This window comes from Plecotus auritus (genome assembly GCF_963455305.1).
Source record: "Plecotus auritus genome assembly, chromosome: 4".
Classification (NCBI taxonomy): domain Eukaryota; kingdom Metazoa; phylum Chordata; class Mammalia; order Chiroptera; family Vespertilionidae; genus Plecotus; species Plecotus auritus.
In genome coordinates this window covers 18,407,253-18,551,431 of record NC_137775.1, presented here as the reverse complement: position 1 = coordinate 18,551,431, position 144,179 = coordinate 18,407,253, and positions in this window count along the sequence as shown.

The window sequence follows — 144,179 nt, the reverse complement described above, 5'->3', positions numbered from 1 at the left end:
GCTGGCTCCCAACTGCTCGCCTGCCTGACTTCCTAATTGCCCCTAACCACTTCTGCCTGCCAGCCTGATCACCCCTTAACCACTCCCCTGCCAGCCTGATCAACATCTAACTGCTCCCCTGCCAGCCTGATTGCCCCTAACTGCCCTCCCCTGCAGGCCTGGTCACCCCTAACTGCCCTCCCTGCAGGCCTGGTCACCCCTAACTGCCCTCCGCTGCAGGCTTGATCTCCCCCAACCGCCCTCCCCTGCTGGCCTGATCACCCACAACTGCCCTCCCCTGCTGGCCTGATCCCTCCCAAATGCCCTCCCCTGCTGGCCATCTTGTGGCGCCCATCTTGTGTCCACATGGGGCAACCATCTTTGACCACATGGGGGCAGCCATCTTGTGTGTTGGAGTGATGGTCAATTTGCATATTACTGTTTTATTAGATAGGATAGAGGCCTGGTGCACAGGTGGGGGCCAGCTGGTTTGACCTGAAGGGTGTCCTGGATCAGGGTGGGGGTTCCCCTGGGGCATGGGGTGGACTGGGCGAGGGGTTTGTGGTGGTTTGTAGGCCGGCCATGACCCCCAGCAACCCAAGCAGAGGCCCTGGTATCTGGGATTTATTTATCTTCTATAATTGAAACTTTGTAGCCTTGAGTGGAGGCCTGGGAAGGGCCAGGGTGTGCAGGAAGCTTGGCTTCCTCCATTGCCGGGGAAACCCAAGCCTCCTGTTCGCTCCGTGGCCGTAGCCATCTTGGTTGGGTTAATTTGTATACTTGCTCCTGATTGGCTGTTGGGCATGGCTTGTGGGTGTAGCAGAGGTATGGTCAATTTGCATATTACACTTTTACTAGATAGGATATTGAATGGAAGATATACTAGTATATTAGCATCTGAGTGTGATTTGGGCCTTGCCTTTAGAAGTAAAAACAGACAAACATACTGTGTCTGGACATTCCTGGTCCGCCTTCCTACTGTTATGCATAGTAGAATCTTGAGAGAGAAGATGAGCAAGAGATCCTGAGCAGGCACATGGGTCTGAAAGCCTAGAAGGATGGAAGGGCCTGGAGAAGGAGCTGCTGGTTGAGAACTAACCTTTGAGAAACTGTTGCTCTAGTCCTCAAGTAACTTTAGAGAACAGAGATCTAATTTAGCTCCACTTTTCATAGGACTCTGTAGAAGTCTGTGTGGTTGTTTTGTTATATTGATTTCAGAGAGGAAAGGAGAGGGAAAGAGAGATAGAAACATCAATGATGAGAGAGAATCATTTATCAGCTGCCTCCTGCATGGCCTCTACTGGAATCAAGCACACAACCCAGGTATGTGCCCTTGACTGGAATCAAACCCGGGACCCTTCAGTCCACAGGCCGATGTTCTATCCATTGAGCCAAATTAGCTAGGGCAAATCACTTGTAATATATGGAAAGGATAAGAATGTTGCTGATACTTTTAGATTCTATACTACTACATATTTTCTTTATTATAAGAATTTGTATACCTCAGTCACATGGATGAGGTTTTAGATTAGGAAGATTTTGAGTGTGTTTACAGGCCCAAATAAGTGACTCTATGTGATAACTTGGCAGCAATATTTTCAGTTAAGGTCTATCTTCATGTATTCCTTTATTTAATGAATATTTACTGAATTGCTCTTTTGTCCTAAATGTCATTATAGGTACTGGCCTTGCCAGCTGTGACTAAGACAGTGTTCTGCTTTTATGACCTTATGCAACTTAATTTTTAGGGATAGAGACAGAGTTTCAGGAGGTAATAAGTGTTAAGACACAATGATGGTGTGTAAAATAGGGTAAAACAACTAGAGGTGACTAATTGAATAGGATTCTAGTCAGAGTGTTCAGGAAAGACCTATCTTACAAGATGATATTTGAGAAGAAACCTGAATAAAGTGAGAAAGCAAGTTGGGTGAAAACCTGGGGAACAGTGTTCCAGACAGAGGGAACAGCAAACACAAAGTCCCAGGGGTAAGAACAAGCATGGGATGTTCAAGATAACGAGGAGGCCAGGGCAATTGAAGTGAAGTAAAGGAGACCACACTGAGGAGTTAACCAGAGACTATAAGCAGTGGGCAAACTTTTTGACTCGAGGGCCACAACGGGTTCTTAAACTGGACCGGAGGGCCGGAACAAAAGCATGGATGGAGTGTTTGTGTGAACTAATATAAATTCAAAGTAAAGGAGCGGAGGGGAGAGCAAGAGAACCGGATAGAACAGCCGGATCCGGCCCGCGGGCTGTAGTTTGCCCATGGCTGGACTAGATCATGCACAACCCTGAATGCTGGAAAGCCTTTGGACTTTATAAAGCAGGGAAGTAACACGATTTGAATTATATTTTTAGAAGATTCTTCTGGCTCTAGAGAGAAGAATGTAAGAAGCAGAGGTCAGTTATGAGGCTATTGTAGAAAGGAATCAAGAATGCTCCCTAGAATTTTGTCCTGAGCACCTGATGAATGGCAGAGTTTTTTATGAAGTTTAGAAACATTAACATTAATTGGGGTAACAATCGAAGGACTCTATTTTAGACATGTTAACTTTGAAATACTCATTAGATAGCCAAGTGGTTAATTATATGAGATAAAGGATCAGGGGAGAAGTCAGAACTGAAGATACACATTTAGGAATCAACCATATATAGATGATGTTTAAAAGCATTAATCTGGATGAGATCACTTAGTGAATGACTGTAAAGAAACCAGTCTTTTGAGGGGTGAGCCATGGATATTCCAATATCAAATATGGAATGAATACAGTCCTAAAAGCTAAGAGAAGGAAACATTTCAAAAAGGACAGGCGAACCACATAAATCCACTACATTAAATGTTATCAAGAAGACAAAAAAGATTGAAAATTGACCATTGGATTTGGAAAATTAGGGACAGGATTAATTTCAGTGTAGGGCTAGGAATAAAAATCAGACTGGAATTGTGTTCAAGACAAAATGAGGGATGAGGGAGTGTGAGCAGAAACTAAAATAGTTATTTATCCTCTCCCAAAAATATCTTTCCATTGATTTTTAGAGAGAGTGGAAGAGACAGGAAAGACAGAGAGGAATATCTATGTGAGAGAAACACATCGATTGGTTGCCTCCTGCAGGCACCCTGACCAGGGCCAGACCAGGGCGTGGGCTGGGGAGGAGTCTGCAAACGAGGTCTGTGCCCTTGGCTAGAATCAAACCCAGGATCCTTCAGTCTGCAGGCTGAGGCTCTAGCCACTGAGGCAAACTGGCTAGGGCTAAAATAGTTTTTTAGAGAAATTTTACGATAAAGGGCTGCAGATGGAAGTATCTAGCTAGACAGAAGCATGAGGATATGGGAGGATTGTTTTGTTATCAAGATTGGAAATATTACAGCATGTTTATATGCTGATGGGAAGGATCCAGCGGAGAAGCAAAAAGTAATGATGCAGGAGAGAGAAGGAGAGCACAAGGGCAAAGATCTTTGTAGGTGAGAGGAGGGAGTCACTGCCCAAATTTAGTGATTGGCTTAGAATAAGAGCACAGAAAGCTCACAGGGGTTCCTGGTGCATATAAGATCCTAGATTTGATGGTGGAAACATGAGGAATGAATTTTTAAATTAATTCTATTTTCTAAATAAAATTAAAAATCAAGGCCATTATTTGAGAATGAGAATGGAGGTCTGAAGAGAGGAAATAGTAAGCAGCAATCAGAGAGCCTGAGAGGGTGAATGTCTGGTGGACATAGCTCCACCAGGCAATGCTGACATCCATTGTTTCTCTGCCATACCTCACACTCACTGGGTCCACTTTCCTATTCCAGATGTTGCTGAGCATCCAGTGGCACAAGGGTGGAATCTGAACGCACCTGCCTTAGCAGTACCACCTGTATCTTCTTCTCAATCCTAAAGCTTCTCTGCAGCACAGCCACTGTGTGGGTTACCTGCTGACCCCCTCAACAATTAGAATGCATGTAAACCTGAGAGTTCAAGGAAGTTTTAACCCCACTCTACCCTGTTATGCAAATCTGGATCTTGAGGAACGAAAGTGGTGTATATACCTACCCCCTCCTTAGTTCTTCAAGCGATTTTGAGGTGCTTTCTTACAAAGCTCTTCAGAGGATTTCCAGCTAGAGTCCCAGAGGTGACCAGCTAATTCACAGGCCATATTTCATCTTTCCCTTCTGCCCTGTTTCACTCTTCCCAAAATATAATTTGCCAAAATAAGTTACCCATTCAAAAGCTCTTGTCCTAGGCTCTCCTTTCTGGGAAACCCAAGTTAAGTCACTGCAATATTGTGATTTTTATAAATATATATTTTGTTTTTCATCCAAGGTTCCTGGCTCCCAGGTCTCAAATCCCTTAGAATTTCTTGAGGGATAAGAGCAATGGGGGGAGTCTGGACTCTCGGGCGGAGACTCGGGAGCCGGGGTAGGCAGAGGACTGAAAGCGCACGCGCGTGCCAGTGCGCACAAAGGCCGCGGAGGTTGCCACAGGCTTTCCCTAGTGGAAGGGAGTCAGAGGCTCCTGACTGCACTGAGCCCCAGTTCTGACTGCAGTGAACCCCGGTTCCAGGCGAGCCCCTGGGGACCCACGCTCTTGTGGGGGGAGTCTGGACTCTAGGGCGGAGACTCGAGCTGGGAAAGGCAGAGGTCTGAAGGCACGCACATGCACGCAAGGGCAAGGCTGACGGGAAGCCAAGACTGAGACTCCACCCCATCCAAGCTGAGCACAGAGGCTATTGCAATTTGGCAAGTCTAATCCTATAAGGCTGTCTCCAGAACCGAACTTCTCCCAGCATAGACACAGCTGATCCTTACAGCCAACTGGCCTGGAGGTCAATTCTTCCCAGTGATACCAACAACAATCAAGACTTAATTACAACAAGGCTGTACACACAGTCCACAAAGGGGTGCACCAAGAGTGTCCACCTCAGGTTAACTGGGGAGGCAGACCCACTGGGCCATATTGGAAACCTAGCACACAAATCTACCTTACCAACTCAGGGAAGCAGTGAAAATGCGGCGTCAAAGAATCAGATCACAAACGAAAGAAATGGAGGAAAACAAACGACTGGATATAGAATTCAAAACCACGGTTATAAGGCTTTTTAAGAATATCCTAGAAAAGGCCGATAAATATAACGAGACCCTCGAAGATATGAAAAAGGACCAACTAGAAATTAAACATGCACTGACTGAAGTAAAAAATATTATACAGAGACCCAAAAACAGACAAGAGGAACACAAAAATCAAGTCAAAGAATTGAAATACAAAGAAGCAAAAAACACTCAACCGAAAAAGCAAAAAGCAAAAAAAAAAAATCCAAAAAGTTGAAGATAGTGTAAGAAGACTCTGGGACAACTTCAAGCGTACCAACATCAGAATTATGGGGGTGCCAGAAGAAGAAAGAGAGCAAGATACTGAAAACCTATTTGAAGAAATAATGACCGAAAACTTCCCCCACCTGGTGAAAGAAATAGACTTACAAGTCCAGGAAGCGCACAGAACCCCAAACAAAAGGAATCCAAAGAGGACCACACCAAGACACATCATAATTAAAATGCCAAGAGCAAAAGACAAAGAGAGAATATTAAAAGCAGCAAGAGAAAAACAGTTAGTTACCTACAAGGGAGCACCCATACGACTGTCAGCTGATTTCTCAACAGAAACTATGCAGGCCAGACGGGAGTGGCAAGAAATTTTCAATGTGATGAATAGCAAGAACCTACAACCAAGATTACTCTACCCAGCAAAGCTATCATTCAGAATTGAAGGGCAGATAAAGAGCTTCACAGATAAGAAAAAGCTGAAGGAGTTCATCACCACCAAACCAGTATTATATGAAATGCTGAAAGGTATTCTTAAAGAAGAGGAAGAAGAAAAAAGTAAAGAGAAAAATTATGAACAACAAATACATATCTATCAACAAGTGAACCTAAAAATCAAGTGAATTAAAAACCTGAGGAACAGAATAATCTGGTGAATATAATAGAATCAGGGGCATAGAAAGGGAGTGGACTGATAATTCTCAGGGGGAAAGGGGTATGGGGGGTTCATGAAGAGACTGGACAAAAATCATACACCTATGGATGAGGACAGTAGGGGGGAGGTAAGGGCAGAAGGTGGGGTGGGAAATGGGTGGAGGGGAGCTATGGGGGGAAAAAGGAGAAATAATTGTAATAATCTGAATAAAGATTTATTTAAAAAAATATATTTTTAAAAAAGAAAAAAAATAATAAAAAATAAAAAATTAACCATCACAAAAAAAAAAAAAAAAAAGAGCAATGGGACCATCTGTTGTTACAATATTTGGTCTTTTGTCCTGAGTTCTTGAAATCCTGACATTACTCCAAAGACAAAAAAGGGAAAGGGGTATCTTTTGATTCCACGAACCTCTTTCAACCACAGGAGTTATGTTAATGAGTTGACTTTTGGAAATCCCCCAGGTAATTTAAGGATGGAGGCTGGTTGCAGGGGGAACCAACCATGCAATTAGAGGGTTGCAATTTCAAAACTCCACCCCCACACCACCAGGGAGGGGAGAGGGGCTGAGGACTGGGTTCAAGTGGCCAATTATTTAATCAACCAAGCCTCCATACAAATTCCTGAACTACAGGATTCAGAAAGTTTCCAGGTTGGCATACCCCAAACTCCATGAGGATAGAAGCTCCTGTATTCAGGATGCTTCCAGACCTTGCTTTATGTATCTCTTTATGTGGCTGTTCATTTGTATATGTCATTATCCTTTGTAATGATCCAGTAATCTAGTGAGTAAATTGGTTTCCTGCACTCTGTGAGGCACTCTGACAAATTAATAGAACCCAACGAAGGGGTTCCATGAATGGAAACCTCTGATTTATAACCAATCAGAAGCACAAATCACAATCTGGACTTGTGCATGGCATATGAGGTGGGGGCAGTCTTGTAGAATTGAGCCCTTGTCCTGTAGGATCTAATGCTATCTCCAGATAGTGTCAGACCTGAGTTAGATTTTTAGGTCGCCTCGTCAGTGTCTACTGAGAACTGGAGAAGTGCTTGGTGGTGTTGAAAAACACACATTAAAGTCATCTACCATAAAAAGATACACACTAAATTGTTTCCTCCAGAATAGGCAGTGTTTTATGCTGCACCTTTTACCACTTTTTCCTTGGTTACTTTTCTAACCAACTCCATAGCATCAGAGAAAGCTTGCCAGGTTTAGGGATACAGCCTCCAGCCATATAAGTACTAAGGTCTTCTCTGGAGAATGTTGACAGATCCTTCTAGGGACTAGTTATTTCATCCTCTCCACTTAGCCACATGCTTTAACCAAGCAAGCTACTCAAGTTAAGAAATGGAAAAGAAAATATCTAAAAATTAAAATTATAAAAAAATCCCAATGGCAGCATATCTATTTCCACCAGAATGATAGATAACTATGCAAAGCCTGAGAAAGGAGGGAAATTTGTTGTAGATGCCTGAATCCTCTTTCAGCTCTCCTCCCTAGAGCCTCTCTCTCCCTCTCTCTGGGGCAGCCTTCTGCTGTTCTTGGCCTTCTGCTCTCAACCAGCTCCAGAGAGCAGCTCACCAGAGAGAAGGAGAAGTGCTTCTTGGCTACCAAACTTTTTCTTTTTTTCTTTTCTTTTTTTTTTTTTTGGCTAACAATCTTTTCAGGTGGTTGGCCTCCAACCTGGACTATTGGGAAGGGCGCCTAGGAATGATACTCCTGATTATTTTCCCAAGCAGCTGGTCTTTTCGTACTACCCATCTGGGGGGAGTTGAGAGGAAGCAGTCAGAACAAAGAGGAAGACCACAGAACACTGTCAGGTGGAAGATCAGCAGATCCCATTGTTGAGCGTGTGTAATCCCTCTCCAGGGCTCAGCCAACTCCTTCCATCCGTTGGATCTGCCCACTAAAGGCCAAACTATCTCCTTGGCTATCTGGCTTGCTTCATGATTCTTGGAAACGCATCTGTATCTTTCATAAAACATTACGGGGAACATCCAGAACATTCATAACATGTTCATAAATATAAATCTTTAAATGAAATGATTTTTTTCCTTGGATGAAATGAACTTGTTGGGGAAAAAAAGCATTTGGCATTCCTCAAACAGCTTTGGATCATGTGCTGTTTAAGTAACTGTCAGTTCACTGCTGGGTTCATTGACACTTGGTTCTTTAATGGTGCTTATAGTGAATAATGCTGTCTGCACAGGAAGGGTAAAGAAAACAGTCATATGAAATGCAAACCGTTGTCTGGTGGATGGTGAGAATGAATATTCCTGATATGCTTATTAAATCTGAAGCCTAAATTCTCTTCACATGCAATCAACAAGAAGTAAAAATAATTTTTTTACCCAAATGCTGTGTATACAGGTTCAGTCTATTTTTATAAAAGAAAAAAAATTTCAACAGATGGCTAGAAAAAATAGTTGAAGGCATCAAAAACAGCTGAATAAACTTTCAATAATCTGGGTGAAAGAGAAAGAGAGAGAGAGAGAGGAGAAATAAGCTTACATTTACTCTCGATTCCAATAATTACAGGCTGTTGTTATTCCTTGTGATTAAGCCCCTAGCCCATTATATATTTATATGCATTGAAGGTTCATCAAGTTTTAACATATATTCACTGGTTTTTAAATAAGAAAATGTAATTCAAAGGGATGATACAGACCGTAAAATTATAATCATACTTATAATACATATATAATATATAATCATAGATATAATACAATATTAAACATATAATTAATTTTAATTTAAATATCATTATTTTATTTTTAAAATTATCTTCTTTGTTAAATAATAAATTTAGCCACATGATAAACAAATAATGTTAGAATGTTGCTTTTTTAGCCTTACCATAGAGTAGAAAAAACAATATCCAGGGAAAGATATTTTTGTATTAAAGATTATATAATAATAGTATGAAGAAGGAGGAGGAGGAGGAAGAGGAGGAGGAGGAAGAGAAGAAGGTCTCTATTGAATTATAACGGCAATCTGGGCTTGTTAAAAGTATGGAGAATATGAGCAAGACAAAATTTTCCTGGAAATTATGGACTCAAAACAGATTACACTGCACAAATGTCCTATATAGCACACAAATATGAGCTTCAGAAAGCCTCGTCCTTTTGACTCGGGACAAAATTGCTTACCTTTCTGGACCTTCACTTCATCAACTCTAAAATGAATAGATTGAACCACAAAATATCTCCATTTTCTTCTGCTTTAACGTTTAATGCAGGCGTCCTCAAACTACAGCCCGCGGGCCACATGCGGCCCGCTGAGGACATTTATCCAGCCCGTCGGGTGCCACTGCCTGTCATGCTTAGCAGCCGACTCGTCCCGGGCCCGCAGTGCGCATAGGAATTTGTTCATAGTTTTTTTTAAAACCATAGTCTGGCCCTCCAACGATCTGAGGGACAGTGAACTGGCCCCCTGTTTAAAAAGTTTGAGGACCCCTGGTTTAATGATTCTAACAGAAAGAATTAGCCTTATCAATATCATGTGATGGAACTTAAGAGGAACAAATCTCATCCTCCCCACCCTTTTTTTCCATTCCTCTACTTCTATTCCAAAATATCTTTCTCACCACATGATTGTTATAGGAAATCATATTGGAAACGAGATCCATTATTATATCTTAACACTTTATCTGAAATTAGTGCAACTATAAGTTGCATGGAAAAAATACAAACTTAGTGAGAAGCATGTGTTGCCAGCATGCTTTAGCCAGTGAAGTGCTACCTGAGGTCAGAACAGTGCTGGGGACCAGAGTAGAAAACAGGAGCTCCAGAACATCTACCAGTAAAAAGCAGGGAGATGAGCACACTGGATGGTTTTATTTTCACCGTTTTATTTTTGTAGCAACCACCATGAACATGCGTTAGATTTCTCCGGCCCAAAGGGATATATTTTGGAGGGAGCCTCTAATACCCAGTCCCACTTATACCCCCTTTGTCCATTATGAATTGGAAAAATAAAAATAGCTTAATTGGAGTTGAGATCTTCCTTTTGTGTTTCTCCTGTTATTCATACAAAGCTCTAATACCTGCCCTGAAAATAGCCCAGCTAAAATTGGCATTAATATTAAAAGCATATTATTTAGTTCATGTAACCTACAACCAATGTTTATTTTCATCAATATTTACATTTGGAAAAACCCAACAATTTCCCAAGCATTGCAATTACTCATTTAACATCATTAAGATACAAACACTTCTGACTCTTAATTATTATAGTCAAGGAAATATGTTGGTTTAGTCTGAAATTCATAATTTCTTTACCCTTGATGTTTATGATTACTCATCTGTACATGAGTCCCAGATTGACTTTGCTGATGTGTTAGAGACCATCCAAGTATCTGAATTCCTGCTTTTCTTATTCAAAGATGATGTTATCTTATGGTTTTAAGCACTATTCTAGGCTTAAATTTTTTAAACGATGTTGGGTTTTTTTGCCACAAATGTCTATACTTTATACTTATCTAAATTTGATACCCACTTAATAAATCCAGTACATAAAATTCTAGATTTATAGAAAAAAATTAGTAATTTAAGCATGTCACAAAAGAGATATTTAGTTTATTGCAAAATTTTTAAAGTATCTTTTAAATAACAATCGTTACTCAATTTACAGTAAGCAACTTTAATACTTTTCCAAAATCCAGTAATTGCACAAAATAAAATAATTTTGAGACACTAATATTTTTAAACTAAATTGCTACTAACAACAAATAAAATAGTTCCAGCCACATGATAAGTAAATAATGACAATTAATCCTTATTAATTAATAATATGACCATTGGGAATGTGGAAATCATACGATTGTCCCAGTGTAGGAGTAAGAAATGTACTATTTCCAGCTGAGTTCCTTTCTAATTTTAGCATATTTATTCCACCAAATCTGTTTAATTAACACATCTCTTGGCAGTTTATCTTATATGAACATTTGTTAATTTTTACTGGATTCCATATGTAAAATTCTAAGTGATAGATTAAATGTGTTAATTGTATGAAAATTAATCTATTAAATCTAGCTTTCTCTTTACTTTCTCTACTCTTCACATTTTTTAAGAAATCTGTTAGGAAAAAACAATTTCTACTGATTATTTTGGAAACGGAATTCACAGTGTAACTTTTTGGAATATCCTAGTCCAAAATGTCTTTCTTCACTTCTTTAGTCCATTATGCTTTTGAGTAGATAAGAAACAGTAAGTTACGGTCTACATATGAACATGGATTCACATTCCCCATGAAAGTGATAAGGAAAGAGAGAATTCCCATATGGCTTATTTTTGCCTAAAACCTGAAAACAGGCTTGTCTTATTATGCTCCTTATACAGCATACTCCATAGCCTACTACTTGGCCTATTGGGACACTTATAATTCTTCCTGGTCTTCTATCATGTCTCCCTCACCCCCCTTCCTGTCTCTCTAAAGCTTTCAGAGATCCAGGGCAGACATTCCTATTGACCCAATGGCACAGCCAGCCCTGGCCACGTGCAAATGAAAAATCTGCTAATTTAAAAGATAACCCTCTATTCTGGATCTTCACACTGGCACCTCTCTTTTCCTGTTTTTCCAGACAAACCGGGGAAAGATATATACAATATTACCAAGCCAAAACCATTATGGAGGTTGCAAAGTTTTATTTCCTGTGAAGAACTAAGGTTTAATTAGCTAAAAAGGAAGTGAGCAGAAGAATGATAAGTAAAAATTGGTCTCTGTCTCTCTAGTGAGATTATCCTCAGTACCTCTGAACTTTGTTATCCAAACAATGAGGGAATGGCGTGACTTGGAGCCTCCGATAATTTCATACTCATTATTGCTCATGTAAAGCTGTGAAGAGGCTGTCAGCTATTGCAGTGGCTTTGGACTAAAGAGAAGCAAATCTCAAAAGATTTGTGATTTGGAGGAAGTTCAGAAATGCTTCTAGAATTTGGCTGCTTATCCAAAGCTTATCCATAGTATCTGAACCTTTTAAGCCTTCAAAACTGGCCTGGACATGTCTGGCTCTTTCTTACTGGACCTGGCTCACAACTACAGGCGAATGGCCTTTTATGAAGATTTTTGGCACCTCTGGTTCTGATGCTGCTTACAAATTGCAAACAAGAAACTAGCAAAGAAAAAATGCACTTTAATTGTTTTAGCACATCAGTCAGAGTTTTTGTAAAAGCTACTTTTAATATTAACATGCATTACTGGTCCTTTTATAATAATTTGACAATATAAACTAGAGCAGTGGTCGGCAAACCGTGGCTTGTGAGCCACATGCGGCTCTTTGGCCCCTTGAGTGTGGCTCTTCCACAAAATACCAAGTGCAGGCGTGCACGTACAGTGTGATTGAAGGAATACCCTAATTAAGTTAATAACAATGTACCTACTTATATAGTTTAAGTTTAAAAAATTTGGCTCTCAAAAGAAATTTCAATCGTTGTACTGTTGATATTTGGCTCTGTTGACTAGTGAGTTTGCCGACCACTGAACTAGAATAACCAATTGTCTCAGTTTGTCAAGGTCTGAGAGGTTTCCCTAGATGTGGGACTGTTTTCAGTTCCAAAATGGGGATTATAGCAGGTAAATTAGGACAAGTTAGTCACCCTATATGAACTTTTCATCAGGAGACTAAATTTAGGCTGAAGTTCTAAGTAGAAAATAATGGATAATATAGCTCTTCATTGTCTCTTAATTTATATATTTATCTATGTTAATCCTAAACTCACTCATTTATGGGTAATAAAGAACATTATAACCTGATGAACAAAAAGATAGATACAGAGGAGAGAAGCATTGAACAGACTGTCAAATTACAGTGTGAAGGCTGGGGAGCGGTAGGTGGGGGAGAAGATAAGAGATCAGCCAAAGGATTTGTATGCATGCATATAAGCATAACTAATAGACACAAGACACTGGGAGGTGAGGACATGTATGGGAGTGGGGTGGGGGGCAATTGCAGGATATGGACACATATGTAATACCTTAATCAATCAAAAAAAAAATTGAAAAGAAAAAAAAGCCAGGAGCCATCACTACCAAAACAACTGGACAGACAACGGAACAGCAGGCTGTGTGGGGTGACCAGGCGGGCAGGGTGGTTAGTGAGGGACGACCAAACAACTGAACAGCAGGCTGCGTGGGGTGACCAGGCCGGCAGGGTGGTTAGTGAGGGACGACCAAATGACTGAACAGCAGGCTGCATAGGGCGACCAGGCATGCAGGGGAGGGCAGTAAGGGGCGACCAGGCTGGAAGAGGGGGGCAGTTGGGGGCAACCAGGCTAGAAGAGGGGGGCAGTTGAGGGCGACCATGCCAGGAGGGGGGGCAGTTAGGGGTGATCAGGCCGGCAGGGGAGGGCAGTTAGGAGGGACCAGGCCTGCAAGGGAGGGCAGTTGGGGGAGATCAGGCCTACAGGGGAGGGCAGTTGGGGGGACCAGGCTTACAGGGGAGAAGCAGTTGGGGGTCCTGCAGGGAAGGGCAGTTGTGGGGGACCAGGCCTGCAGGGGAGGGCAGTTGGGGGCAACCAGGCTGGCAAGGGAGGGCAGTTAGGGGTGACCGGGCCAGCAGGGGAGCAGTTAGGTGTTGATCAGGCTGGCAGGGGAGTGGTTAGAGGGTGATCAGGCTGGCAGGCAGAAGTGGTTAGGGCAATCAGGCAAGCAGGCAGGCGAGTGGTTGGCAGCCAGCAGTCCTGGATTGTGAGAAGGATGTCCCAGATTGGAGAGGGTGCAGGCTGGGCTGAGGGACACCACCCCCCATGCACGAATTTTGTGCATCAGGCCTCTAGTATTCATATTAAAGTCAGAAGCAATCAAGGATACCAACTATACATATTCCTCTTGACCTTGTCCCAGATTGCTCTCCCTCTGTGCTTCTGTAGGGCCTGAAAGAATCTGGGTTATGAGAAAATGAACCAAGTTTGCTACCAAATGAGCCATTGTCTGCACCTTGCCCCACAACTCAGTGTCTACCACATTGAGCAGGGCTTGGCCATGCTCAATGTTTCATTTTGTGTGACTTATCCAGAGGTGAGAAGCACTGGGTATCCTTTCTTATGCTGCCATTTGACCTGAGGGAGTAATGATCAAGACCAAATTGTGTGATAACTGGTGCATTATCCATGGCCTGGGCTTACATCCAATGACTGTTGTCAAGCAAATTCTACTAAACTTAATGTTGCATTTAGAGTGATTCTGTGCTTAGCTATGTTATACCGACCTTACACACTCTCAATCATGGAAAAATGCTGCCTTTCTGGCCTGGATAAAATGGCCAGGCATATCAAGTGAGCTCTCCAACCCTTAATTGATAATGGCAACAAGTCATGCCAATCATTCAGAAACTCCTCATCCCCATCTCAAGTAACCTTGTGGATGAGGGCTGGCACAGCCCCCTGCCTTTCAAACATTTCAGATACTGTTTCTTGCTTTTTGGCGAGAACTCTCACTGATTCTGGAAAAAGACCAAGATATATCATGTTGTTGCTTTTTAAATCCTGACGTTGCTTTGCTTTTGACAAAACTCTGCTTGACGTGCTAAGAGTGGGGGTGAGGGGATCTCCCCCTTCTCAATTTTCCTTCTCATGGGGGGCTCAAGGTGATGTCAGAAATGCTATTAAGTGGCACCTTTTGAGATGGCATGCTAGACACATGGTAGTCAGATCCATTTCACTTGCACCTGACTTAATGGGCTTTTTATGGTACACTTGTGCATATAGAGTTTATGGCTCATTTCCTAAATAACCATTTGGAGGAGGGGAAAATCCCTCAGTACAGCATGATGTCCTATTGTGTTTAGGCAGGGATGTTATTTAGAAAATGTAGCACACCATTCATTTACTACAATTCATTAAGATATCAAATTTGAACCACTATATAAATATTAATTTATAATTTCACAAGGAGTGAAAATTCACCTAGAAAGCATTAACATAACAAGCAGTCCTCCCAGGTGGTTTCTTGTCACCCATATGAAGCTGCTGTCACCCACTAATTTACCCTGGAAACCTTAGAACCAATCTTAACACAGCACAGTAACCTTCCTGATGGCCCCAAATAGGCAGTTGTTTACCTTAGGTGGTTTCACTCGTCTTTCTTGGGCAATCTGAGATTTGATCCATTCTAAAGCCAGATCAAGTTATACTTCTTTCCCCTCCTATGATCCCATTAGTCAAAGAAATAAAGATCTCCTATTTCCTTGTATCCTCAGTCCCCAGAAAAATATTTTATTAATGTTACAGGTAGAGATAAAGGAAAGGGGTGAAGCCTCTACCTCCATCTTTGCAAGATCAGAAGGAGCTGTATACTTCCCAAAGCATAGCATTAGGGCTTGTCTTTTGTCACCTAATTACTAAATTTAACTCCAGCTTCCTTTTATTTTTCTTAATAACTACAAAGGAAACTATTATTTTATTTTTATCTAGTGGCCCAGTACATGAATTCATGCACATTGAAAGGAAATTAATTAGAAGAAATATTTTAATATTGCTATTCGCCCTTTCACTATAATAGAAGTGTCAACCAAATTCACAATCGACAGTGACAGATCGAAACATGCATGCGATTGGCGCCAGTGAGAGCTTTATATGTATCTATCATGCATGCGCGAGTCAACTTAGCCTTTTATAGATATAGAATAGACTTGCTTAATTAGACCTGCTTTCTGATGTAGCTAAACTTTTTCCAGCCCAGTGAAGCACCCCAACTTCTCTTTCAGGTAATTGTCAGCAACACAGCAGTAAATACCAACACGAAGCAGATTATTATTGTAGATCACGCAGGGAGAACAAAGGGTAAAGTATTTAACTGCAGCAGTGTTTGACTATATTCTGCACAGTGAGAAAACCTGAAGTCATTTTCAAGGTCCACCATTTCTTACTTCTTTTCAGTCGGGTAAAGTTTCTAAGCTTTCCAAATTTCTGTTTTCCGACTAATGAAAAAAAAGTAGGATTCCACCGAGTCTCCTATCTACCTACTCCAGGACTTCTGTGAGGATCAAATGATATGAGGCATGGGAAAACGCTTCACAGACATTTGGTTATAGTGTGAAATGTTTGCACCTGGCTATAAAGCAAGTCGTGTTCCTGGGCTGAAGAAACTGCAAGGAGGCTACCGTGTTTCCCCAAAAATAAGACAGTGTCTTATATTATTTTTTGCCCCCAAAGACATGCTAGGTCTTATTTTCAGGGGATGTCTTATTTTTCCATGAAGAAGAATACGGTACACATTTATTGATAAATGAAAATAAAGGAAATTTATTACCTGTATACGGTACGGTAGTACGGTAGTTGTCAACACAAACCAGACAAACTGTGAATCCTACAGTATCAAGAATTTACTCATTTATTTAATGACAATCATGTCATCATCTTCTGGAACGTCATCATAACAATCCAATTCCTGAATTTCCTGGTGAATTTCTTGTGACTCCATTTCTTTCAGAATCAGTGGACCAAATCTCTCATGTTTAGCAATAGCACTGTCTTTAAATGAGTACTTCTTGTCAAGGTAGCCTGCTCGCAGTGCATTTGCAATGCAACTGTCAGTGATTTTCTTCCATGAATTCTTCACCCAAGTCACAACTTCTTGCAGTTTAGGTTTCACAAAGTTTCCACGCTGATTTCTCTCCATTCTATTTTCAATGTAGTCATTAATTTCCATGCGCAAATTGTCTTTGAATGGCTTGTTTATTGCAATATCAAGAGTCTGGAGATAGACCATTCCTGCGGTAATCATTATCTGATCTATTTTTCTTTCATGAAGAAATGTCTTCATGTCTTTAGCGTGGTGAGTGCTGGCTGCATCCCAGACTAGCAGACCTCTTTGGCTCCCTCGCATAACAAGCGGCAGCATTAAATCGACCCACTTCCTTATAACTGCTTGTGTGGCCCAGGCTTTTTCAGTTTCAAGAATAAAAACGCCCAAAACACGTTCAATCTTTTCCTTCTTGCCCTTAGAAATGACTAAAGGTGGGATTTTAGTGCCATCCAGACGAATTGCCAAAATACAGGAAACATGTGCACTTTCGTAAGCAGTGGAGGGAATGTATGCTAAGGAGGCACCCTGCTGTTCAATCGTTGTTTGAGATGATTGGCCCATAAACACTGCAGTTTCATCCATAGCAATCATGTTGGAAAGATTGTATTTAGAGAAGTCAGCATCATCAATAAAGGACTTGAATGCAAGTGCTCGCTTAATAACTTGAGTATCTTCCAACCTAAACAATGTTGTAGATCTTCTTAAAGACAGTTCACTTCGCTGAAGGAAATTATCCAGCCAGTGTTGTGATGCTTTGAAGTCTTCGGGGGCTATGTCAAACTGTGGTGCCATTGCAAGGGCAAATTCTTGAATCTGAGCCCTATTCACAACCAAAGCCTTTGCTCTCCTGTCAACAGCCCATTCACAGATCAGGTCTTCCAGCTCGGAAAATAATGGTTGCCGACCTGATCCACACTTGCGCTTTTTAGCATTTCCCTTGTCCACTTGTTCAATGAGGTTACCATACTCTGCTCGCCATTTTCGGACCAATCGGATACTCAACATCTTCTCTTTGCAGAAAGCAGTAAGATTTTGGCCGCAAGAGTCTTCCACGATTCCTTTCTTGTACTCCACGGAGTAGCTTTTTCTTTTTGCTCTCATTTCTAGGGGTAAAAAAAAAAAAGGAATTGGGGTATCAAGGTGAGGGGAGGGGGATCACTCAAAATGACACAGGGGGGATCAGAGGGGGGAATCAAAATGGCACAGGAGAATCAGAGGGGGGATTGACATTTTAGTAACCCCTTTTGATCCTCCTGTGTCATTTTGATTGCCCCCTCTGATCCTCCTGTGTCATTTTAAGTGATCCCCCTCCCCCCACCCCTGTGCCACTGAACACCTTCACCAGACATCCCCCCTACCCCTTTATCAGACATTTACCCCCTGGGGCCTGCCTGGGGCCTGTCACTGGGCTTGCTGGGGCCTGGATCTGGGCTGGAGCAGGGTCTGCCACTGACTGAGAACCTTCAGTCATCATGAAGGCGGCTGCGAGCATCAGGTAGTGTCACCAAAGACAAACCAGCACTCACCACCTTCGCTGCATCCCGTCCGCTCTAATCCTCCTGTTCTTCTACAGGCATCTGCGAAAGTCTCCTCCTCTCTCCCGCCCCGCGCTCACCGCTCACTCCGACCTCCGCTCTGCCTCCACACAGCAGTGACGTCAGGACTCCACGTAACGTCACTGGTGCCCTTTCTCTGTGTGCGTCACAGCAGCTCCTGCATTGAGTGCCTGCCCCCTGGTGGTCAGTGTGAATCATAGCAACTGGTCAGACCATCGGACACCTAGCATATTGTGCCTTTTATATATATAGATGTTTATCAACATGTTCAGTTTAGGCACTATTATTCTTTTAGGAGTCAAAAGATAAGGCAAGTAAGCCTTTCCTTAAAGCATAGAGTAAGGAGGGAAATAAATAGTGGGCTTTTAAGTAATAAAGAGGTGAGTAAAGTAGCAAGATTATCAGAAATAATACAACAAATAGAAAATCACCATAACTGAGAGAAAAGAGTGAAAGAGAAGAAGGGAAGGAGGCAAAAGCCCAATGATCTCTTCATTGTATTTCCAAATGACAAAGCATTTTGTCTAGAAACTCTTTGTACCCAATTAGAAATTCAAGTGTGCAACAGATGGGCTGACTGCCCAATGTTTGGCCTTTTTAATCATTAATATTAATACTTAAATGTCAATTCAAAAGAACTGTACATATTTTTAATTGTTTTTTAATATGTTGAAATTTAGATAAATAGAACCAAATTACAAATGATAAACAGTCTTGTGTACATCTATTCACCATGCTTCCATTTTTATATCGGCAAGTATTTATATATATATTTAAAAAAAATAAACCCTGAAAAGAAGTAAAAATTTCTGAAAACTTTTGCTTAGAGTCCTTGAGTTTTAAAACAAAATAGGGTAGAGTCATAAATACCATTGAGGGGGCTGTTGACCAGCTGGTCTCCATCTTCACTGAGGGAGTATAAGGAAAAATAAGCTAATGTTCTAGGGAGATGATTTAAATTAAATAGGTAGGAAATGTATCTTGCACCAAGGGCTGTGAAAAACTAAAATAATATAATTAGGCAGGCCTTCAATGTCCTTCTGAAACTGATCTTAACCTTGCTTAGTTTGGATTTGTGGGGAAGTGTGAAGGTGTGATGAGACTACCTATGCAACCTCTTGGGCTTTTTCAGTGAGAGGACTTAAAATTCTGTTTTATATAGCAGGGGCCTGCTCAGTGGGAATACTGTTTTTCCCCTCTTTGTGTTACAAAGTACATGGCCTAGTCTGGAAGACTAAGTCTCTTCATTCTTTTCGTTTGTATTACTGCCTTTAAATGACTCACATGGACAAGTTCCGAAGCATAATTCTTCGAATGGTATTCAAGGCAATGTCTCCAGCTCAGGGGGCAAGTTTCTACTAAAACTTTTCTCCTTTCACCCTAACTGCCACCTGCCTATCCTCATCTCTCCTAGTGTCTGTATCCGGTGAGATCAGTGAACAAAGAGTATCCTCTGAAATTTTTATTAGGGCTTTCCAATTTTATATTATTATATTAGAACTTTTAAAAACTGTGAAAAATGACTACAATCAAGATCATGATATTGACTTTTTCATTGAGACATAGACTGAATATTCTGTCTATAACATGTATAAATTTAAAAAAATATATATTTTATTGATATTTTACAGGGAGGAAGGGCAAGGGATAGAGCGTTAGAAACATCAATGAGAGAGAAACATTGATCAGCTGCCTCCTGCACACTCCTACTGGGTATGTGCCTGCAACCAAGGTACATGTCCTTGACCAGAATCAAACCTGGGACCCTTGAGTCCACAGGTTGACGCTCTATCCACTGAGCCAAACTGGTCAGGGCTAACATGTACAAATGTTAACAACAATTGTAGTAACTGCTAAATGTAAAGTCCCTGGTTTACCAATTCCCCTAGCCAAAACCTGCTATTTTAAAGAAAAATAAAAACTGCTGATTTCTGCAAATGCTGGCAAACATCTCCTGCTCCCTTATCAGATTTTCTCATTCACATTTCTCTCTAACTTCTCTCACTGTCCAAAACTCAGACTTGGTAAATATTTCTTTTTTTTCTTAAGAAGTGGAAACTATGACTTAAAAACAAATTAATAATCAACACAGTTTTTTAAAATATATATTTTTATTGATTTCAGAGAGGAAGGGAAAAGGAAAGAAAGATAGAAACATCAATGATTAGAGAGAATCATTGATCGGCTGCCTCTTGCATGTCCCCTACTGGGGATTGAGCTCACAACCCGAGCATGTGCTCTTGATTGGAATCGAACCCGGGACCCTTTAGTCTGCAGGCCGAAGCTCTATCCACTGAACCAAACCAGCTTTGACAATCAAGTCAATTGATTTGTTTGTAAAGACTATCCTGATTATAAAAGAAAACTCCAAAAGGAAGCCATCAATTAAAATATATAATAAGAAGCCTGGCTGGATGGTTCAGTTAATTGGAGCATCATTGGCCCATACACCAATTCCAGGCCAGGGCACATAACTGGCTTTCAGGTTTGATACCCAAGTGGGGAAGCAACCAATCAATGTTTCTTTTTCACATAAATGTTTCTTTATCTATCTCCCTCTATCTATCTATCTATCTATCTATCTATCTATCTATCTATCACATGTGCGTGTGCTTCCTCTCTCTCTAAAGTATCAATGAAAACATATCCTCAGGTGAGGGTTAAAAAAAGAATAGATATATAATAAAAATAATATCACTTTAACATTTTTATACTGGTATCAATGCATTGTAGTATAACAATCATTCATGTCACTGAGGAGCTTATTAAAAACACATCTGCCAGGGCACCATCACTGGGAGATGTTCATTCCAGAGGGCTGGGAGGGACCCGTGACCCACCAGGTTTGGGAATTGCAACACTTCACTAATCCAGCATATGCTGTAGAATTTAAGCTCTTAAAATCAGTAGATAACAACTCAGATAAAAATAAAATTGAAATAAAAAGTTTAAAAAATTGTTCTTAAATTTTTGTTTTCTTCCATTATACTGTTCCTCTGGACCTTTCTGACACATTGGAAGGTATAAATTAGGTGTTTATAAAGTAAGAGAGACCTGCTTTTGCTGTGAGATTAGCCAGCAGTCCAATCAGCAATCAATTGATGTGTTTTCCTTCTTTTTCTGTTTGCATTCCAGGCTTGTTCATGTGATTAAGTACAATTTGAACTCTGGCCGGGAAGTAAAGTGATGACAGGGCATAGGAGAAATAAGTCACCTCAACACAGAGCCTGTTACAGATAGAGCAGTGCAGATGTTTACTTGCCTGTTTCAGTTAAAGGAAAGCATTACGCTTCTGAGTCCTTCAAGTTTAAATGCAGACTAAACAGCCTTTGATCATCATGTTAATTCATGGAGTACAAAAGTTCATATTTTGTTGATGTTCTGTGAAAGAATTTCTAGTTTTCTGTATTTTACGAGATTCTACAGTTGCACTGATTGTTAGTTATAGCACTTATATGTGAGTTACAATGGTACCTAACAACAATGGAAAGATGCAAAAAGAAAAAGAAATCTGAGATTTGATAAGAGATGTTACCCAATAGGCAAACAGGATCAGAGAACTCTCCCAGCTGCAGAGATTGTCTGTGGATGTACTCAGATAACTCTTAGCAATGGGATTTGGGTAGGAATTACAGAAGAGGTGGGGTGATAGGCAAGCAAGATCCCTTTGCTTGTAGGCAGCAAGGCCATGGGAGTGGGTTTTAATTCCAAGGCTGGTAGGAGGCGGTGACAGAAAAAGCAGCTGGTGATACCCTTCCTGGGTCAATGCCATCATAAGGAACTGGATTCTGGGTGTGGCTGGCAGACAGAGAGCCCAGTAATAAACACAAAGACCCCCCCCCACAAATACTAAATTTCAGCAGATAAAGAAAATGTGAGTAAGAAGGCTTATTTTATTTTAGGATGTATTGAAGATGAAGGGTAGGATATTCTCTTGGTAGAAAAATCAGTGAGCCAAACTGGGAAAGACAGAGGCTGTAGAAGAGTCAAGTGCTGAAGAGACAAGATGCCAAGTGTATCTAAACATTCTATAGAACACTTTGCCAATGGTATTTATATCTTTATTGGACTTTTAAATGTTAGGAAAGAATGTTAAATTCAGTTTGAAATTTTAAGATGAAGGAAAAACTCAGCAGACTGAACCAATATAAGAAAAGTATGCTTCATCATTTAGAGCTAACACAGTGAATTACATTTCCACTGATGCATTAATATATAGTCCTAATTATCTCTTCTTAACCATAACCATATACACCCTCCCCCAAATGACTTGCCAAGGCTATGGGATAAAATTCTGACTCCTCAGTTGGCATTCAGATATTTCTAGATTATGATTCCAATCTCTTTTCTTATTTATCCTTCTATGGACCCTATGCTCTGGCTACCCAAGTTCATTCTTTACTTCCTGAACAAATTTCACAATTTTACAGCTTTGCTTCAGCTGTTCCTATCTCCATAAATATCACATTTTCTCCCTGTTTAAACATATTTTATGCAACTCAAGTAGCAATAGCCTTCCATGATCACCAATCAGCAATGGTGAATGTTTTTTTTTTCTTCATTGTACCTTAATTTGTTCATCTAATTCTGCCTTGCAATGCATTTTTTCTCTCTCCTTTTCTTAGTTTATTTAAGGCTTTGACCAAACCAACCAGAACTGAACTCCTTTTATGAATATCATTTTTTGTTCATTGTTATAATCCCCAGTGTCTAGTACAGAGTTTTGCACATGGCAAGAACTCAATAGGCATTTTAAATGAAATAAACATATGTCTAGAATAAATGCAAAATGTGTATTCTAATTTTTTTTTAGTGTTTAAGGAAAGGCACAGATCTCTTATTTAAAATTCAAGGAAATATCCTAATCTCTAATGAATACTTCCTTGTTCCCTAATGAAATATTTCCTATGGATTAATTCTCAAACCATGTTTTCATTATAACACATTAATTATAATTTGGAAACTGTTTCAATAATAATATATTAAATCAAAGGAAAAATCACCCATCCAAAATAGAGCAGTCCATTCTAATTTTCTAATGCATCGCAAGTAAACTATGTGGACTTCAATTAAGTTACTGGGAGTCAAAGATTAGAGTAGTCCTTTGCTTCTTTTTCAATGAAGGTTTCATTCTCCCCCCTCCCTTTATTTCTAGTCTAACCTAGATCTGAAAGGGAACATTTCTCTCTTCCATGCTTGAAGTCCACTTTAGAATTTTTAGCTTCGTTATCTTTTATCTCTGTGGTTAAAGTACTCTGGAAGCAGTAAGGCCAACCCCTAGGAGATAGAAGAAGCATTTTGAGTATAACCAAATCTGTATCTTTAGTTAACAAAGGCTCCACATTAAGATCTCTAAGCAGTCCAGATCTAGTCCCCACTGGACTGTATGCTGTGGGGCCAGGAGAGGGCAGGGACACCAATTGAATGATAGAGTGTCTTGGTGACAATGGAACTTTTTCACTCCAGGGACAAGAAAGCTCCATTAAAAGCAAATAGCATCTAATTAGAATCTTCTCTTCATTCAGGTTTCTTCTGAAGATGAATTTTCTTTCATTGCATAATGGATTATAGATCCATCATCTGAATTCAAAAAGCAATTGCTTTGTGAGATTGAGATCAGATGGATAACTCAGGTTCCTTATTCACTGTAGTCTGCACTAAAGAGTGATTAGAGAGCATATACACAGAGCAGTTTAAAAATGGTCATAAAATCATTTTATTTATGTTTAAAAAATACATTCTCTTCAGAGAATTCTGCTCAACTCGCAGGCAACAGCTGTTTCAGGGAGGTCTTTCTTACTCACATCTTCCAGCTGAGTTGAGCAAAATCTTGGGGAGACAAAGTTACTCTTCTCAGGTTGACAGACTTTGCCAGAATGGCTCATGAGAGAAGAGTAAGAAGAGATATTATGCTTATTTATTTATCTATCCCAGAGTTGAAACTGGGAGAAAGTAAAGAATCAATTAAAACTTTAAAATACGAAACCCATGAGCTATAAAAACTATATATGGCATTAAACAAATAGTTCAATATCAATCTGCATGGAAGATGCTAATATGAAATGCAATTCTTTTAAAGCAAGTCATCTATTTAAAAGGTAGCTAGTGATTTTGAGATGAATAATAAGTGTTTACAATGTGTTATGGCACTTTACCTATATTTTAAATTTTAATTTTTGGTGTAATTCTTGGGAATAGATATTAATATCGCCATTTTAGGAGAAAGAGAGTGAGCCTTAAAGAAATGAAGCAAATTAACCAAGGTCTCACTGCTTCACATGTGCTTAGAAACTGGGTTCACACACCGGCTGCCCTTTCTCCAAAGGCCGGGTTCCTTATAATTTCCCTTATTGCCTTCCTGGGAAAAATGCAGAATTATTGACTTATTCCATATTGCCTATATATGAGAATGAAAAACTATATTATTGCAAATCTTCTCAGACTCAACCAGCATGTGGAAAAGAACTAATACAAACAGCAATTCTGTGAACAGAGAATTTTAGATAAATCTCCCATTAATACTTTCTAGTAGGCAATTTTTTTAAAATTGTAATCCTATTTAACATGATCTTGACATTTATTTTGAACCAATCCCTTGGCATCGTGTTTGATTAAAAGGCAAATGAAAAGGCAGATCCAGTTAATTACTTGTTCCTTAAAATTCTGTCTTCATTTGGCTTCTGAGACAGTACACTCTTCTTTTGTTACTGGCCATTCCTTCCTCACCCTCTCACTAACTCCTCCTTATCTCCCTGATATTTTAACAAACAGGCTTAATCCTCTAACTTCTGTATTTATCCTCACTCCCTTGGCAAGCTCCTGAGTCTGAATAGTCCCAAGTAATAATTTCCATTTATGAATTCCTTTCTAATCTTGATATTTATAATCCAACTGCCTTCTCAAGATTTTCCTCTATGCATAGGCATCTCAAACGTAAGTTCTCAAAGGACAAATTTCTGATTCTTCCCATCAAAATGTCCCTTTACCATTTTTTTTTCTAGTAAAGGATAATACTATCCTTCTAGATTTTTCAGACCAAAAATCATACAAGCTTTCTGTATTTATTTCTTTTTGATACTCTACATTCAATCTTTGTATAAATGCTCTCATCTTTACCATCAAAATATGACCAAAATTTGATAACCTCTCTTGACTTAAGCCATCATTTATGGCAAGGATTTTTCTTCAATAATTTCCTAACTAGTCTCTCTGCTTCTTCTACTTTTGAGCCTTCCAATTAATTATCACAAAGCGGTCAAAATATTTGAAATATAACATTTTATTTTTTTATGTATCCCTCTACTCTAAACCTTTTAATGATACCTTATGTCACTCATCCTAAACATGGCCCACAAGGTTTTCTAAGTCCTAGCTCCCTTTGACTTCTCCACTCTCCCCATGTTTTTCTATACTTTGACCATGCCAAGCACAGGCCTATCTTAATTCTTTCAATTTACTGTTCCCTTAAATCTCTACGAAACTTGTTCCTGAAATGTGCCCATAGAAACCTTCCTTGACCACTGTGTATAAAACAGCAATCCCTCCCACCTCAACACCGCTTAGTCTTCCTCAGCTTCATTTTTACCCTATACAGTTTCATACCTGACGTGTTATACATTTTTTTGTACATTGAACATATCTCCCATAAGCTAACTAGAGACATAAGCTTTTTCTGTTTTTCAATAGTCTTTCCCCAGCTCTTGGAACAGTGCCTGCCACAAATAAGATGCTCAATAAATATTTATAGAATGAATAAATGAAGAGTAAACAGTGAGATAAGCAGGAGATCAGAACAGCTTAAAGTTTTTATTGGGAGTTGCAAGGATTCTCACATGGCCAGAAAATATAAACAATTTAGAATATTTGGGACACAAAAGGAAAAATGTATCAAAAGAGTAGTTGAAATACAAAGGTGGAGCATTTTATACAGTTTCTTTTTAGAACAATAGCTTCAAATCTAGGAACTCAGATAAAATCATAAGCAAAATAACTTAGCTCATCCATTAATAACAATCATGCAAAATTAGCAAAATAATAAAATCTTTCAGCCCACTGAAAGTTATAACTTAACAAAAACCACATTAGCTCTATAGATCTTTAAGAGATTTAGCTAATACTCATTCCAATAAAACCTTCACAGATAACACACAGATAAAACGAAATAGCCCAGACGTTTCTTGGTAGAAATGTAACTGCAAGCCTTGATGACTTTCAAAATATGGATCATGGACTGGGTACCAAATCAAATTTTGATATTAATAAGCTTTGAGCCTCTGAATGGAGTGTCATGAAACTCCTTGAAGCCATGTTTCCTGCTTATAAAAGAACTATAGACAGCAATTCCTATATCACATGATTATTATGAGGATCAAATAAGATACAACTATTAAGACTGCATGGGGTCATAGAGAAAATAATGATTCCTGGTATTTAGCCCCTAGTCCCCATGTACTTTGTGTGTGGCCTTAGAGAAGACAATTGAGTTTAGGGGGTTTAATCTCCTTTCGATTCCAAGTCAGGGCACATGCCCAGGTTGCAGGCTTAGTCCCCATTGTGGGGCATGCAGGAGGCAGCCGATCAATGATTCCCTCTCATCATTGATGTTTCTCTCTCTCTTTCTTCCTCTCCTCACTGAAATAATTTAAAAAATTAAACACACACACACACACACACAACACAAAAGGTATGCTACAAAATCTTTGAAAAATGTAAATGTGACAATGAGATATTAATACCAATAGTTGCTACAAAAATGACAGTGATATCCTCTGTATTAATTCAAGGACAGTTTCCCCTGTGCTAACTGACCCTGCCCCACAACCTCTGCTCCAAAATTATCTAGAGCAATCAAGCTGGGCCAGTCACCCATATACCCACCAACCTAAGAACAACAGTTACTCTGAATATTAAGATGGTAAAGCCATAAACCCACATTATGATATTAAACTAGTCCTTTTGTATACAGCCCAGCACCAACCATCGAATGTATATCAATTCTTTTGTTCAGGCCACTAGATCTTCAACAAATTGTTAAAGCTGTGATAGACCACAGCAGCTTCTTAAAAACTGTATGATTAAAAAACAGTTATAAATATAGGAGACCAAAGCTTTTTATTTGATAATGAATATAGCAGTTTATGACTCAGTTTTCTTAATGAAAGAAAAAAAAGGATAATTTGTCATGCCTTATCGGTTGTGAGGAGATAAATATTTCAAAGTTACCTTTGTGTCTTGAAAAACAATTGTGTAAGTGACCTTTTATCTCACATTCTATCAACTATAAATCTCTTTGAAATATCTCCAATAAATTGACAATTGAAGCTCATTTCTACTCAGGTTATTTCATGAGCTTGAAAAATACCCTAATAATAAAAAGAAAAATAACTTATAATCAGCAGGTTTGGCAATACATGCATTTTATCCTCTAGTTATTAAAAATGTAGCTCTCTTGCCCTGGCTGGGTGACTCAGTTGGTTGGAGCATCATCCCGTACATCAAAAGATTTAGGGTTTGATTCCTGGTCAGGACACATACCTAGGTTTCAGGTTTGATCCCCAGTCAGGGTCCAAATGGGAGGCAACTGATAGATGTTTCTCTCTCTCTCTCTCTCTCTCTCTCTCTCTCTCTCTCTCTCTAAAAAAAATCAAAAAAATCAATGAACATATTCTTGGGTGAAGATTTTTAAAATGTATAACAAAGGATCTTTCAAAATGTACCTTGAATTTTCATTTTAGAAATAGTTTTTGAAGTTAATCACATCTTGAACCATAGAACAATAAACACCCAGGAGTTAATCTTTATAATTTGCCTAATTATCTCATTGAAATAATCAGTGAAGATGCTAGTTTTGGAAGTACAATAAATTTTACATTGTATAGTAAAGCTTGGTATTAATGTCTATTAAGATTGGCAGTGACTACTACAGTTTTTGGCATCACCTGCTGTGAGGTTTTACAAAAGACAAGGGTTGTAACAGATACTTCCCTTCTTGTTCACCCTCATCTCTGAAAGTTCTTCTATGACTATTAAATAATAACAAAGAATTAGTTCTGCAATATGACTACAGCCTTTAATAATCCAAATAGCCTAAACACAATCTCTATCAACAATGACCCCCTGAAATAGAATACAGTTATGCTATTTTTTGTTGTTATAAATCATTTGACTTATAACAGTTATTTCTTTCTTTAGCTGCATATTAAAAAGGAAACTTTCTTTGTTTTGGGACAAATCCCCTCAAATGGAGGACAATAACATCACAAACGTTTTGGAAACACTCAGAATGGAATCACATGGTTTCTTTCTTTTGTTTCTTGTTAAGAATTTAAATCTTCTTTTATTAAGTGTCATGTTTATTGAATGACATTGTGGTTTTCCTTCCCAACCAGCCAGCCCTCCCTTCCATCCTCTTTTCAATTCTCAACCCACCCTCCCAACTTTCACCACTTTTCTCCTGTGTTAATTTGCGCACCTCACCTGCTCCCCTGTAATTGACCGTTGCTATGTGTGTGGTATTTGGAGGGGCAGGGAAAGAATAATGAGAGGAATGCACGTGTCAGCTCCCTTTGCCTGATTCACAGCCACTGGAGCTGGGTTTCTGCCCTCTCCTTGAGGTTAGTGAAAATACATAAGTAAATCTTGCATAGCACTTTGAATATCATCCAAAGAACCCAAAGTGCTTTATAAATATGATACCCTTGACACCGACTGCCACTCATTATTCTCTTTCTGACGAGGCAAAGCAACCCCCAGCCCAGAGCCACGCCTTTGAGGACATTCGGTGCTAGACCCTTTGACTCGCACATCTGGGAATGTGAACTGAGAAATCGCTACCACTCAGGCTCTGGAAGTATCCTGGACTCAAAAAAGTCTGTGAGATTAAGCGGGTGAGCAGCAGACACCACCACCACCACCCTCCCCAGGCATTTCCCCTGATTAGCCTGAAATCCAGCCCATATTCTTAATGTGACTATTTTGGTCCGTGGGTTCATATTAGGTTCACAGATGAAAATAAGCAAAACCAAGATCCAAAATTCCATTTGGAACCAGGAAGAAGTTGAATTTCAACTTTAGAATAGTCTTTTGTTTCTGTGCTTACCGATAATGGGTTACCTGGAAATGTAGTTGAAATTAAAGTATCTAGAATAAATATTGTCTACCAAAAAAATCTTAAAATGAAGATTAACTTCCCTTGACTAATATATTGCTTTCAATTTTGTAATTTTGGGAAATAATATCTCAAAGTAATATAAAAGTATGTCACCTATTTGCTAGCTAATAAGTAGAGAGTCATCTCTAAAATTCCCAAACTGTTTGTGACAAGCTTTATTCTTTATTAGAAATACCTAGTCATCTATGCCTCAGCCAAATATTATGTACTGTATATTTATATTTATATCCAAAGTGCAGATTCAGAGTCTATATTCTTAACCACTAATCCTTGATATTGTTTGTCACATCTTGGAAATATTTGAAATACCCCCTTGAAAAAAGATATTGCCAAGGATATTTAGAAATCATGAAATTAAGAAACCAAGATGGCAGCATAGGTAAACACCTGAAATTGCTGCCTCGCACAACAACTTCAAAACTACAATTAAAAGACAAAAGGGACATCATCCAGAACCACAGGAAGGCTGGCTGAGTGGAAATTCTACAACTAGAAGGAAAGAGAAAAGCACACTGAGACTCAGAGGAGCTGCGGAAGTAAAGTGCAGAGGTACAGAGGCGCGAGTGTGGAAAGGGCTGGCAGCTGAGAATGCGGTTGTCTTTTTCAATCTGGAGGGAGACACAAGCTCCCGACTGCTCTGAACCCCAGTTCCAGGTGAGACTCTGGGACCCAGACTCATACAGGGAGAAACTGGACTGTCTGGCATCAGGCGGAACTCGAGGGGGGCTTTCTCTCAGAGGTGCTTACAGAGATTACCGAGGGACACTGAGACCCAGGAGCCTCTTAAGGCTGGGCTGAAAATCAGCCATAGCTGTTTGCTCTGCCCTGTTAATTCCCTGAGACCCCGGCCCACCCAAAATTGTGCGCAGAGGCTTTTGCATATGAATGGCCTGCCCCTTTGCAATCTAAAATTACCTAACAAACTGCAGCTGGGTCAGAGAGACCCAGAATATCCAAAAGAAGGGCCAAGACCCCACAGCAGCTTGCATTCCTTCACAGCTGGGCCTCATCTGGGCACCTCCAAACCCCAAACAAAGAAGAGGAACCTGCAGATCTTTCCGTAGCTCCTGCTGGGTGGCCTCAGGCAGAGGCTAAATTAGCACCTCCTTGGAGATCCAAGAGCCAGTGTACCCAGTGGTCAGAGTAAGACCACCCAGATTACAACTCCTCAGATCCATAAGGGACACACTCAGGGGGCAGACTCAGTGAGCACCAAAGCCCCACTGAAGCAAGTCTTGCCCCATAAGGGTGTCTCCAGCACAGAAGTTCTCCCATCATAGACACAGCTGATTCTCACAGCCAATTGGCCTGGAGATCAATTCCTCCCAGTGATACCAACAACAATCAAGGCTTAACTACAACAAGTCTGTGCACACAGCCCACAAAGGGGTGCACCAAGAGTGTCCATCTCAGGTAATTGGGGAGGCTGAGCCACTGGGCCCTATAGGACACCTAGCACACAAAACCACTCTATCAACACAGGGAAGCAGCCAAAATGTGGAGACAAAGAAACAGGTCACAAATGACAGAAATGGAGGAAAGCAAACTACTGGATATAGAATTCAAAACCATGGTTATAAGGTTTTTCAAGAATTTTCTAGAAACCGCCGATAAATTCAGTGAGACCCTCAAGGATATGAAAAAGGACCAACTAGAAATTAAGCATACACTGACTGAAATAAAGAATAATATACAGAGATCCAACAGCAGACTAGAGGATTGCAATAATCAAGTCAAAGATTTGAAATATGAAGAACCAAAAAACACCCAACTGGAAAAGCAAAAAGAAAAAAGAATCCAAAAATATGAAGATAGTGTAAGGAGCCTCTGGGACAACTTCAAGCATATCAACATCAGAATTATTGGGGTTCCAGAAGAAGAGAGAGAGCAAGATATTGAAAACCTATTTGAAGAAATAATGACAGAAAACTTCCCCTACCTGGTGAAAGAAATAGACTTACAAGTCCAGGAACCGCACAGAACCCCAAACAAAAGGAATCCAAAGAGAACCACACCAAGACACATCATAATTAAAATGCCAAGAGCAAAAGACAAAGAGAGAATATTAAAAGCAGCAAGAGAAAAACAGTTAATTACCTACAAGGGAGCACCCACACGATTGTTAGCTGATTTCTCAACAGAAACCATGCAGGCCAGAAGGGAGTGGCAAGAAATATTCAAAGTGATGAATAGTAAGAACCTACAACCAAGATTACTTTACCCAGCAAAGCTATAATTCAGAATTGAAGGTCAGATAAAGAGCTTCACAGATAAGAAGAAGCTAAAGGAGTTCATCACTGCCAAACCAGTATTATATGAAATGCTGAAAGGTATTCTTTAAGAAGAGGAAGAAGAAGAAAAAAGTAAAGATAAAAATTATGAACAACAAATACATATCTATCAACAAGTGAATCTAAAATTCAAATGAATAAAAAATCTGATGAACAGAATAAATTGGTGAATATAATAGAATCAGGGGTATAGAAAGGGAGTGGACTGACAATTCTTGGGGGGAAAGGGGTGTGGGAAAAGAGTGGACAAAAATCATACACCTATGGATGAGGACAGTGGGGGGGGTAAGGGCAGAGGGTGGGGTGAGAACCAGGTGGAGGGGAGCTATGGGAGGAAAAAGGAGGAACAACTGTAATAATCTGAACAATAAAGATTTATTTAAAAAAAAAAGAAAAAGAAAAATTAAAAAAGAAAAAGAGAAACATATTGATATAAAAATGAGATATACTGTATGTAAATTGCATTTTATAAAAATCTTTCATATGTTGCAAACAAAAATAAATAAATAAAATAAAAAATTTAAAAAAGAAATCATGAAATTAGAATATCTTTTTCAAAAACAAAGAAATAAAATAAGCAGTTATGAATTAATAGTGGCTAATATTTTGACTTGAGAGATTTTAAATGTGTTTCTTTATTTACCTGAAGTGAAGAACAAATACATTTATTTTAAAAGAAAAGCATAGTGACATTGCATTACAGCTACTCTTTAGAGTAAAAGGAAATAAAAGAATGTGTTCTTTAATGTATTAGAGACTTATAAATACCCATTGCTTTATTCCACGGTAACTAGAACTTTGACAATGGATGTGGTCATTAACCATCTGGTGTGCCACGAAATTAACTAAAAATGTGTCTCTGAAACACTCAAACTGGCTTCAACTCCCAATGCTAGTTTATTGCTCCACGGCACTCGAAGCCTAAACTCAGGGGAAGGCCATGCTGGACTGTAGTGCTGCACAGCAAACACCTGGAATATATTCCCCAGAATGAAAACAGCAGGGATCTGACCAGAAATAACCTCTCTCATATTATTGCTTCAATTAGACCAAAACAACTTTCCCTTTGAAAACTTAATAATAAACACTGCAGGTCATTCACTTGTTTGGAGCCCCTTTGGGAGAGAGGAGCAGATGTATCCCCTTAGCCAGCCCCCTTGCTGTCATAGAGACAAGAGGCACAAATCAGGACAGATATTGATTTTAATTGGAACCAACAGCACCTACATGCCATATTAATTTTCACATCTTCCTGCAAAAAAAGAAACGTAAAGGTTGGTTTTGATTCCATCAGGTTGATTAGACAGAGTGGTATAATTAACGCATTCACCGATTGAATAATACCTAAGCAAACTTTGGCATCTCTAAAAGCCTTACTGCATACCAAAAGCACGGAAGGGAACATCTTTAGTACATTAGATTTTTGTTTCTAACCAGTGCATGCCTTTTTCCTTAACAACTTTCACTGGAGTCTCAAAAGATGCCACCCTATAGAGAGACCAAGCAGTGAAAAGAAACTTTTATACACCTCTATGGTTTTTCTTCTCTTGATTAGAATTGCCCAATGAAATAGTTTCCACACACAAAACAACTGTCCTTCACACGTAACTTCTTTACCCTCACTAGTTTCTCACCATTCTCTAAACATAAAGGAAATACCATAGTCTTTATGACAACACAGATTCCCCCACCCCCTAATTCTATCTTTCCTCATGGTACATTAATTCCACACATTTGTTATATACTTATTCTATTGGCAGATATACAATATTGAGTTGGTTGCTGAACCCACCCCAGTGTTGTTTTCAAACTTTCCTGGGCTCTAAATTTAGACATTCTGTATCAGCAGTCCTAGGGTGGGGCTCAGGAATCTGCCTTTATAACCTGTGCTCTAGTTAATTATGATACAGGTGATCCACATTTTGGAGAACACTAACCTGGCAAATCTGAGCCTAGGTAATAATGACATATTTTAAAGAGATAGGGAATTAAAGGAAGTAATTGTCAATGTCAATTCATTTATTCCCACAGTGGCAAGACAAACAGAATCATAGATCTGGTAAAACTGCAATCATAGGTCTCACATGATAGTATTTGCATGTGATTTAACTTCACTTGATTCAACTCTCCAGCTAACATGTACTAAGAACTATTGTTTGAGTAGTACTGTGCTGAGCATCAAGAGAGGAAATGTTGAACAAGACAGAGAAAAATTTTTATTGTAATTCCAGGTTACTGAGAAAATTACTATAGTTTTACTAGTATGTGTGCATGTGCTTATTTACAAGAGAAAAAAAGTAAGAATAAAGTGAGTTATTTGGCAGGAAAAAAATTATAACTATCCATTCTTTTCTTCTTATCTACCATAAAAATCCATATCTTCCATTTTTGCTCAAATATATAGATTTTCTATCACATTTGCAGACAAAGAATTTCTTTAATAGACAGTGATGTACTGTATCATTAAAATTATGCTTTTCTGTTTAATAATAGGAAAATATATTTCTATTAAGTTATAAATTTAAAAATGGATAATATACTATATATGTATACTATAATATCTTTTCTGTGATAATAATTATCTATTTGTATGCTAGAAAAAAGTTGTACATAGTGAGATTACCAGTTATTTTTCCTTTTTCCTTTTGCTGTCCCTATTTTTTAAAATTTGCTACAATGGCCACATATTACTATTTTTTTACATATTACTTAAAAATAGGTAAAAAATATATTTTCAAGTTTACTATAAGAACTGGGAACTTGAGGAACAAGCAGGGTGCCAGAAAAAGGAACAAATGAAAAACATTTAAGATGACTAGTCATCAAGAAGATGCTATAGAATTAAGAAAATATAAATCAAACTTAAAGTGAAAAGAAGAGCAAAGTAAAAAGCAAAGAGAAATTATACTAAACCAAAGAATCTTAATATGAGTTGACTTGCAAAAGAGCAAAGAAAATAAATACCGAAGATAACAACAATAAAACAATAACTGCAATTTACTGAGCATTTGCTAAATGCTGGACACTGCTGGGCAATTTATATGAATCATCTCTGATTGTGATCCAACACCAAAAGGTTGATACTAATAACCATGTGTACATGTGAGGAAGTGGAATTCGGAAAGATTAAGTTAATTGCTCAAGGTCATTTCATATCATAACCCCATTTTATATCATGTTGCTTCCAAAATGTTTTGAAAATTACTATATTCATTTTTTCATCCAGTCAGTAATTGAACAAACCAGTGGAAACAAATAGACAAAACTCACTGCCTTCATGGCCTTTCTAATTGGAAGAGATAACAAAAGACTACAGATGAGTAAATTATACAATGTGGTGGATGGTGGTAAGTGCCATGAAGGAGGATAAGGTAGGGGAAAATGGTAAGTAATGTTGGTGGGGAGTGGAGCACTGCCTGGAATACTTTCTTTCAAAATTCAGTTCATGCTAAGTGAAATAAGCTAGTTAGAGGAAGACAAGTATCACAGGATCTCACTCATATGTGGAATCTAATGAACAAAATAAACTGATGAGCAAAACAGATCCAGAGACATAGAAGCATGGAACAGACTGTGGAATCTCAGAGGGAAGGTGTGGGTGGGAAGAGATCAACCAAAGAACTTATCTATATATATAAAAGGCTAATATGCAAAGTGTCCCCTCAGGAGTTCGACCAGGAGAATGGGAGTTGCATCGCTTGCTATGACATGCGCTGACCACCAGGGGGCGGCGCAGAACATGGTGGGTGACCAGTGGCAGCAGCGGGGCACTGAGGGAGCGAGGGAAGGAGGAGGTGGGGAAGCGGGGAACCTGATCAGCCCTGATCACAGGCCAGGCCTAGGGACCCTACCAGTGCATGAATTTTGTGCACCAGGCCTCTAGTATGTATATATGCATTACCCATGGACACAGACAATAGGTTGGTGAAGGTCTGGGTTGGGGGTGGGCTAGAAGAGGTCAATGGGAGAAACTGGGGGACATATATAATACTTCCAACAAAATAAAGACTTTTAAAAAGTCAATTACCTTTTAATAATATTTTTGAGAACTATAAACACTATAGTATATTGATTATTTTCAAAGCAAGCTATACACAATATTTTTGGAGAGAGTGGGGCTAGGGAAAGCTTTTTTTTTTTTTTTTCTAGTCTAAAAGTAAGCTACATGTGATCTGATAGTCCTTTTCCATGTTTTAGCCTTAAGAGTACAACATCATCACCCTAACCAGTGTGGCTCAGTTGGTTAGAGCATTGCCCGTACACTGAGAAGTCACAGGTTTGATTCCCAGTCAGGGCACATACCCAGGTTTAGGTTCCATAGATGTTTTTCTCTCTTTCTCTCCCTCTTCCTTCCTCTATATCTATAATCATTTTTTAAGTATCATTTTAAAAAATAAGAGTACAGTGTCCTCAAGAGGAATTCATAGAACTTTTTACACACACACACCCCCTCCCCCCTATCTTTTTTTTTAGTACTCCTTTTTCTCTCACTTAAGTCAGTTTTGGGAACTTGGCAAAATTTGTTTCAGCCAAAGCTTCCTTATTCTCTAAAGCAGGTTAACCCAAGCTTGGATTTAAAAGACCCCCTGGAGAAGCACTACAAGACAAACACTAATTAGCGTAACAATTTATTAAGGAAGATCTTTGATCTTTTCTCACCTACCCAGCTGCCTAGTTCTGCTTTGTCTCCACAATTATAAAATGTGTTTATATAACTAATTAACACAACAGATTGAGTTTTACTGGGTACATGATAATAAATGGTCCAAATGGTTGATCTCTTGATAAAGGAGGAAGTGTTCGGAATTAGCATTTCCTTAGATATCCAAATGGAAGTAACTATTGTCAGTTCCCATAAAACAAAAGTTCTTAATGTTCCCAAATAGGACATTCTATTATAGTAGACTTCAGCATTTGATCTCCTACTACAGAATGTTTTATAAGTAAAATATGTAAATATAACAAATCCTCAGCTATTTTCAGAGATGGAACAAGCTTTTAAAATATTGTGTTTATTTTCTCCTGTAAATTCTCCTATTTGTAACATAAACTAATTTTAGATAAAGTATTTTTTAGAAAGAAAGTTTGACATTTGCTTTGTTAAGCTCACATCTAAGAGATAAAGAGGTGGTAGTTGTAAATAAAATTAATTGTGGGAGTTATAAAATTTAAAATAAGTTTTTTTGTTATAAAATAAAATTCTCATATTAGTCATATTTACTTACAGTTTTAAAGAATTGTAATAATCCTGCTTCATTTGTCATTTAGCACCTTCTACTGTGTATTTTGAACTCTAAAAATACATTTACTTAAAAACAAATAAATAAAATAAAATTACTTTTACTTGGAGAGATGACTAACATATTTCCAAAGGCAAGTGAAAGTCTACATCAAAAAGTTTGAGTCAGGGTCAGAAGTCCAAAAATCTTTTTCTCTCCCAAGAGCAGGTGAGATACACACATTTTTGCCCATCCTTGATTTTTGAATTTTAAATTCAATTCATTCTTCTGAGTGGTTATTGTTTATGCACACTTGAAAAAAAATTCAACTTTCTGTGGAAAGGGGAAGATAGAGACTTGTGATTACAAAACAGTTTGACAACTTAAGTGCAAATGAATCAGAAACATGTGGATTAAATTTCCCTTGAAACACACAGGACTTTTAAAAATTAAGAGGAAAGGGGCTTGGCAACAAGAATTTTAGTTTTTGCCAAACCCAAAGCATTTAGACAAATAATCCAGATTGTGGTTGGGTTCTCTTTTCCATAGTCAATTCTCAATTTCCGTATGTCAATATCTGAAACTTCTAATCACCAATTCAATGTGTAGAGATATAACTTTTGAGCACAACTATTTTTACTGTTTTACTTCCATGTTATTTTAGGGTCAACAGAAATTAAAAGTGACTGTGAACAAATTGAATTGGGGGCCAGGAGAGATTTCTCATTCAAGGCACACATTCCCAAGATAAATGACAGCAAGCTTATTCTAAAGAATACTGGCATATGAATATCTCACACTTTGGGAGAAGCAAATGCATTCCGGGAAAATGCTAATATATTTTAGGTTAGTCAAGAAAGTGAAGGTCCTTTAGGTCACTAGAAGAGGGCTTACCTTTAATGCATTATATTTCTTTTTAATATGATTACTAATCTGAACAATATTACTAAATGAAAAAGACCCTCATTTATGCAGTCTTACATATATATTCACAGAAGATATACTATCCTAATAGTGAGCATTTTCTCTTATAAGTATTTTCCCCTTATGAGGTAATCCAGATAGTGTAAAATATCCTGTTTACAAACAATATAATTGAAATGACATTTTATTCTTCAATGTTTTATGAGCATGAGACTTTTGAATTCCCATATAGTAAATATTTTAAAATTTGTTGACTATGTAGACATAGAAAAGGAAGAAAGGAAATAGGAAGGAGAGAAGGAAGGAAGGAGGGAAGGAAGGGAGGGAGGGAGGGAGGGAGGGAGGGAGGGAGGGAGGGAGGGAGGAGAGAAAGGACAAAAAAATGAATTTCTAGATTTCCTTCAAAAAAGCACTAAGTATCTTTGGGGTACTTAGGAGCCACACTGTAATGTTAGCAAAGTGTAACAGTGGCAGCATAAAACAAAACCATTACTGTCTATGAGTGATAACTCTTTTTCAGACTCTGTGGTAGGTGCTTCACATGCATTACCTATTTTCATGTCAACATGAACGCACAAGAAAATGAGAATTATAGGTGAACTAACTCACCTATGGCTACAGAACTAATTCAGGCAGGTCCTTCTCTTTCTAGAGCCCAACCACTGAATGGCTTCATTGCCTCCCCTCATGTGTTCCAAAGACTCTTGTAGGTTCACCCCTTTCACTAATAATTAGGAAACTGCTAACTAACCTGTTATACATTCAGTAATGTGTCCTTCCTGAGGGTCCTGAAGTGAATCTTTTCACACAGGGGTCAACTGCCCCCCACACTTTAAATATGAGCACATTTTCAAATTTGATAAACCCTTTTCTAGTTATTCAAAATCTGTTTTCGTTTTATAAACAGACCATTCTCTTTTAGGAAATTCAAGCTTCTTGAATAAGCAGATATACATTATGTTAATATGTAATAGACCTTCTTTGCAGAGAATTTAAAAGATTTAAAAAATCATATACATTAAAAATGAACTTGTTCAGAAAACTTAAAAAGTTTATTGCTCTCTTATGAGTGATATACATTATTAATCTCCAATTGAAAGGTGAGTGAAAATATAAATAGAATCTCAGATATTTAGCTTGTTTGATCAGGTCAATAACCTTCAAATGTACCTACAAATCAACAGATACATCTTCATAGTTAGGTTGGTTTTATTAACAGTTAATTACTAAGGTCAGTTTTTTAGATTCAACTAGTTGCTGTTCTAACTTACAGATCTATTCTAATTTCCATGGGGCCAAAGCATATTAGCATTTAAAGAAACAAATATATTTCTTGAAAAAAATAATATAGTTAAGAATATTTTCAAACAAAATTATCTTTGATTACATTCCTAGTCACTGAATATGGTCATTTTTTTCTCCCTTAAATATTTAAGACAGCCAGATTAGTTCATGGAACTTATACTTCCTCAGTAAACTCTATAAATAGAAAATAATTATTTAAACTCAATAGTTTAACATTTATTAAGCATCATTATTTTCAAGACATTGTATTCTGCCTTTAAGGAAACTGAAGCAGACCCAGCAACTCACTTATTATTCTATCCAATAAAGAGGGAATATGCTAATTGACCATCACTCCATCACAAAGATGGCTGCACCCACAGCTGAGGCCAAGTTCCCATAAGGAGCCTTAACAAGCAATCAGTAGGGACCTGAGGCTATGCCCTCCCCCACCCAGCAGGGCTTGACAGGGTAGTTCAGGCCACACCCCCCACCCGGCAGGGCTTGACAGGGGACTTCAGGCTGTGCCCCCCATATGGCAGGGCTTGATGGGGGACCTCAAGGTGGGCTTCCCATCCTGGTGCCAGGCCAGGGGACCTGAAGCTATGCCCCCTGCCCGGCAGGGCTTCACAAGGATGGGACTAGACTAATGGGGGGGGGGCAGCCGGGTCTGGGTCTCCCGAGATTTTGTGGTGCATGTGGGTGGACGGGGACTTGACTCTGGGTCCCGTGGTGAGCCCCAGACTCTGATAGGAGGAAGGTTTTCATATACATTTTGCTAATTTTCTTTCATCTCTGACACTTCTATTATAGAGAAAGAGCAAATAGCAATATTAAATTATTTCCTCTAATTAATCCCCTTTTAATGTGCATGGATTTCGTGCACCGGGTCACTAGTTGTGTGATAAAAGGATACACTCCCTAGAATAATATAAGCATTCCTTTCCCAAAATTTTATCATGCCCTCACTATAGCGTAAAACTTTAGTGTAGCCCTTAACCACTTGAGTGTATCTATGAACTACTAGTCTTTAATATTCCATTTGTTGTTTCTCCTTACCTATGATAAACCTGTTGATCTGAGGTTCAAACAGCAGAAAAGAACTGTTGATAATGTTAAAATAGATGTCAGAGACAGAGACAGAAAATATATTTCCTTGGAAGTTAAAATCATTTTAAGGTATTTCCTACACTTGGACTTCATTCATTCAATAAATATGTCCTGCATACCTGTTTTAGGCATCTGGGTATAGGGATAAATAAAAGCAAGTCACGACTCTCTAGGAGCTTACATTCCAGAAACACTTAGCTAACCTCCCCGCTTCCACCCCATTTGACTTGGACATTGTCACAGAGCCAGAAGTAAACCTGGGGTTTACCTGGAAACTCGTTACTCTCTTACATTAGCTAGTGTAACGTTTAACTCAATATTAAAAAACAAACAAAAACACTTCACGATAAACTTTATCCTATTAAATCATCAACTGTGTTTTCTCTGAAGGACCCACAACAACTAAAGGTAACTTGTGAAGGGCCCATTCTTCCTTCTTGCCATGCAAGATAAACCCCTGCACAGTTGCCACCTGTGGGGTATGGGATGACCAGCCCCCTTCTCCCACCCTCAAACCACAAGGCTCATTCTTGCCATAATGAAGAGGCTGATTGATGCAGTCACCTTCCCCACCGCTGACACTCTTATCTTTCTCAGCTTAGCAGTAACAGACATGACCTGCTCCCTACCAGCTGGGCCCTGTGTGAGGGGCCCGTCCATCACTCTGTTTCCCCACTCCATCTGCTCTCCCCTCCTCCTCCAAATTTCAGCCCATATGCCTACTGGCAGCAACCAATATGTCTGTCTGTCAGTAGCTCTGTAATGAGACCAATTTATAAGGTCACATAATCCTGACTTTTCAGGAAGAAAAAAAAAATCCCCTGCCCCAGTTACTGAAAGTCACCTTCGCCTCTAGTTCTCATGACTGTGGGAGGTCATGTACAAACCACTGAAAAAGTAACTTGGAATTAATTTCAAGTGGTCTTTTTCCCCCCAACAAATTTCCTTAACAAGTACCCTCTCCACCCCCACCCTCAACCCCACCCCCGTTTTGCTTTATTTGCCAATGTACTTAGCTAGACGTTGCAAAATGAAAATATTGACCTTGAGGGAAGAAAGGAAGGTCTAGAAACAATTGAGCTTCTTCTGTCAAATAAGGGAACACTCTCCCTCAATTCCAGTAGTGTTTGTGGTTATCAGCACACCCTCCCTCTCACTCGCGTAGGAAGTTTATGCACAAGATTTCCAAGGACCTGTCAGTGAGCCTTTGTATGGCACAGCAGAAACTTCCCCAGGAACATTTTGTGCTTTCAGCTGATGAGTGCAAATTAAATTCTGTGTCAGTTTTGCCCAGGGGCTAAGAGCACCTCATTACATTTCATTGAATTCAAATAACTGCAATCAAAATATTTGTAAGGGAAATGCAACCAGTGAGTCTGAGTCTGTGATATAAGCCATCATGGGCAGTTTATTACATTTCTTTTCTGAAAAGCATGGCACTTTATACCACTCAATTCCCTACGTGCGACAGCTGTCAATTAATTATCATGTGTGGATATTGCTCTATGTTTAACAGGAACAGACGAAGACCGAACCCGAAGTGAATTTTGAAAAAGCATTTCAGGACATGTAAACTTTGAGAGTGACCAGTTTTTGCTTTTTTTTTTTTTTTTTTTTTGTCATTTAGGGACTCGTGCTGGCTGGTCAAAAAGCCCCTGCTGGATAGTCTCCATGGAGCTGCCTGGCAGAACTGTCATCTTTCTCAATGGAAAGACGTTTTTCCCTTGGGATCCCGTTTTAAATCACAGATAATATCAGCTCATGAATCCGGAAACCTGCCCTGGGATTTTAGACCAGGGGTCACTGTCCAATTCACAGTGACCTAGGAGGCTGGTTCATCTGGATTGGGAGTTACCCTTGTGCTCAGCACCGGCTGTGGGCCAGCTATTTTCCTGCATGTTCTCTCATTTAATATTGTAATTGTAATTTGCAGGATCACTTGAATCTCACACAAACATCTGGTTTCTAGTCACCTAGAACCGTCAGGATTTCCCTGCAACAGTTTGGAGTCTCCTAAGTTGCCTTTTGGTGCGTCCTGTTTCAGGTCTCCTAAGCCTGAAGCCTATTAGAAGCAGCCTGCCCTCGAGGATTCATTGGTCAGCCTGGCTGCTGGGTCCAGAATTGATTTCCTGGCTACAGTCACTTCTCTCCCCCCTTCCACCAGCCACTCCCCACCCTCGCTGCCCCTTTCCATCACCAATTCAACTCTGAACTAAAAAGTAAAAGTGGGTAGAGAAGGCCGTCAATGAAATGAATGCCAAACCTTGCCATGCCTCAACGTTTAAAATGTTAAACTCATTTTATTGTTTATGCTTCATTTCTATATTCCTGACTTTTCAAATCACAATTTTCTATTGGTAAAAATCTTAGCTATGTCTTAAAAATTAAGCTTAATTGTAGTATTAAGTGTTGACTATGTGGCTGATCATAATCCTCTATAGCAACAAATAAAATATGCAATTTTATGTAGAATCATGCAGTAAATGAGGTTAAAAAAAAAAAAAGCCTACACATTCTTAATGTGTTAATCCTGTCTCTCTCGGGATTTCCTTTTGCAATTATTAATTTGTAGACAATATAAGAAAATCCAGAACTGGTATCTTCAAAGTCTGGGCTGTTTTTAGTAGCTAACAAATTTAATACTAATTAAGTGTATTTTACCTAAATATTTTGTTTTCTATGTTGAAGTATTAAGCCCAGTTTATAAGTACCCCCCCCCTTTTTTTTTCCTTTTTTGGGACATTGAATACTACCAGGCTTTAAGATTTTGTTCTAATTTAATGAAAATAGCCTACTGTTCTTCACATATGTCATTTTATTGGCCTACCATTAAAAAAGAGACTTGGCTTGAATTTTCAGTAATGGTAACAGCCTATATAGACCTATCTCTATTCTTTCACCTAATTTCTCTTGATTGGCATTTTCAGAACCGCTGGCTGAACTTGTTTTTTAGACTACAGCTAAAAAACAAAAATGATCAGCCTTAGATTAAAGACAAAAATAAAACATAGCATATTCTAGTCAATGAAGTTTGGTATATTTAAATCTCATATTTTAATAAGAATGGGACTTTCCTAATTATATTTTAAAATTATTCATCATGGTGGTATAAAGAATTTAGGAGTAAAGTTTTTAGAGATAAACTGGTGATTAGATAGTTAAAAATTGCTTTGAATTTATACTTTTGACTCTAATTTAGAGGTTGGAGAAAATCAACAGGGATGTGAAAAACTGACCTATAGCCTTTGGGGGTCTAACATTGAATTACTGAAGTATTCGGATACATGTAGGCCAAAGCTGTAGATGAAAATGGTATTCCAGAAACATAAAAGCGGTTGATTGGTTTCACCATAACATCAAGCTTCCTTCCTGAACCACAGCATTCATCAGGCACTTTGCTGGAGGAAAAGGAAGAATCCAGAAAAGATGTGTGAGAGAGGGAGGACGGAAGGAAGGAAGGAAGGAAGGAAGGAAGGAAGGAAGGAAGGAAGGAAGGAAGGAAAAGAAAGAGCCTGGACGGCATGGCTCAGTAGTTGAGCGTCGACCTATGAACTGGAAGGTCCAGGTTTGATTCCCGGTCAGGATGTGGGGGTTACAGCTGGATCTCCAATGTGGGGCATACAGGAGTAAGCCGATCAATGATTCTCTCTCATCACTGAGGTTTCTATCTCTCTCTCCCTCGCCCTTCCACTCTGAAAGCAATAAAAACATTTTATTTTATTCTTAAGAGAGAGAGGAAGGAAGAAAGGGAGGGAAGGAGAGAGAGAAAAAGAAAGAAAGAGAGAAAGAAAGAAGCAAGGCTCCTTTCTGAGAGTGAAAGCCATGCAGTGCTTCTGGAAAGCAGTGCTGGGACTCTGTGCAGACAACCAGGGTTAGGGAGATTAGCAGAGGTCAGATCAGGAAGGTCCAGCTAAGCAGTTTGGAATGTATCCTAAGGGCAACAGCTTTTTATTAGAGGATTAACATGGCAGTGTTACAGGCTAAGAAGACACCTCTGGTTGCAGTAGAAAAAGTACAAGGGGGCTGGGGCAGGGAATGGAGGTGGGAGAACAAGTGCAATGATGCAGTGTTGGCATGAAATGTTGACGGCTGAAGCAGTGTGAATGGAGAAGGCAGACCCATTTAAAACTATTATGGAGTCAGAATTATTAAGATGTGATGACTGACTGGATTTGGGTGTTTAAAAGAATCAGGAGGCAAAGAGGGAATCAGAGTTTCTCACTTGAGTAAAGGGGTTACTCTTCTCAGGCAAGCGGGGAAGAGAAACGAGTTTGGGGAAAATATGCTAAATTCATATGGGATGTGGTGCCTTGAAGTGTGTAGAGAGCATGGATGTGGAGAAGCTCAGTATGCAGTTGAAGCACTGAAAGAGGAGTGTATGAGATTTGGATTTAGAAGTTTCAGGGAGAGATCAAATTGGAAGCCATGGAAGTACACTGCATAGTCAGAATTTCTTGTCTACTTACTATAAGGTAAAACAGGTCTCAAAACACACTTCCCTGAAAGAGTCAGAAGCCCTTTGTTCTACTAATCTCTCAGGTATTAATCTTGAGTCACTTTTCAGGTTTGAGGTTGAACTGAAGCAAATGTCCTAAAGGTCATTTCCCTAGTATGATATCAAAGGCACCATGCAGTGTACCTAACATTTCTGGAGCTGCAGTCCTATAAAGTTGCTCACACTGTTGGGCAGGTAGAAATGTCTTTGTTGTGGACTAAGTCAGACATATTATCCATGGGAGGTTTTCCTATCTGAGCAACTGTACCAAGCCAACCATATCCATGAAGATTTCTCTGGAAGCTACCCTTCTATCCATCCATACTATCTACACTAATAAAAGAGAAATATGCAAATTGACCATCACTTCACAACACCCACCAGCTAATCAGGAGTGAGTATGCAAATTAACCCAACAAAGATGGCAGTGGCCTCGCCCCCCAGCCACTCCAGGCCTCTGGGCAGCACACATGCAGTCAGGGAGCACAGCCTGGGGGCAGGGTGGGACGCCTGCTATGAGGGGGTGGCCAGTGGGGTGGAGGGAGCTACAGGAGTGGTGCTCTGGCTGGAGCAAAGACTGAAAGCTCCAGCCACAGCAAAGACTACGGCCGCAGCAAAGACTCCAGCTGGAGCAAAGATGTAAGGCGGCGGCCAGAGTAAAGGTCTGGGTCCTGGGTGCTGGAGGAAAACCGGTGCTGGCAGCCAGGGGAAGGAAGGCCTATTGCACAAATGTTCATGCAACGGGACTCTAGTAATATTTATAGACAGTTTATCAGTCAAATTTTCATGTATGCACTTCCTCAGACAAGTAAATTACAAGAAACTAGACATCAGGGACTTCCATATACTATTCACTATCTCTGTTCCTTTTTCTACAGTTTCCTCACATTTAGACTCTCCACATTTAATGGTTTACTATCTCCTTTTCCGTGTTAACACCTGCTTGAAGCACAAAGAATGTTGGAGTCTTCAATTACCATCAAGTGGAACCCATCAGGTACAATTTATGGGTTCTCCTTGATAGTTTCTTCAAAACATGGTGCCTCAGGACTGGCCTTTGGGCTCCCAAGCTGTGCTGAGATTCAACTTCTTCTCATTGATGCTCTGATATTAATGATCTAATTCTTACTGGCAAGAGCCCAAGTAACACATGTCCTGTTGCCCCAGTTTTCAATGCTAGAGATGTAATCGTATTTATTTCTAAGTTTCGGTTTAGTCATCTAGTTCCTCTTGTTTGAACCACTCTTAGAATTGGAGCTCTGGATCTGTCCTTCACACCAATTGCTTCCTAAAGTCTTAAAGCTTTGAGGACCTTTGACCTTCCTACATTTGTAGGAATCAACGTGGCCATCAATATGGCCAATAATCCTATTACCCATCAATATCCACTCCACCTCTGCCCTGGGAGGTTTGGACTTTACTGCTTCCTCTCAGCACTTGTGACTTATCTAGTGATATGTGATTAGAAGTGTCAATTATGGCCCAGATTTTGGAAACTTCATTCATCTGGATCATCAGTCAGGATGATCTGGAGCAGAATCAATACATTATATCCTGCAATAATCAATTAAAATGCAGCATGAGCCCAGCCAGTGTGGCACAGTAGTTGAGTGTCACCCTATGAACCAGGAGGTCACGGTTTGATTCAGGTCAGGACACATGCCTGTCTTGTGGGCTCAATCCCCATTGTGGGACTTGGCAGGAGGCAGCCAATCAATGATTCTCTCTCATCATTGATGTTTCTATCTCTCTCTCGCTCTCTCTTTCTCTCTGAAATCAATAAAAATATATTAACTTTCAAACCATTTCCAAAGTGACTGCATAACTTTAATGCTCCTTTGGACAATATATGAGAGTTTCAGTTCATGTTACTTTTAATTTGTATTTCCCTGATGACTAATGATATTGAGCAACTTTTCATGTATCACTGTGTGTCTGTGTGTCTATATGTATATGAAGTGTCTTTGAGTCTTTTGCTCACTTAAAAAATCCTGTAGTTTATCTTTTTATTAGTAAGTTATAAGAGTATTTTTATTATGTTCTACATGCAAGTTCTATATATATATATATATATATATATATATATATATATATATATATATATAATGATTATTTTCTCCTAGTCTGTGGCTTACATTTTTGTTTCATTAATGATGTCTTATGAAGGACAGTAATTTTTAACTTATATGAAATTCAACTTATGATTTTTTTCTTTTTATTTTGTGCCATCCCTTATAAGAAAACTTGGCCTAATCAAGGCTACAAGAAAATAATTGTCATTAAGAATACTCTTCTATATTTTCTTCCAGAAGTTGTTTTTTTTTTTTAATATTTTTTATTGATATTTTACAGAGAGGAAGGGAGAGGGATAGAGAGCTAGAAACATCGATGAGAGAGAAACATCGATCAGCTGCCTCCTGCACACCTCCTACTGGGGATGTGCCCGCAACCAAGATACATGCCCTTGACCGGAATCGAACCCAGGACCCTTCAGTCCGCAGGCCGACGCTCTATCCACTGAGCCAAACCGGTTTCGGCTAGAAGTTGTATTTTGTTTGCAGTTTCTTTTTTCTTTCTTTTTTGTGTTATTTTGTATTTATTGCTTTCTAGTATTATTACATTCTATCTCTTCTATTGTCTTTTAAACTATACCTCATTTGCTTATTTTTAGTGATCGCTCTAGGAATTATAATAAGCATCCTCACCTTATCACAGTTTGCCTCAAAGTTACATTACTTTCATTAAATGTAAGAACCTTGTTATTCTTTCTTGCTCTTTGTTCTATATTTATCATCTACTTACCTCTACATATATTATAAACCCCACAATGTATTGTAATTGCTTTTCTTTAATAGTCCGTTGACTTTTTAAAAATCAAAAAAAGAAAAATTTTTAAAAATATTTACTCATATTACTGTTTCCAGTGATTTAATTTCTTTCTATACATCCTAACTTCCTTCTGGGATTATTTCATTTTTACCTGAAGAACTCCCCTGTAGCATATCTTGTAGTGTGTATCTACTGGCAATAAGTCTCTCAGATTTTGTTTATATGAAAATGCCTTTAATTTACTTCCATTTTTGAAAAATATTTTCCCTAAATATAATGAACGGTTCTCTTTCTTTGTCTCTGTAAATATGCTTTCCATTTCTGTCTAGCTTCTGTTGTTTCTGATGAAAGGACTGACATTATTCTTATCATTGTTTTCTTTTGTGTAATATGACTTCTTTTCTGGCTGCTTTTGAGATTTTATGTCTAAAATACAGCACTTTGACAATTTTGTGCTTAGAAGTGGCTGCCTTGGTAATTATTCTGCTTGTGGTTCACTGAGCATCTTGGATCTGTGGGGTTTTTTTGTTTTATCAAATTAGAAGATTTGCAGCCAATAATTCTTCAGTTTTTCTGGCACATACTCTTTCCTCTTCTTCTGGGAATTCTCTTTAATATTGTTAAATATGTCATTGAAAGCTTTTTAAAAAATCTTTTCGTTGGCTTCAGCTTACATGAATTCTATTGACCTGCTTCAGTTCAGTCATTCTTTTTTTTCCCTCTTTTGTTCAATACTTTGTTAATCATATCTAGAATTTTTTATATTTTGATATTATATTTCTTATTTTAGCATTTCTATGTGGTTATTTGTTTCTCCCAAAAACTCTCTATCACTTGCAATTACCTATCTTTTTACCATTATATGCCTCTTTCCTATAGATATTTAATACATTTGTCATAATTATTTTAAATTCTTTTTCTAGTTATTTTAACATTTAGCTAATTTAGAGTATTTTCCTCTCAAATTATTTTTTCTTGACCACAAGTTATATTTACAAACTTATTTGCATGGCTTGTATATTGTATGTTGGATATTGTGTCTAAAAGAACATTAGGTGTTGTCATAGATTTTTTTTATATTTACACCTAAAACACATATTATGTAATATTATTTTATAGTATATCATATTACATATTATATATCATGTACGTTTTCTCAATAAGGAACACTGTTTCATATGTTAGACAGATTGTGGAAAGGCTGATCAATTTGATTTAATCATGATCTAGCTACTTTGGGGCAGGATTGTGGCTTTAATCCCTTCAATAAGACCTTAGAATTTAAGCAAGACAAGTGTAACATGCTGCCTCTTTGCTTTTCATTCCAGCTCTAGCGTCCTGCACAAATACTGGGGTGATTGTTTTCAATCTTATCAGACATTGAATGAGGTGGGGTTTTGGTTGAAAATCTGGTTAAACTCAAGTTTCCTCTAGCATCAGATACGTGAGTTCAGGAGCTCCAGTGGCGCAATCAGCGCGCGGTACTTATAAGAAAGTGAGTTCAGGCCTCCTCTCTCCAGGACTGCATACCGGTACCAAACATCATCAGATCTCAAATCTGCAAGATCTTGAGTCAGCTTGAACTGCAAAGGGCTAGACTATTCAACTTGGAGTTAGAGGTTTTGATAATATTAGAAGTCAAATATGGTCCAATAGGAGACTGTAAGACCTTGAGAAAATGAGGCTGCGGAATATGAAACTGTTGGGCTTGTGAAACCACATGCTTTCCAGACCACAAGACTTCAAAACTGTAGGACTGCAAGACTTCACAATCAGCAAGACTGCAAGTCTGAGAGATTGTTACTCAGCAGAATGATCTCTAGATGTGGAGCTTCTCCAGATTCAAATCCAATAGGTCAGACCCTAGGATTAGGAAAAGTTTGTCAGATTTCCCATTTGAGGAAAGATCATCATTCTCTGGCAAGCTTGCCTCTCTAACTGCTTCCAACCTCAGCAATCTTCTGTTCGCTGCTCACCCATCTCTCTGAAGTTTTGACTAAACTTTAGTAGTTTTAGATTTTTTTTTTTATGTCCAGAGTGCCTCATTAGTAAGAATTTTTGGCTTATCCCTGGATGTCTTGTTGTTTTGGTGGCAGCGAAGATCTTCCAGAAGCAGAACTCTGCTGAAGCTCTTGCAGGAGGTGGGAGATATTGAGGATGGGTGTTGATAGCCTCAGTTTTTACCATCCTCTACTTTTCTCACCCTGCTATTTTCCCATGCCCTTTGGCCTCTATTAGTTTTAGCCTATAAAGAGAAGATAGGATCGTTATTCCCCTGGCTGCCTCCATGCTGAGTTGCCAAAAGCTAGATGAGTTTATCAAATGTCAGAGTTCTTGTCACACAGACATTTTAACATTTCCCTCCCTGCCCCCGTATTTAAGGAGCAGCTCCCTTCCTCACCCCATGGGACGGTAATAGCATTCTGCTGTTACTAATCCCAGGGCACTAGGCTCTCTTTTGTGGTTGCCTATACTCTGTCCACACATTGTAAGTAGTCCTCACATCCCCCAATTTGGAACTGTATGTATGGTGAAAAACAGACTCTTCAAAGTGGAACCTGGAACTTGGCCATAGATGTGACTTTTGAAACCAGGGTTATAGAAATGACAAAACTCATATAGTGATGTCAGTACAGTTCAATTGAGGTTTCATTTTGCTCATAACTTGTGCCCAGGATAGTACTAAATAATGACACAAAACCAGGATGCCTGCTCTCAAGAAATTCAAAATCTAAAAGAAGAGATGCCATTCAAGCAAATGCCGCATACAGTGTACTACACATACACACACACACAAAGTGGCACTTGCACCAGTACTAATTACACTGAGAATTGTCCAAAGGATTTTTTGGAGTGCAGACCAAATTTTGATTACTCTTGGGATTGATAACATTCTTTTCAGTTTTATTACTTAATGATTAGAAACTGGGAGGTAACCTGGATTTATACCCCTTTTCTACCTGCGAATTAGACTCAGTTTAAGAGATATAGCAGATGGGTGAATTCCCAACATCATACTTTTAAGTCAACCTTGAAAATAAGTACAAACAGTTCACCAGCACATATCCATTTTTTTTGACTGGTGCCTCCCTCCCAGGAGGTACACAGGTGGGAAAAATGAGTGGGACCAGAACTATTTTCTACTCACCCAACATAAATTATTACTTTTCATTGGAGAATGGCTATTTGCAAGGTTGCAGTAAATCTTACAAATGAATGTTTGTAAGGCAGCAGAGAGCAGGTTCTCTTATTCCCTCAAAAGGGATGGGGGAAGGGAGCCTAAGAAAATCATATCTAACTTCCCAGATTAATAGGCAGAGGGACTTCATAGCATCAGCTCCCAAAATAGCAGAAGAGGAAGGAAAAAAAAATAGGCATGTTGATTGCATTGCTACAACTTAAATTGTACTCAGATGCGAACTCTGACGTGCCAAAAACAGTGAAGGCCCAGCATGAAAGATCAGAAAAGTGACATCTGGTATTGGATGCCCCAGCAGACATGACTAATACCATTGGTATTGTGTAGATTCTGCCTTCACTAATTTAATATTCAAATATGAGGGTCAGCCCCACAGTGCACTGCAATAACAGAAGACATAGGCTTCTCAGAAATCACCCCCTTGCCCCCAACAGGGCTGTTTAAGGAGGCTGGATGTCTATCTTGCAGGCTGACCAGGACAAGCTCTGCTATTTCCACATGTTCGTTAAGATCCTTTTGTTTCATGGCTCCCACACATGGTTGAGCTAGGAGGGAACCCTGAGAACTCATCCATAACTTGTAATAAATAAATAACCTCCTCATAGTTTGCCCCTTGGATATTTGCTTTATGCCAGAACATTTTAGTTTTACACATACACACGCATGCAAATGTATTTCTCCACTGAAAATAAAAACCTGATGTCCCCCGACAACTTTTACTGCTGACACTCGAGAATACCACATTAGCTTGAGGCTGGGGGGAGGGTTCTGACTAAATCAGTAGAGTTACCCTGTACCCCATGTGGATATTTCCAATTGTCAAATTTATCAGCTTGTAAATAGTACTTATTGAATACCTACTAAGCACCAAGCATTGTGCTAGGTTCAATGGCAGCTACAAAGATAAATTTTAAAATGGCAATAAATAACAGCGTAAATTGTCATTTAATCATACTTTCATGATTTAAATGGCAATTCAGAACTTTTGAGTAGATCTGGGCTTCCTGGTCACCTCCAAGTGCCATTAAACAATAATGCCAGATTTATTCTTGGATGCAAAATAATGGTTATAAGAGTCACTGTTGGTTGACTGTTGTTTGCTATAGGTAAAACATTGTACTAGGCCCTTCACATACAATTCTCAACAATCTTACAAGATAAGTATGAAAATCATCCCTGTTTTACAGATAAAGAAAAAGATTCAGAAAAATGAAGTGACCTTTTTAAGATCATACAGGTTAGTAACAACTGTGTAAGAATTCCATATTTAAAAATATATTTTTATTAATTTCAGAGAGGAAGGGAGAGGGAGAGAAATAAAGAAACATCAATGATGAGAGAGTATCATTGATTGTCTTCCTCCTGCACACACCCCACACTGTGGATTGAGCCCGCAACCCGGGCATGTGCTCTTACAGGGAATTGAACCGTGACCTCTTGGTTCATAGGCTGACACTCAACCACTGAGTCATGCTGGATGGGCAGTAATAATTCCATTTAAACTCCATTTCCCTTCAAGCTCACACATTTTTGTCTAGTTTTTTTTCATCATAATCTTTCTTGTAGGAACAGAAGTAGTTGATACTTCAAGATCAGAAATACTTAACCCTTAACCTAAATGGGAATGTAAGAATCCACAAGTTTGTAGAACTATATTCTCTGTGATATTACAAAAAAGTAATAGTTTGTGTTCAATTTCCAAATATAAAATTCTACTTTATAATTCAATTAATATCCATAGTCTTTCCTCTCCTTACCCCCATGATTCCCAAATGCCCAGCATCTGTTTTCTGTCTGGAGTCACACTACCTTCCACATTGTCTTGAAAGAGCCAATTTTTGTTTGTTTGTTTGTTTGTTTGTTTGTGGAATTTTTTATGATGTATTTAGTCTATTACCCAAAAGGCTCTTTCATTCAGTTTCCTTGAATTCTTCTACAATTTAGAATATAACTTTTATCTCCATGATTCCTAAGGAAAATGCCAATACCCCTGAGAGAGTTAGCTTATTTAACTTGATGCTTCTTAACATGTTAGCACAGTATGGATTTTTTTGAATAGCCAGTCACTTCTGCAAAAACCTGAGAGATCTGAGCTAAATAAATTTTAACTGACAGTGAATGCAGAAAGCTTTGGGTAAGGAGAATGGATGCCACTTGGAGAAAACCATTAAGTTTGGAAACTCTATTCAGTCTCCTGGTTCCACAGGGGACAGTCTGAGAACATTGTGGGAGAAATGAAGAGACATTGGCTACTTAGGCAGAACAATACAGAAGGAAGAGAAAAATCAAAGGAAATTTTAAGAAATGGTATTTTTGTTTGCAGATAATTTGTATCCTCTCATCTTTGATTTATAATATTTATATTGCATTTATAATACAGTTAGTTCTTATGAACAATACAGTTAGTTCTTATGAACTTGAATTTAACACTTTATTTGGGGGGAGTGTACTGCTCTCCTTTTAATTTTTTTCCTGAAGTAAGGAGTATAGACTCTTTCAGGGAGGCTGATGACTTCCCAAGGTGCATCTAGAAAAAGCTATCCATCAAACAACTCAATAAATTCAAAGCATTCTCCTGCAAGAGGATCCCCAAGAGCTCCAGACACAGTGAAGCCTTGGGGCAGCTCTGGTGTGCAGGCTGACCACAGCGACAGAGCACACCACACTGGGAGAATCTGCCCGGGAGAAGGATGAGTTCTCCACTCAGAAGTGAGGCTGAGAGGAGCCTGAGCTATTTTTTAAGTGAGTGTTGGAGGGGAAATTAGAGGGAGGGGTTAGCAGATTGAAGCTTAGCTTTTAATTTTGCATTGAAGAGTCAGTTAACAATGGTTACAAAAGGAAATTAAAAGTCTGGAAGCAGTTGAGGTTTTTGTTATTTCTGAAGTTACGAAACACATCAATATTGCACAGGCCTGTGTTTAATGTGGTATAACAATGTGACAGCCTTTGTGGATAGGCTCTGGAACCCTTTGAATGGCTTCCATGAGCAAATCAGCATTCTCTTTATTGCTGTGACCCTTGGATTGTGTGTGCCCATTTTTCTGGTTCTTAGAGGGCACAGTTCCAAACTTGTCATGAAGTGCACTCAAGCAATGTGTGTTTGGGGATTTGAGGGAAAGAAGAAAGGTCTGGCTGGAAATGTGGCTGTGAAGTTGAGGATGGGAAGAGTCCAGAACAGAATCATCAAGTGACAGTTAAAAGCAATGAAGTGACTGCTGATAGATAATTCTTGTGATGAAATTGCCATTCAAATTCCAAATGGTAGCCAGGATATTAGCATACATTCCCACGTAACTTAAATGCACAAAGACTGCTCTTAGCGATGGTACTGGGAGGAGGGATTCTTCACAGGCTTGTTTAGACTGAGTGCCCTAAAGAAAGAACCAGTCCCTCAAACTCATTCAACTAACAGGTGAGTATCATAAAACTACTTTAAGTTGTAGAAATGAGCTTATACTAACATTTATTAAGTTTGTATCATTTGTATTTTTGTGCCAGACACACTTATATTTAAATTATAATTAGTCATATAACCCTCACAATGACCCAATCAGGTAGATGTCTTAGCCTTATTCAACAGAAGCGAAATGGAAGCAAGAGAGGTAAGTAATTTGTCCATGTTCGCATAACTAGAAAGCTATGAATCTAGAATTCATTCCCAGGCAGACTGACACCAGTTCCTACACACTTAGTCACCACCTCTACTCACACCTTTCTCATATCCTACTGCTTAAAAAGAATCCATTCTTAACACAACAGAAAAAATAAAGGAACTTCTCTTATATCATCCATGTATTTGTTGGATGACAACCTTTACAGTTATAAACAGCTTCTATAATGAAATAATGATTTTCAAATAAACTTGTATTTTGTTATCTATATACATTTGAAAACCCCACCTCGATCTGCATTACACGGGGCATTTGGTTTCCTAGAAAACTTGCATTAATCCAAAGCTCCTCTGGCTCCAGCCATAGGTTAGGAGGACAAAGATAAGACTCCGTTCCAGAGCCGAGTCCCTGATGATATATCAATGGGTCCTTCCCTCTCAGACATTCTATTAGTTTATGCTTTCTGATGCTCAACAAGGGATGTTTTCTTTATCTTCTAAACTTTGCTAGGACTTTCTATTTTTCTAATAATCCAGAAGGTAAGCTCCTTTCAACAGTTTTAGATCCCATAAAAGGCATGGGATAAACCAGTGTGAAACAATGAAAGACAAAGGTAGACTCTAAGGAAAGCATTATTAGCCCGTGTCAGCCTTACATTTTTTTTTTCATTCTCTGTTGGATTTCAGTTAAAAGAGGAATTTTTTAAAAATATATTTTATTGATATTTCACAGAGAGGAAGGGAGAGGGATAGAGAGCTAGAAACATCGATGAGAGAGAAACATCGATCAGCTGCCTCCTGCACACCTCCCACTGGGGATGTGCCCGCAACCAAGGTACATGCCCTTGACCAGAATCGAACCCGGGACCCTTCAGTCCGCAGGCCGACACTCCATCCACTGAGCCAAACCGGTTTCGGCAAAAGAGGAATTTTTATTTTAAGAAAGAAAAAGGATGAATATCTATCTCCTTGGAGAATGGCTCAGATTATATAATTGAAAGTTTTTATATTGTTCCCTCAGAGGGAAAATAACATTCCTGTATATTCGAAATCTAAAAGAATTTGGCTTTAGTCTAATAAAGATCATGTACAACCAACTTCGTTTTTTGTTTTTTTTTTCATATAAATGTTAGTTTCTTTGTTTCTTATGGGTGTGTGGGAGGCAGATAAATTCCTAAGCCATATTCTGAGAACAAACAGACAGAGAAACTTTAAAATACATCCATTAGTTGGATACCTAAAACCTATTTGCTGAAGATAAATAATAGGAAAAAATGTAAAATTTGTTTATTTTTCCAAGTATTTGCTAACATGAGATTTTCAATGATTATATAAAAAACCGTATTCCTTATTATGTAAAAAAATGGTGAGTGTAATTTCTCCATTTACTAGAACATGTCATCTGTCCAAGAAACTATAAAACCTTACCAGCCCATTACAAGGCCCTTTTAAATAGACCTTCTTTTTCACCATCTGCCTAGGTATAAGGGCTTCTGCAGCTACTTGTCTTGCATGAGCACTTCTTTATTAAATAAGCATGCTATATTCCTCATTAATAAATGTTTCAGTTATCATTGGTTAAATGTTTTCTATTAGGTCATAAAAAAATGAGAGCTCAAAGTAAGTTCAATATTGGCAAAAGGCAGAATTAGCATTAAAAAGGGTAAGTGAACAAACAGCCTTTTTTGTTCTATCAATTCATTTCAATTAATTTTTTTAAAAAATATATTTTTATTGATTTCAGAGAGAAAGGGAGAGGGAAAGAGAGACAGAAACATCAATGATGAGAGAGAATCATCGATCAGCTGCCTCCCGCAAGCTCCACACCAGGGATCAAGCCCATAACCCGAGCATGTGACCCGATGGGGAATCGAACTGTGACATCTTGGTTCATAGGTAGACACTCAACCACTGAGCCATGCCAGCTGGGCTTCAATTAATTTTTAAAAGAGAAAGACATATAAGGATGTCAAGGAAAGTTTACAATATGATAATGGAAGGACACAGCAAAAATATGATCTATTAAGGGCAAGAAAAGATAAAAGGAACGGAAGAGTTGGCAGAGGGCATTCCTTCTGGTCAGATGCTTGGACATCCACAATGTTTTAGAGTAACAACTGAAAAGACTGATGATATTAGAGAAACCAGAGAAAGAGATTGACAAGAAACATTATTGAAGAGGAGTGACTAGAGGGTAAAATTTTAAGTTACCTATCTTAAGTATAAGAAAAATAAAATAATATTAATACTTCCCAGTAGAGGAGACATAGCTCCATTTTTACCTATGTTTTTTCTAATCTATGTGCAAAGTGCTCTGGGAATTTGAGGCATAGTCCATAGTGTCAAAGAGTGCATTGATACAGTAATATCTTTACTTATGAATAAAATAAATGCTTCAATCCTCAGGTAACTTGTTTTACCATGATTTAAAAAATCTTGTCACATTTAGGAAACCACACATAGGTCAAGTGGAGCCCTTATGACATTTAGGTTTTGGTTAAATAAACCCCATCCAAGTCAACCTGAAATTCCTACAGACTATACCTGCACCGGAGTGTCCTCCATGAATCCATGTTCCAATACAAGTTTCAAGCAAACACTCACAGAAAGCAGTGTGGCATGCAGAACAGATTATGAACCTTGGAAGCTGAAGGCATGAGTTTAAGTTCAGTCCCTAACATTTACTGCTTGTGTAATTTTGGGCAAGCCATTTAAAAAATCTCTGCAACTGAGATTCTTATCCTTAAAAATGATATCTTCAGGTTTCAAGGTGATACTGTACCATATCAAGCACATGGTCCATTCTACAGCTCTTTTTACATGTAGATCAGTGAATGGCAGCTGCTACTGCTCTTCTAGTTTAATTAGTCCCAGTAAAGAAGTAAAATTGGCATCTATGAAATCACTAAACTTACCTAAGTATATCATATTCTTAAGTAGTAGGATGTCTATAATTTACAGGGCCCAGTGCAAAATGAAAATGTGGGGCCTCCCATTCAAAAACTCTTAAGACTCAAGACTGCAGTAACAGAGTGTTCAGCCAAGCATGGAGCCCTTCTGAGCACGGGGCCTGGTGTGACTACACAGGTCACGTGCCCTTGAGTTCAGCTTCAAGGGCACGTGACTTAAATAATCCTTGAAAATATGAAACTTTGCTTCAAAAATAGGAATAGACAAGTAACCAATGCCTGTTGGTAACCAATATTTCTTGCGTCAGTAGATCTAATAGTATATCAGTATGAATACTAACAACCATATATATTACAAGGAAATTGTCAGTGAGTTTTTCTCTCCTAGTTCTGTTTAGTGCTTTGAGTCATACTTCCCAAAGAAATATATTTAAGACTTAAGTTCTGATTTAAAAAAAAAAAAAAAAGCTTCCATGAATCCTTCTTCATTTTGTAGTATAATTGACCCTTGGAAGCAGAAAATGAATGAGGAAAAACAAACAAACAAAATAAACATTAGAAAACCTGAGGCATTCTGGACAATGATCAGAGAGGAAAATGTGTTAGCAAATGTAATTCTGTTTAGGACTACAAAATGAGAATGCAACTTTCATTAATACTCTGGGCCGAATCCAGGCTTGTGTCTGCTTGATATGGAGAATCCCAACTGTGAGGTTGGGAAAGAGGCTAAAATTTATGCACACTAGTATTTTTCATAGTTATGTCCACGAATCCAGAGACTCAGGCTGATTTAATAAATCAAGTAAATAAATAAGCAAAAGAAGACATCTATGATCAGTTTTTCATGCAAAGTTTCCACTGTTGTCCAAGAGATTTCCACATGCACAGAAAGGACAGGAGATGACTCTCTTGTTACCCATTATTTGAAGGAAATGTCTAGCTTTGATAATGATGTAATATGGCTTTTACCCCTGACCTTCATAGAAGTCTATTTAATCTTTGCCAATATCCCCTTATGAACAAAGACGTATTTTCCGCTTTTAATGTTAGTTGAATAACTTGTGAATACTTTACAAGGGATGTGTCACTGCTTTGGTTTGGGGTTTATATGTGATAAATAATTTCAGTTGTGAGAGAGTCTGGGAAATAACTGCACTACTTGGGGAATCATTTTATCTTTGAAAGAGAGAGAGAAAGAGAAAAGGAGAGACAGAGAGAAAGAAGACCAGGTACTCCTGAATCCAGCAAAAGTCAACTGACAAAATTCACAATTAAGGCTTTTATAAAATGGTCATTAAAATTCTATCATAATTTATGAAATAATAATGTTTCATATGATTTTGAACTGAGAATGTTCAAAGAAATCATAGGCCAGAGCTTTATTTCATAGGTAAGGAAATAAAACCCAGGGAAGTTAATTTACTTACTAAACGCTGATCGTTTATACATGCATTCCAGCTTTCTAGCTACATTCTTGTACTTTTCCTACATGAACTCCCCATAGAGTTCATTTCAGGAAAAGCTTTAAACAGAACCTCCTCTCCCAGAAAATTATGTCCAACCAGGTTTATAAACATTTGCTAACTCACATGGTAACTCATTCATTTATTCTTTAAATAAATTAGATAGGTCTTGCAAAGACAGTATCTCAAGCCCATACATTTGGGAATGAAATAGAGACCCTGCTCCTGATTATATGAGATGAAAACAATGGCAAGAATAGAGATATAAAAACAAAATACACAATTAGTAACTAGAGAAGCCCATGAGTTTGGAAAGAAACACAGTGTGTATGGTCAATGCACAGTAACCACACAGTTAATGACAGAGAGAAGTTATCCTACAATTGAGGCACGTTTAGAAGGATCTCACTTTTCAAAGTCTTAACAATCCCCTGGTTTCAAATCCCAGCTCTGCAGTTACTACATCTGAACTTTTAGAAGTTATGCAACATTTTGAGGTCCCAGGTTCCTCCTTGGTAAAATGCAAATAAATAGTAGCACTTCGCTCATGTGGTGGCTGTTCTAAGAATTACGAGTTGATCCAGTCAGTGGCACTTAGCACAGTGGCTGTCACATAGTAAGCACTGGATGAATGCTAGCCATTATTTTGGCTAAGGACCTGAACTTATCCATCGCAATAATCTATATTCGCTCTATAATTGGTTGCATCATATTTTAGCTAGCTTCACAAATATATGAATGATAGCATTTAAATTATATTGTCCTAAGCTAAAGGATAAATAGCAATTTTTTAAAAAAGATATAAATCCCGGCTTTTCTTTAGGATTCTCTACAGTATATTTATCAGCCCTAGACCATGAGTACTCTATGTAGTATTATTTTCTCAAAACACACAACATCAGAATGTCTTATCAATTGTCCCAGCAACTACTTTTATAATCTAAAAGATGGTGCACAGGGCTTAATGGATGGTACAGCACTCAAAGAGTGAAGTTCATTGAATGCCACTGTGCTCCCTCCTCTATGTATCCATCTCTACCCAGGTCCCAGGTCAGATAAATTGGAAGCACCTCTTGTACTGGCCCTGCCAATTCCTTGCTTGCTAGATTGGAAGCAAGTTGCTTAAATTGTCACCATCCTAAAATTTGGGATGATAATATGAGAGTGTAAGTTTATTGCAAAGATGAAATGATAGAAGGTATGTGAAGCCATAAATTTGTGATAAAACTATAAAGCAGTGTAATCACTGAGTATATTCAACTTTATTGCTGATTAGTCATTTTCTAGGCTTGGGATAGGGCAAAATTTTTAAGTTAATAAAGGAGAGGAAATGGGGGAGGAAGGAAGGGAAGGAGAAAGAGAGGAGGAGAGAGACAGAGAGAGGGTGAGAGAGAGAGAGAGAGAGAGAGAGAGAGAGAGAGAGAGACTAGTCTTTTCCATCTTTATTGCTTCTCAGTCTCATCCCAAGCCTTTCTTCTAAAAAAGCAGAAAATGATTACATATCATTTACATTTTGATTGAGTTTGATTCACACTCCTGTGTTACCTCTCTTCGGAGAGTTTGCATTGTGACACCAATGTGTCACCTCCCTTATGTATTTGGCATTTAATCTCCATTTGAAAACATTGGTTACTTTAAAATGAAGCCACAGATGGATTTGCTTTAGCATTTTGTGGTGTGAAGGCTTCAGAATGGACTTAATTCAGAAGTGGGGAAGGTGTCACTTCCTTCTCTCCCTCTTCACATTTCTATTATTCTTTAGTCTCTGAATATTCTGGCCAAACATCTTCTCTGTCTTCATAGTCAGCTCCTTTCTCAGGATGCTCTCTCCCCTCCTCTGTTCTCCCCTTTCTGCTGCAGGTACTCCTCCCTATAGGATGCAAGGCTTACACCTCTTACCCAAAGTTTCTGCTGCTGAAAATCTCCAGAATTTCAGGTACCCAGCACAGAATGAGCCCACAGAGGCAACAAACAACTCTCTTATTTTGGAGCATGAAAACCTGAAATGGAATTATGTAGAAAATAGGAGAAGAAAGAGGAGTTTATTGGCAAGATTAGAGTGGATGGGGGTCTCCATCCACTGGAGCAGAGAGCAGGTAGTGAAATAGTAAAAATAGATGTCATAATTTACTTTAAGACTATGTGATACTGTGATAACAATAAGTACCAAACGTCTTAAAATTGTCTTTAATACTCAACCCCAAAGTAGGGTTGGGGTATTGAGTGTGGTGCTCTGGTGGCTTTTTCCCACCAGCTAGTGTACATAGTCTTAGGGGAAATGTCTATATTGAATCACTGGTTTCTGAAGAGTCAACTTCAAAATGTTGGGAATGCAGTGTTAGGGGCTGATAGTGTGCTGGCTGAGATGAGGGAAATAAAATCATTATAAACTACAGTGAAAAATAAGTCCTCTATGATACAAAGACATTGATTACCCAGTTCTGTCCCTTGAGTAGCAGAGATCTCATGTGACTTGTCTTAGAGGCATGATTTCTAACATCTCTAAAGTTGTCTGGTCCTTCCTGGTAGTGCTGCTCTTCACCCACAATTCCCTTCATGGCAGTCAAAAATTCTGCTTAAGCTTGTGGTTGGTTGGTTGGTTGATTTGGGTGAATTTTTCCTCTTTATTTATCTAAAATTTTCAGAGCTGAGAGTTTTTACCTAGTTGACATTTCTGTGTTGTTACTTCACTGCTTGTTTTACTGGTTAGTTGTTTACTTTATTCTAAGTTTCTACATGTTTACTTGATTGCATCTCACATTTATCTTCCATCTTAAAATGAAAATAGAAAGTAGTAGTCAGGAGGAAACTGCTCTCTCTCCAAGGGTCAGAGGATAGATACTTGCTTTTCCTCTTGGTACAGGCCTTACTGAGCCACCTTGCAGATCTTAAGTGATGATCCCAAAGAAGGCTTTTAAAATCAGAAAATGAGAAAAAGTGAACAGTACTTGCTAAAGATTACTCACTTCAGAAGTCAGAACAAATGGAAGTCAAATTGCCAATGGAGAAAAGCAGTATAATTATCCCCAAAAGTAAATTTAAGAGAATTAATTATTCTTCCTAGGTAATTAAGGGCCTCTATGAGATGATGTCAAATTAAAACTACATGGTCTCCTGACAATCTTCCTATAAAATGACATAATAGGTAGTCTAACTATGGTGCTTTATTGTAATATATAAAGTTTAATGTTCACGAAAAAGCAGATTGGCTTGAAAAGGGGAAGAATAGTCAGGAAATACATATTAAACTAAATTTTTCATCATTCATTATTCACCTTTAAGAGATTTGAAAAAGTAAAATAAGTTGTTCAAGGCCTGATAACTAGTAAATAAGTAATCTGTATGATTCCAAACCAACGCTCTTCCTACCATGCCAATGATGCTGGTGGAATACATTTTTTTTAAAATCTCTTTAAATCCCTGTTTTAAGAACAAAGTACTATTAAGGCAGGTTGGAAATCATCAATCTGAGGCTCTTATGTTAATTTACCCACATTTACTAAGCAAACTTTCCACCCATTGCTTGAGGGATTCTGTTTCATTGGTCATGTCTGTCCCATTAAGCTTCCTAATTGGGATTAGATGTAGTCTCAGATGCTGATTGTGTCCACTTCAGCGGCATCTCTTTTTCCAGCCACTCTACTCCACCATTGCAGCATAGATGTTTTATCCACTTCCGATGGGTGCTTTCATCCACTTGCCTCACAAAGCTGGCAGCTTCTTATTTTATACACTCAGCAAGACTTCAAGTAGTTCTGGAGGCACATATTCTATTTTTTTTATGAGGTATGGGCTACTTAGTTTGATTCTATAATTGAGTAAAATTTAATCTTGTCAGAGGTATCTAGGTTAGAGTATCAGCGCATCATAGAAATCTATCACACATTTTAAATGTACAAATAAAATATTGAGAACTAACTGGTAAGATAAAAATTACATTGACTTATTTAAAGTATTTTGCCTTTATGCCTCCTTACTCAGCAATAAGGACAATGCATATCATCAAATATACATCAGTTTAACTTTGTAACAAGTTTTGTCGATTCCAAAACGTACATAATACATTATGCCGAGAGAGCACTATGAGAGAATTATCTGAATAAAGGGTTAAATATAATTGTTTAACTATATAATTTATTCTAATTTTCCAGTGTTCCAGTTACTACTGCTGTATAACCAATTGCCCCAAACTTGGTCAAAACAACTATTATCTAATGCTCACCAATTCTGTGGGTTAAAACTTCAGGCTGGGAATAGCCGAAATGACTGGTCTTTGCTCCACAATGTCTGGCATCTCATCTGGGAACAGTCTGGATTGAAGGTGATTCAACAGCTAGGACTGAAATCTTCTGAAGGCATCTTCACCCAAAGGTCATCTTCACTCATGTGCCTGGTGGTTGGTGCTAGCTGTTGGTTGGAACCTCAGCGTGGCTGTCAACCAGAATGCTTGCATATGGCTTCTTCATATAGTTTCTCTTGGTGGGCTAGGGTGGACTTTCTACAGAAATGAGGCTATGTTCCAAGAGCAGGTGTCCTAAGACAGTAAAGGGGAGATGTATGGCATTTTTTATGATTTAGCCTCAAATTAAGTTAGTGCCAATTTCTCCATACTCTATTAGTTGAGACAGTCTGTCAGGTACAAGGAGAGGGAACATGGACTTTACCATTTGATGGGAGGTGTATCAAGGTTTTGAGAGCAGTTTGAAATGTGACTTTTATCTGATTGTCAAGGGAGCTTGCAGGCCATCTTTGGAAAACACACCATATTACAGTCCAAACTATGGCTACAAAAATTCACATTTCTCCTATGCGCCCACATGCAAGATGCACTTTCTCTTCCCTGAGACTTCCAAGTCTCATTCTATTTTGGCATCTGCTTAAGATCTAGTAATTCTTCATCTAAATTAGGTCCAGGTACAGACGAGGCTCCTTAGGTACAGTCCCTCAAGTAGAGTTTCTTCAGTAGCACTCACCTTGATCTGAAGACATGAAGACTAAAGAGTCAAGTTATCTGCTTCCCAAATACCCAATACTTAATAATGGGACAAGCATAAGATGGTGTTTTCCACACTCCCATTCAAAGAGGGGGGGACCAGGAGGCACATAGCAGTTACAGAGCCACAGGAATTATTCTCACTTCACTTCTTTCGAATAGTTTCACCTGTACAAATAGTATAACAATACTAATTTTTATAATATTCCAGCATTATATGAACACTTGTAACTCAAATGCAAGCATTTTTTATTACATAAGCCAGAAAATAAAATGCAGTAAATAATTTCTATATTCGTCAATTATAGTTTCCCATATTCACTATGTTAGCCCCAAATATTTAATTATGCTACCCTTAAAATGTCTTTCTCATAGATGCCATCAATTGTATAATCATGTGACTTAATAATATACTTTAAAATTTGAATATATGCCTTCTGGATACATTTTTTCCTAATGTAAAGTTATTTAAAAATATTGAAATAATTTTAGATGATGTCTCACTATGATGGCCCCCATGATTCCTACTCCAATTCCTGGGATGGTGAAGAAAATACATTTTATTCTGCTGATTTGGTTATGTCATGTGGTTCAGATGAACTTAAGAAAGAGAGATTATCTAAGTGAGCCTAACCAAATCACAGGAACTTTTAAAAAACAGAATGTTCTCTGGCTGGTAGAAAAAAGAGGAAAGAGACCTACTCTGGCCAGCTGGAAGAAAGCAAACATCCATGCTGTGAACTGTCTATGGAGGCACTCTGGAGAGGACCTGAGAGGAACCTATAGGAGCTGAGAGCAGCCAGCAAGGAAATGTAGACATCAACTACAACTGCAAGGGCCTGGATTGCGCCAACAACAAAAGTGAACTGACAAGAGGTTGTTTTTCCCAGAGCCTCCAGACAAGGCTCAGCCGGGCCAACACCTTGATTTCAGACTTATGATGCTCTGGGTAGAGAACCCAGCTATGCCCTGCAGACTTCTGATCTGCAGATCCATGAGTCAATAAATGAGTGATATTTATGCTGTTAAGTTTGTGGTAATTCCCTACAAAGCATTAGAAGCTAATATAGTCACCCACGAAAGGGGAGTTTTAACTGAGCAAGGGGTTGAGAAGGAGCTTGAGATAAGTAAAGAATATGATATGGGATAAAGCAGAACTCACACTGGACTGACTCTCCTTCCCTGCCCCTCTCTCCTCTGTTATACGCACAGGTAAATTCCATCAGAATGTGTCTGTGGGAGAGCGTGGGCTGTACTGAGCAGGATATCCATGGGTTTGGTTCATTCAGACCCAGGATCAAAGGGTGCTCTCCCAATGTGACTGCAAGCCAGTTACTTAGCACCCCTGGGTCTCCATTTCTCCAAGTATGTATGGAGACAGCATCTCCTACAATGTGTATTTGAGGTAACATATGACAAACATTTAAATATTAATTTACTTAGAGCATTCTAGATGCTTTAACCATACGTCATTTAACACAGCACAGACTCCGAGAGAGACCAGGATTCCCAGGCCATGTGCAGAACATCATCCCTGTGATACTTTCTCCATTTTTACTTCCTAGGATTCCACTTGCTTAAAACCCTCTGTAGTGACCTGGAGATAGTCTTCCCAATGAGCCCTTGAAACATGTAGTGATAAGATGGAGTTCCTAGGAAAAGGGGTTCATGTTTGGTGGGCAGTTAGAAGGTTATCTGACTTTTGTTTGACCTGGATGAAGCACAACGATAATATTCACTAACACTAGGTTTTTAAGAATCAAACACAGTTTTAGAAGCTTTTTGAGTTCACTTGTTTTTAACAAGGAATTTTTGTTGTTGATGTTGGTGGTGGTAGCTATTCTTTGTATTTTAAATAAATATGACATTCTATATCACAGCCCTCCCTCCCATGTTCTGTTAGAGAAGTGCTGGCCCAGTGTTAGAATTTAGATAAAGAAGAGACCATCAGAGGAAAATGCTGGACTTTAAATGGTCTGATTATGTCCTCTAGTTTATATTATCTTAGATTATCTTATCTGTGAAAATGAAAATTGTATCCTTTGGCATGAAATGAAAAAGAATAAGAGAAACATAAAAAGTGTAAATTGAACTTTTGCCTTTGGTACATCTCCGCTGTTTACCAGAATCAACTTATTTCTGTTTGTTTTACTGTCTATCTGCTGAAAATATATCTGAATGCAATGAAAATGTAAAACATGTGATTTAAAATAGTTTGAGAAAGGAAAAAGGAAGCATGCTGTTAAATGTTAAAACAGGTTCTGGGGTAAATTGTATACATGCGCCACATCAAAAGTAAATTGAAGTTAAAATAAATAATGTTACACTGAAAGTTAAAAGAATATAGCAAATCATAAAGATGCTTGTGTACTAATTGAGAGTGTTTTAATTGCTAAAAGATTTAGAGGAATAAACATTGTAGATGGGAACACAGCGCTGAAAGATCAGGGCTGGCTCTGGCTTTCCTTTCTAGTGGCTTGGCACGGTGGCTGTGCTGAGCTCCAGCCTTGCCTTCGGAAACAGAAGCAATGCTGTTCAAAGGATTAATCAGTGGCCCATGCAAAGGAGGCCTGGAGAAACACATCCACAGTCTCAAAAGCCGGTACAGAAAACGTGGACCCTTCATTCTTGCTTTGCTACATTTCCGTGAAGACAGCAGTTCCTGGCAGGCGTACCCTGTAGGGTTAGGGGAGGTTGGTTTCTGTCTCCCATGTCTGCAGTACTATTGACCTCAGCAGCTCCTCAGTTCCTCCCTCTCTCCATTCTGTTGCTATGAGTCACAATTTATGCAATACAGCAGTGAAATAACAAATACTTTTTCTTCCAATCTGGTCCCATTTCTTATTCATGTTGATTTACATTATATAGCTAACATGGTCCAAGAAAAAAATACCATCTTCATGAAAGAAAGCATTTAGTTGTTGTGTCTCCTCTCCAATTCTGTTAAATTCATATCAATTGAATTGAAATGCTTTTTACAATATAAGCTACTAATTTTTGAATGGGGTATAAAGGCCTTCCAAGACTCAATGGAGAAATATTAAGGCTTATATTGGGATTTTAAGAAAAAAATGTTTATGTTTGTGTGTCTTCTAAATTTATATGATATTAATTTTGAATTTACTTTCTTTTTTTTTATTCTTCAAAATTACCTTATTTTCACCTTCAAATGGCACATTAATTGTTACACATTAATTGTTAAGTAAATTTAAAGAAAGTACCAGATGGAAAAAATTAAACTATTTCATATGTAAGTAGATAATCTACTAAATAAATAAATACCATCAAACATTTTAAATATCCACCTATCATATGTCAAGAATTACTCCAGGTTTTATATATAATATTAGAGACCCGGTGCATGAAATTCGTGCACAGGGGGAGGGTCCCTCAGCACAGCCTGCACCATCTCCAATCTGGGACCCCTTGGGGGATGTCCAACTGCCAGTTTAGGCCCAATGGGATCGGGCCTAAACTGGCAGTCGGACATCCCTCTCACAATCCGGGACTACTGGCTCCTAACTGCTCACCTGCCTGCCTGCCTGATTGCCCCTAACTACTTCTGCCTGCCAGCCTGATCGCCCCCTAACTGCTCCCCTGCTGGCTGATTGACGCCTAACTGCTCCCCTGCCAGCCCGATCGCACCCAACTGCCCTCCCCTGCTGGCCTGATGGCCCCCAACTGCCCTCCCCTGCCAGCCATCTTGTTGTGGCCATCTTGTTGTGGCCATCTTGTGGTGGCCATCTTGTGATGACATCACACGACACCACCTAGGCTTTTATTATATAGGATCATATTTAGTCCTTAAAGTAACACTGTAAGGTAAATATTAGTATTCTATTTTATAAATAACAAAAATTAAATTTAGAAATATTAGTTCATTAACTTTAAAAAAATTTGATTTGAATACTCTATGCCACTTACTGAGGAGGCATTGTGAGATAAATAATCAAAAATCTTCATGGTTCATTCTCTAATTGGTTTTATAAAGAGCAATAATAATGTTTCAGTTAATAGGTAAGAGATCTAATATACAAATCTAGGTCCTCCTGATTCCAGAGCCAGAGATTCACCAGATTTCCTTTATGTCTTTCTCACTAAAGGAGAATAAAAATGGTGTCAAGAAACCAGTCAGTCTTTTTACCTTTGACCCCCAGTTGTTGCTGATATAGTAGATTCCAATAGGGAAAACAATGTGTTTTCCTTATTAGAATCTACTCTAAACTTAGAAACACTAAGTATCATCTTCAATGGTCATTATTCAACAGAGTGGTCATTTTAGCTGCAATATCTTTGGTTAAACATTTGCTTACCAAGTAAATAGGCCCAGCAGTATATAGATTCTCAATGCACTCAGTAATTATGGGTGATGCTGGTAAAAACACTTGTTAGTGTTAATTTTTTATTGAATTTATTGGGATGACATTGGCTCACCAAACCATGCAGTTTTCAAGTGTACAACTCAAATAAAACATCATCTGCACACTAATTATTTTATAAATTAATTCTTAGTTTCTTTTTGTCTGTTTACTCTATATTTTAAAAGATTATTTGCAAAATGTATAGATTTTTAAATAGGATTATAAATCTAGAACTTTTGTGTAACTTGAGTCCTCTCCTGCATCATTTATTTTTCTGACAAATAAATCAATGTCATACATAAGTCTGAGTCTAATTTAACAAAATATGTCAATAACTAATTTATCATTTTTCTGCTCTCTGGAATAGGTTTAGGATAGGGAAATAATTCTATCCCAGTTGGGGCACACACTGGTCAAGAATCAGGAGACTCATGCATTTCTGGGTGATATGATCACTTAGCCACTCATTCACGAGTAGGTAAAAAAGAAAAAGAAAAAACTACACATACACCTAAAAGCAACTCACAAAGAGAAACCAAAAGGTCCCAACTTTGATTCTATTTTCTGTTACTAGTACAAAACTAGTGCTCTAACATGTCAACACTTCCTAGAGACCCAAATGACCTCTCATTGTCCCAAAGATGATTTATTAGTGCTGTGTCTTGCTTACCCAACCCCTTACAAATGATTACCTACCTCTCATTGATAATAGCTATCCTATATATCCTTGGAGATAAACTGAAAACAGCACTGATGGAACTTAGAAAATATTTATGCATGCAGTCTTTTGATTCCAGAGCTTGAATGGTTTTGTCATGTTCTTGAAAAGACTAAACATTTTGGAATGAAATCTTGGTGGTTACATGCCTGTCAATTTACTTGCTGCAAATAAGCCAAGTGTATATTGCAAGGACTGTATATCTCATGTACTGGTTCAGTGTGTTTTTCTCCCCATAAATACAAGAAATATTGCTCTAGTCTCCATTGGTCCTCTGTTAATGTTGTTGCAAGACTGAAAGCAGCTCTCACCCTCCAAGCCATGCCAATTACACTAACCTATATCGGTAGATATGACACCCTGTGAGTGGTACAAAATGCTTTAGTGCGCTGGGACTGCCTATAGAGCCAGGTTTGAACACATTATGAAATATATGCCTCTCTTTACTAATGAAAATGGAGCCACATTTTCCTGTTCTTTCAGCCAGATGGGGTTATGATTGGTGTGTGCTGGCCTTTTACATTACTATTTGATTCCATAATAAGAAACACATGAAACAATTTTACTTTATTAGTTCTTCAGTTGCCAATATGGCTTTTGTACCACTAGTAAAATAAATAAAAATATTTCCCCTGTGTTTTTTCTTATAAAATACACTTTTTATATAAAGGATAAGCACATACCAGTCAAAACTTGACCTGGCACAAAAAAATATTGTCTTGCTTTTTCTTATTTAATAAAAAATAAAGGAGACATATTTATTAGTTTCCTAATAGCATGGTTGGCTCACACTGGCCTATACCTACACATCAGAATTTGGAGACATTTATTTAGAAAGAAATGGTTTATGTTGGTGTCTTGGTAAAAAAAAAAATCAAAACCTAGGTGCTAAAGAAAATATATTTCCAGGGAAGACATATAATGAAGAAAGAGAAAAGAATAAAAAAACTGCATGTTCTCTTGGTGGCCATGGTAATTCAGCCATGGTCTCCCTCAGGGTCAACCCCTAAAATAGAACAGCTGGTGCTGGGCCTTCTCTGTTGCACCAAGAAATCCAGGCATGTCTAAGGTCAATGGTCTGCCATTCATTGAACCTAGACCAAGATTTTAAGACCTGAAATGTCACCTTTTGAGTACACCTTGAATAAAAGTCACACTTTTTTGAAACCTGTCATTAGTCACTACTCTACATTAGTTCTTATACTGTGGAACATCCAAGAACCAATTCATAAATATTCCTCCTTAGTATATGAATGGGCAACAGAGCAATGACCTATGTAACAGATCTACAGTTGAAACCAGTTTTCTTCTTGGCCACTTTTTGAGGAAGTACTTAAGGGCAAAGAACAATGAGGGACCACTTTACTTCTGCTAGACATCACATTTCTATGAGCTGATCTTGAACCTCCACCAAGCTCTTAAAAGCCATCAGAGGTCTTGTTCCTTTGTTTCCTGTTTTCAGTATTCAGAGACCCTGAAGAGAACATTGCAGGGCATCTCAGGCTCATTGGAGCTGCACTACAGAGAACATTTGAGAAATGACTCTTTCCCCAAAATAGTGCTTTCTTGCAAGGAAGAGCCTACTCTACATACGATTTGAATTATACTGCATAAGACTTGAATTTAATTAAATGGTTGCAAGAAATCCTTTATAAAGCTCACTTTACCAGTCATTTTTAAAAGAATAAAACCTGTCCATGTTGTTTCAATAAATTTGACAAAGAAAATTCCATTTGCTTAAACTCTTCCATTCCCTGGTTTGATCCCTTTCTATCATTCTATCCTGAGAAATACAGAAGAAGAAAAAAAAAAACCACCAAAAGCATTCTTCTACCTGGACCTTATAAAACCTAAATATTATATCATCATGAACATCTGTCTTAAAAGGGAACAAAAAGAACATGTACTCTTGAAAGAAGCCAAAGAATATTTGTTATTATTATTATCAGATTTACAATTGATAAAGATATGGAATATATATGAAAAATGATTAATCAGTGAAAGATAAATTTAGTTTGTTGGAGTAAAAGAATATTGATTTATATATTTTTTATATATTTACATATGTACTTCATTATTTATCTATGAGAATAGAGCAAGAGGTATGAAGCAGAGTGTATTTGGGTGAAATATCTTAGAGGAAAACAATTCTTTCCAATAGATTTTAAGACTGAATAGAAGGGAGAAAATTGACTTGAGTTATTTTCCCACTGTTTTATGGAGCAAACTATAAAGTGAGTTTGATGGGCACTGAGGATTAACTTTGACCCCTCTATGGCTTCAGAGAGTCCAGGTCAAATTGGAGAGACTGGAAGTATTACTACATAGGGGAGAGCAATGTGATACAGGCCCAGAGCTCAGAAAACTGCTGTGTCTCACATAGCCAGCCAACACAGCCTTTCACAGTTACATTGCTTCTCTTTCTATGACAGGGTTAAGGTCATTTTTAGGGCACAGTGAGGAAATGTGGAGGCCAGGACTGTCTGCACCACACCTGGGCTCTGAGAAACAGGGGGTTTCAATTTCCAGCCCCTGGATACCACACAGACTAGCCTTTACCTGCCTGCCTTCACAGTACACAATAGTTCCAAAAATAAAATCAGACATTTCAGAATAGTAGACTAAGCAAGACCAAGGGTGGACATTCCCAAAATGCATTACAACCTTCAGAAAAAGATAAGTAATAAAGGCAGAGCTTTATTATTTAGCTATAGTCCTGGTCTCCTATGTTTAGTTACTTTTTTTGGAAGGGGGTGGAGGTTGATTGGGAGGTTAGTGTATAGAAATGAAATTACAATTATCGTTTGGTACATTTGGGGGCAGAAATCTTAAGCTATTTATTAATGTATCTTACTGAGAACTAAATTTACCTATATAAGTAATTTCTTATCATCTATAGCTTATTCTTATATTTCTTTTATTAATGTAATGGCCAATTCACTCTCTGGAATACAAGATAGAAGCAATGAAATGGCCATTGGTAGGGAAGTAAATATAAGAAAATGCTTTGTTTTAGGGTTCTGGAGCTAGGGAACTATCTCAGAGAATAGAAAGTTGATAACCTAAATCATAACTATAAATATAGCATTAATAAAAGCTAATATTGATTTCATACTTATTCTGTGCTATAAACTACTTTATATGCTTAAACTATAGTAGCTCATCAATCTTTATTGCATACCTATGAGTCATTATTATTATTGCCATCTTTATATGACGAGAAAATTGAGACAGTTTCTTTATATTTCATATAATTTTCCCACACTTGCTCACAATGTGGCTGAATATTCCCAGTTTGTCCATGGGATTCAATCACAGCAATGCTATTGTCCCTTTCACAATGAAGGGAACATGTTAATAGTAATGCTTGTGAGACCCTTGGACTTCTCTAATATTTTGTAATGTAAAGCTTTTGGACTTACCATGCTACACCAAATTAGAAACTTTTCAATTGAAATAATAGAGAAGGACCAAGTATCCATTAGAAATACTCCATAAATTGGTGTAGAGCCATGCTGTGTGTAGGAACAGAAGACAATTATCAATGAGGCATGGCTTCAGGGGCACTAAAGGTGTGCTTACATTCCAGAGTAAACAACTCAGCCTTTCAAATCAGGCAAAGCTATAATCAAACACTAATTTTCTCATAGTTATTATGACCTTGAGCTGAAGTTTCTTAATTCAGTCCAGAGTTGTGAGTGAAATGGGGCAATGGATGTCAATGCTTTGAATATGACAAATTTATCATATTTTTCCCTTTGTCCCCCCCCTTTCTTTTCTCTTTCTTATGATTTAACATGTGAGAGAGACATTTTCCTACTTTGAGTGATAAAAATATGTAAAAGTCTTAGAAATTGCCTTTGAGGAACTCACAATCTAATGTTATATTTTGTGACTGAAAAAAAAGGCAATGTGAGCTCTGAAACAATTTTCAGTCACATGGGTATTGTTTTTCTGGCTAAAAATAGAAATAAAACTCAGGAAACTACTCAAATATTTAGCTTATGCAAAATGGCACCTCATTTCACACTGTCTTGGGGAGGAGAAATCGCAATATAATATTGGTCCGTGGTATTTATTATCTATTGGTCTTTCTGTTTATCACCATGTGCCTATAAAGCTTCTGATAGTTAAAGAAAATCAGGAGATCTTAGAAACTGACTTTCATTTAAAACCTGCTGATTCACCTAGATCAGGTTACTGGGAAGAAATCCAAGTCAGACCTCCTGACCCACCCGAAACAGCATGAAGTATGCCCTCCCACTAAATCCTGATTCCTGTGTACCTCACCCTGTCACTAAATATGATTTAGAGAAACCTTTAGAAAGTCAGGTATAAGGATTTAGTGCTTTACATGTAGGTTACAGCTGCTGGACCAGCTTTTATAGTAACGTAAGTAAGTAATTTATTAAATGGTGCAGTCATTAGATATACCAGACTTTGAAAACATTCTTGCGAGGGAGGCTACTCTGGGTAGTGAGAAGATTAGCATTTCTCAGCAGCAAGTATTTGTGACAAGATTAATGAGGCACAGGGCAGATGGATGTGTTTCCCTCTTTGTGTCTGCTCTCCTCTCTCTTTATTTGGTTGTCCTTTCCTCTGTGGCACCTGCTGTCACTGACATGGATGAGATGCCAAAACAGCATTCCTTTACTTCAACACTCCTTACACCTTCTTCTCCCCCCCCACCACCCCCCCACCCCCCGTCCTCCTCCAAGGAAGCTATTCCTTTCTCCTTTTCTGGGATTGGCAAGGACATTATTTCAGTTTCTGGAAGAAATGCCTCTCAGGCGTTTTCACATGAAAAGAAATCATAGAATTATGAACAAGATCAGAAACACTTCTCAGTGGTGTCTTTTACATAAGAAAAATGGTTGCATAGGAGATTATTTTAAAATTATGTATCCGCTCTAATGCATCCTGCATTTTGCTTCTGGTGTCCATTGTGTCTTTTAGGAGGGTGTGATTTGCTTCATGTACTGGTCATTTGATAGAATGTTTATGTTCCAATTTTCCAATTTTCTTTCTCAGGTTCTCAAGCACAGGAGACAGACACTCTCCTCCTTTTGTGAGTTTACTTCTCTTCAGAAAGATTTATATCATGCAGACTAATAACAAGTGTACTTTCCTTTAACAAAGCCTCCAAACTTTGCTTCTGTTTGTTCTTCTTCCAGTTCAATTTCCCTTGGTGCCTTCCAATAAGTTACCATCTTTGTAATCCACAGAAGTTGCCTGAGTGTATCCTTTACTTTGATAAAACACGTGTCTCACATCTTATAAAAGTTAATGTAACAGAATTTCCTATTTGTGTTTTTAGTATTTGCCAGCAAGTTTTTTCAATAATCCCAAGCACTAGTTATTTTTAGGTCTAAAGCAATGGCCATGATATTAAAGGCTAAAGAGATGGCAAGGTCTGTGGCTATCCGATGGACAAGAGCCTGGGAGTCTATAAAGTTGGGAGATCAGCAAAGGCACATAAAATACTAAATATACAGTTACCAATGCTGCTTCATATATATATTTTGTAATCTAATTTTATAATTTTGAGTTCAAATTTTGTTACTGACTTTATCATCTTGATTTGATTATAAAACTTTTTAATATAAGCAATTGTTTATAAATAAGAACCACAAATTCCAAGAAGTTATTTAATTGCAGTAATCATGAAAAACAAGTTTCAGTTTCTAAGAAGAGTTCTTATTTATTGAGCACATCTATTAACCTCAGTAGAGCATCTGCAGATGGGGTCATTCAGAGGGCATTTAATGAGCACTTGGCCAAAACCACAACTGGGGTTTGTTTACATGTGGTAGAACCCAGAGTTGAAAAAATAATAGACAAAGTAAAAGTGGAGTTTTCTCACTTACACTTGCCAATGGGGCCATAAAGGTAAAAATGGGGAAAAAATCTGTAAGTTCCAGTATTACCAATACAATGTATTGGATAAGAAAACCAACACTGAAGTCAAATTTTGTGGCTCCACTGTCAATCCTCTCAGATTTTTTCACCTGTAACTTGTGAATAATAGTAATAATCATTTTATTAAGCTATTGTAAAGATTGAATAAAAAATGTATCTACAGTTTTTTGAAATAATGATTATCAATAGTTAAATTTACAATTAACCCAAAAGGCACTGGTTACTCTATCAAAGAATTTTTTATTTGGAGAAACAAGAAACACAGGAAGGCAAAAAAAATCACAGATAAGTAGTATAGTAGGAGAATGGTGTTTATAAGAATAAAACTTGTGATGAGCTAAGCATCAGAAAAACAAAAACACTTTAAAACCATTGGAGTGGGAGAATTAGGAAAAGAGTAAAATAGATCTATTGAGTGAGATAGGAAAGTGTGGTGTTTAAGAAAATTGTGAAGGAACTAAAATTCCCAATTCCTGTGTCACTCTACCTTTCCTATGCAGTGGAATTATTCTTAAACTAGAGAAGGCAGAATAAACATTTTTAAGAGGAGATGGAAATTCAAGATAGGTTAGAAAATTGGAAAAGAGCCCCTAGCTAATTTTCTGTCAAGAAAATTTCTGGTTTTTTTTTAAGTTTTATATTAAAAAAAACTTTATAATATATGTGACATTTTCTCCTATCACAAGTTGCTTTTTATACAGCTATGCCTTACACAGTATTTTAATTCACCTGGCATGCCTTTCCTTAATTTTTTATTTGGAAAATGCTATTGCTTAGACAAAAATTTCCCAGCTTTCCTCAGCAGATGTAACCATTCCCTGGCCACCATCCAGTCTGCACACGTCTCTGTTCAACATTTGTAAAAACATATTGCAATGATAAGATTATATGTCGTTCACATCCTCCTGTCCCAAGTGTGATCTTCTTAAGACTACAGACCATTGATCTCTGTATTGTAAAATCCTACCACAGAGCACAAATCATGGTCAGTATTCAGTAAATGTTAATTTGACTTAATTTAACTTAAAGGGGAGGGATGGTTGCCAGAGCTAAGAACTCTGGACCAGAAAAGAATTTAGGGAATGGAATTGAATAATAACTCTCTGCTTTAAATGACAGATATTACATAGAAGAAAGAGTAACTTTAGAAGACAGAACCATGATTAATGGGTTAAACTTAAAATGAAATAACTTTTGGCCCAGTGTGAGGCTGAACTTGGTCAATTTTTCTCAACCGGTAAAGGTTATCTTATAAGGTAGTGAATTCTCTGCTCAGCTACTTGCTTAAACAGAAACTGAGTCATGTATTTAGGACATGGTACAGCTAGGCTTTGCAGAAGACTAGGATTGGATTTGATACGTTTCCTTGCGGAAGCTAAGATTCTATGGTTAGCTTCATATCTATTAATGTCTAAGTTTGGAGTCAGATGTAATAAATTTCTTCTTCCCTAGAGACGATGCTTATCTCAGCTGCCATCTTCTCCCAGGTAATAATCTCTTCTACAAGTTTGTGAAACTTGTTCTTCACTGCAGGTCCTATGTTCGTTAATGTTTCCTTCTCAGTAAAACTTACCACACCAAGGTACCGGCCATGGAGATTCAGAAACGTGGCACGTCTGAAACCCCATTGTGAAGTTTCCTCTGCTTTGTCTGTAGCCCTAGCTCAGCTGAAACACACACACACACACACACACACACACACAAAAACCTAATATGTTTAGAAGACTATTAGTATAAACCTGAGTAATCTGAAAGGGGCTCAGTTCTGTAGACAACAATAATAATAATTAAAGTTGGCTTCTTTAGCGTCTGGAATTCCAACTGGGACAAGCTCAAAGCTTTGGTTTATCATCACAAAAGAGCCACAGAGCCCTCAAGAGCCCTCTCTGGGATTCCAAAGAAAATCTACCAAGGCAGAAACTTTTTCTTCAAGTTTTTTTTTTATTAAAAACAAATAAAGGCAAACACAAACACATTCCAATACAGAAGCACTTCTGAAGAGCCACAAATCCACAAGGTTCCAACCCTCTGGCTAGTCCAATCCACTGCTGTAAAATGCTAGACATAATTTCAGCCAGCGTGGGCCTGCCCCATGCAATAATCAAAGATGGCAATACCACCACAAAAATCAGGCTCTCTTCTACATTACCACCTACCTTTGTTTATGTCCTCAGAGTTTGTACTTTCTTTTCAAAAGCATTTTTATTGTTTCTTGCCTGATTCATGTTTGATCTGGAAATTAATATTCTTATTCTATCTTCCGTTCTAAACTAAGAGCACATATGTTTTGTTTATATGTATGGTGGCAAGACAATTTCATGATCTGCCCAGAGCTTACAGACTGATCAGTGGGGTCTGTCTCCATGGTGCCGTGACTAATGGACATCTGGAATTGTCAGTTGTGTTGTTGTAAGGTTGAGCCATGACTTGAACTAAAGCTGCAGTGTGAGCGGTCATTTGAACTTCCTGCCACTTGCTGGGTGAAAAGACAAGGAGAAGGATAATCTGTAGTATGAAGAAAATTTTCCATTCTATTAGCTTGCATATCCCATCACCTGATGTAATGCTTTGACCAATTTTATGCATTTGGTAAGGTGGGACATTATTATAATTAACTGATTGAGTTATATATGCACTATATTTTAAGATTTCTTCTATTTGTCGTAGTCTAGAAACTTTTCAGGGTAAAACTTAAAGTAAATTTATAATGCAACATAATTCATAATAGCAGTTTATTTTTAAAGCATTATGTGTATCTTTGAAAGAAATAGTATCAGAATGCACTAGCTCAAGATAATATTAATAAAAGCATATCCACATGCTTCTATCTTAGGAGGCAGTGCAGCAGAATTAATCATTATAACCATAACTAGAGGCCCGGTGCATGAAAATTCGTGCACTCGGGGTGGGGGGGTCCCTTTGCCCGGCCTGCACCCTCTCACAATCTGGGAGCTCTCAGGGGTGTCCTACTGGTGGCTTAGGCCCGCTCCCCACCCCATCCATCCCCCCCCCATTGCACCGCTGCTGGTCACTTCTGCCGCTCCCCCATCACTATCCCCTCCCTCTGCCCACTGACACATGCCTTGGCTGGCCTGGTGCTGCTGCCTGCTCACCGGCCCTGCCCACCACCGACTGGTAGTTCCCACTGTTCGGTCTATTTGTGTATTACACTTTTATTATATGGGATATCTCACCTATACATAGTATTTATTGTATATAGCACTGTTATAAATTCTTATATTAACCCATTTAATTTATATATGAGGTAAAAACACTATTATTATCCCCATTTTATATATAAAGAAACTGAGATCTAGAGAGATTAAGTAATTTTTCCCAGGATAATTGAAATGAACTGGAAGTTTGATGTTTGGGTACTATTTTCATATCTAAAACTTCCTAAATGGTGACAGTAATGATTCAGCTTGAGTTAGTTATACACGGGTTTGTACTACCCACTGCTGGGCTCCAAGTATATTTGTCAAGCTGATAAAACAAACAGGACTGATGGAAATATATTTGTACCTTTTGGGGGAAAAATCCATATGCCATCTATTGCTGCAGTTCAGATAAGCTGGCGGGAGGAGGTGGCTTTCTCAAAGCCTTTTAACACAAGGTCCTGAATAAGTTCTCTGGAAAGTATTCCCCCAGAGAGAGAGGAAGCCAGGCATGATGAACTTGATCCAGTAATTTATTTCAGTCACAGCAGAAGAGTAGAAATGTGAGTCTACTGTGGGGGCTGGTATTTGAACCCAAATAAAGGACATTATGGCCCAAACTAATGTGCTCTTGGGGTACATCAGAGAGAAACACAAAGGAGAAAGGGCCATTTTCCCAATTTCCCAAGGTGAGCTCTGAAGAGGAGCCAGCAGAAAACTGTGACATCTGCAAGACCAGGTAAGAAAAGTGAGGTGAAGCTTATTCATTCCTTTTTAGGTTTGGTGTGGCGGCACCTAAGATCTGATGGAGATGGCATTGTTGGATACACACTGGACCCTCCAAGAAATACTTGACAGTTGATACATTGATATGATGGGAAGGTTCTGCCCGAGCAGGTCAGGGGAGAGTGAGAAATCCTATCTGAATGGAGTCAGGAAACACTCTGGGTAGTGATTAGCTAGGAAGGTCCACGCAAAGACCTTGGGATTTCACATTTTTAAAAAGTAAAATAAATTCAATAAAATGAACCTGGAAATAAAAACTATAGTGCATATATAACCTTAAAGTAAAGGACATTCCTTCCGATTAAAAAATTGCTTTGTGGAAAACACATTCCTTATGTTCTCATTTTACAGCGGACTGGTGAACATTTCATCACAGGCCTGTACTGATCCACTGGGAGGTGTTTGGGAACAACTCATGTGCGGGCAGTCCTGCTGGAATAATCTGGCTCACACTGTGAAGGTTCAAAACCTCATTATTTTCGATGTCAAGGGATTAACAGACTTTGCGAGAATGAATCATGTTAACTTTAATTCACATAAGATTGGAGTGGATATCAAAATATTAATTTATTCCTTTAAAATGAAAAACACCTACAAGAATTGGAATATGCACGCTAACATGAGTGCCGTGTTTTCTAGCTGCAGCCCAGCTACCTGGAAGTGTATCAATCACATTACTTTCTGCTACAAGATCTTTGTCTCCATATTTACTGATTTTTCAAAATCCTGTGTTCTTTACTTTGTATTAACTCTTTTAGTCTATGTGACAAACAAATGTGGAATCTAAAACCCAACAATATTAAAGTGATTCCCCCATGTTCATGCATGGAGGAATTGGCAAAGCTGGGATTCACTATCAGGGGGTTGGCTTCAGAACCCGTGATTTCCTCCTCAATACTATAGTTCCTTGAACTATGAGATAGTTTGAGAAATAAAAAACCTAATGGTATATGTTTTAGTGTAGAGGTGGAACAAACCCAGTGCTAGTTAATTTAGGGGTTACTAGTGTGTGTTATCAAGGTTGCGGGGGTCTTCTTTCTCCTCTCTCTTGTCGCTCTCCCTCTCTGGCTCTTACTCTCTATCTATCATCTATCTATCTATCTATCTATCTATCATCTATCTCTATCTCCATCCCTTTCTCTCTAATCTATCTCTCTGCCTATCCTCAGCTAATAATTCCCTTCATAGTGTCATTGCAGTATTCCAAGGTATCAAGCAGAAGACAGAATACTTTAGAGGGAACAGCATGCGTCCCTTTGTACCAAATGCAGAGATGAGGAAGCTTTTGTGAAGCCCACCAGAAGACTGCCTTTATATCTCACAGCCCAGGGTTGTTTCTGGTCTAAGCAAGTCACTGCCAAGGGGAATGGGAATCAGAGATTAATATAGACAAATTAAGATTCACCCCCTGCTCAAAGGCTGCTTTCAGCATGGAAGAAGCCCAGACCACAAGCAAGAGGACAGATGCCTGAATAAATCTGGGGTATTACTAGGAAGGCAGTCAAGCAAAAGTGACTAAAACAGAAAGCTAAATAATAATCAGACATTACTGCATTGAATTCTCAGGAGCAAACTTTGTTACAGGGACAAGAAATGTTTTATGTCAATATGACCTCCCTGGACATTTCTATTAGGCAGACACTTGGTCGGGGGGCATAGGTATGAGCAAGCAGAATTAGACAAATCCATTCAGTAGCTTCAGGTTGTCCATCTCACAACAAGGATGGTACTCACAAGGGATCTAAAATTCATTACTTACAACTACCTTTTGTCATCTGTATCCTAGCAGTATCTCTGCCATAAGGAATGGAAATATTCCAGGTTGAATGACCAATTTCCATTTCCTTGAACTATATTAGTATAGATGCTGTCAACCTATACATCTGACATTCGCTTCGTTCCTATGTGTCTAGGAGTGACAAATCTCTTTCGGAAATGGTCACTCTTTTCTCAGATGCATTAGCATATGAAATAGGTAACCAGAAACTCTTACTTCAGCTGATACTCTGTTAAATTTTATAGTTTAATTGGAACAGATTTTTAAAAATCTAATTCTAAGCTTTTGGAAATCGTTTAATTAGATCCCAAAGATACAATAGTAAACAACAAAGAACTACTGTGGGTGTCTACAGGAAGTATTATAATTATGATTGTGGCAGGCAGAATTGTTAAGATGGGGGAGAGAGCCAGGTAGAAAGTTCTTGTAAGTCAAGCTGAGAACTGCTGAGTCTTGAATATGGAGGGGCAAGAATAATAAAAAGAAATAAAGGAAACACAAGGGAACATAGTAGCTATAAAGCAATTATGTGCCAAAGATATTTCTTTTCTATATTTACATTAAAGATCAGGAGTCACTGGTGTTCATTAGTTAGGATCTGTAGTCCCAGCATTGAGGAAACATCAGGTATGTATGTATCCCCTCGAACGTCCAAGTGAATATATAATTGACTGGTAACCTATATTGACATAGTGGCCTGCTGGTTTATATTATCAAGCATCCTCTAAGTCTGTAGGTACATTATCATAGGTTTCTGAATATATATACTCCAGGACAATTAGTAATATTCAGAAATTGGCACAAATGAGATATACAGAGAGCAGAGAACTTTTTTGCCAAGCTTAACTGTAGATTCCAGAACACTGTTTCTCATCTGAAGGCTATAACTATCTAAAAGTTAGACTACAAAAACTAGCATTCACTACTTATTTCATAGGATCACAGTACCCTATTGCTATGACAGCATCAACAGCAATGTTGAAAATTTGCCTGACCAAACACTGGCAAGGAAACATTCTAAATGTGATCTCTTAATTTTTCTTTCTTTAAGCCAAATTTATTCTCAAACTTGCCACAGTTATGTCAAGATCCTTTAGTAGGGAGAATAAAACACTATTTTCATGTGTTTTATACTAAATACTAGTACTTAGTGATATCATCCCCTTACATGAAAATTAAACCAAAACTAACAGGCATGGGTAAATTTTATTGGGGCTAAAAGTAGTTACTTGCTATTATTCATCCATTACTTTCTTTACAAGTGTTTGTTTACACCTATGCCAGGTACAGTTCTTGCCCAATTCACTTAGCTACTGAATGACTGACTCAGATCTGCCTGACTCCAAAACCCATGCTCTTGCCCAGCTGGTGTGGCTCAGTGGTTGAGCACTGACCTATGAACCAGGAGGTCACAGTTCAATTCCTGGTCAGGGCACATGCCCAGATTGCGGGCTCAATCATTAGTGTGCAGGAGGCAACCAATCAATGATTCGCTCTCATCATTGATGTTTCTATCTCTCTCTCCCTCTCCCTTCCTCTGTATAATCAATAAAGTATATTTTTAAAAAATAAAACAAACCCGTGCTCTTTCCACACTACATTAAATAAAAATGGTACCTTTAAAAAAAATCTAAACTAGCACATTGACTGCATTAAATAGTAAGAAACTTACTATTTAAAAGAATTATATTCTCATAAAACCACATTCAAATAATGTCCATATCCCATACATTTATTTTAGTCTCCTGCTGGCCAATACCACAATCCTTCAGATTAGAAGATTTGGCTGCACTACAGAATACACATTGGAAGTTGAGCAACACCCAAGGCTCCATTAAGGTCATTATTCTTGTGGATTTCTTTTCCTCCCACTAGGACAGGCATATCAATTTTTCTATATGTTTTGAAGAGCTTAGCCACATGATTTTAATCATTTCTCCCAGGTGGCTCTTAGAACTTTCATGGTGGCCCTATATATTATCCAACCAAGGACAGGTTCCAGTGTGGTTTGATGAATGAGCAGGCAACCAAAATCTGAGATCTGAAATTCTCATCCCCAAGAAGTAATAGTTTTACCTTCTATTGCTTGGGGATCTGAAGAAATCTGGATATTGGGAAACAATCTAACTTAATGTTTTAAGCTGGACCACAGTTTGAGATCATCTAATCTTTTTTAGCTATTTTTACAAATGTTCTGGTTTGGGTAAAACCTGTATGTTTTTCTAAATATTTTTCCTTCAATTTTTAAATCTTCATATATTTTAATAGAAATGTAACCCTCTTAATAATAATTTATTTACCATTAACCCATTAAAGTGTACTTAAAAACATATTCCCCAATTGACTTTACAATAATTTTTATAAACCTTGGAATGAACACACACACACACACACACACACACACACACACACACACACACCATGTTCTCTTGCCAGGAAACAAAACAAAAAGAAAATACAGAGCACCCAAAAGTTCAGGTTAGGTTCAGCTCTCAAAAGCCACAGGTTCCAAATAATTCTAAACTTGGATGATGGTTTCTTCCATCCAAGAATGTGCCCCACATGTCATTGAATGGTGCAACCACGTTAACCACAAGTTTAACCTAGCTCTCTTGTACTTTTTAATTGACTTCAGCCCAAACTTTTCAAAATGTAGACTTAAATGAACTTCTCTAAAATATTGCAATTAAATGGCATTTTTCATCTGACCACTGGTATGAGAGGCAATGTCAATCATCTTTTCTTATTATTAAGAAAACTTTCTCTTCCTCTCTACTTTCAGGCAATAAAGCTATGCAAGTTTAATTCTGGGTTATATTCTCTTATATTTTGAATATATCTTCCTATCATTATACCTCCTAAATCTTTGATCACCACATATGTTATTCATCAAATATCTATTCAGCTTCTCTTAAAAGTAAAGTGCTTATTTTTTAAAAAGTTAATTCAACAAATACATACAAATTGTCTGCTATGGCTCAGTCATCTGCCAGCCTAGATAATTTACTGAATGATATAAAATAAATTATGCAAAATATAATAAGTCAGAGTTATTCATAATGATGTATCTCCCTCCATGACCATGGTAGACATTGTTAATCAATCAAGTATACTTTCTTGCTGATCTCATGCATGACCTCAGATTATAACTGAAAATTTCAATACATTTATTCAGGAAACTATAATCTATACTAATAATAGAGGAATATGCAAATTGTCTGGGATGCCATCACAGTAATGACCAAACAACAGGCTGTGTGGGGTGACCAGGCCAGCAGGGGTTTAGTGAGGGACGACCAAACGACTGAACAGCAGGCTGCATGGGGCAACCAGGCCAGCAGAGGGGGCAATTAGAGGCAACCAGGCCAGCAGGGGGAGCAGTAAGGGGCAACCAGTCCAGTGGGGGGGACAGTTGGAGGTGACCAGGCTGGCAGGGGGGCAGTTAGGGACAACCAGGCCAGCAAGGGGGGCAGTTGGGGGCAATCAGGCTGGCAGGAGGGGGCAGTTAGGGGTGATCAGGCTGGCAGGCAGAGGTAGTTAGGGGTGACCAGGCTGGCAGGGGGGCAGTTTGGAGTAATCAGGCGGGAAGGCAGGTGAGCAGTTAGGAGCCAGCAGTCCCAGATTGTAAGAGGGATGTCCAACTGCCAGTTTAGGCCCTATCCCTGAGATTGGGCCTAAACTGGCAGTCGGACATCCCCCAAGGGGTTCTGGATTGGAGAGGGTGCAGGCTGGGCTGAGGGGATCCCCCTCCCTATGCATGAATTTTGTGCACTGGGCCTCCAGTCAACAATAAGAGAATTCAGTAAGTTGACTGAGTACATCAGTATACCAAAATCAATAGACTTCTTGTATAGAAACAACTCTTAGTTTCAAACGATAATAAAAAGAACCCATTACAAATAATATAAAAGATGTGCTACACAAAGAATAAATTTAGTAAAAAATGTGTGAGAAAAACAAAAAGAAAACTTAATACATTAATAAAGAAGATAAGTGGAAATAGGCATTCTGTTTTTTGATAGGAATATTTTAAATTTATATAAAATTGTAAGCATTCCATTAACAGTACCAAATTAAATATTTTAAATATATTTTTAAAAATTAGACTAGTGATCTACAGTGTTTTTTGGCAAAATAATTGTGCGTGCATAGGCAGCAATGTCTGAAAGAAAAGAGAAATAAAAACAGCAGCTTTATCAGATAACAAACTATAACCTAAAGCCTTATTAATTAAAGTAGGATTTATACTGGAATATCAACATACAAACATATCAATGTAATATAATAAAGTGTTTCAATATAGACCCAAATTTGTATTGGGGTTTTTAAAATGATATAGATGTTATTCACAATCTGTGGTCAAAATGGATCATTGAATCAATTAACTGGGGAAAATGGAAGCCATTTTAAAATACAGTTATTCACTGTCTCAAACCTTTTACCAAATACACCTCGGATGAATCCAGGAATTAAACATAAAATTTGATATTGTGAAGTTACTAGGTCGCAATATGAGTTAGGTATTCTAGTGCTAGGCCACATGCAGAAGCCATAGATAAAAATATTGAAAATGTGTCCCCATAAATAAAATAAAAAGCACTGCATGAAACAAATGTAATATTTATTTAAAATGTAATATTTGAATGACAAATGATGACCTAGGAAACATATGTAATACATATAGTAGATAGAGGGCAATTTACTTAGTACATAAATACAAGGTTTCCTCAAAAAAATGTATACACACTTTACCAGCTGATAGCTCAATTTTGAAAATAAAATGTATTTTAATAAACACTGCCTTTATAATTATTCAAAGTGGTGTATTCATTTTTGGAGACACCTTATATATTCTACCATCAATAAGGAAAGACCCAATAATACAACAGAATATTAGGCCAAGGACATAAATGTGAATTCACAGGAAAAGAAATATTCGGCAATGTTAGCTACATGAAAGTTGTTCAAAATCATTCTGAAAATAGAAAATGCAAATTATGCATATAATATACCATTTTACACCTATCATATTGATAAAGGGCACAACGATTGATTATAAATTCTATAGACTTAGGTATAAGGAAACTGGCACTCTACTATTTTAAGCATTACTGTAAAATAAGCATTTTACACTATTTGTCAAAATATTAAAATGCACATATTCTTCCACCCACCAATTCCACTTTTGGGACCCTGCCAGTTCCTTATAGCATTAGTTGTGGTAACTGAAGAATGGAAATAGCTTAAATACCCCCAAATTAGAATCAGTTAAATAAATTATGGCTCATCCATAAATTTGGATAAGTCATCTTAAAAATGCAGCAGATCACTATATTAATGGAAAATTATTTTTAAGATATATTATTAAATTAAAATATCAAAGTACAGAGCCATCTATATAGAAGTTATCATTTGTGTGAAAATAGTTTGAATAGACAGAACATTTTGTAAATACTAATAAGACCCTGGTAAGATTGCCTCTGGGATAAAAAGTGAGGGAAAGAGGGCATTACCTTAGTAATCTCCTCTGTACTATTTGATTTTTTAAAAATTTAGTTTACATGTTAACTGGTCAAAACTAAATAGATAAAATAATTTAAATATATTCTGTCCTGAAATTGTATCGAGACTGTGAAAGGAAGAGGTTCAGTTTTCCATCTTGAACTTCTATTTTCTCCTAAACAGTAAGAAGCAGCCATCAGTAACCCAGTGGACACAGATAATGGGTGGTAAGGGCCTGGGTGGGCAGGAGGACCGGAGCAGGCTGGAAGAGGTTTATGGGGGGTGGAAAGGAGGACCTATGTAATACTTTCAACATAAAGATTTATAAAAAAAGAAGTAGAAGCATCAGTCATTTAAAAAAATGAGGCAAGCCCTAACTGGCTTGGCGCAGTGGATAGAGCCTTGGCCTGCGGACTGAAGGGTCCCAGGTTCGATCCCGGTCAAGGGCATGTACCTTGGTTGTAGGCACATCCCCAGTAGGGGGTGTGCAGGAGGCAACTGATCAATGTTTCTCTCTCATTGATGTTTCTAACTCTCTATCCCTCTCCCTTCCTCTCTGTAAAAAATCAATAAAATATATTTAAAATAAAAAATTGAGGCAAAGTAAAAGTATAATTCCATATATCTGGCCTCAGCTTTTTTCTGCTATTTTCTACATTTCTTAGGGATCCCTCTTCTTCTTTCAGAGTTGCTTATCTAAATACGTTCTCATTATACTTAATGTTGAAACACAGTATAAAGCATCTATTATTGTAAACATTAATGACCATCATTCTACCCAATACAATTAGAAAGGAGGAATAAAGATAAAAGGTCGGCTCATATAACAAAATTCAAGAAATCTGTGTTTCTATTATCTGTCCTTTCTCTGGTGGATTGCATTTTCACTTAACTCAGAATGTTAAAGGTAATTCTTCGTGCTCTTTTCTTTCTGACCTAGGCACTCCCCTTCCCATAAAGAACTATTGTGGAGTTGACCAGACAAAGCAGTGCAGCTGGAGTTGGCAGATTGTATGTATCCAGCTACAGCCCAGGGGCATGAATTGTCACCTGACCATTCAAGACATCCTCAATCTTGTGAGCCTTGGGCCCTCTAGCACTGAGAGGACTTTGTGGGAAGCACAGCTTATGCTCCTTGTAGTTAAGCTGCTCAGGGACACCACCAGTGTGCAACACCCAGAAGAAGGCAGGACATGGGGCAGGAGGGGAGTATAGAAGAGATTGAGAGCCCTCTGAGCAACAGACCCGTTAAAAAAGAGACAATGGCAAACGAGTCTTTATTACTATTGTTTTATCCAGTACTTTTTAGCATATATGAATGGCAATTTAAGTAAAGACAATAATGGAGCAGTATATATTGGAGAAAATGAGTATTTTTTGTCACTGAAAACATTCAATAGAAAACTAGCAAAGATGAGGAAAACAATAAAGCTAACAGAGTAAAAACTAATTACATTAAATTTCAAATTTCTAATCCTTTCTGCGTATTTATTGTTTCTCTTCTTGAGAACTGTAACAAGTTATACCCCTTTGTATTTTCAGTGTCAAGATGGGAATAAAAAGAGCAGAAATGAAGCAGATGGAGGAGAACTCTGACAACATGCATGCCAAACACAAGGGTTAATAAAAGAGTTAGAGATGGGCCAAAAGATTCATCAATAACCTGAGACCCTAAGCAGTGATGGTGCAAGGGTGGCAACTACTGCTTCCCTTCACAATCTCCAAAGTGGCATTTTTACAGTATTCTTTGTTGGCAGAGTGGTTGTTAACATACATCTTAAAAGATACCGAAACAAGTTGTATAAGAGTAGGATTAATTTTTTCAATAATTGGTCAACACATAGTAATTAGACATGGTGATTAGACATTTATATAACTTATGAAGTGATCACCCAGATAAGTCTAGTACAGCACAGGGAACAAAGTCAATAATATTGTAATAACTATGTGTATGTCAGATGCGTACCAGAACCAGACCAGGCTATTTCTGACACTAATTCTAGGTAAAGCCCAGCTCATGAGTCAGAGTTTGGCTGCAAATTAGATGAGAGCTAATAGAAAGAGATAATGAGAGAAGCTAAGGGAACTAGAGAAAGCATGCAAGAGATATGGAAATATTTATTTGCATAAACCACAATTACTTAGGTCAGGATATCTTTTGAAGACCCATGGCTCAATAAATTCTGCTAGTAGGCTTAAACACAGCATTTGGCACTACAATATCCAAAAAAGAATAATGTCAATCAACAAATGAATGGCATCTTCATTCTCATTGCTCTCTGTTCCTTTCACCTATGCTAATTTCCATTTTTTAGTGAGACTCTATAATTAAAAATTGTTTGCTATAATTCATATAGTTTCTAGTTTTGGGTTAATGGAAGGAACTTCAAAGTATCTACTATGCTGCTGGATTAAAAGTACAATTCTTATTTATCACATTAACTAAAAAATCATGATCATCAGTTTGCAAATCTTTCTTTTAAATACACTAAGTGGCCAGATTATTATGATCTCTGAACGCATAATAATCTGGCTACTCAGTATATGTGTGTGTGTGTGTGTGTGTGTATATATATATATATATATATGAGGCCTGGTGCATGAATTCTTGCATGGGTGGGGTCTGGCCAGCCTGGCCAGGGGGAGGGGACATGGGTGGTTGGCTGGCCTGCCTGCTGGTCGAACTCCTGGTCGAGGGGACAATTTGCATATTAGCCTTTTATTATATAGGATATACACTGAGTGGTCAGATTATTATGCATTCAGAGATCATAATAATCTGGCCACTTAGTGTATATTTTTTATTGATATCAGAGAGGGAGAGAGAGAGAGAAACATCAATGATGAGGGAGAATCATTGATCATCTGCCTCCTGCGTGCCCCACACCCCAGGCATGTACCCTGATGGGGAATCGAACCATGACCTCCCGGTACATAGGTCAACGCTACCTGGGTTCTTTTAAAAAGGGAAAAAATGTGTCCCATGCCTGGATCAAGGACCTAATAATTAAAGATAGGGGGAAAAAAAGCTTAATAAATGTGTCAAGCCCGGAAACAAAAGAACTATAGCAATGAATGGAACCATCTAAGAAAATCCAGAAAGCCTCCAGTTTAACCTCCAAATTGATACAATAATTCCTTCGACAGCAAACTACAGATGGCTTTTCAACATCTCCAAAAACATTGAACAGTGATGTTCAATTTGAATTCTAGAACCACATTTAAATGATATTTTTTTAAATATTTGAACCATACTCCTTTTCCTGGTAAATTTATTGATGTAATCCAATTTTTCAAAATAAGTGAAAACACGATTGAACATTTGCCTGAACCTTCGATATTACAATAATGATGACACCACATAGATATAGTGCCAACACAGTATATCATTTAAGAAACAGAGCACAACTGCATCTTGTTTAAAAATTGGAAGATGCTTTCACATTTCTCGAAGTTGTGTTCCAAATCAATCAGCATGTGAACAGTACACTTGGGACAAGCCATGGCTCTAGCAGCTAAGCCTACTCCTCTTAAGAGAACTAACTGTACTGTGAGTCCATGAGAAACATAAACAGGAAAAAAAATCTCTAATTTGGAAGTGGCTTGATAAATTTTATATTAGTTAGGAAGAAATGGAAGTTCCTAATTAGAAATGGCATCTGTTTATTTAATATTCTACATGAAGGGGAACTATGGAAATACATCTGGTGCTTCCACTGACTGTACAATAATCAGTGTACCCTGACTCTAAAGAAAAGCAGAAAAGAAACTGAAAGTACAGACTTGAAAGAGTAATATGATCCCTGTACTAACAACTAAACATCTCAAGCTCAACTGAATTCTGTCTGCTGGCTTATATTTTTTATATAGCTTTCCCCTTGCCCAACAATCAAGGATGCTACATGTTTCAGAGGGTGCTGCTATAAAATGGGGGAGCCTTGGTAAAGCTGAGATATTAAGTGAAACTATGTAGACTACAGTCCTGTCTGTGTAAGTATACCACAAAGCACTGAGATTTGGGATTAATTTGTTATAATAGCAAAATCTTGCCTGTTCTAATTAATATTGAGCAGCTGCTAAATCCAATGTTATTCTTTACAAATTAAAAAATAATCAAAGTTTTCAAAATTTATGGAAGTCCCATAATGAGAAAAAGACAAATGTTTGCCTTTTATTATTTTTTTTCAAGGTAGATATAACTCTATACCACATAAAGAGAATTAAATTCTACTTTATCAGCTCTACTTCCACACGTGCTTGGATCCTTCTTTAGTCCATTACATTCTGTAAAGCAGATAGCATAGATATTGTTATTTAAAAAGTATTAACTTGTTGGGAAGCCAAAGACCCAGACACATAGCCTAATGAGCAAGGCACTCTGGAATGAGGTCCTCAGGGAAGCTGAGAGAGAGATTTTCTGTGCTACTCTAGACTCTACCCCAATGGTCTTATCCCTTTCACCGGCAGCCTCCTCTCTGACCTCTCTGGCTATAGCCCCCAAGCCCACCCTTCCTCAGCCACTGTGGCCCTTGGCACAGTCATTGTACAAAGCCAAAAAGGAGCAATGTATACCTGTTACTTTGCAATTGCCCACTCATCAAAATCTTAGGAAAGATAAAGGGAGCCTGGAATAGGTATGGGTTTCCAAAAATAGGAGCCAATGTACCTTTGATATCAAAAACCTAAATCAGAAACACAAGTAAGTAGAAATTAGCAAGTATCAAGTACATCCATTCATTCAATTAGCTGAGCATCCACAATATGCTAAATACCACGCGAAGCACGAAATACAAAGTGATAAATGAGACTGACAACCTCTGCTCTCCCTGAGGAACTTGGAATCTAGTGGGCAAAATCACCCAGATAAGAAGAAAAGAGAGGGAAGTTAATCACCTTCACCTTGTGTTCAGGGTAAATTTTCATGTTCATAGAAATGAATTATATCATTCTGCTAACAAAAATATTTCAATGGCTTCTTGTTGCATTAAAACAAGCATTTAATTATTTACCCCTGCAATTTATTTGGTGATTGGGTCCCTGCCTACTTAACCATCAGTTGCTTCATCTGTAAAATGTTGATAATAATATTTATTTATAGAATTTGTATGAGATGGTCTGTGCATTGTATCAGCAATAGAAAGCACACATAAATGTTAGGCCAATATTATTATTATTATCTCTTCTACATCATCTCATGACTTTTCCTTTCCTGTCACTGTATTGCACACACACTTGCCTCTGAAAACTGTTAGAACAGGCTGCGACTTCTTGTCTCCCTATGCACTTCGAACCTTCTGTTCTCAGTCTGGCTCTTAGTCCGGCAGGTTTCTTCAATGGAAACAAAAACATTTATTATAAAATCACTAAAACTAAAAGATGTTAAAATATAGGGTAGGTTTAACTTAGGGAGTAAAATGCATAATGAGTGCTGTAAAGATAGCAAAGTAAAGGACTGGACTTTTGCACAAACATTGAGCACTGAGGAAATGCAAGACTTGAACGGGACCTGGAAGAAGATGAGGGCTTTTGTGTAATGCAGGAGGCATTGTCAGTAGACAAATTAACAACCAATCTACCTGGTATTAAAGCTGCACTGAACAATCACTTCCCATCAGATGGAAAGCACCGAACAACCAGACACTTTAGCCAGTATCACCTAATAAAGCTGGTAATACTGTCCATCAGATACTTACTGAGCATATACTATGTGATTTCTCTGATTAAAATGTTATTTTCATTTGTACAACGTGCCACAATTTATGAACCATTTTATGTAAATTACCTATATTAACTCACAATAAGTCAATTAAGAAGATTGTCGTTTCCAAGGTAAAACAGTTATGTCATTTTTCAAGGTCACCGGTCAGTTGTTCACCTAGGAGGGTGATCTACAATGTCAGACACTACTTCAGTGCTCTTTCACTGTCCCAGATATGCCTCCTGCTTAGTTGCAGTAAGAATGTATTTCACATCAAATACAAGTACCTCTGTTCAGAATAAATATATCAGACATAGTATTTGTTTGCATGATATAAGTTCATATTTTCAAACCAGTGAAGCTGTCATTATAGCAAAAACATCGTCTTCAAATTTTATCAAATTTATAATTTACAAGGAGTATGAAGAAAAAACATTTAATTTCTGTAGAAATATTTGTGATCAGTTGAAATTCTAGAAATCAGGGCTTTCAGTTTATACTAATTTTAAAAAATGTGAGAATAATGCTAAATGAAAGCTGAATTTAATGAGGATAGATCATTTAGGATGTCATGTTACAGAGTTAGCCTATTAAAAATTGATTTTATGTCAATGTATAATTATATAAAACAAAGGTATTATGCTATTTGAGCTTTTTTTTTTAGAATAACTAGAGCTTAGGATATTTACACACTAAATCTTACTGAACTTTTCACTTGTACCCATATTAGGGGTCATATTTTGATCAATATTTCACATTTGTATCATTATATAAAATTAAAAATCTTATTATTTCCCATAACAATATAAAATCAAGCTATTTTAAAATTTAAAAATAGAGAGAATATACCAAATGTCAAGTTCTATCAGTCAAGATAGGAATATACAAAATAATCACAAATAGATACTACTTTAATTGACTAAGGAGTTATCACAAATATTTATATTGCTGGTGACACTTATTTCCCTAACAGTTTTCTAAAAATTATTGTAGGAAAATTAATGCATGCAACTTTCTTCACTGAATATTATTTTAATACTAATGTGGACATTTTGTTTTATGCACAAACACTTTTCTTTAGGGTACGTTTGGAGAAGAAAAAAAAAAGCCCTGACGAATTCTGTATCTGTTTCACTGGTGATGACAAGTATGTTAATTGCTTGCAGATAACATCTGTTCTAGTGAAATCAAGATGCAGAGGCTGTGTTGGATCTGTGGTGTTAGCAGCTTTCTAAAGCTTTGTCTGGGAGACCCACTGCATGCATTTCACAGACTCTCCAGGCAGCTGGAGGGCTTTTGAGCTTTTTTGAGAACCTTCCAGCAACTGAAATAAAATCTGCCAGGAATCCTGGGTCATCGAAATGTCTTCCTTTGAGCAGTGGACTCACCTTTGAAGCTGCAAGATATCCACTGACCATGACGCCTGAGTGTGCTCCGGGTAAAGCAAGTTCAGGGTAAGCTGCCGACCGCCTGCATGCAAGAGCAGGCCTCTGACTTCCTTCTCTGTTTACAGAGCAGGGTGAAGGGCCTCTCTAGAGGGGATAGCAAGAGCCCAGTCAATATAATGTCAGATATAAAGGGCCCTTATGCTCAACAGGCCACGTTTACAATTTTACAGGGTTCACAGGCTACAATTGCTTACCAGATGTGCCTATGAAGTTGGCTAACCATGGCACTGTGATGGCTTTGGTCCCAACCTCTCCACATGTTTGCTTCTCCCTGAAGCTATGAGTTTGTGTAGACTCTGCTGCTGCACTGTTCCTAGAAGATCCCATGCCACTCTACCCTGTGGATCAGTTGGTCATGCTGCCGTGCGCGCTGCTGGAGATGCACGGACGAAGGTCTGCAGGTCCTTTTCAGTATTTGCAGACCCAGTTGACTGTGTCAACAAAAGTTGTGAAAATAGTGATCTCACTGGGTCTGCATTACAGTGGGGTAGTTAAAAAAAAAAAAAGGAAAAATATTGTATTTGTTACAGGTTAGATATCTGAGGGGGAAAAAGAGATCAGTAAGATTGGATGAAAACTATTAAGGACATGAGCCACCTGAGAAAGAGATTAAAAACTAAATCCCATGAGTATGAAAAGTGAATTCAGTGAGGATAGAGATATTACATAATATGACAGGTTAGTGGAAATTTTTATTTTAAAAATTTAACTTAAGTATTTGATATCTTGCCAATATGAGTTTTTGAATATGTTTTCACCATGTTTTAATACACCTCATTTTTATAAAAGCTAATGATGTAATAGCTTAAAATAAATTCACTCTGCTCTTGTAGTCTAGGACAAATATGCTCTTTTTCACTAGTTTCTTTGAGTACCCTTCCTATGTAATAAGCAATATTACAGCAAATTCATGAGGAAAAGTACATTTCCTCACATGTGGAAACACTCCACTCTTTGGTCTTCCTGACATTGCTCTGAACTCTGCCAGTGTATAAATAAAAGCAATAATTCTCACAAACTTAGTGACACCGAATAAAGATATATCTGTGTAAGAAAGTGTAGACATAAAGATCAATAAGGTTATCAACTGTGTCCTCAGGACTGTAGTTCCAGAACACTTACTTTAGAACAGATTAAAGTCATTGACAGGAAGATGGTCTAAATGGTTTTTGTCATTGCAGACGGAAGTGAAGTCAGTTTCTGTTGGCTGTTTTTGTGTGTTTATTAATGATTCGATTTTCTTTAAACTTTTTTTAAAAATATTTTTATTGATTTCAGAGAGAAAGGGAGAGGGAGAGAGAGATAGAAACATCAGTGATGAGAGAGAATCTTTAATAGGCTACCTTCTGCTCGCTCCCTACTGGGGAGCCTGCAACCCAGGCATCTGCCCTTAACCGGAATCGAACCTGGGATCCTCCAGGCTACAGGCAATGCTCTATCCACTGAGACAAACCGGCCAGGACCCTGTTGGCTGTTTTTAGTAGTCTACTTTCTAGATTACTGCAACAAAAATAAGCTTTATTCTTCTAAACTAACCTAGCACCAAACAATAACTTTTCAGCAATCCATCATTGTATTTCTAAGAATTAACAGAAAGTTCAAAAAGGTAATTTAAAAAACTTGATTAGCCTTTATTTGAACTTAGCATTATAAAACACTTCAGAAGTCTAATTTATAAATCTATCTAAATATTTTTATAAAAAATAGATATGATCATAGAAATTTACCTTTTGCTTTTTGTTGGGTGGCAGCAATCTTATATAAAACACAGTTATCACTTTTGAACAGTATATTTATTTCCATTTTACTGGACAAAATACCTCACCATCACTGCACCTAGATGGAGATGGGGAAGCACTTGGAATTCTTGCCTTCATCATTTTATGCTGCTTATTATTATTTCTCTCCTTTGTTAATATAACCAGGAGAAACTAATAAGCTTTCCAGTTTCCCAGGATGATCATTTTTTAAAATATTTTATTTCAGAGAGGAATGGAGAGGGAGAGAGAGATAGAAACATCACTGATGAGAGGGAATTATTGATCCACTATTTCCTGCATGCCCCACACTGGGGATCGAGCCTGCAACCAGGGCATGTGCCCCGATCAGAAATCGAACTGTGACGTCCTGGTTCATGTAGGCTGATGCTCAACCACTGAGTCACACTGGCAGGGCACATAATTTTTTTAAAGTTAAAGATTTACAATATATTTAATAGATGAAATTATCAACAAGGGTGTATTTAATTTAACAGGACTATGTTCATTGAGTTGAAAAGACTATGTCACTGAGTTGAAAACAGTTATATATATATATTTATTTCTAAAAAATCATAACATATCTGAGCATAAATCCAGTTTATAATATGTCTTAAAAAATTCTTTGGGCTAAGAGGTCTTTATTGATAATTATATTATTGTTCTCATCTCCAACTGAGCCAACTGAAATTACTTCTAGAATCATTCATTTTAAACTTTTAAAATTAAAAATATCATTTTGAAAAGATAAAGTTTCATCTTAAAGATAGTACATATTATAAACAATTCAGATCTTTAAAAAACACATGTTGCAACCTTTGTCCTCTGGAAGGATGTACTAGTAGGTTAGCAGGTCTCACCATGCATGTTACCCCTATCGAAGCAGCCCCTGTTTCCGCTTTGTAGAATATATCTCTCTTCTTAGTAATTAATTATTTGCTCAGTGAGTGCTTTCCTAGTGGACAGTGAGCACCACAAGTACAGAGACCTGAGGATCTTATCAATGGATTCATACTTCCTGGTACAGAGTAACACTCAGTTACTACTCATTAAAGAAAGGAGAGAGAGAGAGGGAAGTGGAAGTCTAGAGAAACAGACCTGCCTGTGAATGTTACTTGTTAGGTCAGTTCGATCTCACAGATGCTCAGTCACTCATCAAGAGAAGGAAAGGGGAAAAGTGCCATTTTCTCTTGAAATCTGAGGTGGAAGGTGATGCATTAAGACAAGAGAGAAGAAAATATTCAGAAAATAACATAAAACTGGAAGAGAAAAACAAGACTGAAATACTTTAAAGGAAGAAAGACAAAGGTCAAAGCAGATTAGACTAAAGAGTAGGCAGATTTGTGTGTTACCCTCCGGGTGAAGATGAATGTAGGAAAGAAGTAAATCGAAGAGTTGCTTAGATCAGAGGTATTCAAAGTGTGGTCCATAGACCTGAACTGGTTCACAATTTTTCCTGTCCAAGAGATAAGCACAGAATGAGAGAGTAAGCTTTTACACATCCTATATAATAAAACCCTAATATGCAAATCGACCAAACAGAGGAACGACTGGCGGAACACCCAGTCGCTATGATGGTCACTGACCACCAGGGGGCAGATGCTCAATGCAGGAGTTGCCCCCTGGTGGTCAGTGCACTCCCACAGGGGAAGTGCTGCTCAACCAGAAGCCAGGCTCACAACTGGCGAGTGCAGCGGCAGTGGCGGGAGAGGTGGGCAGTAAGGAGCAAGGGGTCCCGGACTGCAAGAGCCCCAGACTGCAAGAAGGATGTCTGACTGCCGGCTTAGGCCTGATGGGGAGGGGAGGAGGGTCAGGCCTAAGCCAGCAGGCAGACATCCCCTGAGGGGTCCTGGACTGCAAGAGGGTGCAGGCCGGGCTGAGGGAACCCCCCACTACCCCACCCAGTGCTTGAATTTCATGCACTGGGCCTCTAGTCCCATGTAATAAAGAGCTAATATGCAAATGGTCATCACACCCTCATGCCATCACGCTGTGATGCCCTTATGCCATCACAATCCATTACCACGAGGCTGTGTGCACAGCGGGCACACGCAGGTGGGCAGGGCTGCATACACGGTGAGGTGCATGTGGGTGGGCGGGGACTTGACGCTGCCTGTGCAACATGAAGGCGAGTCCTGGTGGCTCTGCAGGGCAAGGCCTGGGGTCCTGTGGCTCTGCGCAGTGCGGAGGTGGGACCCCCAGCTCCAGCCTACCTCTTTGGGGCAATCCATCCAGGAGCCCTGGATGGGTGGGCGGGGCCTACCTCTTTGGGACAATCGATCACAGGGCTCCTGCACTCTGAGAGGGCACAGGCCAGGTTGGGGGACACCCCCCCCCCGAGTGCACAAATTTTGTGCACTAGGCCTCTAGTGTTTATATAATTCTACAGAATAATTTTGTGCCTGTTGGATCTAATGAATACACATTTGGGCTTGTAACTAAACATTTTCTATTTGAAGTTTTTGGGAACCAATTTTAATGGTATTTTTAAAAAATGATAAGTTGACATGCAAAAAAGATGTTTAAAAATAAAAATTTTTTAAATCTTTAAAATGTAACACCCGGTCTTCACCAAAGACAGCTTGAGAGCACTGACTTAGACAGTGTTAGCAATGCTTCATGGTTGTTGTTTTTTTAAATATGTTTTTATTGATTTCAGAGAGGAAGGGAGAGGGATAAAGAGAGAAACATCAATGATTAAGAGAGAATCATTGATTGGCTGCCTCCTGCACGCCACCCACTGGGGATCGAGCCCACAACCTGGACTCGTGCCCTTGACTGGAATTGAACCCAGGTCCCTTCAGTCTGCAGGCTGACGCTGTATCCACTGAACCAAAACAGCAAGGACGATGCTTCATGGTTTTTACTTCTTCTTTCTAACTTCCTTGTGGTTGAATAATTCTACTTGTCTTAAAATAAGTATACACAAATGTCCTATGCAAGCTTTCTCAAAATAAAAACAAATAATCTTAAACACACTAATTAGAAATTATTTTAAAGAGCTTTCTAATTTGTTGTGTGTGACAATATATGAAACTTCAAGTAGAATAAATACAGAGGTTTTGGGTTAGTTTCAATATACAAGGTTAGGGCATTGTCACCACATGAGCTTGACACTTTTCTCTGCTCAATTGTTTCTATAAATGTTTACACAGGCTCTAGCTGGTTTGGCTCAGTGGATAGAGCATTGGCCTGCGGACTGAAGGGTCCCAGGTTCGATTCCAGTCAAGGGCATGTACCTTGGTTGCGGGCACATCCGCAGTAGGGGGTGTGCAGGAGGCAGCTGATCGATGTTTCTCTCTCATTGATGTTTCTAACTTTCTATCACTCTCCCTTCCTGTCTGTAAAAATCAATAAAATATATTAAAAATATTTACACAGGAATATACAACTTTTCAAGCATTTTCAAACAGTGGCTTGCTATATTATAGATTATTGAAATGTTTCTTTCAGAAAAAGTTGCAAGCAGAAATATTGAGCTTTGAAGTTCTTAAAGTCCTTCTCCAATTTTCCCCTTATATAATAGCATTCCATATCACAAGTCCAGTTATATCCTTTATTTGCCTTTTAAAAATTATTATAATATATTTCAGAGAAGCAAAATATATTAAGAATAGTATAAGCACTTATATATGCAATGCTAAGCTTAATGAATTAAACATCACAAGTAGTTGAAGACCCTGATATTCCCTTGTCCTGATCATGTTATCTCTCCTCATTTTATTTTTTTATTTTTTGCAGAGAGGTAAATGATGGTTTTGATTGTTTCTTTGTTAGTTTTAATCAGGAAGGTGAGTCTTATGTCCTTCTAGTGTTTATGACAGAAATGTGAAGAAAACTCTGACCCTCTGAAAATACTGAACTGGCAGACTTATACTGCTGAATAGTGGTTGCTTGGGAATGAGAATGGGGTGGAGAGATAGGGGATGATATCTAAATGGTAGAGCTTCTTTTTGATGTGATAAAAATGTTCTCAAGTTGACTCTAGTGATGATGGCACATATCTGTCAATACACTAAAATCCATTAATATGTGATTATATGCTATGTGAATTATATCTTAACAAAGCTATCTTTTAACCCTTACCCGAATATATGTTTTCATTGATTTTGAGATAGAGGAAGGGAGAAAGAGAATAAACATGGATGTGAGAGAGAAACATTGATCAGGTTGCGTATTGTGCATGCTCCAACCAGGGATTGAACCTGCAATTTTTTTGTGCATTCAACGATGCTCCAACTAACTGAGCACCTGCGAGGGCAACAAAGCTATTTAAAAAATAAAATAATAGAGGGCCCTGGTCAGTATGGCTCAGTTGGTACAATGCTTCTCAGATTTTAAAAAATAGGCAAACAAATGAGATACTAGTAAGTGCTATGAATGTGTTAGCTCACTGTGTAGAGTATTTTTAGGGTGGCATGCAGGGAGTCAGAAGCCCCAAAGAGCACAGTGATCTCAATGAATTGAGGAGAGAGGGTTTGGAGGGTGGTCAGGGTTTGGAGGTAGCTCACATTTGCAAAGTAAAATACCACAGAAAGAGGTGAAAGAGAGGGAAAGAGAGACAGAGAGAGAGATTGCTAAAGAGTAGAAATATAATCCTAATACATTTCTTTCCTATCTAGTACACAACATTTACATATTCATACCAATGAAACTACATTATTAACTAATAATTCTGACATACTACATCGGGAGATGAGAGTTGGCAGGAAAGAGATTTATATTCTTTTTCAAAAAAATGAGAAATTTATTAGAGATCTTAAACTTGATAAATCAAGGGAAAGAAATACACCATGTAATTTAGGTTTTGAAAAATGGGGCAATGAAGGCAATGAAGGATAATACCAGGATATATAACTAAAAAAATTATTGCTCTGTACAGTCATCTTGGGGAGGGCAATGCAAAGAACATGGATGTCAAAAGAATCCTCCAGTACTAATTATGTACATGAACCACTTTCATTAAAAATCAATATTTTATTGAAATAAATAATTTCAATAAAATATAAAATATTCTGATTGTGTATTTTGTGTTCTTGGGGCAGGCTTAATCCTCTTTGGAGGTAGACAGGCCCAGAGGGCGGCCACCTTTGATTTTAACCCCAAGCTAACTCATATAAGTTTCTCTGTCTGCCATCTTTTGGTCAAGGGATTTTTTTTAAAGCTGAGCTACTACAAGATGAAGCATGTTTCTCTATATTCCTTTTATTTATGCTGGTCTTAAAATTACCAGTGAAAAGTACAGACACTTGCAATATGCAAGGTATTCCCAAGCATGCATTGTTGTGCATTTTTATTCACTGCACAATTCTCACTACATCTACTCAATATTCCTTCCAAACTTTAATCCGATTGCTCCCTTGAGGTGCTATTAGTCAAGCAGTCTGCTGTTCCATCACTAGCTGTTGTGCTCCTTGGTGTGAACAGGGCTCTGTGTCCAGCGCAATCAGGGCTTACAGCAGAGGAGCTCATTTGAACTCTGCTCCACTTGGTCCCCTTCCAGCTATGTTCTTGGCTTGGTTAACTTTGGTGGTTGAAAAATTACAGGGACCATAACATTTATCCTCCCTTATCTTACCTGTATCTTCATATATCTTACTGGCTAAGACATATTCTCCTGATTTAGTACATTTTATTGCTATTAAAATGACAAAAAAATCCAAATATACCTAATCACATTATTATAATTTTCCTTTACATAATGTCTAACCAAGCATATTTTATAAGAGTATTGCAAAACAGAATAAAATTTACTTTTGTCCAATATTATCCATCATTAAGTAGTATGACAGAGGAATATTAATCATCACAATAATGTTATATATCATTTTATATGATTTAATTGCTTTCTGTGGGCTCATTTCTATGTCAAGTAAATCATAGACCTTCTCACAACAGTTCCACAATGGAGGTACTATTATTATCTTATAGATGAGACTTGAGGATATTACATATCTTCCAAAAGTCACAAATCAAGTTAGAGGTAAAGCCAGGAGGCCCAAGTTCTTATGGAATCACACAGGCAGGAAAACCTATTCTGTGTTAGGAATAAAAGTTTTAGAAAAAAAAGTCTTAAAAGAGGTGACACCTGAATTGAGTCCTGAGGAATATAGAGGTTGGGAAGGTTAGTACTGTGGATAGAGAATGTGTGCCAGAAAAGGGCTAACACATGAAGGATGAGAGAGTATGCACCTTAGGGAAGCCACAAAGAAAGAAATGACAAAAATATAGATTGTGTTGACAATACAGTGGTATTTTATTAGAACACAACCACACCTATTTGCTATGTGTTGTCTGTGGTTGCTTTAGCACTACCAAGGCAGAGTTGAGTAATTACAACTAAGTCCATTTGGTCAACAGAACTGAAAGTATTTATCTGATCCTTTATAGAAAAAGTTTGCCAATCCCTATTTTCGAGAGTCAATTAAGTTTTAGCACAATTAAAAATAAGAAAAATTTATTTTTACCCTGCTTTTTTTTCAACATTCATTATGCATTTTTAATATTTAGGTTCAAGTATGCTTTTATTTCTTTAAAAAATTATCTTGAATTATCATTATAAGCACGAATTCTTTTCCTGAATTTTACTTTTCTTTATTGAGGATTCAAATTATGAATGGGTTGGATCTCTTTGCCTTCTATGTTTATCATGTTACCTCTAATCCTTTTTCTATTTTCCTTTCATTGATGCAGCTCCATCTCGTTGCTTCATTGAAATATACAAATAAAATTAAAATCACTGTTAAGATAGCAAATACTGTTTTAATAATGTTTAAATAATGTTTTAAATTTTAAACCTGTAGTCATGTTTGTGGCCAAAGTTACTATGTTTGCAAACTAATATATATGTGCCTCTCCTCTCAATTCCTGAAGGCATAAACTCTGTGCCTCTCCTCTCAATTCCTGATGGCATAAACTCTGTGCAACTGGAGGAATGTTAGAAGAGCATTACATTTGATAAGTATAAAAGGTAACATTTCATTGCACTTAAATTATGATGTATGAATTCAAGCATTAAAATCTAAGGAAGCCTATTAATTTATTACATCCATTTCATTTAGTAATTTTCACTCTGTTTATAGAGCTCCAGATGTGTGAAACTAAGAAGAACCACCTATTGCAATTTCCTTATTTTATAGGAAAAAATTCTTTATATTCAAAGAGATCAGATTACCTTTTCAAGATTCTACCAAAGAAGAATCTACATTCTCAGTTATCTAATATTGACACAAAAAAAACACACCTCATATTGCTTTAACATCCCTAGTATAAATTTTATTTTTCCTCTTGTCTTTTAATTAGCTAAAAATTATTTGTAAAGATAAAGGTATGAGTTTACAAATCATTACATATATTATCTTGAGATTTTATTTTTTATTTATTGATTTTAGAGAAAGGGGATATATATATATAATGTTTTCTCTAGAGAAAACATTAATTTGTTATTCCACTTATTTATGCATTTATGGTTGATTCTTGTATGTGCCCTGACTGGAGATTGAACCTGTAACATTGGTGTATCTAGATGATGCTCAAACCCTGAGCTACCTGGCCAGGGCTAATATTATCTTGGGACTTTTTTTTTAAATTGATTTCAGAGAGGAAGGGAGAGAGAGAGAGAAAGATAGAAACATCAATGATGAGAGAGAATCATTGATTGGCTGCCTCCTGCACACCCCATACTGAGGATCGAGCCCACAACCCAAGCATGTGCCCTGACCAGGAACCGGAACAGTGACCTCCTGGTTCATAGGTCAATGCTCAACCACTGAGCCACGTTGGCTGGGCAGTCTTGGGATTTTAAAAGCCCACACCAGGTCCTCATTTTCTATTTCTACTTTGAATGGACTGTGAGCCAAATAAAAGTGAGATACTGGCAGATTTGATCACTAAGATAGGCAGTAACTTCACTTAGAAAATCTGTACCAATTTCCTTCAGGTGCCAACACAAATATTGAAGAGAAACTCTTTAGCAGAGAGTTTAAACTTATTTCAGCAAGTGGCACATAGATCCATTATATGTATTTGTTATTGTAAATTACAGATTCAGAAACCAAGTCTCAGAGATGATTAGTGAATTACCCAGCTCTGTCAACTCTACCCTCTGTGAACACTTTCTTCATATTGACCTGGAATCTTTCTCAACACCTTTGTCCCAGATATAGCTTTTAAAATGACAAGAACAAGTATAGTCTCTTTTCAACATAACAACTTAAACTCCTGGAAGGTCGTTACCACATACCGCAATAGTCTTCTCTAAGTTAAATATGCTCTTTCTGATAGTTCATCTTTCATGTGATATGTGGCTGATTTTAGAGCCCACTCATCAATCTGATCATTCTTTCTAGACATGTTCTTATTTGTCCATGTCCCCTTCTAACATGTAACATCCAGAAAATAGGAAAACAGTCTAGTTGTGCTGTCAGTGCTGAGTAGAAAGTAGACCATTTAGAGGTCTCACTATTAACTGGGAATAATGAGAAATTGCTGTATCTTGGCTGAACTCAAGTACCAGGAAGAGAAAAAAACTTAGAAAAAATATCTCCTTTCAGTTTGGTCATAATATTCTGCTTCTGACAGAAAGTGGTCCAAAATAACCACCACTTATACTGAATTCTGAAGATATAAATAAGTGGGTTATTCTGCAAGAAGGCACCAATGTTGAACCCAGGAAGTTCATGGGACAGTCACTGTGGACAGCATTTTGTTTTATTTCTTTGTGTTTTAAAATTTACAAACAAACTTGTTACTTTGACCAGGGAAAGGGGGATTCCGCTATATGCCTCCTATATGTTAAATATAAGTTATACCATTTAATCCTAACCACAGCCCTAAGAGTTATGGATTACTGTGCTCATTCTATGTATGCTGAGCTGAGGGGTTATAGAGTATATTAGCATTTATTTATTTGTCTTCACAATAGAAATTGGAGACATGCTCAAATCCATGTAGCTAGTAAGGTGCAGAGGCCAGATCCCACCTAATTCCTAAGGACTGTCCAAGAGCCCACATGTTTTCCTACAGGTCAGATTGCTTCTCTAGATGTTTAGGAAGTCTCCAAAATGTCCCCCCCACCTCAATGCCCTTGAAATGGGTAGAAAATGAAAAACTGATGTAACGTCACCTTTAAAATTAGAGAGACAGTGTCTTCCATTTGGGGTACTCTTTCTCTTGCTCTTTCACTCACTCACTCCGAGGAAAGCCAGCTACCCTATTGTGAGTTGCTCTGTGGAAATGCCCACACAACAGAGAGTTGATGCTTCAACCAAGAAACAGCAAGGGCTTGAGCCTAGCCAACAGCCCTATGAGTGAGTCTGAAAACAAGTTATTTATCAGGGGAGCCATGAAATGACTGTAGTCACAGCCATCACTTTAATTGTAGCCTATGAGAGAGACTGATCCAGAGATACCCAACTAAACCGTGTCCTGATTCCTGATTCATTGGATTTTGAGGTAACAACTGTTTATTCTTTTAAGCTACTAAGTTTTAGGGTAATTTTTTTACACAGCAATAGGTAACTAGTACACTCTACTAGAGAAAAGACAGTATGTGGGCAATGAATATGCCATTCACGCAAAGAGAAGCTAGGGAAAGAAGCAGAATTACATGTAGTCACCTAAACCAGTGCCTTTCACCTACCAGGCATGAGTGTGCTCTAAACATCGACCCAACTTTACTCTCATTTTACAGCTGCACTAACCACATTCCTAATGGAATCGGTGGTGCCAAAACTTTTTTTTTAAAAAAAGGGTAGACTTCTCACACTTCCCTTGTTGCTACTGTTTACAGAAATGCCTTTAAAATGTAAATGTGCTGTATTAACACACATTTAACAGATGTAATAGCTGTTTTGAAGCCTGTATTATGGGAGAAAAAACTAAGCTGGGTTACAAGCTTTTAGAGGACTGTTCCATGACTTTGACTCACCAGTGTATTCCAGTCCAGATCATATGGCAGAATTGAATGAGTACTTACATAGAATACTATCTTACTGGCACTTTAACTGTGCTTAGGACTAAAACTAATAAATATAAACTACAAGCCAATTGTACCTTTCCCATTTTCCTTGCTTCTAGGAAGCAGTCTAGAAAAAAAAATGACACTTTTAATTTAGCCAAAACTCTTGTCATAAGAGTTCATGTTCCCTTGCCAAGGTGGAGGTCTCCTTCCAACTTTCATATACTAATACATAGTCCTCACATAGTGCTCATAACTGTCCTTGTGGAGAATAAACAATAAAGGAACACATTAAAAATATGCTAAATTTAGAATTAATGTAAAACTTAAGAATACATTATAATTAGTTATAGAGGTAAATATTTTGAGTGGGCGAATATGTGTGCTAATTGAAATTTTATTATTTAGAAAATGATTAATTGTAATGTATGAGATATTAACAGATTATATACGATTACTGTTAAAAACACATAAAAACTGAAAACATTTTAACTGAGAATAACTTCCTCCTAGGGAATGTAAAGCAGACATAATTCCAAACTACCATCAAAATTGACAAAAGTTATTTTTATTTTTAAAGTATAGTAATGAGCATTTTAAATGAATGTGTTCTCCTTGAAAACCAACAGTTCTAAGCTCTTCCTCCTGAGCCACGTACTGCTATTTGTCCCCCAATAGCCTTCTTCTCTTCATTCTTTAGAGCCCAATTTTGTATGGGGCCCATGTTTATTTGAAGAAATGGCTATATCTCTAAGCCTCTCTTGCAGCTAGGTGTGACCATCTGGCCAATTGGTTGTAAGGAGAAAGTCTGAACAACTACTAGGGAATGTCCTTATAATAAAAGTGTGTGCCTCCGCCTGTCTTTCTCCTACTCCCGATTGATATAAACTTCTAAGAACTGCCTTGGAACATGACATAACCTCTCAGGTTATTAAGGCTCTATGTTACTGATTCGGGAGAACCAAGAAAAGTAAGTCACATTTCCTTATTGCCACCACATCCATCCCTAACCTCTCTCTCCAGTGGGCCTCCAGGGTAAACCATTTCCATGGGAATGCTATCACTTCCAGCTGCAGGGACACACTTCAAAACTGGTTTCCCAGAAGCCTAAAAGATAGTAACCAAACTCCCCACTTACTGGGTGGGTCTGAATTAACATATACTCATTTCAAATGATCTGGACACATGATTTCCATATTCAAGTCAAAGATTAAACATGATAGTTTGGGAAAAACTCTTACATGTGAAAAAAAACTTTAAAAATATATAATTGGGGGCTTCTTTGGGTAATACCATTTGCACTAAAGTCAGATTCTTTAGCACCACGATGAAAGTTTTCTTTTTTTGTGGTATTCAACTTGGGAAAGGTGAGCATGATTTTCCAGGGGCTTTTAGGCCTTTAACGGTAATAGTTTATGAGATAGTGTAAATACAGAGATAGCTGAATAACAGTTTCAGTATAATTTTGCTGGAAGTTTCTCCCAAAATTTCAATGTGCTTTGGAAAAATCCACATTATGTTTTCATTTTCAATAGTTATAAATTAAATGTTTGTTGATGGTTCTGTTTATTAAGTTTTAAATTGTCTTTAATATCCTTTATTTAAATCTTGTTTTATACTTATCCATTTATGGCCCTAGCCAGTTTGGCTCGGTGGATAGAGTGTTAGCCGTCGGACTGAAGGGTCCCAGGTTCGATTCCAGTCAAGGGCATGTACCTTGGTTGCGTGCACATCCCCAGTAGGGGGTGTGCAGGAAGGCAGCTGATTGATGTTTCTCTCTCATTGATGTTTCTAACTCTCTATCTCTCTCCCTTCCTCTCTGTAAAAAATCAATAAAATATATATTTTTTAAAAAGTCCATGCTCCCGCCTCCCCTCCAGGGAAGTGGAGTGGGATGGGCTGAAAGTTATACTTATCCATTTATATAAAATTGGACCTGGTTTTGTTCTTATTTTTTCTCTTATTTTTTTCCATGTATCTAGAAATTATATAACAACCCCATCCCAGGCAGCAAATCCATCTGTCCTCTGGTAGAGACTATGGCACTGAGCTAGCTAGTCTCTGTGTCTCCTGATATTATTCATCATAGAGTTTTGTGCCAGTTTTAGTCTCCTAGGCCTTTTCAGTTTACATTCCTCATTCAAGGAGATGCCAGAAAACCAGCAGAAAACATTTATTAAGTCGGACAGTGAGGCATTACAGAAATGAAGGCGCTGGATGGATGAGTATTTATCTTTACTCAGCCCCAGCAGCAAGGCTTGTTCAGATGCCGGCAATTGCTTCGTTTGGTGTTCACACCACTTGCTTCCTCCTTCAGTGTGCTGCAGTCTTCAGAGAATTAAAGAAAAGGGCTGTAAATACATTGTGCACATGCCGCCACTTCTGGGAATGAGTAAGTAGAGACAAAGTCATGCTTTTTAAAAAAAATAAAATCATGACACAAATCCATAGGAGGAAAAAAAAAAAGAAAGAAAGTGCATTCTGAAATGTTTAATAAATCAAAATGCACAGTTCACTAAGACGTTTGGGGTTTAATTCCTTACCAGAAGTTGGGAACCATATAAAAAATGCTCCCATGGCTACTGCAGCAGTGATGGAGGCAGAGTGGCAGTGTTAACATTCTGTGGTTTGGGTGAGTTTCCATGGCTTAACTTCTACTGATTGTTGTCTGACTGAGAAGCCAGAAGTCCCTTCTCATTGATCTGGTAAGTCCCAGTCTTCTCATGCTGTCATTAACTTCTTAATAGTTAACATTGGAAACAGAGTCTTTTTTTATGAGAAAATGCAAATATGTGTATCTTCAGTATAGCTTCTACCCACAAATATACTGAGGTCCTTGCATGTGGAAAGCAAAAGCTTCCTGGACTTTGAGAAGATCTTTGCTATCCTTTCTGCTTTTCCAGTCCAAGCACATCAGATACCTGAAAAGCTGAGGGTAAGCAGCTATGACAAGGAACTATATGAAGACAGATGAAGAATGATGATTTTTAAAAATCTTCTGACTTCTTGTCTATCTCCTGGGGCCACTAGGGTGGGATGTTTGATTATTAAAAATGCTCTGGTTGATAATTTTGGGACTTCTTTGCATTGCTTACTCTAAATCTCACTGCTTACTCAGATCTCATTTCTATAGTCAGGTTATTTGCAGGCCTTGCACACTTCGGCCTCAGGAAACTTGAGGGAAATACCTTTAATGGGAACTGGCAGAAATTTCTGGCATGAGGTTTCTCCAGTGTCAAAACTGAACTATTTCCCAGAGACTCACAACTAGATTGAAAGCTGATGGAAGACAAGGGTTAAATCTAATATATTCTTGTATTACCCAAAATACTTAGTATATGTTAGATGTTACTCATGAAATATGAGTTATATATGAGGAAATTTATTGATATCACATTAAACAGAGTTTAAAGTTTTTAACAGGGTAATGAACTGTGCTACTGTGTATCCTGTGTTGCTTATTAGTTGAACTTTTCTAATCAGAATTAGTTTGATTCATTCATTTGACCAAAAGATATTGACTTCCTCTGATATAAAAGTAAAACATAACAAAAACTGTGCATTAATTAAGGGAAGGGCAATTTAAAGAAGATGAGATATAGGCCCACTCCCTAGAGTTTTTAATTCAGTTGAAAAGTAATTATTTGGAAAAAAATAGTTTTTATGCAAATGTTGTAAAGGCCTTTGGATCTATCAAAAATTCTACTGAAAAAGATAACAGAATAGTAACACATGTCCTACATCTAAATGATATAGAAAATATAAGTGCATACAACCACATACAGTCAAATTTCTAATTGGAGTGGATTAGTTTTGCTTTTGGCCTAATTTAGATGAGATGATTTCATGGAACACTGGAGGTCAATTTTGCCTTATATGCAAATGTAACATCACAAAAACCTAAAGAGAGAAAGAGAAAGAAACCTGGATATGTTCAACTACAACAAGAGCTAAGGATTCTGGGCAGAAGACAGAGATGATGTGGCACCAGTTTTCAAGAGTTGAGTACCTTCATTGGCCCGAGACGGGTGAGCCCCACTGCCCAATCCTCCCCTCACTTGTGAAGATGACACATATTTATGTCCACGCCAAGAAAGCTGCAGCTCAAAGCCAAGGAAAGCTAGCACATCCCCTTCTTGAGATTGTGGGACCCAAAGTTTAAGGATTCTAGGCTTAGGTAACTAATGAATATTTTCTGCCCTAATTATGGTGGGAAAGAGATTAATTATGAAAACTATCAACTGATTCCTTCCCTTTTCTCCTTTTTTCTTTTAGGGCTTTTATCTTTATTGACAGGTTAGTTCTAGAAGACAGTTTGGATAAGCAGCCTTTTGTGAATGGGAAGGTAACATCTGACATATTTGAGAAGCCTCTCTTCCAGTGCACAAAACACTAATTGGGTGCAAGAACATAATCAGCAACATGAGAATTCCCAGAAGAAATCACTTCTATTCCCACTACTCACAATCCCTTTTCACCCCTCTATGAAAATACCCTTAGTCTACATTCCACGAAGCAAAATATTAGTACATTCATCAAAAATCCCCTCTTGCTTCATGCCATCAGACTGAGGATGGGAAACGAGCTTAGGGAAATGCTTATGAAATTCTTTGGAATGCAGCTAAATACAGGAAAACATGAATTACCCTGCCCCATGTAATTCAGTGAAAAAAAAATGGTGTCTGAAACCACAAAGCATCTGATGATTCTTAAATTTGGCAGCAGAATCATGAGATCCTAGGCCCTGTTGGAGGCTCACTATTACTGACAGGAGGGTTAAAAGTCATTAATTCCCTCAAGTTACCACGCAAAATTTTCCCTAAACTTATTATGGTTTAATTAAACATCTCAGTTTTAGAACTTTAAATGAATGCCAGTCACATATAGCAAGAAGACAGATAATACTATAAGTGGTGAGGAAAAATAAAGTTCTTAAAGTATATGGACTCTGTCAGGTATAAGATCTTCTCTCTTCCTCTTTTCTGCTATCCATTATAATATAAAAGAGCAAAATTGTGTGTGTGTATGTGTGTGTGTGTGTGTGTGTATGTAACAAGAAAAACAAAAAGTTCTTTATATTTTCACATTTAGATAAAAGTTTGTGTTTTGTTGGATTTCATGCCTCTTGTTGGATTTTATGTATATTTCATATATAAAAGCAGGTGTGACATCAATCCCATTAGATTATATAGACTTCTACACCCTACTTTCCACCCAATAGTATAGTCAAATGGTCACTCACTTTGCAGTATGTAAAGGATCTAGAAGAGAAGCAGCCCATTTAAAATCAGGTAGTGAGAGACTGAGTAACATGGAGATGCTATAGAAGAGAAGAGGTCAGGCTGATAAGTCTGAAGAGGTGTTTGTTAGACCACAATCTAAGAGGAGACATGGGAAAACAGCAAACAGACAATAAGGTAAAAACAGTGAGTAGCTGTTGCTCTAGCCAGTTTGGCTCAGTGGATAGAGTTTCGGCCCAAGGACTGAAGGGTCCCAGGTTCCATTCCAGTCAAGGGCACATGTCTCGGTTGCAGGCTCAATCCCTGACCCTGGTCAGGGCACATGTGGGAGGCAACCAATTGATGTGTCTCTCTCACATTGATGTTCCTTTCTCTGTCTCTCCCTGTCCCTTTCAATCTGTCTAATATATATATATATATATATATCTCAATGGAAAATATCCCCAGGTGAGGATTAAAAAAAAAAGAACCATAAAAAAACAGTGAATAGCTGAGAATGTTATTTGTCATAAGGGAAGGGGTTGCCATGGAGTATTTAGGATTTGTATTGATGTAAAAGAGGCATTGAGCCATTCTAACTCCAGAATGGATAAAATAAAGGCCTAAAAGTAACTTATAATTAAAAAAGAAGCTTCAGCAGTAAAAAGGAAGGCTGAATAACTAAGGAGACATCAGGTATGGGCTATTGTAAAAGCCAGGCTGAACAGATTCAACTTGATATGATAAGAAATGAGACATCATTGCCATAGCACATAAGGAGTTTTAAAACAACAACAACATGGACTTGATCAACTTTCAGTTCTGACATTTACTGGTACTAGCTATTTGATTTTGGACAATTTATTTAATCTCTCTCTTGTTCACATTTTCTTCCTATAAATAACATAAGTTTACAGTGTATTGTTGTAAGGATTACATATGCTTACTTACACAAAGCACTTGGCTTATTCGAATAGGTGCACAATAATTATTAATTCATCTTTCCTTTAGCAAAGTGTTTAGAGTTCAGAATATGAGGACAATTATTTAATCAATGAGGAATGTTAGAGGTTGAATTTAAAAGAAGTAATCAATAGATAAAAAATATAGAAAAGGTAAATATTTTATATGGCCAGTAGTTAATGGACATTATTAATAATTTATCATTGTCTCTAAGACAGAACTTAATAATAACAACACAAAATAGTTCCTTTTCACTTCAACCTTAACAAATAGCTCATTTATAAGAATGGTGGTATCTGATCTATCTCCTGTTACTTTTAGAAAACATCATGACAATATTTGGTTTTATGAATATTTTGAATGCTATAAATTATCCTTTCTAAGGATCATTCTTGTATTCTGTAAGCCTTAACAATTTTAATAAGAGAACTATTCCTGTTTTCAGCACAAAGTATTTCACTATTAAAAGGGTGACCTACTTTCAATAAACACCAAAGTTATTGTTGGCTCCAAATTCTCTCTATGCAATTGAATGAATATTTGTGTGTATGCAAGTTCTGAAACCTAACACAGACTATAAAATAGTCCAAATCTTCAACAAATTTTGTCCATAAAAATGGTGTTAAGAGGACTCAAAATGTATTTCAAAACTTTTACATTGTTAGTATTATAGCATAACTTTCTATTGTTATACTTTTATTTAGTTAGGAGTGGCAATAATAGCAGAATTTAATTAATAAGAAATTGGTTAGGCCATCTATATTATAGGTAAGAAAGCTGTTCTCAACAACTCTCATAATTTAGAAAGGTCAAAGTAGTGGGGAAAAGAAAATAAACTGGCCAGTTAATTTTACTAAATTGGTATATTTCCTGGCATCTACTCAAGTGAATTTATATTGAATATTATTGAAAGAAATGTCTTGATTTTCAATTTAACTTTCAGTGGTAGAATTAGGTTGATCCTTCTCTTGTTTTAAAGTAAATGTTTGCACACTGAAGTAGAAATATAAAATCCACCATTGATGTCTTTTCCACAGCCCTTGTTGAAGAGTGTGATATCAACATTCCACTAAGTGGATATTGAAGCATCCCTGTTGAAGACTCAAAGCCCAGTTACCTGATTGAAACTACAGTGTATATGTGCCATGAGCTGAGATAACCATATTCTTTCCCAGGGAAGTGTAAAATTAGTACATAGAAACCAAGCTTGGTGGCTATGAAGGGTTGGTGAAGATTTCAAGTCAGCTTAAAAGACTATGTGAATGCAATAAAATAAGCTCCATGAACTGAGAGACATGAAATAGATGCCACATAGATGAGGAGTCATGTGGCCCCAGAAGGAAAAAAAAAATCAAGAGATTAGAATTCTTGCATCTTGAATAATACAACAGTCCCTCATTACAGAATGGTTTTTGGTTTAGCTCAACTTCCTTTCATTTGGATTCCATGATGTTCCCTTGATTTTCTACAATAAATCTCATGTACTATAGTAGTTTGAGAGATTCCTTTGTCTTTCTTATAGTCATAATAGAGGCCTGGTGCACAAAATTCGTGCACGGGGGGTCCCCTCAGCCCCGCCTGCACCCTCTCCAATCCGGGACCCCTGGAGGAATGTCTGACTGCCAGTTTAGGCCCAATCCCAGGGACTGGGCCTAAACTGGCAGTTGGACAACCCTCTCACAATCCTGGACTGCTGGCTCCTAATCGCTCACCTGCCTGCCTTCCTGGTCACCCCTAACTGCCCCCCACCGCCCCACCGGGCTGATCACCCCAACTGCCCCACCTGCCAGCCTGGTCACTCCTAACTGCCTCTCTGCCGGCCTGGTCACCCATGCAGCCTGCTGTTCAGTCGTTTGGTCATTCCCCACTAGCCCCCCTGCTGGCCTGGTTGCCCCACGCAGCCTGTTGTTCAGTCATTTGGTCGTCCATCACTAACCCCCTGCCGACAGCCATCTTGTGAGGGTGTGAGGGTTAATTTGCATATTACCTCTTTATTATATAGGATGATACCCGAATAACATGAAAGCAATGAGTGTCTCATAGGCCTTCCATTTTTAATATGGTATAGTAATGCTGGCTGCAAAATAAATGCTACATAGGGAAACACTTTATAATTTTCATAAAGGACAAAATTTAATATAAAGTCCTAAGCACCTTGTTTCTCATTTGTTTTCTGTCTCATATCCTCATCAGGCCCCACCCTTTTATACACAGATATATATATATCTATATATATATATATATATATACATATATATATATATATATATATATGTATATATATATATGTATATATATATATACACACACACACACACACACACACACAGGTTCTAGGGAATTTCCAGGGTTATGAATTTGAAACTAGGTGGTCCTGTCATGAGTCATGGAAAAGTCAATATGTAGTAGGTTATTGTCATTCCCAGTAGATAAACACTGGGGACTCAGGAGAAATGGCAGTATTCCACTCTATAAAACACAAGAGAATCTAATGTGAATTCAAGTTTTGGGGCACCCCCGAAATCTGCACAATGTCTCTAACCCACACTTGTTTAAGAAATCAAGTGTGCTCTGTGAGAGAAACAAATAGTGAGTAAAGATTATAAATATCAAAAATGAAATTACAAGTCCATTTTCTTCAGGATTTTTTATAAAATCAGTAAAATAAGGAAAAAATTGATTGGGAGAGACCCCATAAATTAATGCACAAAGCATATAATGTCAGCATCACATTGTACATTATGCAGCATTCATAAATGAACATATTTTATACCCTTAATTATGGTTGTTCCAATATCTTCCAAAATTTGGGGGATCCTAGTCCTTATGTTTTATCTCCAAACATGACTCCAGCTATTAGAAAAATGTGTACCTTACACCCATCTGGGAATGAGGGCTTTGTTATTATGTTAAAATCATAGAATCGCAAGAGGGCTATTGGTTACTGAAAACTATTGCGATTGCCTTGTAATAGGAAAATTTCCAAACTTATCCCTTAATGTGGTTGCAATTTTAAATACTTGATGTGAGAAAGTCAGTGTGGTAAATATACAAAATAAATTTCTCTACTAGAATAAAGACCTGGAGGAAAAGTCTTGAGTTGTGCAAACAATTCATCTTGGTTTCCGCACAAATGTAGAAATACCAAGAAGAGGTCTATTCCTCATCTTTGAATGCAAAATATTTAAAGGAAATTTTGTTTGACTGCGTCTTCCGATAGCAAATATCACTTGTGTGTAAGCAATACCAATCCAACAGAGGGAGCTAAGTGCACATAGGGATTGAGGAGATGGCAAAGATTATTAGTAGATAACAGTCAGGACTATAGTTTATTATCTAAATCGCAGTCTAGTCCTTCTCAGAAGAATCCATTGACCAGACTGTGGATAGACAATTGATTCAGAAGCCCACTGCCAGGACTTCCCTTGTTATGAAATCTCTATTCTTCTCCTTTTTATCCTACTATTCTTTTTGTTTCTCCTTCTTTCTTAATGCAATTTCTTTCTTACTTTTTGTTCTTCCTTTTCCTATCCCATAGGAAAGATAAGTGCTTCCATGGCTACTATTTATTGTCATTATCAGAACTTAGGCCATATAGCATGATATTCCATTTCAAAGTTCGCCTATTTTTATCATGTCCAATTTGATAGCATTCAAGTACACAAGATGGCCATCAAAGAGAAAAGATGACACCTATTCTTACTGTACAATTTATATAAGAATAGGCATTTATTTTCAAGATCCTTTTTAGTAGAAGCTTACATATAAACATATATACATGTGCAAGAATATAATCTTGGCATCAAGGCAAGTCCTGGATAATTGTAAATATTTATGTATTAACAGGTATTTTATTATCATACCTCCTTAAGGCATTGTCCTACACCTACCCCACCCCTACAGGGGGAATTTTGTCATTATCAAGGAATTACAAAATCCATAGTGAGGGAAGAACAGCCATATTGAAAGCATTTTACTTGCTACTATCTGTAGACAGAGGCTGATAATGAAATGTTATGTGTAAAATTTAAATACATTTTAACTAGAGGCCTGGTACGCGAAATCCATGCACGGGAGGGGGCGTGTCCCTCAGCCAACCTGCACCCTCTCCAATCTGGGACATCCCTCTCATAATGCAGGACTGCTGGCTCCCAACCACTTGCCTGCCTGTTTGCCTGCCTGATTGTCCATGACCGCTTCAGCCTGCCAGGCTGATCACCCCCTAGACACTCCGCTGCCAGCCTGATCGACACCTAACTGCTCCCCTTCCGGCCTGATTGCCCCTAACTGCCCTCCCCTGTTGGCCCGGTCACCCCTAACTGCCCTCCCCTTCCAGCTTGGTCATTCCCAACTGCCCTCCTCTGCTGGCCTGGTCCCCCCCAACTGCCCTCCCCTGCTGGCCATCTTGTGGTGACCATCTTGTGTCCACATGGGGGCAGCCATCTTTAACCACATGGGGGCAGCCATCTTGTGTGTTGGAGTTATGGTCAATTTGTATATTGTCTCTCTATTATATAGGATGAAAGCAGTGAGGTTCAAGTGTGATAAAGACCTGGAAACTGCTTTAAAACATCAGAGAAAAGTGAGTATGGTTATTATAATAATCTTTATGGCTAGATAATTAATCAGAAAGGTTTTAACCACAGAGATCTTTGACAGTAGCTAATTGATCATTGGGACTCTAGGAACAACATAAAATCTGCCTTCAGTCATCAAAATGGGGAGTTATATCTTCTTACGCTGTTTTATGACTTGACCCAGTTTGTAAACCCAAAATCTCTTAAATGATGGGTAAACAAGATACACTTGAGGAAAAACCCATATTGTGTATTGTACTCTCTTTTCTCCCACAACTTTATTAAGGAGTAATTGATAAATTGTACATATTAAACATAATGATTTGATATATATATATATATATATATATATATATATATACACACACACACACATATATACAAGTACATATATATATAAATACACACATATATATGTATATATACACACACATATATATGTGTGTATACACACACACACACACATATTATGGAATAATTACCAAGATTAAGATAATTAATACATCTCTCACATTACATAGTTAACTCTGTGTGTGTGTGTGTAGTAAGAATAGTTAAGATCCACTTTCAGCAACTTTTATGTATACAATACCATATTAGCCGAAGTCTTTTCATAATGCCTAAAATCTGAAATTTTAATAGTAGACACTGGTTGTGTCAGTGTATGAACCATTCTCAAACACACTCTCAATTTCTTTCTCTACAACCTCTCCTCTATTCCTCTGTTTTATTTTAGAATTTTGAATGTTATAGTTTCATCAGTCATTAGGTCTGCATTAATTGTGAGGTTTGATTTTTCCATTCTAATACACTAATATGCCTCCTACAATAATGGAGCTCATATCTCTGATATTTTCTGGATCAAAACACTGGCTCACCCTTAACTTCATTTCAATGGCAACATAGTTATTTTCTGACCAAATCAAATTTTGCTATCCAGTTCTTTATAATAACACCATGACTGTTACCCTTTTTTGTGCAATTAGTACTAAACAATTATTCATTAATATAACTCACATACTGAGGCATGGCAAATAATCATGGTTTCACCCACAATGAATCTTTTTACCATAATTTACTAGACTATTTTTTTACATTATTTAATAATAAACTAAAGATGTCCTCTCAGTTAATTCCACCAACCATGAAAAAAAAAATACCTTAAATTTGCTGACAGAAGTTTTTGCAAGGCATTTAAGTCCAAGTGAAATATTTTTCCATAGTGTTTTTTTTTTTCAGCATTTACAGGACATTTGAGAAAGTCTTTCTCAGATAAGGTCTATATTTCTTTTCTAATGCAACCCCCACAATTTTTCAAATTAAACAATATCATGACAAGCAAAATCATTATGATACTACTCTTATTTTCAGATTTTTTTATCAATGTAATTGAAGATTTATTAGAATTCTCATAGATTAAGAATTCCCATTTGCTAGTTTTCTTATTAAGTTTTTTATTTTAAAACTAAGCAAAATGAATTATAAGTTTAAAACTAACCTTAAATAAATTAGGGTGTAAATTTAGGATGCCTGAGCTTGGATCAGAGTTCTAGGAGGCTCCCAAATTCTGTTATCTATTTACCTATAATATATTAATACTTTTAGGTAAGAAAAAAGCTAGATTATTTTTTATATTTCATACTATGCAAATATAAATTATTTATATTAATGGGTATGTTTAAAATTTAATAAATTAATTTATAGAAGTATCATTTAAATAAGCAGCAGATAACCAAATTTTGGGTGTCAAAATTTACCCAGAAAAGTTTTTTAATCAAATTTATTTTGGCAGTCTGAGGTTAGCAAAATTAATATATTTTTTCAACATCTACCATATGCATGATTTATAAGAAAAGCCATATTTTGCTTTCTGTAAAATCATTTACTGAATTTTAGAAACTGTGTATTTTACACATTTACAAACAGCTAATTTGTGGATATAACCAACCTAAACTTCTAATCTTTTAAAAAATTGCCTAAATCTAAAACAAATTGTCTGTTTTATCTTTTTTTAAAAAAATACATTTTTATTGACTTCAGAGAGAGAAAGGTAGAGGGAGAGAGAGACAGAAACATCAATGATGAGAGAGAATCATTGATCAGCTGCCTCCTGCACGCTCCCTACCAGGAATATAGCCCACAACCAAGGCATGTACCCTGATAGGGAACCAAACTGTGATCTCCTGGTTCATGGGTCTAGATTAAACCATTGAGCAACACTGTCAGGATGTTTTATCTTGAGAAAATATGACGGCCTCTAACTGACAATTGACCAGAAAGAAACTAGATCCTCATTTACTTTCCAAAAACCCACCATGATTTTTCAATGGTCTTAAGTGACCAGCACATCTAGGAAAATTTGTTTGTGAAAGAACAAGTCAGTTTAACACATGAGGAAAATTTTTGCCTTAGAAGTGAAACTGTAGCTCTGAGTAGCAAAAATACACATTTATCTTTGAGAAGGTTGTGAAAAGCAATATTACAAAAGTTATTATTATTCATCAAATTTATTTAATTTCCTTTGCATTATCTCATTTAATTGAAATAGAGTGATGCATTATATTACAGTGTCTATAGAACAGTACTTTCAACTACTAGTACATTTCAATTTTATGAAATACTAGAGGCCCGGTGCACAAAATTCGTGCACGGGGTCGGGGGATGTCCCTCAGCCCAGCCTGCACCCTCTCCAATCTGGGACCCCTCAAGGAATGTCCCACTGCCCGTTTAGGCCCGATCCCAGTAGGATCAGGCCTAAATGGGCAGTCGGACATCCCTCTCACAATCCAGGACTGCTGGCTCCCAACTGCTCTCCTGCCTGCCTTCCTGATTGCCCCTAACCGCTTCTGCCCGCCAGCCTGACCACCCCCTAACCACTCCCCTGCCAGCCTGATTGATGCCTAACGGCTCCCCTGCCAGCCTGTTTGCCCCTAACTGCCCTCCCCTGCAGGCCTGGTCACCCCCAACTGCTCTCCCCTGCAGGCCTGGGTCCCCCCAACTGCCCTTCCCTGCAGGCCCAGTCGCCCCCAACTTCCCTTCTCTGCCAGCCTGGTCAACCCTAACTGCCCTCCCCTGCAGGCTTGATCGCCCCCAACTGCCCTCCCTTGTAGGCCTGGTCCCTCCCAACTGCCCTCCCCTGCTGGCCATCTTGTGGCGGCCATCTTGTGTCCACATGGGGGCAGCCATCTTTGGCCACCTGTGGGCAGCCATCTTGTGTGTTGGACTGATGGTCAATCTGCATATTACTCTTTTATTACATAGGAATAGAGGCCTGGTGCACAGGAGGGGGCCAGCTGGTTTGCCCTGGAGGGTGTCCCGAATCAGGGTGGGGGTTCCCTTGGGGCATGGGGCAGCCTGGGTGAGGGGCCTGTGATGGTTTGCAGGCTGGCCACGACCCCCAGTGACCCAAGTTGTGGCCCTAGTATCTGGGATTTATTTATCTTCTACAATTGAAACTTTGTAGGGTGTGTGGAAAGCTTGGCTTCCTCCATTGCCGGGGAAACCCAAGCCTCCTGCTCGCTCCGTGGCCACAGCCATCTTGGTTGGGGTTAATTTCCATAGTCGCTCATGATAGGCTCGTGGGCTTGGCTTGTGGGTGTAGCGGAGTGATGGTTAATTTGCATATTTCTCTTTTATTAGGTAGGATTAACTTCTGTTCATTCTAAAGTAATTTATTAAACTACAGCAGGAAGGTAGGAGAGGGTTGGGGGTAAGAGATCAAACGAAGGACTTGTATGCATGCATATAAGCACAACCAACATATGCAAAACACTAAGGGGTGGGGGGGAGGGAAGAGGGCAAGTGCCGGAGGTGTAGGGGAAGCGCGGGTGGGGGGAGGTGGGGGGGGGGAGAGAGGTCAGTGGGGAAAAAAAAGAGATATATGTACTACTATTTGTAATACCTTAAACAATAAAATTTAAAAAAATAAATGCTCATAGGTAAAAAAAATAATTTATTAGAGATATATTATGTATCCATTTCTATTTGGCTTAAAACATTTCCTTAAACTTTATCTACATGTAGGAATAAACAGTCACCTACAAATACAAATTTTAAAAAGAAGAGGAGAGAGTGGACAAAATCCAATCTAAGAAGAGGAACTTTAAATACAGCAATTTTTCCTTCTTTTTTTAAGGATAAGACTAGCCAGTTGATTTAACAATTCTCTGATCTTTCTCTTATTTTTACTCCTTCTTTTCCTTGAACTGCCTTTATGCATTAACTGTGTTTCTTAGTAACAAGTCTTTGCTGCATAATAATTTTCAAGTTTGCTACAAACTCTGCTTTAATTTCCTAGTAATCTGAGAGGATAACCACAGCTACAATTTTGAGGCAGACAGTGATTCCTGATACTGGCAGTTTTCCTGAAAAGAAAAAGGAAATACAACTACTCCCACAAGTTTACCACAAATAGTAAGTCTGTGGCAAAATAAAAAATTTGCATACAATTACCATTAACTTGAGCAAAAGCATCATTATGCCTAACAATAGTTGTTTTAAACTGCTAAAACAAGGAAATTCAGCCAAGTGCAGCTGTACAACATTTTATAAAGTATTTTAGTGAGAAGCCTTTAATGGAAATCAACATTTAAGTGCAGGGTTTCTCAAACTAAAGTTTGTGAATCTCTCAGGGAAATGTGAAGATATTTTCTCAGGGCCTAGGAGATCTCAAGTTCAATAACTATTCATTTAAATCTGTTAATGCACACTGAATTTTAAAGCAGAAACTTTACAGAAGGAACTGGGTTTATCTATTTAAAGAGTGAAAAAAAGTTAAAGAAAAAAAAAAAACCTGCCAACTAAGAGCATTATATTCTTTGGCAACAAAACTGACCTTCAAAAATGAAGGAGAGACTTTCCCAGACATAAAAGTTGAGGGATTCATCACCACAATACCTGCCTTACAAGAAAGGCTAGTTAACCAAATTGAAATTAAAGGATACTAATTAGCAATATAAAAGGCTATTAAAATATAAAATTCACATATAAAAGTAAATATATAGATAAAGAAAGAATACTGTATTCCTGTAATGGTATTGTGTTAATATATTTAATTTTAATATATAAGTTAAAAACAAAATTATAAGTATTTATGAATGAATACATAATATAAAAGATATAAGTTGTGACATTAATAACATCAGGTGTCGGGGGATGTAGAGGTGTAGACTTCTGGTGTGCAATTTAAGTTAAGTGGTTATCAGTTTAGAAAAGACTGTTATAAATATAACGTATTTTATGTAACCTTCCCACGACCACAAAACTTTACCTGTAGAAGATACATAAGAGAAAAAGGAATCAAAGCATATCACTAAAAAAAAAAAATAAAGAAATCAATGAAACAAACAAAAACCAAAAAGACAGCAAAAGAAGAAATGGGAAATAAACAGCTACAAGACAGACAACAATTTTTTTTAACAAGGTGGAAAAACAAAGTGCTCCCCTATCAATAATTACTTTAAACACAAATAGATTAAACTCCCCAATTAAAACTCAGAGTGGGTGAATGGATAAAAGAACAAGACAACATACACTGTCTATAAGAGACTCACTTTAAATTTAAGGCTACACATAGGCTGAAAGTGAAGGGCTAAAAGAGGACATTCTATGCAAATGGTAACTAAGCAAGAGCAGAACTGGCTATGCTTATATCAGACAAAATAGACTTTAAGTTAAAAACTGACTAGAGATGAAGAAGGACATTATATAAAATAAAATGATGAATTCATTAAAAAGCTATAACAATTCTAAATATATATTCACCCAATATCAGAGCACCTAATATAAAGCAAACACTGTATACTATGGAATATATAATGTATACTACTATAATATATACTATATTGTGCAAGTAAGTTGGAAATAAATAACAAAAAGATGACTAGAAAATCCTAAGTTTAAAAATTATGAAAAACACTTCTAAATAAGAAGATAAAAGAAATTATAAACTTTCATGGAAATTGGAAAATAGTGGGAGTTAAATAATATTAAATTATATTTTATTTAACAAATCTATACTAATAAAAGGGTAATATGCTAATTAGACCAGACATCCTTCTGGACATCCATCCTTCTAGACAAAGCCACAGTGGTGGGGGCCACGGTAGAGGTAGTTAGGGGCGACCAGGCTGGCAGGGGAGAGCAGTTAGGAGAGACCAGGCCAGCAGGGGAGAGCAGTTAGGGGTGACCAGGCCAGCAGGGGAGGGCAGTTAGGGGCAACCAGGCCAGCAGGGGAAGACAGTTAGGGGCAACCAGGCCAGCAGGGGAGGGCAGTTAGGGGCAACCAGGCAGGCAGGCAGAGTGATTAGGGGTGATCAGGCAGGCAGGCAGGTGAGCGGTTAGGAGCCAGCGGTCCCGGATTGAAAGAGGGATGTCCTGGAATGGAGAGGGTGCAGGCGGGTTGAGGGGCCCCTCCTCCCCCATGTACAAATTTTGTGCACCGGGCCTCTAGTAAAATAATAAAAACACTACAAATAAAAACATTTGGGCTCAGCTAAATCAGTGCTTAGGACAAAAGCATAACCTTGTGCCCCAGCCGGTTTGGCTCAGTGGATAGGGCGTCAGCCTGCTGACTGAAGGGTCCTGGTTTGATCCCAGGCAAGGGCAGGTACCTGAGTTGCAGGCTTGATCCCCGGCCCTGGTCTGGCCATGAGCAGGAGGCAACCCATCGATGTGTCTCTTTCACATTGATGTTTCTCTCTGTCTCTCCCTCTCCTCTCCACTCTCTAAAAATCAATGGAAAGATATCCTTGGGTAAGGATTCAAGGATATAAAAAGTATAACCTTGTTTCTATTAGAAAGAGATGAGAGTTTTTAACTGAGCACATAAAGTAATACTAATTAAAACAATTTCAAAATGGTTCAATGGCCCGGAGTGAGCAAAAGAGAGAAGGGAAAAACCCTTACAGAACAGTGCCTGACCAGGCACCCTTCCTAAAACTGTATGCCCTACCCTACATAGCCTTTCACCTTTGATCTAAAGAAATAAAAAATTAAAATAAAATAAAAAACCTCTGGTCATACTCCACCAGTTCTACTTTTAACTTAGTCTTAACCATGATTTGTGCTGCTGGCTGTTTGCCTCTTGTAATGCATTTTCTGAAATAGCCACAAAAATATGTAGCACAAACATTATTTTTCAGAACCCATCATTCATAAGATAACCATAATGAATTTCTCTGTAACAGACTCTCAAGGAACATTAAATTTTCATTCTGAAGTGAAATAGAAGCCTGCATTACATCAAGCTGGCATTTTTCTGACTTGCATGCTGGTGGTGGCCAACAACTGTCTTATCTTGGGCTCTGAATTCAGGACTGAATGCAAACCACAGAGAACTGAAGAGAGCCCACGCTGTGCTGCTCCCGGTAGCAAAAGGAAAATTCGACTCTGCTGGCCATGGACGGAACAGAGGGGATGTCCCGTTCTCACCACTCCCACATCGTGACAAAGCAAAGCTACTCTGCCTTTAGAGCATTGGCTAGAATTGCAACAAGGGCAAATATTGACTCGGCCTAGCATTTCCCACAGAAGTATCTGGCAAAGTTAAGATATTGGTTATTGTTGTCTATTTAGGCCACCAAGCCTTTGATTTTTCAAGCTAATGTGATTCAGTAGAGAGGAAATGGTCTACATGATACTTAATCAAAAACAGCAGCTACTGAAATACTGACCTTAAAACACCCCTAACATTTCTCTTGCTCCAGTTCTGTCTGTATGTATCTGCTACGGACTTTAAAGTCTTTGTTTAATTGCCCCAGAGGATATATATGACCTTTAATCATTACCCAGTTTTATACAAATATATCACTTTCTCTCCATCTGGAGAATAGTTTTACAGATTTCCTTATAATTGGATACCCCATAGATATTCAGCAGGTAGTGTTTAAATATAACTAACTTAAGCCCAAACAACCTTTAAAAAACAGATAAGTATCTTTAGTGTTTAAATTTGTGGAGAAAAGAATCCTAAAATTAGAAATACATAATTTTTAGATGTTTTTAAATCAATAGAAGTTTGAAATAAGCTACCAAAATGTTATTACTAGTAACCACATTCATGAGTAGATAAGAATATATAACAAGCTCTATATTTAAATGAATGTTTCTAAATTGCTTGAGCGAGCTGCTTCTGAAAATACTGTTCTTTGCTTAACAAAATCTTTTTTTTTTCATGTATAGTATAAAGGTGATTATTTCCCATCTACACTATAAGCAATCAAATTTATAAGCTTGCTGTGCAGGGTCTTTCATGTTCTGTGATCCTACAATTGAAAATAATGAATCAGTTCCATGTGGTCGTATTTATTTATGTATTTAAATAATTTTCTATTTAAATTATTTTTATTTTTTGATTGCAGTCGACATACAATCTTATATTAGTTTCAGGTGTATACCCCAGTGACTAGACATTATATAACTTACTAAGTAATCATCCCAATAAATCTGGTAATTATTTGATACCAGACATAGTTATTAGAATATTATTTCCTCATGCTGTACTTTTCATCCCATGACTATTCTGTAACAACAAATTTATACAACTTAATCCCTTCACCATTTTTACCCATTTCCCCAAACCCGCAATCCCCAAACTGGCAACCATCAAAATGTTCTCTGTATCTATTAGTCTATTTCTGCCATGCTTCTTCATTTATTTGGGGGTTTTTAGATTTATTTTTTGATAATATTTATTTATTGCATTTTATTGTTCATATTTTTTTTATCTTTTTCTATGTATTAAATAGAGCTCCTACATCTTCTGGGCTTGGTAGAGTGGCCTAATATAATAGGTATCCTGTAGGGTCCAGTGGTACAGCCTCCCTGATCATACAAACTGGGTACTCCAAGTGCACCCCACCCATTGTGTGGGCTGTGTACACCCTCCTATTGTACTTGAGCCTTGATTGCTATTGGCACCGCAATGGGATTGATTTACCAGCCCCCCACTCCCAGCTGATTGGTTTTCAGGATTGGCTGTGACCACTGACCATTATGAAGGATCAGTTGTGCAGGAGCCCACCCCACAGAGCAGTATTACTTCAGTGGGGCTGAGTCTGTCCCTTGAGTATATCACTTGAGGAGGTGGTTGGGTGTTGATGCTTCAATGCGGTCTGAAGCTTGCCACCAGGTATACTGGTTCTGGGGCCTCTCCGGAAGTGCAGGTCAGGTCAGCACTCCCTGTGTTCTGCTCAGGGCCACCTGACTTGTGCTACAAAGCAATGTGCAGATGGCTGCTACTTGTGCTGGACTTGGTGGTACCCAGGAGAGGCCAAGAACCAAGGCCAGCTGCTGCCAATGCCAGGCCTGGGACCACTTAGTGAGAGGGATAAGGCATGCTGAGGCCAGATTCTGCTTGTTTTAGAGATTTTAGGAAAAACCGAAGCCTGAGCAAGACAGGTCATTTGTATAGAAAAGCCACTAGAAACAGCTTGGGTGGGCCTGCAAGTTTGGTGGTGGTAGGGGAAGGGAGGTCTCCAGGAATCACCAGAGCAGGACAAACAGTGATAGGTTGATGGGGACTCAGATATGGTGCTCTCCTGCCATCTCTGTTGGGGGAGGGCTCATCAAAAGGAACAATGGCCTCTGCCCGCACTTCTGTCTGGGAAAAAGCAGCCCGCCGCCCCCTCCCCCGCCCCTCCCACCAGCTCTCACTCGGACAATTCAGTCCCTCCCTATATGTCCCTTGTGCCTTTTGAGCTGATGCCTCAGTGCAAGAACTCAGAGGGAATGAGTCTGAGTAAATCCAAGTACAGGCCCTTTAAGAGGAACTGCCTGAGACTTCAGCAGCCTCCATGTCACTCAACCTCAATTCCCTCTGGTTTTCACAAACAGAAGTTATAAGGACTTCACTTCCCAGCACTGGAACGCTGGGGTGGGGATCCTGATGTGGGGCTGGGACCCCTCACTCCTTAGGGTGACCTCCATAGCTGAGATACCCCTCGCCCTTTTTATCCACCACACATGGGTATGGGACCAGCCCATTCTGGTCTCCATCCCTCCTACCAATCTTGATGGGGCTTCTTTAAATCCCTAGTTGTAGGACTTCTATTCAGCTAGATTTCAGGCAGTTCTCAATGATGATTGTTCCGCAGTTCAGTTGTAATTTTTATATGTTTGTGGGAGGATGTGAGTATCTCATTTACCTATGCTGCCATTTTGACCAGAAGTCTCCATGTGTTCTTATTTAAAAAGAGGTTATTGCCATCAGAGTAGATCACCCAAAATTAGTCAAATAATAACTGTAATTCTCCAGCTATTTGTTTCTATGATAACCTCTAATTTCAGTGAATCTGTGTTGTACTCCCTGAATTTAGAAACTATAATTTGGTCAAATACTAAAAATCATATTATTAGAATGAATTATTTTCTTTCCTAGCTCTTGCAGTTCCCCTAGCTCCCATTGTTTATTCAGGACTGAGAAAATATCTTACGTTACTTCTGAGTATTCTGCTACCTTGAAAGTACCTGAAGTACAAAATCTCTAAATGTTTCATGTTTGCTTCTGAGCAGAAACGTTTTCAATACAGTCTGTTTCATACCCAGCTTAATACTTAACAGATTGCCTGATCATGCAATCGCCCTTCTGCTTGCAAAAAACCAAAGGGCTCAAATGACATGTACGACACTGTAAATCTACACAGCTATTTATTTCAAACTGACTTTCAGTGTTCTTAACCTCATCAGAGAGCCTGATAATCCTTAAATAATTTTGTTGGCTTCTTGCACTGTTGCCTGGTAATGAAAACAGAACCCTCCATCTAACCATTATCCTTCACATCACCCTGGGAACACACACACACACACACACACGCACACACACACACACACACATACATACATACTATATATGTTAATATGACTTGTGTTTATTTGGGGACCTCACTTAACTTATTTGGATCAAATCAGATCATCTCTTGGGGTTCTTTCCCTTTGGGTTTAATAATCTAACTCAAATCACATATTTGGTGTAAGTCTATTTTGGTATGAGAAGAAAATGATAAGGGAAAAGTTGAATTTTTAATATCATTAATCTATAGCTAACTCAGCTCGCTGTCTTATGCAATACTATGAAAAACAGCTGGGCCCCACTAACCAGAAAGCACTTTTATGGTTTCTCTTAAGGGCCATTAAATCAATGTGATGAGAGCACAGCTGGACTGGATCCTGAAAAATTTATCAGATCCCACACAATACATAAAGGAAGCACACAGTGCTATTGCAGACTCGGCACCAGCCCCCTCGCTTAGACTGCAGGTGGAGTTTGACAAAAAAAAGCAAACTTCCCTACTGAGCCCTTGAAAATCTGATTTTTCCCCTGTACCTCCCTCCTCTGTGTGGGTGTCTTCTTAAAATACCAGTTACTCATGCAACTATTAAAAAAATTTCTCTGGCTGGATTTATTGGCATAACTAGGACATACACGGACCTGCTTGGCTGTCCCAATATAGCTTTCAACACCAAGAGTCATGTTTTTTGCTTAATAAATTTTAGTACATGGTGGGTCCAAAACTACAGCCCTTATAAAAATTTAGAGAGCACAGTGACTGAATAAAGTCTTCCAGTTAAGGGCCAATGCACAAGTAACAACTCTATCTTATTAAACTAAAGCAAGAATAGGACAACTGCCAAAAATATATATCTCAATTTTTTTTTCTTTTCTCATTTTAACTCAATTTTCTCCAATGTTGTATAGATAGTTAATGAAATATAAAAATCCTTGTTAGAGGGTATGGGAAGATTTTGTAATCAATCCAAAAGCACATATTAGGTAAGACAGTGATAGAACTTTAAAAAAGCATGAATTTAAATTTAAGTTATAAAATCTAAGACTGTAGATTTTGTAACCCTAAGCAACTTATTTAATCTTTGAAACCTCAGTTTTCTCGTCTGTAAGAAAAAAATTAAAAGTCTTCCTCATACAGGTATTAAAAGGAAAAAATTAAAATAATATATGTGAAGTGTTTAGTTCAGTGACTGGCATATAGTTAGTGCCTATAATATCTTCTCCTTCTATCCTCTACTCCTTCCCCATAATCATCATTATCAGTTTTCATTGTAGCACTCAAAAGCCCCCTTAACTGTTGAGAAAGTGTGTTATTTTTATATCTTTAATAATACATTTAATGTTTAATGAATAAAAGAATTATTTAATCAAGGCTGTGATGATAAAACACTTTTGGTGCTCTGCTGGATGAAAATGTCCCTAAACTCAACATCAAATCTCATCCCTAACATATGGCTGGAGAATTTTCCATGCTATAGAACTGACAAATTCCTTTTCAAATCGGCACATCTTAAAATAAAAATTGTTATGCGATAACTATTATCATATATAATATATGCCCATAAGAACATCTTTTTTAGCAAAAGATATGTTATCTGCCTAGTAAATGCTACATCATGACATGATTAAATTAACTGTTCTCATGTAACATAGCCATGCTTGGTGGCCATACTCATATCTGCATAGTTTGAAGAATATGCTCTGTGGCAATTTATAGTCAAAACAGAGGTATCACATAAGATATAAAATTTAAAAATAACAGCTAAAAATAAACCAGAAAAAAATCAAACAAATAAGCTTAGTAATATTATATTCTAGTCCAAAAAGACTAATGATATCCTGCCTATTATGGGACATTTTGAAACATAGATTTTATTTTCTTCTTTTCCCCCATTTATATTAAGATCAAAAGTACACTCCTGCTTCCTTTTCTTTTATAGTTATGTTAAGTCTAGCCAGATATAATAAGGGCACCCTGAAGCAATAACAATGAACAAACTTAAATTTCACAGGTTTACATTTTTAATTCAAGTTGAATTTTTTTCAGCAACTTCTAGAATGCTAAAGTTAAAATTACTTATGTTGAACTTTCCATGCCTTCTTTTAAAACACTCTTTTCTACCCCAACACAAAAATATATCATATGACAGTTAGAGAACAGAGGTAAGATACCTATCTTATGACCTTATTACCTCTACAAAATGAAGGTCCAGCAATCACAGTGTTCTTACATAAAACATGAAAATTCTTATTATTTATAGTATAAATTTGAATTATACAAACTCTGGTTTTAACCATCTGAGTACTAATCATTTATGTATGATTTATGTTTATAACATAGTTTACCCTACTTAAGTTTGGCACAAAATGAAGGATAAAACCAAGGCCTGTTTTCAATTTCAATCTAGTTAGTGTCTCAGGATACTCTGATTTGGGTCTTCCTATGATTTTATCATTTCATGCTGCAACATTTTATATGCATCCATATTCTGTTGCCATCAAAGATCAACAGCTAAAGAATAGTTGAAGAAAAGAAAGACGTAATTGAGTTGTAAGACAGGAATTAAAATCATTAAAAACTTATCTGAATTTTCTCAAATTCATCACACTACAAAAGGACTCTCTCAGTTCTTTGATGGCGTTAATAACTAAGCATCTGATTAAGATAAAATAATATTATGAATGATCTGTATCATTGTCCTGTTTTTCACTTGAAATTAATCATCCAAGGTCTCCATCAAACTCAAGTCTGGACAATTTTTTGGATTTGCTATTATAACTAGGATTCCTATCGGCAATTAAAACATTATTAACAAGTAGTGGGCAGTGCCATTCACCAATTTCTGTGAGCCTTAGGTACTCTGGGAGAAGTTGCCCCTGCCCCCTCTTAGTTAAGGGATGTGGTAATAGAGAAATAAAACAGGCCACATATGTGGATCAGCAGACACAGCCACGGAGTCTCACCTCCACCTTTTTTTCCTAGCTCAATCTGAAGAATTTTTAAGACTAATGCAGATGAATAATTAACGGCAATAGTGAGCCCCAAAATGGGCCCCCTGTGAAATCTTCCAGACCCCCTTGTCTAAGCCATTAAGGCTCACTGTGTTTCCAGGAAGCCAGTGCTACTGCAAGATGCATTATATGTCTCAGCTCATTCATCTCCACTTCACTGAAGCTTGCTGTTGTTTCTCCTGGAATACTCAAGCTCTCTTCACTGGAAAAGTCTCCAACAAGGAAGCTGTACCAACTACTCAATTTCTTCATCAATCTTCATTTGAGACGCCTATTTGAGTTCCTCTGCCAACAAGCTGGGAGATGGCCAAGATATCTTCTGGCCTGCAAGACCACCCACTGGCTCATGGAGAGCCTACCTCTGGCAGATGCAGACCCTCCCTAGAGCCTTGGCTAAAGGAGTACAAGCTGAATTAAGTCCCCATTGTCTTCTCAGAGTAGTGTCCTTAGGCAGAAAACAAGCTCCACTGTGACTGGGAGGCCCTGCCGCCCAGAGATAATTTTAATCCTATTCATTAAAAAAACACAATGCTACAGGACTTCAGATGGGCCTTGCTTTCTCAGATGAATGTTATAATCACAGTCAGTCCACCAAATAGCAAAATAAGATGAATTTAGGCTGGTTACTAACCAGAGCATCAGATAGACTGCTCTTCTAAAGCAAACACCCTACTTGCTCCCCAAGATATATAGTGGATGTAGCTCCAACAAAGAGCAGAAGATACGTCTATAATCATGGAAGACAGGGAAAAAGAGCTGCAAATGGAGCACCAACATATTGTCACCATAGGCATTTTGTAATATTAATTGAAATTCAGCAAATTCTCCAAATGTTGAGAATTAGCACTTTGGATCAAGCTACTAACAATGAAACAAGATGGTGGCACTAAGGATCTCATATCTTAGTCTGGAGTTGCTAAGGAATTGAGAACAATAATTACCAATAGTTCTTTTTTTTCTTTTTTTAAAGAAGTGAACTCATTTTAGTGTTCTAATATCTGTATTTGTCGCAGAATTACAGAATTAGCTTCAAGGTAGTTTGAGAAGCAAGATATTCCATGATGTAGGATGCTTTGTTTGATGTCCTCAGCCATATCTATTTCAACAACACTATTCAGAAAGTGACAGGGGATTCCAGAGACACAGTACCTGTCCACACTCAGTATCATTGCTCTTATTATATATATATACCATAGAATTTATTATTTGTGATTATGTATTTCATTATGTGATCTTTGTTGAATATTTTTGCTGCCTTCTTAAATGGTAAATTTCATGATTTAAGAGACCATATCCCATTTGAATCAAGCAAAAAAAAATTTTTACCAATAATGTGTTTGGAATATACAATAATCTGTAATTGATGTTCATATCTAAATTTTCTTTTGTAATTCTCTTAACATTTCCTCAACAGAGTACTGTAATTACTTGTTTAAATGGATTTTAATATGAATTTTCAAATTACTTACTAGCAGTTGAAATCATTACCTTTACTGTAAATAAGGGCCTATTTTTCCCTCTCCATCACTAGATATTATCTGCATGTCTCCCAAAAAGCTGAACAAGCCCTGGCTGGTGTGCTCAGTGGTTAGAGTGTTGACCCAAACACGGAAGGATCACAGGTTCAATTCCCAGTCAAAAGCATGTACCTTGTTTTTGGGTTTGCTCCCTGCCCCAATTTCGGGTGAGTGCGGGAGACAACCAATCAATGTGTGTCTCTCACATCGATGTTTCTCTCTCTCTCTCTCCTACTCCCTCCCTCCCACTCGCTCTCTCTTTGAAAAGCAGTGGAATAAATATCCTCAGGTGAGGATTAACAATAACAACAAAAAAGATGAACAAAAAATAAATCTAGCTTTAATTCACTTTTTTTTTAAATTCGAAGCAAGGTTGAGAATATTTTCCAAAATAAAGAAGTAATAATACAAAATAATGGAAACTCCAGAAGAAAATCTGAGCTATATACTCTTTTTCTTTTCAAATTAAGTCTGCTAGAGGCAAGATACTCTGTCAAGCCTGAGGTGATTTCTGAAGATCTGGCCCTGAAAGTTTGGTGAGAAAAACAAAAGCTCATAGGTGAAATGGGAGTGTTAATTTACCTCTTGGTGACTAAGTAAAGCATGCATAGAGAGTTTCATCAGCTAGCAGAAAACAATGGCAATCTCAATAAGACCTTAGACTTTAGGGCTATTGGCATCCCTGGGAGCTATCCAGGGTACTGGATAGAAGCTCTCCCTCACCCAAAGGACCAAAGTCCTGGGTCTCTATGGATGTAACCTTTGTTATAGTTACACTTTGACTTCCCTAATTTCAACTACCACTCCAAAATCATAGCTACTATGCATACAACTATGCTTAAAAACCAACCTATTTTCTCAACTATGTTTGAGAAGGTTTTTACCTAATTTTTTTTTTTTTTTACTTATTGCCTACTAATTGTTTCTATCACCTGTCATTTATTCTCCCAAATAGACAGGCTGATTCCCTTGCTGAGTACCTAAACCAAACACTTTCCCATTTTCAATGGAGAACAACACTTACATATTGTTCACATTTAATTATCAGGAAAATTCGAGAGTCTGAGCAAGTTTACAAAGATGAGAAAAACTCCCTTTACTAGATGAGTCTTTTTTTTTTTCCTATTTCACCATTACCAAATAATTTCTCCATGAATTTAACTGTTGATAGTATGTTTCCTTCTTTTTGTCCAACATATTTCCTTATTACCTTCAGCTTGCCTTCTCTGGCTCTTTTAAGGAATATTAATTTTATTATATGAACAATTAAAATTTTTCCTTAAAGAATAACTCTTTTTTCTGAAAATTGGATATAATGAAGAGAGTATCAACTGTAGTGGACCCACAAATTGAAACAGATGTAAAGTATTTCAGTAATTAGGTAGCTCAGGATGACCTATGTCACCTCTAGAAATTTTGAATTTTCACTTAACTATGCCACTGACTTGATCCCAAAAGAAGGTTGAAGCCATTCTCTGGTTAGTGGGCTTATTTATTTTTAAACCAATAGCAGCATACCTGTCTTAGCTTTTCTTAGAGGCCACTCCCAAAGAGCAGAGGGAAATAAGAAATACATTTCTTGCCTATTCTTTTGCATGAAGACCACAGCAACTATATTTTTATTTCTACCAACTGACATGAGAGAATAGATCTCTCTATTATGTCATGTAGGTGACTCCCACAAAGCAAGCATCCCACTCAATTGTGTCAAAGCAAGTCCATCACTAAAATCTCTGCCAACATATATAAAATCTATAATTACCTTTTAAAATCTCACTCTTAAAATAATGAAAAGCAAAATGTGGATTCAGCAAAAGTATGTTTACAGTTGTTCTTATGGAAAATAATATAATAATTAATAAAAATACAAAAATAAACTCTTTTGTGTAGTCACAACTGTAAACCAACTTTTACCCCACCCCATATAATCAAATATTAGAGAAAACCTATGAAAAAAGCATAAATGATGATCCTGGAAGACAAAATTCCTCTAATTAGGATGATACTGCATCCACAGAAAGGAAGGGTATGCATATCTATAATAATAAAAGTGTAATATGCTAATTAGACCAGATGTCCTTCCAGAAGAAGCCAGGGCTGTGAGGGCTGAGGCAGAGGTGGCCGCTGCAGCAGATGGGGGTTGAGCCCCTTGCACAAATTTTGTGCATCGGGCCTCTAGTCATAATATAAAAGAAAGATTAAAATGAACTTTTAAAATTTTAGAGCATTTACAAAAATAAAATTTTCCATAGAAGAGTTTGAAAATAACATTAAGAAAATTTCTCAGAAGATAGAATTTTAAAAAAATGAAAGGAGATAAATACAGGAGCAAAAAAGATTATTAAACATAAGAGGAATAATATAGAAAGCCCAATATCCAAACATAAGTTCCAGAAAAAGATATCAGAGAAAATGGAGGATGTAATTTTATCAAAGTTATGGAAAACTTTTCAAGACTTAAATGAAACAGATTACAGACTAAAAAAGCTACCAAATGCCCAGAATGATTAATAGCTTAAATTTTTGTTTTTGTTCAACCTTATCAGAGCATATTTTTTCAAATGATTTTTGGAGAGAGTGGAACAGAGGGAGAGAGGCAGAGAGAGAGAAAGATTGATTGGTTGCCTCCTGCATGTGCCCCTACCAGGCTGCTGAGAGAGCCTGCAACTGAGGTATGTGCCCTTAACTGAAATCTAACCCAGGACCCTTCAGTCTGCAGGCTGATGCTCTAACAACTGAGCAACTGGTGAGGGCAATAGCTTAAATTAATTAATTAAAAAAGCATGGCATTTCAGAATATCAAAAATAAAGAAAAGATGCTAACATCTTATAGGGATAATGCATGGTAACAATCAATTAGTAAGTTACTATCAATACTTTTTGGACAAGTAAGAAATACAACATTTACTACCATTTCTTAAGAAATCCCTTGAAGAGACATAATATCAAAATGAGAGGGTTAACCAAAAAAGAGAATAAGTCCTAGGCCTGGCCAGGCATGGCTCAGTGGTTGAGCGTGGATCTATGAACCAGGAGGTTATGATATGATTCTGGTCAGGGCACATGCCTGGTTGTGAGCACAATCCCTGGTGTGGGGTGTGTAGGAGGCAGCTGAACAATGATTTTCTCTCATCATTGATGTTTCTATCTCTCTCTCCCTCACCCTTCCTCTCTAAAATCAATTAAAAAATATAAATTTTTAAAAGTCCCAGGATGAATACTGCATAATTTTTTGTTTTGTTTTTGTTTTTTAATATAGAGGAAGGGAGAGGGAGAGAGAGATAGAAACATTAATGATGAGAGAATCATTGATCAGCTGCCTTCTACGCCCCCTACTGGAGATTGAGCCCACAACCCGGGCATGTGCCCTTGGCGGGAATCAAACCCGGGACCCTTCAGTCCGCAGGCCAACAACGTTCTATCCACTGAGCCAAACCGGCTATGGCTGTGTAAATTCTTGACAATAACCAGTCCAGATTAGAACAAGCCAATGGAGATATCTGGTAAAGAGGGGTCTTGTACTGAAAGGATATTCAATAGATTATATGATATAATAAAGATTGAAATTTTAAAAATGGATGAAATCTGAGTCAAAGCATGTGTATTTTAAAGCTACTCATATACATTTCCACAGTTGTGCTAATTAACAGCTTAAATCATAGTGTAGGGGAGTTCCCATTTGTCACACCCATGCTCATATCCTGGGTATTACTAATTTGAAATACACACTTACAAGCCTGAAGTTTCAAAAATAATTACAAACCAACACAATTCAAAAGAAAGGAAAGTATAAGAAACATTAAAATCAGTGTAATAAAGTACAATTAAATTGGAGTTTAGGCCATGGGAAGATCATTCTTTATGGCCAGATATTCTTTATTGTGGGGGGTTGTCCTGTGCATTATAAATTGTTTAGCAGCACCCTGACCTCTATCCACTGAAGGCCAGCAGCACCCTCCCTGAGTTGTGACAATCAAAAATGTCTCCTGACATTGCCCACGTCCTCTGGGATTAAAATCATGTTTAGTTAAGAATCATTTTATCCTTATCATCTTTCTATCTAAAAACCTTACAATGTGTAATACATTTATTTGAAAGAATTTAATTAATAGGGTTATAAATCTACTTTATAATATTAAAAAGCTTTAAATTTTTAGCCAAATTGCATACACCTTGTAATCCAAACTGATCTTGTATTCAATTTGTTTGAAATAACAACCCTGCCTGTGTTCACAGACGCTAGTCCTTCAATGAAAAGAGGCAGTGATGTAAAGAAGAGTATAACTCTACTAAAGATTATGTTCTATGTACTTTAACTAGCTCCTATTTGGATATTTTAATTTAGAGACTATAAAAATATTTATGTATTAATGTTTTTCTCACATTAAACTGTTAAGTCAAAAAAAAAAGCTATAATCAAGGCCTCAGGTGCTGGGCTGACTTCTGATTTTTAATTTTTTTTAACTTCATAAGTAGTATATGCTGCTCTAAAGAAGTGTGTCTGTGTGTGTACACATATTTCCGTTCTCCCTATTCTAAAATTCTTCTTTCACTGTTAAGAATTTGATAAGAATTTTTAATGCACAAAGACATAGCTCTATATAGTTCCCTGATAGGAGAATTATGAAAAATTTCAAATAGTTTTTATTCTTTTCTTGTACAGTTTACTCTATTCAGATATACGGCTTCTAAAAATAAATGTGTTCTCATCTTGCCACTCCAAATTTCTATTCGTGGCTAAAAAAGACAGGAAAGAAATAAAAATTAAAAACAAACAAACAAAAAAACCTTAACAGAGGTAATCTCTGAAAAACAATGTTGGGTGATATTTTCCCCTGTTTTCTACTGTTCCAACCTACATTTCAAATGAAAATCTATACATTTTTAATATGAAAATATTACGTCTTCTAAAAGTACTGTGCAGACCAGCCAGTGTGGCTCAGTGGTTGAGCATTGACCTATGAACCAGAGGTCACAGTTCGATTCTTGGTCAGGGCACATGCCCCAGGGTTGTGGACTTGATCCCCAGTAGGGGGCGTGCAGCAGGCAGCTGATCAATGATTCTCATCATTGATATTTCTATCTCTCTCTCCCTCTCTAAAATAAATAAAAATATATTTTCAAAGTACTGTGCAAACAGTAAAAAAAGGAAACTACCCACATTTAAAGTACATTTTTTAGTATTTTAATTAATGAAATATAGTTTTAGTTTTTCAATTAAAAACTATAACTTTGAAACTTTCAGTAACATTTTCTGACCTGAATTGTATATTCCAGAACTATGGAGCCAAGAGAAATGGAGCCGGTCCAAACCTAGACATTTACAGACAGCTCTTGTCAACACAGTGTTTCATTTTGTTTTCCCCACACACATGCACCTCTAATAAGCTTTACAAACACATGCTAATTCCCCTGAGCAGAATTAAAGCAGCAATCACATTCCCAGATCTTAGAAAAAGGAAAGTTTTCTGTTACTGCTACCCAGTGGTGACTCATAAAGTTTCTAGGAAAACAGGTACTTTAATATCCTATCTTGCATATTCTCTTCCTCTAAGTTACAAACTATATTATAACCAGAATCTTGTCCTCATATCTGTGTCTTACCTTTGCCTTTAAAATCCAGCCCCCTGTGGACTGGCCATTTAAAAACTATTTCTCTTCCCTCTGCATTCCTGAAAAACTATGACTTTTGTAGTACTAATCCAGAATTAATTTCTATTATAAGTATTAATTATTTTTTTGTATTAGTCAGATTTCTCTCTTCAACTTGACTATAAGGTCCTATAAGTAAGACCCTATTAGATTCTTCATTGTTTCTTCCACCATATCATACATACTGCTAGGCATCCAGGTTCTGTAAGAAAAGTCTGTGTAAATGACTGGGAGTGAATAGTACACAGGCTCCCAACATTACTTTAGTTGGTTCAAACATAATTTTCTTTTCTCTTTTTCGAGTCTCAATGCCCACTCTTTTCTCTGCAGCAACTGAACCCAAGCATATTCTTTGCAGATGCTTTGCTGTTTGCTTTCATTTGATCAAATAGAAAGACTGTAAGAGATGGTCAGGAAGATGAGGTGGGTAGGATTTCTCTGGTGTCTGTTACTTGCTATGAACATGGATCCACCTTTCAGGATGCCTTAAAGAGCTTTCACTCTAACTATGGCACTGTTGGAAGAGCCATGCAAGAACAACCCACACTGATTACACTCTCTAAGGTTTAGTTTCCCATTCTTTGAAAAATGATAAGATCGATCTCCCTTAGCTGTCAGGAAGGTTAATGCAAGAACATATTCTAAAGAGTTCAGCAGAGTGAATGGTGCAGAGTTAGCATGATCACCACCAACGCCATCATCATTATTATTGTCACCATCATAAAATCATAAGGACACCACTGCTGTCTTCACCATAAAGTGGTTTTCAAAACAACACTCTCTATAGTAGAGTCTAGCTGCATATGCCTCTTATATAACCATGTTTCCTAAGAATGAATCCAGAATGTAATTTTCTCAGATGCCTCTCCAAAAGAATTGTAGGAAGGTCTTAGTTAAATGTTTCATAGCCTAGAAAAATGTCTAGTCACTTACCCAGCAGATCTAGTGTTTGCCTGGGACTGCAATGTGAGTAGTCAGGATTGAGTAAGTGGTTGTCTAATGCACAGAACACATTTCCTATGTGTGCGAGGAAAGTTGCAGGAATAAGAGTGAATTTAAAGCACTGCCAAGACAGTAAAAAAATGAATCTGCTTGTCCAAAAAGAGGTGGAAAAAAGTACTATTGGAAAAGCCAAGAGTCATAGTTGAAATATATAATAAGTAATATATATATATTATATATAATTATTTTAATTTATTACTTTAAATAAAATTAAGAATTAGCGAGAAACTAGTAAATTCAATAAAATTGTTTCAAATTCAAATAAAGAGCGGAAAGTTTTCCAATGTTTTGAAAAATAACTAAAGCAATTAAAATATAGCATGGTGAAGAAGATCCTCAACTGATACTTTGATTACTTAATATTACAGTTACACAAAACATTTTTTAAAAATATATTTTATTGATTTCAGAGAAGGGAGAGGGAGAGGTAGAAACATCAGTGATGACAGAGAATCATTGACAGGCTTCCTACTGGGGATCAAGCCTGAAACCTGGGCATATACCCTGACCGGGAATTGAAGCATAACCTCCTGGTTCATAAGTTGACACTCAACCACTGAGCCACACCAGCTGGGCACAAAACATTTTTTAAACTTTAATAGGACAAAATTTACATAGTAAAATGAACACGTCTTAGGTGTACGATTCAGTCAGTTCAAACAAATGTGTATATCCCTGTAACCAATCACAATAATGAACATTCCCATCACCCAGAAGTTCCCTCCTGGGCCCTTGCACCCAATTTCCATTCCTCATCAACAACAACGCTTCCAATTTCCATATGTTAGATATGCTGGTTCTTGAATCTAATATAATTGGGGTCATACAATATGAACTCAGGTCATATAATATAAACTCAACAAAGGAATTTTTAAATGTTACCATAAAAGAAACCAAACCAGTTCAAGTAAATATATTATGACAGTAAGTGTTGTTTTTATGTTTTATGTGACATGTAATATTTTATCTACTGCAAATGTTTTTATTATTTGTTTGTACATGGCCCCAAATGATGCCATGTTATTTGTTTAATTTTTATTTGTATTGGGGTAGGAGTAGCTAAACAAATAAAGATTCATAAAATGCTCCATTTTAGAATATCCAATAGAAAGTCACCTTCACTGCTACAGAATCTATGAATCACGGTAGCACCTTCCTGTCTAAATTTGTGTAATACCATAAAAGACATTAGGCTAAAAGAGACATTGCTAGCTAAGTAACCTGGGGAACATCATTTGTATAAAAGTGTCAACAAAAGGAAACTAAAGGCATGTGATAATGCAGAACAAGCAAACTCAAATGAAGTGGGCACAAGGTAGTACTGGGAATGGAGCAGAATAGGGAATGAGGGTGGGGCAGTAGAGAGAACTGTCTTAGGAGCAGTAAACTTGGTGTTGAAAGTCCTCAAAGAACCAAAGTCACTCTTCTCCTGACCTGTTACTATCACCTCCCCCAAAGTGAAGACACACTAAGAAACTCTTGCAGAGGAAGAAGGAAAAATAGCAGAGACTCTGGGAATTAGAGAGGTTTTGGTGCAAGAATCACTGTAATCAGGCTGTATGTCAATAACTGTCAGGTGGTTAATACAGGGCTTAGCCCCTAGGAGTGGACATTGCTCGTGGAGCAGAGAAAAAGCCCTATAGCCAAGAATACTGAACTTCTAGCTTCTGGAACGGTGATTCCCACTCTCCACGCCTCTAATATCCTCATTCAGTCTGGCTTTCTTGCCAACGCAATGAATTTTATGGATATGCATAGTATGTAACTAGTAACAAATGAACATTTTGGCAGAAATTTTAGCATTCTTGGATTCAATATTCATTCTACATATCATATAATGTACTTTCTCAAGAGGTTAAATGTACCAGGACTTCTCCCGATGCAAGCTAGCAAAGCTAGCAAGCTGCATTTATAGCAGCTACTTCTAGGAGTCCTTTGGCATGTGTTTGGGTGATGGTGTGGGGGCGGAGAGAAGCAGGGGTAGAAGAAGTGGTAGCGGGTGGCGAGTGGATTAGGCTAAAAGGGTTATTGCTAAACAAGTAACCTGGGGAACCTCATGAGAAGATTATGACTGTCAAATGTGGTACATAAATTTGGTTCAGTTATACTCTAGGACATTTTAGAATTACAAAAGCTTTACTAGCCCAAACTTCTCTAAGGTGAGACAGTAAAATAAACACCAATATTCCCTGTTTCTATCGCATCATTAATTATAGCTAGTTCACAAAATACAACCATCTGTAAGTGTAACTTAGAACTTTAAGTACCACTCTTTCACTTTCTAATTTACGAATCCAAGCAAAAATTTAATTTAAATATTTAAAAAAATTTAAACATATCTTCATAACAGCATGTGGACCAAAGACACTTCTAGATCAACTAATACTGCAAATATCTGAAGCTGCATTGCACTTACATTGAGTAAAAACTACGGGAATGTTTTAAAAGTGTCACTGCTCTTCAGATTTTTCTAGATAGGGATCATTTTGGTGTTTCTTAGCAGGTACTTCTGAAATTAAAAGACAAATGTTCTGCCCTAGCTGGTTTGGCTCAGTAGATAGAGCATCAACCTGAGGATGGAAGGGTCCTGGGTTCAATTCTGGTCATGGTACGTGCCCGGGTTGTGGGCTCGATCCCCAGTGTGGGGCGCGCAGGAGGCAGCCAGTCAATGATTACTGGTATCTCTCATCATTGATGTTTCTATCTCTCTCTCTTCCTTCCTCTCTGAAATCAATAAAAATACATATATTTTTAAAAAGACAAATGTTCTACATTTAGAAGTTTTATATTCAAGAGAAAATTACTCTTTTGTCTGAATACTGGCACAGCCTTTGATCCTTTCTTTATTAGGCTTTAGAGTATCAACTGAGAATCTCATTACCAAACATCCCAGAGCTTATTTGTGCCCTCCTGCAAAACCACCGCAGAGGGGAAGATGGAATCTGAATTGTGCTTTCCCGTTGTTTCTCAGATGCAGGTCACAAAGACTCTCGGGAGGCAGAAACGGAAAGCATTTTGAAATTAAATGACTCATTTTATTAAAGCAAATTTCACTGTCGACTGGCAAGACATTCTTAGCCACAAGCTCTCACATAACGCCCCACTGTTTATTTGCTTGAGAAGGGAAGTAAAGGTTTCACCTTTTTGAAAGCTTAACTGTATACAGCAGGAAAGCTGCTTTCCTTAAAACAACTGTGACACAAAGTTTATAGGAAAGATATTTTCATAGTGTCTAGTTTGGTTGTAGAAATTACCCCAAAGTGAAGTCATGTTTATTGATTGCTAATGATATGCACTGGACTGTGACTGACCTCTCCTGCAGCAGGAAGAATTCCCTCTCTGTTCCTCCCAGGTGCACCACTCTGGCGGAGGTGACTGCTGGAGGCCGTCCAGAGCAGGGAGAGCAAAGCAGTGCTGCCATGAACGGGGTTCCCTGAACTCACCGTGCAGGTGCCACTGTCACCCCACAGGTTGGCTTGTGCTAAGAGCTTCACTGAACATATTTTTAACCAACGGCCTTATTAAAAGATTCAGGACACTAGAAGTTTTGAATCATCTAAACTGAAATTTCATGAGATTAATAGCTGGTACTCTTGCTGCTTTCTACTCAAAAGTTTAAGCTTTTACCATTACGTAAGTTCCCAACATCTAAAATGTGTTAAGGTGATGATATTAAGGGGACTTTGATTATGAACTAAGGTGACCCTGACTGATTTAATGGTGGCCTACTTTGCTATATGTCAATGTGTGTGTGTGTGTGTGTGTGTGTGTGTGTGTGCATATATACACACATGAAGTAAAATGTAAACGTTAGGAGAGGACCCATTTTATGGGGTTCTATTCACTTTGTATACTAAAAACTTGAATGAAAAGGCCAGGTTGAATGCACTTGGTCCAGAATTTGAGAAATGATGGACTCTTGGGACCTTATGAATAAAAGCAATGAAATTACTGAGGATGACCAAATCCAAATTACAAAATCAGGAAAAACACATTTTACTATACTGTTAAAGAACAAATTTATAAGACAATCCCTGAAAACTATGCAGTAGGATTCTGACATAAGCTTACAGTTCCTTTGCACTACAAATCTGGTGAGTAATTTTTACACAGTGTGGCTAAGGGAATAATCTCTCTCTGGTCCAGGTTGTATTCCTCTTTTCCAAAGCTTGGCTAAGTACTTTATGATTGTGTAGCAGGACATCTCCACTTTATTCCAAGCCTTCAGTTTCAGTGTTGGTTTATGAACTTGCCCAAAGTTCACCTAAGTACAACTTTATCACTTGATTTTCATGCAATCTAACTTCCTGTTTTAAGCCCTAAAAAAAAAGACTCGTTTTTCTCTCTCTGGCCAGGGACATCAGTGCTGCTTCTGTCCTCTGCCAGGAAGTGGAAATGGGGAGGGCTGTATTCTACTTCCTTTGCCAGAAGAGTAACTTTCTGATTGGGAAGTTCATACAGAAATGTTAACATTCTATTTTGACCTTTCCAGTTACCTTCATATCATCCGTAAACACATCACAGAGGCCAAATGATAAAATCCCAAAGAAATAGTGGTTTTGCCTAGCAGATTATGACACAGTGGCCATTTTTCATTTGCCAAAGATAGAATATTTAAATGGGCACAGCGATGACATGTTAGGTGATTTGGGTAAACACTAGCAGCAAAATGAAAGCGGCCTTTGAAATGGCACATCTAAAATATTGTGTCCTTGTAGTTATTCTGCTCTATGCCGATATGATTTTACAAAATGCCACTAATTAAGATATGTCATTAGAAATACTGTTGGTATTTATAAAGTTAAAATAAGAAAGTGATATTCAAACAAACTATCCTGGGAACTTTTTATCCTAATATATATTTGGATTCCTTTTTTTACTTAGGAAGATAGTATATACTGTTCAGTTTTGTCGTGCTTTATTTTTTTTAATATGTTTTATTGATTTTTTATAGAGAGGAAGAGAGAGGGAGAGAGAGTTAGAAACATCGATGAGAGAGAAACATCAATCAGCTGCCTCCTGCACACCCTCTACTGGGTATGTGCCTGCAACCAAGGTACATGCCCTTGACTGGAATCAAACCTGGGACCCTTGGGTCCGCAGGCCGATGCTCTATCCACTGAGCCAAACCGGTTAGGGCTTGCTGTGCTTTAAATAAGTATTATTTCATACGAAATGTCCACTTAAAAAATGTTTAGCATACCATAGAAAACTATTTCCTTGATATTTTTTTGCTGTGGTTTTTAGTACAGTTATAGTCACATCAATATGAAAAGACTATAATAAATTCAGATTATGCCAAAGTCTTTTGTCCACATGGCTATTGCTAACATATCTGCTTTATCCATGAGTCAGAGCAGACCCATGCTGCTATAGTTTTAAACTAATGTGTCACATTATGAACCAGTGTCTATACTTGTTATTTTAAATTTAAAAAAACCTGGCTTCTCCAAATCAATTTAATTTCTGGGCTCAATTATAAATCGATACCATTGAACATACTTCCATTTCTTGCAAAAGCAAGTTCCCTAATAATACAAAAAAAACAAATAATAAGTAAATATGTTTTTGCTATAATAATACTTTTATGAGATAACAGTTTAAAAACTAGATTTAGAATAGAAAATGTGTATATTGGTTAAACAGAAAGTTTGATGTATAAGCTTGAAATACATAAAAAATATACAAATCAAAAAAATTCAATCTAAAATCTTTGATGTTTGCAATACCAAAAAGAAAAAGTTATTCTGGAAACTCTCCACAATGACCGTGACAGGGAAGATGATAGCAACCCCCACCTCAATCAGAGGTCTTTAGGAAGCAGCCAAATGAGAAGCATAATATGTCGATGCTCATTTATAGTAGTCACGTTAATCTTCACTGAGTAATGTCTTTAAGAAATCATCACTCTGACAACTTTGTTTACAACCCAGTCGTGAACATCTTAAAGAATTTTTCACAACTAAAGAGAAAACTCTTTGTTAAAGACAACTCAATAAAAAGGATACTCAGCCGAAACTGGTTTGGCTCAGTGGATAGAGCGTCGGCCTGCGGACTGAAGGGTCCCGGGTTCGATTCCGGTGAAGGGCATGTACCTGGGTTGTGGGCACATCCCCAGTGGGAGGTGTGCAGGAGGCAGCTGATCGATGTTTCTCTCTCATCGATGTTTCTAACTCTCTATCCCTCTCTCTTCCTCTGTGTAAAAAAGCAATAAAATATATTTAATAAAAAAAAAAATACTCAAACCAGTACTTGTTGTCTAATTGCTTGATGATTAGAAAAAAAAGGTTTCAGAACCTCCTTGGAAGTAGGATGGGACATACACTGATGATCCAGAGAATCAAATCAGTTGTTTTGTTGTTGTTGTTTTTGTTTGTGTTTTTTTTTTCAAATCTGTTTTAAGTCTAGAAACCTCACAGTCAAAAAAATGTATTTATAAGATGACAGTGTCAAACATTATCACATCATTCATTACACATGATTCCATTATTTAGTTCTTTACCTTAGAGTTAGAGGAAATAAAGGGGAACTGGTAATTTGGACATCTAGTTGATCTTTGATTTTTAAAAATTGAGTTTCTTGGAAGAAACTGTACAATGCTGAAATCCACGAGCTGCAGACAGACTCAGATTCAGGCTCAGCATGGGCAAACTGATGGGGATGTTTCTAAGCCTCACCTCACGGCTGCCCTGTGTGATGTGCGGCAGCAGAATGAAAGTGTGGTTGCCAAGAACTGTGGGAGGTTGAAGAATGGTACTAGCCCAAGTTTTTCAATCTCTGTGAGGCTGCTAACTAAACTGGAATAACAATGCCCTGTGCCAGGGGAAGCAGGAGTCAAAGACTACCGGAGAC